General features: G+C 49.8%; 7 protein-coding genes across 7 annotated transcripts; 5 read left to right on the forward strand and 2 right to left on the reverse strand.

The window, feature by feature from the left end:
• The first annotated feature begins 6,348 nt into the window (after nucleotides 1–6,348).
• LOC130492739 (WW domain-binding protein 2-like) lies at nucleotides 6,349–11,174 on the forward strand. Its single transcript, XM_056866523.1, has 7 exons — nucleotides 6,349–6,419; nucleotides 7,096–7,204; nucleotides 7,998–8,118; nucleotides 8,718–8,807; nucleotides 9,529–9,615; nucleotides 9,858–9,968; nucleotides 11,107–11,174. The coding sequence occupies exons 1-7, from the start codon at nucleotides 6,367–6,369 to the stop codon at nucleotides 11,172–11,174; spliced, it is 639 nt and encodes a 212-aa protein (XP_056722501.1). The 5' UTR covers nucleotides 6,349–6,366.
• A 5,794-nt stretch (nucleotides 11,175–16,968) lies between these two features.
• Nucleotides 16,969–21,554, forward strand: IGFALS (insulin like growth factor binding protein acid labile subunit). The gene is made up of 2 exons (XM_056866405.1): nucleotides 16,969–16,978; nucleotides 19,753–21,554. Exons 1-2 carry the CDS (start codon nucleotides 16,969–16,971, stop codon nucleotides 21,552–21,554), a joined length of 1,812 nt encoding a protein of 603 aa, XP_056722383.1.
• Nucleotides 21,555–26,128: 4,574 nt separating this feature from the next.
• Nucleotides 26,129–31,467, reverse strand: NUBP2 (NUBP iron-sulfur cluster assembly factor 2, cytosolic). The gene is made up of 6 exons (XM_056866311.1): nucleotides 31,365–31,467; nucleotides 29,883–30,081; nucleotides 29,045–29,199; nucleotides 28,770–28,880; nucleotides 27,606–27,675; nucleotides 26,129–26,297 (listed from the first exon to the last, which is right to left on the reverse strand). The coding sequence occupies exons 2-6, from the start codon at nucleotides 30,034–30,036 to the stop codon at nucleotides 26,152–26,154; spliced, it is 636 nt and encodes a 211-aa protein (XP_056722289.1). The 5' UTR covers nucleotides 30,037–30,081; nucleotides 31,365–31,467; the 3' UTR covers nucleotides 26,129–26,151.
• An 8,686-nt stretch (nucleotides 31,468–40,153) lies between these two features.
• On the forward strand, nucleotides 40,154–45,758 carry SPSB3 (splA/ryanodine receptor domain and SOCS box containing 3). The gene is made up of 6 exons (XM_056866341.1): nucleotides 40,154–40,298; nucleotides 41,614–41,791; nucleotides 43,009–43,196; nucleotides 43,516–43,618; nucleotides 44,975–45,100; nucleotides 45,424–45,758. The coding sequence occupies exons 1-6, from the start codon at nucleotides 40,170–40,172 to the stop codon at nucleotides 45,756–45,758; spliced, it is 1,059 nt and encodes a 352-aa protein (XP_056722319.1). The 5' UTR covers nucleotides 40,154–40,169.
• A 9,215-nt stretch (nucleotides 45,759–54,973) lies between these two features.
• MRPS34 (mitochondrial ribosomal protein S34) lies at nucleotides 54,974–57,028 on the forward strand. Its single transcript, XM_056866394.1, has 3 exons — nucleotides 54,974–55,300; nucleotides 55,898–55,940; nucleotides 56,739–57,028. The coding sequence occupies exons 1-3, from the start codon at nucleotides 54,983–54,985 to the stop codon at nucleotides 57,026–57,028; spliced, it is 651 nt and encodes a 216-aa protein (XP_056722372.1). The 5' UTR covers nucleotides 54,974–54,982.
• A 2,989-nt stretch (nucleotides 57,029–60,017) lies between these two features.
• NME3 (NME/NM23 nucleoside diphosphate kinase 3) lies at nucleotides 60,018–64,383 on the forward strand. The gene is made up of 5 exons (XM_056866568.1): nucleotides 60,018–60,060; nucleotides 60,842–60,972; nucleotides 62,591–62,692; nucleotides 63,237–63,349; nucleotides 64,266–64,383. Exons 1-5 carry the CDS (start codon nucleotides 60,018–60,020, stop codon nucleotides 64,381–64,383), a joined length of 507 nt encoding a protein of 168 aa, XP_056722546.1.
• A 5,830-nt stretch (nucleotides 64,384–70,213) lies between these two features.
• Nucleotides 70,214–117,613, reverse strand: MAPK8IP3 (mitogen-activated protein kinase 8 interacting protein 3). Its single transcript, XM_056866391.1, has 33 exons — nucleotides 117,290–117,613; nucleotides 111,730–111,850; nucleotides 110,994–111,064; nucleotides 109,747–109,838; nucleotides 107,423–107,446; nucleotides 105,201–105,336; nucleotides 102,146–102,392; nucleotides 101,685–101,784; nucleotides 100,623–100,741; nucleotides 98,420–98,431; nucleotides 95,798–95,815; nucleotides 91,442–91,499; nucleotides 90,256–90,408; nucleotides 89,546–89,627; nucleotides 86,978–87,108; nucleotides 85,918–85,974; nucleotides 85,226–85,396; nucleotides 83,914–84,040; nucleotides 83,129–83,224; nucleotides 81,667–81,828; nucleotides 80,481–80,646; nucleotides 78,932–79,117; nucleotides 78,592–78,769; nucleotides 77,484–77,606; nucleotides 76,259–76,339; nucleotides 75,445–75,512; nucleotides 74,113–74,261; nucleotides 73,599–73,770; nucleotides 73,367–73,480; nucleotides 72,368–72,406; nucleotides 71,449–71,631; nucleotides 70,939–71,082; nucleotides 70,214–70,447 (listed from the first exon to the last, which is right to left on the reverse strand). Exons 1-33 carry the CDS (start codon nucleotides 117,605–117,607, stop codon nucleotides 70,326–70,328), a joined length of 4,020 nt encoding a protein of 1,339 aa, XP_056722369.1. The 5' UTR covers nucleotides 117,608–117,613; the 3' UTR covers nucleotides 70,214–70,325.
• Nucleotides 117,614–118,047: the final 434 nt, after the last annotated feature.

Consider the following 118,047-nt stretch of genomic DNA (forward strand, 5'->3'; position numbering starts at 1 on the left):
GGGAGAAGCTGCATTTTCCCTGCACTGGTAGTATTTTTTCCCCAGAACCATGTTCTCTTCTCAGTCTGGAGGCAACAAAATCACTTGACGCTCTAAATCATAGGAAATGAAAGGGATTTAGACGCTAATGACCAACAATCTTTGTGCGTTTGTGACCTTGTTTAAAAAGTCATATCTATGGATCCCCTTGAATTGGCATAGGAATATGAATCAGCAGTGACAAAATCTAAATCAATCCAATTCATATCTGCATAGCATGGCATTTATTCAATTGGTGTGCAGCACCTATGCACAAATATGGAGTCAAAGCAGAGACAGTGGTGCAGTGGGGAAAGGGTTTCTCTTAAAAGCCGCTACGGAGAAACTGCCAAATCAGACAGCATGGTTTCCTTTTAGAGTTGACACATTGAAACATAGAGCTGGAAGGGACTTCAGGGATCATCTAGTCCAATCCCCTGCACAACACAGGAAATTCACAGCTACCTTCTTCCCCAGTGACCCCAGAGGAAGGCAAAGAAAAAAACCCTCCAGGATCCCTGGCCAAACTGGCCTGGAGGAAAATTCCTTCCTGACCCCAAAGTGGCGATCAGCATTACCCTGGGCATGTAAGAAAGGGCCACGAGAGCTGAGCCCTGGCTCATCCCTTCCTGCCCTCCCTCTCACGATCTGCCCAATTTCACAGAATCAGACTTGCTGTCAGATGGCCGTCAGGCCTCTGCTTAAAATCCTCCAAAGAAGGAGAGCCCGCCACATCCCGATGTCAAAACCAAAGACAAAGGAAAAAGGTTCATGCGAGGGCCGTGTGGTAATGCCCCCACTGGTGGAAAAGGTAGTTCCACCTCAAGGAAAGCTGCGCAGGTGGAAGTCCTTGAGCGCACAGAACAGCCGGTCTGGATGTAAGCTATGATTTGCCCTTTCCCCCTCTTTTCTTTGGATCCCGTCCTACGCCAAGTTGGCAGGCTGGAAAAGGGCTGTGGGACAGGGGAGGGGCAGCTGGCCTCCTTGGGGCCGTGAGCTTTTGTAGGCAACCCCGCACTTCCACAGGGCGATCCTCTGCCTTCCTGGATTTACAACACGCCCAGTTCAGCCAGAGAGTCTCTAAGGTGCCTGCAGAGCTCTTGGTCCCCTTGAGTGCTACAACCCAACCTGAGGCTGCTCTTGGCCAGTAGGCAGAAGCGGCATGTAAATATAGCTTAGGACCAGTGACGTCGTGTGGATGCTGCGCCACGCAAAATAATCTTCACGCTTAGTGTGTACGAGCCAAGCCGCAGGAGCATGTGCAACTGGAAAAAAAGTCCTCCTCCAAGTAAAATCCCATAAGGTGTTTGATAACCAGCGCAGAACTGCTTTCTTCTGTAAGAGCCTAAAGGGATCATGAAATGTTTGTATTGACAGTATTTATTTTCTAGAGTTAAGACTGTGTGATATTCCTGTGCGTTTCAGAAAAGAGCTTTATGGTGGAACGGGCTCTGTAAAGGTTGGCTTTGGATCCCCACGCTCTGACACGTCTGCTACCTGTTGTACATTATTTACCACTCATACATGTGAAACCTGTACTTGTGAGAAGGTTGTTTTTGTGGGGTTTTTAAAAATTGCTTGGGTCAATTTTGTGCACAGCGACTATTTTTGTAATATGAGACTTTTTAAACCTTCCTCTTTGCAATCAGCTGGCTCCGTAGCTTTCACTGCTAGCCTTTCTTTCAGCCCGAGAGCCATAGTGTCGTTTGCAGCAGTATCGAGCACGCCCTCCTTGCTATAGTAGGCTCCCCCTGCCGAGCTGCGCATTTCCTTCTTACCTTGGATGTTTGTTGTAATTCACGGGAGTCGCTGACCTGTAGGAATGTAAGGGTCTCCAGCGCAGCCATTCTGGAAGGTGTATTTTGAAACTCCTGTGCTCCTGGAAGCACGGGTTCTAGATTCCCTCACTGCGCTGCTCTTGGATCAGTCGATTCCGTGAGCGAGGAAGGCAGCATCCTGTGAACGAAGCCCCGTTTTCACTGACATCGTTTTTTTTTCTGGACGAATTGTGTGTAAGCTTGCAGTGTGGTTGCAGTCCCAAAAATGCTTACTAAGATGTTAGGAACGGATGGAATAGTGCAATTTTCTTTCAAGTAGACATGTTTTGAATCATGCTGCATATGTTGGCATAGTCTGTATCACTCTGCCTACGTCAGAGAACCAGTCGCTGACTGTCACACCGATGTCTTACCCACACATGACATAGCTTTGTCTGTGAAGCAGCACCCAAAGATTTCCACATCTAACCTGTTTTCTCAAGCCATTAAGAACATAAGAAAGCCCACGCTGGATCAGACCAAGGGCCATCAAGCCCAGCAGTCTGTTCACACAGTGGCCAAACCATTTAAAAGCCATTTTTCAGATCTGTTCCTGGAAGATTGAAGGGATATATTTTACTGGACCAGGTCTCGGTGTAAAAAACGTCTGTGCTTTTAAGCTGCGTGGAACTCGTTTAATGGTGAGAGCTGGAAGACTTGAAGCTTCTACCTTCGTACCCTTCCAGCCGGTCCAATAAAACATCCTCTATCTGTCACTTGTTGGACGTGGCTCAGAAGCAGTTGTTTCTCGCCCACTTTTGAAAACCAGGAAGAGTACGGGTCTGGATCCCTTTGTGGGCTGCTTTGCCGCGGAGTCCGTGAACAGTCAGTTCCTCCTTGTGAGTTTGACTGGTGAAGATCGATGCAGGCAGGTGATTGGTTCATGATGCCAGAGCCCAGCGGGGCCGTCCTCATCAGAGCTGGGCCCTTCTCTGCCCAGTGAAGTTGGGCTTGATGAGGTGTGATGCTCCTGAGAACGGCCCCGGAAATCTACAGCGTGGGCTTGTGTTTCAGGGCATTGTGAAACTGAGTCGGGTATAGCATAGGAATCACTATTATTACCAATCTCCTTTTTTAAAAAAATCTATCCAACGTACTTAGCTCAGCAGCAGAAGTCCCAAAGCGCAAGGTGCATATTCCGACCATGGAATGCGTTCAGTGGGACTTGCTTCTGAGTGAATGCCTTAGGGCTTGGCCTTGCATATTTGCACAGAAGTTCAGTTGATAAGCATTTATCGATGGGATTTGCAGGTTTGCCAACGTCCATTGGTGCTCAGAGCTGCACTGTGTGAACCACTTGTTCTGAAAAGTGTCCCCAGCTAGTCCCATGACATTCGGGGAGAGTGCTCCAGAGCGTGTAGCTTGCCTCTAGTATGACTAGCTTTGTTAATAATAAATTCTAGAGGAGGAGATCTAGTGCATGTTTCTTAGCTCTGGAGCTCCCAAAAGCAGAGGACCACAGAAGGCTTTAACTAGGAAAGCGCTGTTCTTCTGGAAAAGCACATTAATGGGCTAACTGATGCTCGTTGAATGGACACGTAGCAGGTATGATCCAGGCAAAGTTCAGCAGAAGACTTAAAGGGGCTGAACTTAGCCCTGGATCATTCGCTAATTATTGAGCAGGTTGAAAAACGCCAGCCGTTGGCATTAAATAGTAGCCGCCGTTTTGTTTTGAAGTTCTTTTAGAACTGGAAAACGGAATTAGTTCCACATATTTCTTGAGAAAGAACACCTTTGAATGTGGGGGATGCTCATATCTGGCAACGTGACATTTTGACGCTTCGGGAAACCAAACCAGGCAGCAGTTTTGTCTCCAAAACAGGTTGTTGCAAACATTTTCGGTGTTTCGTTTCAAACTGCGGGTGTGGAATGACAAGGGTGTGAAAAGGGAGGGTGGGGAAACTGACATTTTTTATCGGAAATCGATCCAACCCATTCGATTGAATTGTGAGTTTTTAAGCTGAAGCACATTTGACAGTATAATCCGAGTTGTGACAAACTCGAACAATTGTTTGATTATTATTATTTTTTGCTTGACTGCAATTTGACCGTTGAAAGAAGAGGAAGCTGCCGTTCCGTTCTGTGCTGCCTGCAGCCGAGCACATTATATCTGTTCACCAGGATAGTGGCCTGGCTTTAAAATCTGGTAGATGGCACAATAGTTATAAAGAAGGGTTTGCCACCAGCAAAACGCAGAGACTGGAAATTGTGACTTGTCAGGCTTCCTAATACAAAACCACACAACCAGCGTTTTAAATCACTGTTGCATGTGACACTTTTTTTAAAAAACCAGAGCCTTAAAACGAGCAGCAAAACTCCATGATAGAAACCAAAGCATTGCCACTCCCCTCCCGCCCTGCACCCGGTTTTAACCCATTCAAAAATAATAGAAGGCCCTTCGGGAAATCTCAGTTGAAAGTCCTTTTTTAAAAGCTAAAGTTGTCGAATCTCCCTTTGTTTCGGTGTCTTAGCGACACCGATTCTCTCTTTTTTTTGTCGTTCATGAAACCGCACTAAGAAAGTGGCACAGATCTCTTTGTCAGCAAGACCTCATTCCTTCCTTGTATGGCTCGCAGTAGAAATAGCCCCGGCTGTGACTTGGAGATTCCTCTTCTCCTTTTCATAGCCCCAATTACGTCTTAGCATCTCACGTTATGAAAAGGAGAAGACGGATGCTGGTCTGTACAGGCCTCTTCGTTTTACGCTGTAGGTGAAAGAGAAATATTCAGGCAGCCAAAGCATCTCCGCTCCCTCACCCCCGGTGCATTGCCTTTGTATAAGAAACCACGATGCCTTTGTATTTGCTGTTTGCACCCCCCGGAATCAATTCCATACATTGATTTGCCATGTTTTGCACATTGTACTGTATATATGTAATGCATACTGTATTTTTATATGTGTCGTACATTGATGATCTCTTTTGTACATAGTGGCAATGTTGTAGCTAATGAGGAATTGTTTGATATCTGAGCAATTTTGCAATTTGTGTGTCAAATAAACCAAGTTAATACATGCAGCGGTCATTTGTGTATTTGCTTTAAACCCAGCAGTATGCTCAGAGCAAGCCTTGCTGGGGATGAGGGAACTTATTCTACAGGGAAATGATAAATAAAGAGGTTATAGCTGCACAAAATTTGTGTTTTTAAGCATTTATATTATTATTTCAATCTTTATACCCTGCTTTTCTATCGCTGGGCACTCAATGAAACTTTGTGATCCTACCTTTCTGTCAAAGTAGCCTCCAAGGAAGCTTACAAATCCAACGAAAAAAGGCAAACAGCAGTAAATCATCCAGAACAGACTCCTGACCAAGAGCTAAGAGCCAAGCATCTGTACTTATTCTAAGTAAAATAACATTAAACTAGAAGTAGGTTAAATCTTATATTTATATTGTAATACATTGTAGATATTATTGTTGGAAGCTGCCCTGAGCCCTGCCTGGCCGATAAAGGGCAGGGTATAAATCAAATCAAATAAATAAATCAGTAAAACCAATTGGAGCTCAGCATGATTCAAAGCACCAGTAAGCAGGGTGGCATCTAAACGGCAGAGAAAACTGCATTGAGCGAACGAGAATTCCACAACAGGGCACCACCGCAGGTAAGACCGTCTCCGGGAGCGACCCAGCTAACCTCTGAGCATGTTAAGCAGGCTCCCTAATTCCTTGCCTGCTCACGTTCCAGGAACCCAAGTGGGCATGCTTCTCCAGACTGGCACCTATCGCCAACAGTGATTTCAGTAGGTGCTTATTTCATCCGGCTCCATTGTTGCCTTTGTGTCTGTTTTCAAGTTATCACCCCGGCTTAAATGTTGGTTGGGTGGGTTGGGGGCGAGAAAGGGGGGACACCAGAAATGTGGACTATCTGACGAGGTACAGAGGTTCCATCAGGCAACCGCTTTGGCCAGGGATGAAAAAAGTCCCCCCTAAGGAAGAGCTGGGGGGGGCGGGCTGATGAGAATTGCCGTTGGTCGGAGACGCTAGGAGCAAGTGACACCCCGTCGGACTTGGCTGGCAGCTGCATGTGTCCGGGAGGAGGTGACTAACAGAAAACACAGCACCTTCTCCCACACCACAGGCCCCAGCTGCACTGCCAGCCCCTCGGGGGCTCTCCTTCCTTGCTCACACGGAGACCCGGCCCTGTGTGCCTGAGCAAAATGGCTCTCGGCCTGCTGCTACTACCTCCCGGCCTGGAGCTGCCCTCTCTTCTGCATCGTAACGCCACGGTCGCTGACAGGTTTATTCGTTGGATCGCATTTCAGAAATATGACCTGTTCAGCACTAAAGCCAGGCCACAAAACCAAAGCAGGCCTCCCTGCCTCGGAACAAGGCCGGGCAGGCTGGTGAGAAAGGTGAGTGCCGCCCTCTGAAAACGAGGGGCTTCCAGGAAACCCAATTTCAGGTCAGAGCCGGTGCTGTTACCTCATCTGTTGACATCACAGAGATACTTACCTAGCTCATCCCCAGGCCCTGGAGCCTTCAGTGCTCCTCAGCTGAAGAGGACTTCAGGTGCTTAGAGGAGCGCCTCTCGCCATGGAGGTGATGAGGTATCAGTTCTCCAGGTCAGCCAGCAGTTCTGAAGAAAGGTAAGCGGGGACATCTTTGTGTGAGAGCGGCGCCTGAAAGAGCGACAAGATTTCCAGGGTTATAAGCCTTAGAATCAAAGCTCAGATACCGAGGAAGAGAGCTTTGACTCTCCAAAGCTTACTCACTGGAAATCTTGTTGGCCTTTAAGGTGCTATCGGACACCAGTCTAACCCTTCTGTTGCAGACCGGCATGGCTACCTGCCTGAAACTATGTGAGTATGTTGTGTTTCCTGAGCCTGAAAGGCTAAGCTGTTGAAACAGAAGATGAGAAGCTTTAAAAAGGATTAACGGACACCCAGTTATCAAGGGTCTTTTCATAATCAGCGATTCAGGTTGTGAATTATGGGGCTGTGGGGAGGGGCCGTGGCTCCCTGGAAGAGCCTCTGCTTCGCATGCAGGAGGTCCCAGGTTCAACCCCCCGGCATCACCAGTTGAAAGGATCAGAGGCAGTAGGTGACGTGAAGGACCTCAGAGCTGCTGCCAGTCTGAGTCAACAGCCCTGACCTTGATGGCTGAAAAGTCTGATAAATGTGTGGCTGTTTTTCAGCTCTAGCCAAGCTGTGGGACTCAAGACTCCCCTGCGCACCCCCTTTTTCTGTCGTCCTTCTGTGCCTTTCTTGTTGTCTTGCGGTGCATTTCTTTGGGTCGTGACCTCGCCAACTATTCTGTTTCCAGGGTTGTCACTCACTATAGCGAGGTCTCGCTACTGTTGGAAGATAGGCCAGATTTTCCGGAAGAGCTCCGGGGTGCCAAGAAAGGGATACTGTACCTCACCCAATACAAAGTAAGCGTGCAAAGGCAAAGGGGGAAGGACGGTCAGTTTATAAAAGATCATGGCGCATCTCCTGACTCCAGGGCAAGCCAAGATGCACAACATACATAGCAAGCTCCCATCCTACCAGTCAAGGCTGAGGAGTCCCTGACCCTCCATGCTTCAGGCACCTTTTAAAACATTGTGTGCATGAATTTTACATGGTGCAAGATCGGGGAATGAGGAGGGAAGGAGCTTTTCGGCTAAAGATTAGGAAGAATTTCCTGACAGAGTGGTTCCTCAGTGGAACGGCCGCCTTTGGGAGGGCTCTCGTTTGGGGGGTTTTAAGCAGAGGTTAGATGGCCATCTGACAGCAATGCTGATTCTGTGAACTCGGGAAGATCATGAGAGGGAGGGTAGGAAGGGATGAGCCAGTGCTTGGCTCTTGTGGCCCTTTCTTACATGCCCAGGGTAATGCCAATCACCAATTTGGTGTCAGGAAGGAATTTTCCCCTAGGCCAGGGATCCTGGAGGTTTTTGTGCCTTCCTCTGGGCATAGATCTGGGGGAGTGGGCGAGATAGTTGTGAATCTCCTGCGTTGTGCAGGGGGTTTGACTAGATCACCTTTGAGGTCCCTTCCAGCTTTATGTCTCTGTGTTTAGCTGTTCCTGCTTTGGGGTGAAAGGTAGAGGGGTAGAGTGGCCATGACGATAGACAACAGGGACGAGGAAGTAGTGGGGGGTGGGAGGATCCTTTCCTAAAGAAGAATTTACCAAATGGCTATACTTTCACCTTTTGGTGAATGCCTTCTCGATGTTTTCCCTAGATGATATTCCAGCACAAAGATAAGGGATCGACCATCATTCGTTTCCCGCTTCAGCTTATAGAAGGTTGTTTGCTGGAGGATGAGCCTGGCTCCGAACCCCAGTGCATCAAAGGAACCCTGAGTATTTGTTTGTTTGTTTACTTATTTATGTGTGTTATTTATCATCTACCTTTCTCGCTGAGTCTCAAGGCGGACTACCCAGGTGCACTGTGCATGCAGAGACCCACATACGTGCAAAAGGCACCCCCATCTTGGCGAGAATTCCTGCCCCTTTTCGCCGATGGATAGAAATCCAAATATAACACTGGCCGTGGCCAAATATCTCCCCATCATATTTTCCTCTATGAAATAACTGCTCAGGACCTATGGGTCATAGGAGCAAAGAAGGAAAGGAATGCTGGCAACTCACGGCAACATTTTAACTGTGAGTTAAAGAGCAAGGCATGGAAACAAAATCGTTCATCCGAGACAGGGACCCGAAAACGGGGATTGCCCTTAGTGTATAGGCACAGTTGGAGCCGATGCAATCATATGGAAAAGTTACCATATTCCAGCTTGTCTCATGGGGTGTGAAGACGGCAGGTGCCGTCAAATGCCCTGTAGAAAAAAGCAACAAGACGCAGCAGGTGCTAAGAACGTACCCATTTGGGGAGGGGGAGTGCGGCATCAGTGATGTCTCCTCGCCCTGGATTAAGTCCTCCTGTCGTGTCTTCTGTCTAGCCTCCAGCCGGGGGGTGGTGTCCTTCAAGCTGATCTTCCGGCACGGGGCTGCGGAATGCCTAAACACGATTAAAGATCTGTCCGAAGCAGGTGAGTTGGCTAGCTGGTTGGATCTCTTCGTTTCTGAGATCCTCTCTGTCCCATTTCAAAGTCGGGCTCGGTTCAACGGCCACAGAGGAAGATGTGAACCTGGTTGCCCGAGCATCTTCGGACCACGGCAGTCCTGGGGAATAACCATGGTTCACAAATGCGTGTGCATCCCCTTGATTCCACCTCAGTGCTTGATGACTTGTAGCGGGACCTGTGGAGTGACAATTTCTGAGCCGCCCTTTAACAGCAACAGTTACTGTCAGAGGCCCGAACATCGTACGGATGAAAATGGGCGCATCTGTGTATCCGTCAGGCCGGTCTACACATTACAAAGTCATTGCGTTCCTGGAGCTGCCGTGGGCTCCTTTGCAAAACTTATGCGCCGGCACCTAAGTGATGTGCTTTTGCTTGTGCACAGAGCACAAGGTTCTACTCTGTACCCTGGAACCAGTTTTTGTTTTCATGTCTTCCTGCAAGAGCCTATACTGCCCTGTTTTAAACAAGGGTGATTGTTTTTAAAGATGTGTTAGAGAAATGTATTGACCCGATATTCTATGACCTTTTATACCTCTCTCCTGCTTACTGGCCCATGACGTCGTTCTGTAGCTAAGCATTGCCACAGCGTATGATCTGTACTGCTATGGTTACAAAATTTAACTAAAAAAACCAAAAAACCTTTTGACACGCAAGATGTTCTTTCCCCCTTTGTGCCTCTTAACAGACATGCTGAGAGAGGGCAGCAACCTCCAGGAATACCCCACTGCCTCGATCTACACCTATGCCCACCCCGCGGCACCTCGGTCAGCACGTAAGTATGCACAAAGATGGCGTCCTCTAGGTTACCAAATGCCGGCTGGCCTCTCTTCGCACCAGGGAACGCTGTAAGACAGGGTTTCCCCAACCTTTTTGAGCCTGCGGGCACATTTGGAATTCTGACAAGACACGGTGGGCGCAGCAACAAAATGGCCGGCACAAAAGGGTTGCCGCAAGAGGTGGAGCCAGCCACAAAACGATTGCTCTTCTGAGACGTGTCCTCTCTTCCGGTCACAGGTTCTGTCAACGTGTTCCCACTGTGGCCACCCCCGTACCCTGGCCCTCCGGACCTCCCCCCTCCTTATTCCGAAGTGGAAGTGACATCCCTGCGAGGAAACCAAGGTCCAGGTAAGTGGCCAGTGCGTCTTGTTAGGCTTTCCCTTTCCTGCCTTTCGGCATTGACAGTGGCGCGGAAATCAGAATGAAGAGCACCCAGAGAGGGCAGGGCGAAGGGAGACCAAGGCGAAGGCTGATCCCCACCAACAGCGAAGGCTTGCACGCAGGCAAGTCAGGCCCCTCCTGGCACGAGGGAGTCTGATTGTGCCGGTAAGCCCGACCCAGGAAAGGGGGACCTGGTGCAGAAAGCCTCTCCTGCACTAATGAATGAACCTCCCTATATAGACCCAGCTGGGGATTCTGCTCCTCTGGGGACCGGGAAATTAGAGGTGGGGAAACCGTCAGATATGACTCTGCCATAGGGACACCAGCCTCCAGATGGGACCTGGGGATCCCCTGGAATGACAGCTCATCTCCAGACTACAGAGACCAGTTCCCCTGGATAACATAGACACTTTGGAGGGTGGACTGTATGGCCCTGTACCCCACTGTGGTACCTGACCTCCCCAGGCTCCATCCCCGAATCTCTAGGAGTTTCCCAACCTGAATCTGGCAACCCTTACCCCCCTATCCCCCGTCCTTGGTCAGGGGGGACCCTATTCCACCAATGCAACCCTATTCCACCAACCCCCTTGGGGGAATAAGGAACGGGGGAGAGTCAAAGACAGAAGGGAAGCCACTGAAGGAGATCTGCAGATGACACACATCCTACAGTGCGTTGCTGGTCTCTATTTCTTCTCATGGTGTTTTACTGCTGTGTCTCATGGGGTTTGGTGCATTCTCTTGTTCCTAGCACAGATCGATGTTGAGCCTGATCCGTTTTCAAGTTGTAAATTAGTGGCCGTGAAATGGGGACTGGTGCAAATCTGTGGAGTAAAACTGACTGCACAAAATTCTTGCATGAGATCAGAAATTAGTAACAGTGGTGAGAAATAAGCCGAGGAGAGAGGATGAGAAAAGGAGTGCGTTAATTAAAATATGCATATCTCACCTTTCCCTTTGCAGCAGCTCATAGTTCATATTGAGGATGGCTAGACAACTCATTGAAATAATACCCCAGAAAAAGGCCCGCAGCTCACACCCCGTTAAATAAAACTTGCTTTACATGGTCCGGTGTTCATCCAGAGTCTGCTTTTCTTCCACTTGCCAGAAATCCAAGAGGGCTGCTGCCGCTGCAGAAGGCAGCAAATCCAGAACCAAACGAACAGGCAGGACTAAGGACAGACAAGTGCAGAAAAGGTACCTTTCCTGAAACTATATGAGGTTTCCTCTTTCTCCCTTCTTGGTAGGGCTACGAACACACCCCTCGTGCTAACCTCACAGAGTGGCCCTGAGCCGTCCTTTGCCATCTGCGGCTCAGCGGTAGAGCATCTGCTTGGCATGCAGAAGGTCCCAGGTTCAATCCCCGGCATCTTCAGTTAACTAGGCAAGTAGGTGATGTGAAAGACCTCTGCCTGAGACCCTGGAGAGCCGCTGCTGGTCTGAGTAGACAGTACCGGCTTTGATGGACCAAGGGTCTGATTCAGTAGAAGGCAGCTTCATGTGTTCATCTGCATTTGCACACGGAGATAGACGCCAAATCAGACGGTTGGGCCATCGAGCTTAGCTGGCAGCTGCTGCCCAGAATCCCCGGCTGGGAAAGGTGGAATTCCCTGCCACAAGATGCAGTAATGGCCACGAGCTTAGATTGGAAAGAGGAGGCTCACCCTCAGGTGCGGGGTTGGAGTCAGTAGGTGAGGGCCGTGACCTGCAGCCCTCGCTTTTGGGATTCCTTGTGGCATCTTGTCTGGCCGCTGCTGGAAATGGGAGGCTTGACTGGAGGGATCGCTGGCGTTTGGCCCCTGAGAATCTTCCATTGAGATATCGGGGACAGAAACTGGGACGTTGCCTTGCAGAGTATGTGCCCTTTCACTGAGCCACATTCCCTCCCCCCCCCCCCCCCCGCTGACACTGAGCTTGCTGGCTTGGCTCCTAGAGCTCCACCTTTGCCCTGCAGCTGGGAACACGGTGGCCACTCTTCCCTGTGTCATGAGAAAGTGTAATTTTTCTGGGTTTCAGAAGAGACGTACACAAGGTAAAGCACGCCTGATAAGAATTTCCAGTGACAGAAATCGTGGGGGTGTTTTTCCACGCTTCTATTAAGAACAGGCCTCTAGCTGGTTCCTGATTCATCCTGTGGCAAAGGTGGCTTCTTGTCTTGCGTCACTTAAAGCGTGCCATACCACCTCCCTCCATCTGCACGCATGTTTCGCTGGGGTTTGGCCTTTTCTTGTCCCAAAGCCATCCTTACCCCTGGACGTGTAGGCAGACACCAGGACGCCTGATGTCGCTGGGGGGAACAAAAATTGACCTTCTCCCGCCAATGTAAATTTTATATTGGACCACAGTTATCTAATCTGACTGGAAAACACACCCTGTTCCTAGAACCAAATCTCTGGATGAAAAAATGTAACTGCGGGCTGCTTTGGGAGTAATGACAGAGCTTAGACGTCATCAGAGGAAGTATTTGTTAAAATCTTGCTGAAAATGATAGACTCACAGAATATTGTGGTATAGGCTTGCGTGGCCCTCGACCCATTACATTAAATCAGAAGAGTTTCCATCTAGACATTAGGAAGAATTTTCTAACAGAGCGGTTCCTCAGTGGGAACAGGCTTCCTCGGGAGGTGGTGAGCTCTCCTTCCCTGGAGGTTTTTCAGCAGAGGCTAGATGGCCACCTGCCAGCAATGCTGGTTCTATGACCTTAGGCAGTTCATGAGAGGGGAGGGCATCTTGGCCATCTTCTGGGCACTAAGGGTGTGTGGGGGAGGTAGTTGTGAATTTCCTGCATTGGTCAGGGGGTTGGACTAGATGACTCTGGTGGTCCCTTCCAACTCTATGATTCTATGAGTGTTAACTCCGCTTAGGAGTGCACTGCTAAAAATTCAGTTGAGTAGCCATGTTGGTTTGCAGTCGAAGAACGAGGTGCAAGTCCGGTAACACCTTAGAGAGCCTTGAGCAGGTTTGTGGGTCCTTATTACAATGCCATTTGAGCTTTTGTATTCAAGCATCGCTGGATTGTCCCAGAAGTGGCTACAGAAGGTTCTATAAACTCCCTTAAAACTGGATTGGAAGGATAGACTGTTTCCCATACCTTCATACCTGCCTTGTGTTCATCTACCTGAGACTGGCTTCCTGCCCACTTGTCCTTGATTGGCCTTCCAGAATAAACTGAGTTGAAGAACCAGTAGGTGGTTTTGATGTTTTTGCTGGGTAAAACAGTTTTTAAGAAGAAAAAAAAGAAGAAAAACCTGGCTGCTGATCACAAGAACTCCTATCACCACCCCCATCAAGTAGCTAAGATGTCAGTATTACTTTAGCTTGGTTCCGAAACTGCTGCTGCTGTATGTTGATCATGTCTTTCCCCCCTTAATCTCCAGGTGCTGAGCAAATGAGGATCTCGTTAAAAGTGTGTGAGTTCGTAACAATTAAAATTCATTATTGGCTTATCAAAAAATTTTAGTCTGCTTTTCGGTGGCTTCCCTTTTCTTTATAGGGTCACAGTTGTTTGGGGGGGACTGGGGGGAAGGGAAGGGAATCGGCCGTGACCATCAATGCTGTCTGTCTTCTCTGAAGTTTGCAGTTGAATGAGCACTGGTTACGGTGTTGCACGTCCGGCATTTTGACGACTGAAAATGGAGGATCACAGCAGGGTTTTTTTCAAAAAAATATTTTTATTAAAGGTAAATAAAACATACATACAACACATACATTCCCAAAATTACATCTTCTCAAGGAAGCCGATATTCAAAGCACTTTATCATTATTTAACAAGATTTCATTAGATATCCTAGTTGCTATCAGTATTCTATATTATATTTATCTTGAATTTACAGTTCTAAATAGTAAGACAGCTGTTATATAACCGGTTTTTGTTTAATCTGTATGCTAATTGATACTGTTTTATGGAATTCATTTTTGTATCAACCTTACACAATGCTATTGCTTCTCCTGCATTTCTCTTCTTTTTTTTGTTCCTACTTAGCTTAACTACTTACAATTGCTTAACTTTCTAACCAAAACTATTGTGGTCTGTAATCTATGATCTGCTTACAGCCGTTCTTGTTCTTCAGTGTCACTTGATGGCGATCAGGGATTTAACCAAAAAATGTTGGTTGCTAGCCCTGGGAGGTAGATTGAGCTGAGGGGAAATGACTTGCCTTCGGTCATCTAGCAGGCTTTGTGACGGAAGAGGTAGGGTTTAAACCCAGGTCTAGATCTTACTCTGATTCTCTAACTACTACCAGGATGTTGCTAACTTCCTTTTTACAAAGAGGGTCAACCTCTACACCATTATTCCCTCCACAGTATGGCTATCATCCCCAAGTGCGGATGAGGTATCGCATGACAAGGTTATCGAATAGCGGCTAAAAGTGCAGGCGGGAGGGACCAAAATGTCATGGGCCAATATCCGCCTCCCCCCTGCATAAAAAAGTCTTTTAACAACACGATTGTATTTTTAAGAACGCACAGGCATTTCTTTTTCACTTTGTAATGAAATCACAAGGATTTGGGGGTGGCGGCTTGAAGGTCCCTGCTGAATCAGGTGTTTTTCTTTCGCTCCCAAATTGATAACGACTTGTGTCAATATGTGCTTAGCGCCTGCCTGATTGTTTGCCTTTCTCATTTCTCCCTATCAATCTATAATTTCCAAGAACAGAACACTAAAATAGAGGGTGTGGGGGGGGAATCTAAATTAAATAGAAGGAAAATTGGGGGAGAGGGTGAAAGCGGCGAGGGGTAAAAAAAAAAAAAACTCAGTAAAGGGGACCAAATGTAAAGCAGAGTCCTTTTGTCTGTGTGTCTTTCTCTGGGACTCCCTTCTCGTAATGTGCCTTTTTCTCCAGTCGGGCCAATGTTTGGAGAAGCTCTGTCAAAGCAAATAGCGAACGCCGCCGTCGTCAATTACCAGAGCGACTGCTTCTTGCCCTCTTTTGACAAGGCAGCATTCCTTTGTCAGGCAGCGCAGGCAATCGACAAATAGCTTCGCCTCGGCCCTGCAAACACTGGGATCTTTTGTAGCGCAAAATGAACACAAGGCGGGGACGCCTTTCAAGGCTTTTTGGAGTGAAGCGTCTGCGAGCGACAGCCGACTGACAGTCGAGTGTGGTCACGAGGTCTCCAGCTTTGGCCCCCAGAACGCAGTTTCAGGCTGCCTTCTCACTGCGGCACGTTGGAATCCCGAGACGGTCAGGATTTTCACCGGGTGCCTGAAGCCAGGAAAATCGCTATTGCCCACTGCAGCTTGACCCTGGCTGGGGTCAGTGCAAAGCCCCACCTCTTCCTAGTGCTGCCCTTTGGACCTCCCTCTCCCACGTATGCCTGCATTCACTCTCAGATCACTGGAGAAGGACCATCTGTTTAGAGTGCAAGAGAGGACGGCAGCCGGGCCTTTTTGGTGGCTGCCCCTGTGCTATGGCTTGCTCTTCAGTGAACTTTGTAGGACATTGAAGTCATGACACTTTGGTCAGACTTTCTAGATGTCTTTCTAGATTCCATTAAAAAAAATTACAGATGACGTCTTTATTGGCTGCATTAAAGTTTAGATTGAAAGGCAACTTTATTGGGATTATTCTTTTGTCTGGTGCTTTGATGGCTTATTGTTACCGTAAAGAAAACTGACAAGAACATTCTCATGGCCCACGCCTCCTTTTCAGCGGCCTGCATTCTGTACATGTCATGGTGGAAGGGAATAGATTCCTCAACGCTTCCTCAATCGTTCCCCTATACACTTGGGCCTACTATTAGTATTTCCTGCTGCTGAACCTAAAGATAGCGCCTGGTGATTTAAAAGCATTGCCTGTTCTCCTACCCTCGTTGAACAATCAACCATGTATCCCACTCTGTGCTGATTATATCCAGCAGCAATGGTTGATTCTGGTCAGATATTGTCTCCGAGACCCCTTGTGTGTGCATTCATGGAGAACAGCTCTGTCCATGGCTATTTGCCATAGTGCCTGAATGGAACTTCCAGGTTCGGAGACAGTGTATCTCTGAATGGACAGCAGCAGACAGGGGAGGTTTGGGGCTCTTGTACCCCCCTCTTGTGTGTCTTTGGGGGGATCTTATTAGACTAGATTGCCCCGTGGCGCAGAGCGGTAAGATGCAGTACTGCAGTCCAAGCTCTGCTCACGACCTGAGTTCGATCCTGACAGAAGTTGGTTTCAGGTAGCTGGCTCAAGGTTGACTCTGCCTTCCATCCTTCCGAGGTCAGTAAAATGAGGACCCAGCTTGCTGGGGGTAAAGGGAAGACGACTGGGGAAGGCACTGGCAAACCACACTGTAAACATAGTCTGCCTGGTGAACGTCGTGATATAACGTCACCCCATGGGTCAGGAATGACCCAGTGCTTGCACATGGGGGACTACCTTGACCTTTTACATTGGACTAGATGTTAAATTAAAGGGTCTCATCCGGCATTGCTCTTCTTCTGTCGTTCTTTTCATACCTCGCGTCTGAATCCTTTCTGGCTTGTCAGCACTCTATGGAATTCCTTGACGGGGCTACGTCTTATGCTTTGTTTGCAGAATCTCTCAGGTTCAATCCATTGCTGCTCCAGTTAAATGCCGGAGCAGACAGCAGACCTGGGTAGCAGATCTGGGCGCGACCTCTGCTGGAGACCTTGGAGAGCTACGGCCAGCCAGGTTAGATATAGGACCCGGGCTAGATACACCCGAGAGCCTGAGTTAGGAGGCAGCTCTTCAGATCCTGGCACGATCCTTGTGCTTGGAGCGGCCCTTTCTTGTCCAAGCCTCTCTCGCTCCGTTATAACGCTGCTGGTGTTGGTAACTCGACTCTGTTGGGCGTTCCTAGCCAGTACCAGAAGGGTTAAGGAAAACAGCCCCGGCTGGGACAAGTGTCAAAGCAACTGCTGTAACGCGACGTTATCAGCAGGGGGGAAATGCAGACGGCAGAAGCTGCCGCCCCGTGATTGCCGCGCAGAACTTTGGCTGCCCAACGTTGGCTGGCAAGCATGAGAAAAGGTAAGGGGAGCAGACTTTCTAGCCCCTGCTTCTTTCATGTCTCTTTGTGGCTGTGCACGTTTGCACCTGGGCTAGTTGCTGGGAGCTGCGCAAATGGACAGCAATTCCAGAGGGGTTACTAGCTTACAGCGCCGTCCTGAGTGGAGTGATGCCTTTCTAAACAGGTTGGCTGCGATGGCCTTTGAAAAGTGCGACTGCTTGGGATTGCATGGCTAAGTCTTGTTGCAGAAAACAAAACAAATGGCTTTCTGGCACCTTCAAGATGAACTCAGTTTCATTCCAGTTTGAACTTCCAAGGGCTAGAGCCCACATTGTGAAGTTTCATGAGGCCTTACCAGGCAGATCTTTCTTGAAAGGGGGGAGGAGAACAGCAGGGTCAAGGGACCATGAAACGCAGAAAATACAAGCTGAAAAATAACTATGTAAAATTCAAACATAACAAAGAAAAGTTCAGAGACTCACGGAAACCATGACTATAAAAATTCTCTGCAAATCAAATGTAGCTCTTCAGGAAGAGAGAGAGAAGTTCTAGCCTTGATCTTTATATGTTTCCCATTTAAGTGGAACTATTCATGATACCATCCGTTGTACCTCCTCATTTGGTTGCATCCATAGATCCTAGGACTGCCTTGTCTCCTATTTAGGAATAAAACACATTTTATAGTTTGGGGGTGGGGGAAAGATTTCTACACGCACACCGCAATATTTATAGTGGTGTCCGCGTATGTAGAAATTGTGTGCGATCTTCTCAAAGTGGACCTGTTAGTTTGGGATGGCAGCCATCCCCATAAAAGTGCTGCCTTTAAAGACCAAGCTGCTGGTGAGCCATTGAGGGGAAATCTCTCGTGCCCCGTTGACAAGGAGACTCCCAAGTCAGCCAGGATGCATTCTGTAATCTGCTATGCAAAACCCAGATGTGGACAGAAAAAAAGGAGACATAGCGACTCCTGGCCCCTACCAAAGAGCGTTGGATGTTGCTAATGGACAAATTGTGGTTCAAGCCATGAGTTTCAAGCCATTTCTTAAACCATTAATGGATTTGTTTGCATGATGTCATCGAATTAAAAGAAATGCCCAGTAATTTCCAGCCACACTGCGGTGGTCAGCATCGCTTCTCCCCTAGAAAATCTCCTTCCAGTCTTGTTGTCACTAAATCCTCAATTTGGGAGGACGGTGAAGTGTGAGGGACGCTAGCTTTTAGGCTGTTTCTTTGTCTGTGTGGACACTGGACAAATTCATGAAAAGTCACCCATCCCCAGGAGCACCGTGTCTTTCTCTTCTGTTCTCTGGGGAATTAGTGGAGGACCGTGTCATGCCCACGTAGGTGTCAGCAAACAGTCTGGAAGAGAGAGGTTTCAAGAGCAATTTGAAGGAGGTCTGTTCAGATCTGACGGAAGTCTGTTCAGTGGGGCTTACTTGCAGGAAAGCATTCTTGGCATGGTATGGTTAGAGGTTCAGCAAAGCTTCGCATGGCTGACTTGGTCACAGGCACCGTGTTCGAATCCTCTAACCCAGCAGCTCCCAAACTTTTCGGGCCACTGCCCCCTTGGTTCCACAGACTCAACCCCAGCGCCCCCCTACCCTATCCTAAAAAAACCTTATTCAAAAATAGGGGTTTGCATGATGCACTAAAGAAGAGAATAACAATAAAATTTCAAAACAGTAACAATTAATTGCAAATCTATTCAAAATCAATACTGTGTCCAGTTTTGGGCTCCACAGTTTAAGAAGGATGTTGACAAGCTGGAGCGTGTCCAGAGGAGGGCGACCAGAATGGTCAGAGGTCTGCAATCCATGCCCTATGAGGAGAGACTTAGGGAGTTGGGCTTTTTTAGTTTGGAGAAGAGAAGGTTGAGGGGAGACATGATAGCCATGTTTAAATATTTGAAGGGATGTCATGTTGAGGGAACTAGCTTGTTCTCTGTTGCTCCAGAGACTAGGACACGGAGTAATGGATTTAAACTAATAGAAAAGCTATTCCACCTAAACATTAGGAAGAACTTTCTGACGGTGAGGGCTGTTCAATGGTGAAATGCGCTGCCTCGGAGGGTGGTGGAGTCCCCATCTTTGGAGGTCTTTAAGCAGAGGCTGGATGGCCATCTGTCGGGAGTGCTTTGATTGTGGGATCCTGCATTGCGGGGTGAGGGTTGGGGTCACTGGCTGTGTGTGTGTGGGGGGGGAGGTAGTTGTTAATTTCCTGCATTGTGCAGGGGGTTGGACTAGATGACCCTGATGGTCCCTTCCAACTCTGTGATTCTATGATTCTATGAAAACTGATGAACTTGATCCATCGGTACCAGCTCTTCAAAGTCTGGAAAAGAATTCGGATAGTTTCCACCAAATTTGCCAGCATGGTGCCATAGCTTGATCTATTGTAAATTAGTGAACCATAGAGTTGAAGGGGCTCACCTCTAGTGCCACCCCTGCTGCCCCCTTGCCTCTTGGTGCCCCCCTAAGTAATCCCACCGCCCCGCCCCCCAGGGGGCAGTGCTGCCCACTTTGGAACCTCTGCTCTAACCGGATCTAAAACATCACCTGTAACGCCATTTGGAGTACCCGTATTAATAAAAATTCTGACTTATGACCGATTTCTTTTGCAGTCTTGAGGGCTAGAAATTTTTTTTTTTTAAGCAAAAAATGAAATCAGGTGAGGTCCATGTGGCCACGCATCACCATCGTGCAGATGTCTGCACTTCGTACACCTTTGCCCTCTGACGTACCCGCCGTTCCTCTACGAGTTCATCACCTTCTCTCTTTATTTCTTTGCCCAACAGAAGCAGCCCTGACGTTAACTCTCTTCTGGGCCTTGGCATCAGGGTCCCAGCCCCTCGAAGCGGGAGCCGCTAAACAGCATGCCGCGGCTGAAAGCCAGAAATGCCCCACACCGTGCTTTTGCAGCTACGATGACTGCAACGACGAGCTGAGCATCTACTGCAGTTCTCGGAACCTCACAAGCCTCCCCGAAGACATGCCCCGGGCCGCGCGGCTGTTCTGGCTGGACGGCAACAATTTCACCTCCTTGCCGGCTCTGGCCTTCCGCAACCTCTCCAACCTGGAGTTCCTCAACCTTCAGGGGAGCCAGCTGGCCCTCATCGAACAGCACGCCTTCCACGGCTTGGAAGGGCTGTACTCCTTATTTCTGGAACGCAACCGCTTGAAATCTCTGGCGCCCAACATCTTCCTCCACTTGCAGAACCTGGCCTCCTTGAATCTCAACAACAACCAGTTCGGCAAGATGGAAGAAGGCGTGTTCGCCGGGCTGTCCAACCTCTGGTACCTGAACCTCGGCTGGAACTCCTTGGTGGTCCTGCCAGACAGGGTCTTCCATGACCTGCCCAACCTGAGAGAGCTCGTCCTAGCCGGCAACAAGCTGCACTACCTGCAGCACCAGCTGTTCTACAGCCTCACCGAGCTGAGGGAGCTGGACTTGAGTGGGAACACCCTCAAGGGCATCAAGGGCAACATCTTCACCAAGCTGCAGAAGCTGCAGAAGCTCTACCTGCATCACAATCACATCAACGCCGTCGCCCCCCGGGCCTTCTTGGGCATGAAGTCCCTGCGGTGGCTGGACCTGTCCCACAACCGCCTGACCACGCTGTTCGAAGACACGTTCTTCAGCCTCTCGACCCTGCACGTCTTGCGCCTGTCTAGCAATTCAATCGCCGGATTGAGGCCGAGGACCTTCAGAGACCTCCAGTTCTTGGAAGAGCTGCAGCTGGGAAACAACAGGATCCGGAGCCTGGCGGAAAGGGGTTTCGAGAAGCTCGGTCAACTCGAGGTGCTTGCTCTCAACGATAACCAAATTCAAGAGATCAGGGCCGGGGCGTTCCTGGGCCTGGCCAACGTGGCCGTGATGAACCTGTCCGGCAACTGTCTGAAGAACCTCCCAGATTTTGCTTTCAGGGGTCTCAGCCAGTTACACAGCCTTCACTTGGAGAACAGCTGCCTAAGCAGGATCAGACCGCAAATGTTCTCTGATCTCTCCAGCCTCCGGAGACTTTTCTTGCGGCACAACGCGATCGCTGTGATTGAGGATCGTGGCCTCAACGATTTGCATGATCTCCTCGATCTGGACCTGAAGGACAATAGGCTGACCAGGCTCCTCCCCAACCAGTTGGCGGGCCTCGCGAACCTGGAGTATCTTCTCCTGTCCTCCAACCAACTGTTGGAAATCTCTCCCGAAGCCTTTGCCCCGCTTCAACGCCTCTCCTGGCTCGACCTCTCCAACAATTACTTGGAGACACTGGATGGGGATGTCTTCACGCCCTTGTCGAAACTGGAGTATCTGAATGTCAAGAACAATTCGCTCAGAACCTTCTCCATGGGTTGGCTGGGCCCTTCCCCCAAACTGGCTCAGCTGTGGCTAGAGAGGAACAAGTGGGACTGCAATTGCTCACTGAAAGGATTACGAGACTTTGCTTTGCAAACACCCAGCGTGGTCCTGCGGTACACACAGTCCATCACAGAAGGGGACACTCCGGTGTACTCGTACAACAACATCACCTGCCTTAGCCCGGCGGATGTGATGGGGCTGGACTTGCGGGACATCCCCGACGCCCATTTTGTCAATTGCTAATTACTCGTCTCTCCTTCCAAAACGCGTTCCCTTGTTTTCCGTTTAGCTGGGGTAAGCGTCGTATCCCAGGTCCTCTGGGTTGCCCACTGATCCTTAAAGTGAGGTGGTCATGACTGCGCGGTACTGAGGCTCTTCCCGCGCATTCCCTCAACTTCATCACGTGTAGGGGAAGAACAAAACTTACCATTCTGTTTTGATTTGGTGTCTTTTAGGCAGGTGTACCCCCAAGTGTTCTATGCCAGCTTTCCTTGGCTATCCAACCTCCCATAGCCTCTCCTAAGTCCCTTTCCTCGCTGTCCCCAAGGACGGGCTACCCACCGCTAGTCAGCCCATTATACCCTGCTCCCCATTCTTGGCTATTCCAAATGGCAATATAGACCAGTGATGATTTTTGGGGGAAAGAACACCAGAAAGCTCCCCACCCCCAAAACAAGAGCACAGTAGGGAATGAATTTGGGGAGGGGCTGTGGCTCAGTGGTAGAGCTTCTATTTGGCAAGCAGAAGGTCCCAGGTTCAATCCCCAGTGGCATCTCCAGCTAAAGGGACTTTGATGGACCGAGGGTCTGATTCAGTATAAGGCAGCTTCATGTGTTCATTTAGCTATCACTAATAAATACTGAAAATCGTGTGTATCAACACAATGTAATAGGAGGAAAAGACTTTTGTGATAATACAAAAAGAAAGATATCAAATATACGTGTAGCACAGTACTGGAAATATCAGTCAGATACTACCAGAAATATCAGTCAGGGCAGAGAGCTCTCTTCATATTCATATTCCTAATCATTCCCAATGGGAGGCCGGCCCATTAATCTGCGTAGAATGATCCTTATTTGTGGACCGCTTTTGCAGAGCTACAGTGTGAGGGTTGGACCAGGACTGCAAAAGCCCTCCGTTTAAATCCGCACCCTGCCACAGACTTTGTAAATCGGGGTCCCAGTGTAGCTGCATGATCTCAGGCCAGGCGTCAGCTCTCGGCCCGGCCTACTTCACAGGGTTCTTGTGAGGATGAAAGGGGGCAAGGAGTGATGTATGCTATCTTGGGCTTCTCAGAAGAAGGGTGGTGTGAAGAAACCGGGAAGATGTCAGCAAGGGAAAGAAATTACCCTTGTCTGCATGTGGTCGGCCATACACAGGGTCTTTTGAAGAAATGGTTACATTGCTTGTCATTGGAACCGGTTGCTTTCCATGTTTTCCCGCCAATCTTTGCACTCACTAAATTGTATTACAGATGGTCATCGTTGTCTATGCCAGTTATTGCCTCACTACACAATGTTTGTTGCTAATATCTCCGTTCCTGAGTACATGTTTATTGTGGGTGTCTCGTCCCGTCATGATATACCTGAGAAGCAGCTGGCCGCACCGTTCCAATGAGGTTGGTCACACCAGTGTGCCCCTGTCTCTTTTATCTTTGTTGCACTGCGAAAGCCAAAACAGAACTGCCAGGTCAGCTCCTTCTCACGTACCTCTTGCCATCATCAGTTATTGTAACATCGCTTCCAGGGGTGACTCGGAACGAGGCTATTCCGCCTCTGCCTTTGTTCTCCCGGTTCCCACCGTAGACTTTCAACCAAGAGCGCAATCTGGGAAGAAGGGTGGGCCCTTTTGCCTTCTCCGGGTGTCCGCTTTAGGAAGAAGCGACTGAAGAGGGGGGGAACGGCTCTTCCGTGAAAGCTCAGCATGGTTGCCGGCTCAGACGGCTCGGTCGATGCAGCCCATTTCTGGGCACATAACCCACAGTAAGCGTCTAAACCAGTGGTTCTCACACTTTTTCGGGCCACCACCCCCTTGGTTCCACAAACCCAACCCCAGTGCGCCCTACCCTATCCTATAAAAAGCATTATTCAAAATAGGGGTTTGCGTGAACAACACAGTTGAAGGGGACAACCTCTAGGGTCCCCCTGCTGCCCCCTTGCCTCTTAGTGTCCCCCTAGGTAAACCCACCGCCCCCCAAGGGGTGGTACTCCCCACTTTGGGAACCACTGGTCTAAACCTATTTTGAGCTATGGCAAATGTCAGCAATTGTTTTCATTTTGCTAGGATGTTTTGCCGAGTCGCAGAATTAAGCTTGCATATGTTTTAACGTTCTAAAAACACAGAGAGCCTCACACCCCTCGGCTTTCGCTGTGACAGAATCTACAAACGGAAGCAAAACTAAAGGCTTTCCGTGGGGAAGAGCCCAGGTTCGGTCCCAGGACTCTCCTTAAAAAGGATCCTTTTGTTCCATTTAATCCTGAAAAACCTGCAGTGAGTTAAGAGTCCACCATACTGGGCTAGAATACTGGGCCGGAGCGGGGATTCCAGTGCAGGGCTCCCTAGTCCTCGCTCAATGCTGTAATTGCGGCCCTGAGCCGACCCCGCAGGGAGATCCCACGTGCAGGCCCCCGCAGAAGCTCTACGGTGCTCTTGCACAGACCTCTTCCGTCCCGTGTGGCATGTGCAGGATCGGCCCCTCAGGCCCCCTGCACCCTCTGGTACTGCTGCCGTTTGGCCCCACGGAGCAAGCAGAGGGGACAGGCTTCCCTCCAGCTTCCCCCCCCCAGGGAGGCAGCCCCTCCCTGGGCACAGCCGGAATTTTGCAACCGCCTGCCATAACGAAAGCCGTGACCTGAAGCAGACGTTGACTTTGGGATCCGAATCTCCAGGCAGACAAGCTATCACCTAAATTGCACTGGGCAGGTGCCATAAAAAGACGGGTTTCATAACGCAGGAGGGCCTGTCGGCCGGTCGGAACGCAGCCCTGCCTTTTGTTAAATAATTCTTTGACCTTGCAGTCCTGGTTCTCTAAATAGGACCGCTCCAGCTATTGGCCTTGCCTGCGAAACGGCACTTTAAAAGAATCCCCAGTTGTGCTGTCGACAATTATGTCTTTGGCCCAGCCCTGCCGAGGCAGACAGGGGAACCCTGCGTTCTAGTAGCTGGGGCACTGGTGGGCCAGAGATGATCGGACACTGGGGCTGGAGGTCTGGGACGACAGAGAGCGAAAAGGAGCTCTGTCGATTCTGCTAGGACTGCTTGGCACAAGTATCAACTCGGTACTTTGCCGCCTTTGCTCCCTTCTCTCACACCTTTTGTAGCTTGTTGCATGCTGCTCCTTCAGGGCTGGAGTCCCCTGCTCTTGGTAAACAACCACTCAGCTGGCGACAATCTTCAAGGATCACTTCCCAGTGATCGTGCCAGGACTTGGAAGTGACTGGATCTTTCCGCTTTCTGGCCATCAGCATCCCCCCAAGTGTCTAATATAGTTTGGATCTGTTTTGCTAACAGCAATGCTCTCTGCACTTGGGCAGAAGGCGTGCCAGTTATCATTACAGAACCACAAGTTACGAACCAAAATAAATCTCTTGTGGAAGCTGCCAGTTAAATTTCCTGGTGTTCTCATGGCTTCCTAGATCATAGAGTTGGAAGGGACCACCAGGGTCATCTAGTCCAACCCCCTGCACAATGCAGGAAATTCACAACTACCTCCCCCACACACACACCCTTAGTGACCAGAAGATGGCCAAGATGCCCTCTCATCATCTGCCTAAGGTCACAGAATCAGCATTGCTGACAGATGGCCATCTAGCCTCTTCTTAAAAACCTCCAGGGAAGGAGAGCTTAACACCTCCCGAGGAAGCCTGTTCCACTGAGGAACCGCTCTGACTGTAAGAAAGTTCTTCCTAATGTCTAGATGGAAACTCTTCTGATTTAATTTTAACCCGTTGGTTCTGGTCCGACCTTCTGGGGCAACAGAAAACAACTTGGCACCATCCTCTATATGACAGCCCTTCAAGTACTTGAAGATGGTTATCATATCCCCTCTCAGTCTTCTCTTCAGGCTAAACATACCCAGCTCCTTCACCTAGATACTTCCACCCAATGGGTCTCTGGGCAATGCTTTGTAGTCAAGCGAGAGCCTTGGCAGTCTGATGGAAGCTACCAGCCGGGACCACAGACGGTGCTAAAATTTGGGGGAAAGGCATATTCAGATACGAAAGTTTGACTAGGTAAGATAAAACACATATGCACACAAGTCTGCTTGCCAACTGAAACGATTTAATGCACTTTTGACCTGCTCCAAAATTCCTGAGTTGTGATTAAATCCGCAGAGCAGTAAGGAAAGATATTCAAGTGACGCCGACTGATTGAGGCTCTCACAGGGATGCATCCATCCCAAGGTGCGCGTGCCCAGCTTGGGTACACGTCGTACCGACTTAAGAAGGCTTTTGTGCAAGATGGTGCAGGGAGAGGAAATGAACGTACCGAATACCCCAGTTCTGCTCCCACAATTCTGTTTTATTAAAGTGTGTGGGGGGAGATCCCTGGTGTGGAAATGTGCAGAAGCGCCACTGCGGAGAGTTCCTGGTGGCTGAAATGCGGGGCCAAATGGACAGCGGCGCAATTTGCGCCAAGGTGGGCTGCTCCGAGGGCCGCTCTGCAGTCCCCTGTCAAGGAAGCAGACAGCCCGTAGACGTGCTCGGAGGACTAGGCTTTGCCCAGATGCGTGTGTATCTTTGCAGTCGCTGCTTTCCGAAGATGCTCCCCCCCTTGCCGAGCACTCTGAAAAGCTGCCGTGTGGCGTCTCGCCAGGAGACCGGTGACATCGGCGCCCGTCTCAGGAGCTGCCAGGGGAGGCCACGCTCAAGACATGCTGGGCGATGCTGGTGAGAGCAGGGAAGGCCGAACTCTTGGGGAATTCCTGGATGAAGTCTCGGCCTTCTTCCAGGCTTCGGCTGAGCTGGGGGTCCAGGGGCACGCACCCTGGGGCAAGAAAGCAGAATCACAATGGATGAGAGAGGCGCATAAAGAAAAGGAGCCGAAACAAGGCCTCGCCCGACTGATGCTCGACCACCCACCCATCCCTGAAGCCTCAGCGGTAAGTCCTGTCCTCTCAGTATCAGTTATGTAAAAATGGTCCTTCCTTATAGCCAGCGTGGTGTAGTGGTTAAGAGCGGTGGGACTCTAAATCTGGAGAATCGGGTTTGGTTCCCCACTCCTACACATGAGAGGCGGAGGCTAATTTGGTGAACCAGGTTGGCTTCCCCATTCCTACACTTGAAGCCAGCTGGGTGACCTTGGGCTAGTCACAGCTCTCTTAGATCTCTCTAGGCCCCACCTACCTCACAGGGTGTCTGTTGTGGGGAGGGGAAGGGAAGGAGATTGTAAGCCGGTTTGATTCTTTTTTAAGCGGTAAAGAAAGTCGGCATATAGAAAACCAACTCTTCTTCTAAATGGACAAATCTTTCCCCTGGGCAGCCTATGGTGCCACAGTGGTGGGGGACAAAAGATAAATTTAGAAGTTGGTCTTGCTTCCCAAAATGTGTGAAGTGCTGCTGTCAGCAACACAGATTGATTCCAAGTCAGGTCATCTTCTAGTCTGGTGTTGTCTGAATAGCGTTGGTTCTGCAAATTGTTCTCAGGCAGGGGCTCTTCCTGGCCCCCCTACCAGAGACCTTTTTGATGGGAGATGACAGGGAGTGAGTCAGGGACCCGCCCCATGCAAAGCGGATGCTCTGCAACCGGGCCGAAAACCATGTGGACTAGTAACACCCGAGCGCTGAGGCAAAACCGTCTTCAGCTCCCGCCCTGCTCAGCTCTCCCAGAGCTCCCCTCCCTCTTCTTCTGCAGAAACATCAGGAGCCTCATCTGCCTCTGATCTTGTCCCCCTGCCACTTGTTGACCCGTCTGTCAGTTGCCATCTCCTTGGGGCAGGGACTTTTTTTCTGGTTTTTTGGGGAGGGGCTGTGGCTCAGTGGTAGAACATCTGCCTGGCATGCAGAAGGTCCTAGGTTCAATCCCCGGTATCTGCAGTTAAAGGGAGTGGGCAAGTAGGTGATGTGAAAGACCTCTGCCTGAGACCCTGGAGAGCTGCTGCCGGTCTGAGTAGACAATACTGACTTGGATGGACCAAGGGTCTGATTCAGTAGAAGGCAGCTTCATGTGTTCATGTATCTGTCAAGCACCCTATGCTGTGTGAGTGGCAGTAATACACGGTAATGGTGAACAGCTGCGACCACCCACCGGCGCTCTGACCGAACCCTCTCCCAGAGAGCCCTCTGAAGCACTCACCTAGGAACGGGACCCCGGCATGCTGGGCCAGCTCTTCGCCGCCTCCTTTAGAGAAGACGTTTGTGCATTCCTGAAATGAGAGATGGAGTTATTGGCAGACTCTCGTAGCAGTCCATGAACTGCCTCGCTGTTTAAAAAACCAACAAGCAGGGGAGGGGCTGTGGCTAAGTGGTAGAGCATCTGCTTGGCACGCAGAAGATCCCAGGTTCAATCCCCGTCATCTCCAGTTAAAGGACTGGGCAAGTAGGTGATGTGAAAAACCTCTCTGCCTGAGACCCTGGAGAGCTGCTGCCGGTCTGAGTAGATGATACTGACTTTGATGGACCAAGGGTCTGATTCAGTAGAAGGCAGCTTCATGTAGTCAGTGTCCTATTTCATACTAAGTGTGGAAAAGAAACCGAGAGACACGTATTCCTGGAGGAGAGGGGTATTCATGGCTATTAGTTAGAATGGATACTAGTCATGCTGCATACCTATTCTCTCTAGTATCAGAGGAGCATGCCTATTATTTTGGGTGTGGTGGAACACAGGCAGGATGGTGCTGCTGCAGTTGTCTTGTTTGGGGGCTTCCTAGAGGCACCTGGTTGGCCACTGTGTGAACAGACTGCTGGACTTGATGGGCCTTGTTCTGATCCAGCAGGGCCTTTCTTATGTTCTTATGAGAACAACCGACAATGAGAACTATTTCTTGCTTTTTGCTCACTGCCGTAGTCTCCACTTTGGGATACTGATACCGATGGCCTTGTGGCATGGGGGCGGGGGGGAGAGGACTGAAACCTTCTTGGGTTAAATATCACCCGTGATCTGACACCCTGACCCAAAAGGTGGATTTCCAAAGTGTGCCCCGCTCCCAGCGATTGGAAAAGCCCACTCTCTCGCCTCGTTCTCCTGTGTGTATGAGCCAGTGCTACAGAAAATAGAAACTGACTGTAGCAGAAGACCAGCAGTGAATCATAGAGTTGGAAGGGACCACCAGGGTCATCTAGTCCAACCCCCTGCACAGTGCAGGAAATTCACAACTACCTCCCCCCCCCCCCACACACACACACAGTGTGCTGGCATCCATCCTCTCTCTCTGCCAGATTTAAAAGTCATCTCAATGACCTCCCCACCATTCTGAGCCACGGCCCAATTTGCATGCCCAACCCAGATGGACGTTCTCACCGAACAGTGCGGGCAGACAAAGCCACTCATGTTTTCCACGATGCCGATGACCCTCAGCCCTGTCTTCTTGCAGAATGTCAGCTCTCGCCTCACGTCCCCCACGGACACAGCCTGCAGAAAGAGAGGTCAACAGGACGCTGAAGCAGCTGGAGGCACAGAGCACCCCCGGCTGAAACAGCATTCCCAAAGGAGCACATCTCACAGCGAAAGAAAGACAGGAAATGTTGAAGTGTATATGTCAGAAGCCACAGCCCAGAATCCAAAGGACACCATACCTGTGGCGTCGTGACAAGAACCGCCCCGAGAGGCCGATACGGGCGAAGGGATTCTACCGTCGCAATGTGCTCGTCGGAGGTCCCGGGAGGTGTATCCACAATCAGGAAGTCGAGGTCTCCCCAGGCCACGTCCAAGACGAACTGCTTGATCAAAGCTGCCCGAGAAACGAATGGAACAAAGGGACGGATGTGAGGGAAGGACATGGAACAGCCTAACAAACGTTGGCAAAGTGACTTTCTTGCAAGCAGAGCACCTGCTTTGTGTGCAGAAGGTCCGGGGTTTGGTCCCCAATATCTTCTGCGAAAGGCTGTTGCGCTGGAAAAGCCTTTCTCTGCCGAAGACCCTGGAGCTCAGCAGGTCAGCATAAGGCAGCAGCGTATGTAAGGACAGTAGCATATGTAACAAACCAAAAAGGACTCTCTGAGTCCTATTTCATACTAAGTGTGGAAAAGAAACGGAGACACACAGAGCTCGGGCCAGAACTACAGGAAAGGGAGATGTACCCGTCAGCTCTTCATTCGGATCAACCTAAATGTGGTGGGTGGGTGGGTAGCATCCTGTTGGCTTTGCTCTTTTTCTAGCATCCTGAAAATGTCAGCGTTGGCACTTGAACATTTCATGCCCTGATTGTTAACTGTACAAACGAAAGAGAGAAAGAACCTGGTGTGCGTGCGTAATGGACAGGGGTTCCATTAATCCTGACTTACAGAGATCTCCTTGTCTCTCAAACCCCCCTGCAAAAAAAAACATATTGTTCCCTATTGCTCCGGGCAAGCGAGTTTGTGATTTGATTGTGCCGAGAAGTCTGGGGGCAGTGAGGACTGAGGCGCTCCCTACCGTTCTTCTTGGGTCCCCTCCACACCACGGCGTCATCCGGCTTCTCCAGGAGGAACCCGATGGACATGAGGGAGATGCTTTTGTCTTGGTCAACGAAGACCGGCACCCAGCCGCTGTCGCACTGGTGGACGTCTCTGTCCTGCACGTTGAGCATGCGAGGGATGCTGGGGCCACAGAGGTCCACGTCCAGGATGCCCACCTACGTTTGGAGGGGAAGAGGCGCCCGTCTTCAGTTTAGCGCTGCGTAGGCTGGACAGAGAGTGCACTGATCCCGCATCTGCCCATCTCTGCTATACCCACTAACATCATAAGGAGTCAAGCCAGCCCTGAAGGTTGCTGGTTCACCTGGGACCGAGACCGCGATGAGCTAGTGCCAGGGGGCAGTGTGAAGAAGGTTTCATGAGGGTAACAAGAGCCAGATTATTAGTCCTCCCAACTAGGCTGACTCCCAGCGGGGATGCCAGCCCTCTTCCACTCCCTGGGCTCTGCTGATCGACCAGTCTCATCGCAGACCACTGCCGAGGCCGGACTCGACAACCCTTTTGCCAGCGGGTGGAGCAGGAAGAAGCGCAAGGGGATCAATGCACTCAGGACCGAGAGTGCCTGAGCCTGGTCAGAGGCGGGTCGAGCGCATGCCTCTCTTGGCCACGTTGCATGCCTCTCTTGGCCCAAGACTTGACAAGAAGGGGTGGACCCAGCCAGCTATCCACTCAGTCTCAGCTAATTCCCCCTCTTGACTACAAGCCGCAACCTCCTTGTCTTCTGTCCATGCAGACGCCACGATCCCCAGAGCAGCCTTTGTGGTGCTCCGTAGGGGTTCCCTGCAGCCTTTTCAGATTTATTAATATGGCAAAGCCATTAAAATATAACAATTACAAAATAGAATTAAAAGACACAGTATCTAAAACTATGGGATATATAATTCTTAAATAAAATTGAACAAATTACTATTAGCTAAAAACCTCAAATTAATGTAACATTTTCCATTTTAGGCTAGATTGCCAAGTTTTACCGATGAACTGTGTATTTATTCTTTTTTAGATCCATATCTAGCTGCTTTACATGTTTGTTTTGTTACTGTTAATGCCAATAAAGGTTCTGTTTTCTGTTTTCTGATTGCCAAGCCCCCTGCTTTGTCTGGCGGATCTCGTATACTCCAGCACAGAATTTAGCTGCTTGTTTCATCGTCTGGGCTGACCCCTCCCATAGGAGATGCCTCAGCCTCCCTTCCTCAGAGCTGTCCTTTGTTAGATTAAGGAGAGGGGAAATTAGCTCAAATCTTGCTTCCTCATAGAAAGAGCAGCTGAAGAAAACGTGTGCAATAGACTCGACTTCACCCGACTTTTTTTGCCAGCAGGGAAGCCGGTCAAACCAGACCCTGTTTCCAAATTAAGGTGTTAGGCGCATGGAACAAAGGCTAAAAGGGCCGAACGTGGGGTGGAAACCTCTGGAAAACAACCGCAGCACCCCAGGGGGGCGTACCTTTTTCCCAGCGTGCCGCAAAGCCAGCGCAAGCTCCGTGGATATGGTGCTCTTCCCCACTCCGCCTTTCCCCGAGAGTACCAGAATCACGTGCTGGACTCCCGCCAGGTTGCCTCTGTCTGGAAGGGAGAAGAAGGGGAGCGTGAGCTTTGCCTGAGCCTCACACCACAATGGGAATCGGCTTGAGGTGAGCCAGACGGGAAGAGAACCTGGGATTCATTTCTCACAGTACAAGGGGGACTGGAGCTCGATTTGACCAGGAAATGGCATTCTGCACATGCTCCATGGTGCTCCCTTCTGGCCCTTTCACATTTCCCAAGACATATGGCCTGTGCCAGGACTCCCCTTGGGGGAGGGGCTGTGGCTCAGTGGTAGAGCATCTGCTTGGCATGCAGAAGGTCCCAGGTTCAGTCCCCGGTGTCTCCAATTAAAGGGACTAGGCAAGTAGGTGATGTGAAAGACCTCTGCCTGAGACCCTGGAGAGCTGCTGCCAGTCTTAGACAATACTGACTTTGATGGACCAAGGATTCAGTAGAGCTTCATGTGTTCATGTGACTATATAAGTAGGCCTTTCTGGGGACAGCGAGTCCCATTTCAGATGGTCTGCTCCCTCTCCCCAGGCAGCGTAGGAAGCTGGCAGACAGTAAATCCAGGACACACAAAAGGAAGTATTTCTTCACCCAAAGAGCAATTAACCTGTGGAATTTGGTTACACAGGATATAATGACACTGCTCCTTTAATTGGCTGTAATGAGACAAATTGGGAGAGAGGTAGATCCATCTGTGGTCATTAGCCGTGATCACTAAATGGAGCCTCCATGGTCAGAGGCGGTAGCCTTCCAAATGCCAGTGCTGAGGGGAAGTCTGTGGTTTCCCAGCCCTGCTCACAGGCCTTCCAGGGTCATCTGGGCAGGCGGCCCCCCCATCCTTTGGTCATGCACAATCCATTGTTGTGTCCGAATGACCCAATGAATTGTAGATCACTTAGCGTGAGCATCTTGTCTGCTTAACGTGACCCCCTGGGGCAAAATGTCGAGCCGGATTTATAGTGTCGGGTTACACAGTTTCCTCCTCTGAGGCAGAGAGCTCGGCAAGCAGACTGCGAGGGCCCACCCCGCCTTCCCAAGCGCTCCACCAATGCAAGCTTTATAGGCCGTGGCAGCCATAATCCTCCACCTCGTAAACTCACTGGTGGGTGGCTCTGGCAGCCCCTTCCGGGCTTGCCAGGATGAAATGGGGCCTGCTCCCACATAGATCCGCTAGGCTTGAGCGAAAGGTCATCCAGGGCCTTCTCCAATGTGGCAACAGCACCATGGCTCCCACTGGCACCGCAGGGGTTTTCAAGGCAAGAGACAAACAGAAGTGGTTTGCCATTGCTTGCCTTTGCATTGCAGAGGACTTCCTTGGTGGTCCCATGCAGGAACTAACCAGGGCAGACCCTGCTTAGCTTCTGAAGTCTGACAGGATCGGGCTAGCCTGGAGCCATCCAGGTCCAGAGCTCTTGCTTCCACGCAAGAAGAAATCTGTTACTTGGCCTGGTTTCTGCCGCTTAGAAGAACCAGTTACAGATTGATTTTTCAAGCCTAGGCAGGCTAGAATTCCTGAAATACTATCCTAATTCTGGGAGCGTCCAAAAAAAAGAAGAAAAAAGATTAACACCAAAAGATTTGTCCAATCCCCAGTAGGTTTGCTTGGAATAAATCCCGCCGGGTTGCCAAGGAACTTACTTCCAAGCGAGTGCGCTTTGACATCCAGGGTGAAAGTTTATCTGTAATTGTGCAAGAGTTGCCTTTGGTTAAATGTTTAATATCTAAGTTCCCACAATATTTGGAGGCACTGTGGGTTTTCAATTGCAAGTGGACTCCAATTTCCCACATCTTTGGAAATGCTTGCAATTAACATCTGGGCTTGCCCCACCATCCGTGGCATTCCAGCTACATCTGGAGGCCGCCAGCGGCTGAGGCAATGGGGTAATTAGGATTCCACAGCACCTCACTCACTGGCACGTGGAGCCGAGCAACTTCCAGGATGTCTCAGGCTGCTTGGTTGGGGGAAAGAAAAAAAAGTAAACATGACTATTAGACGCTCATAAGGTGAGGAAGAAAGCTGAATGAGGACGAACGTCCTGAGTCACGAAGGAATTTCCTGTAACTTCACGAGGCTGGGATGAGGCGAGATCCCGACCAGAAGAGCCACCTTGGTGCTGGGATGAGAGGATCCCGTCTCAAGGAGACCAAAAGATGAATGTTGAGGCAGAGAAGCGTTGGGATCCTGAATGGGAACAGAATGAAACGAGCCAACAACCGCTGGGGGAAAGTGAGCCTCCCATGACCCTGGCAGAACTCATTAGGCGGTCCACAGAAGGTAAGAGCTCTTCTCTTGTCTATGGGGAAAAACAGCATCCAAACCAAAGTCCGCTGGAGAGCCCCCAGGATATGGTGTGTTGAGCCCCATGATGTGATGTAATCGTTGGTTCTTAATTATTTGTGGGCGGAAAATGTTAGTTGGGAGCTAGTGTCACATAGCTGTGTTGGAGTATGGTTGGAGAGACCTGGGTGCAAATCCCCACTTGGCTGTGAATCTTATTGGGTTCATGAACGCACATGAAGCTGCCTTATACTGAATCAGACCACTGGTCCATGAAGGTCTACTCTGATTGGCAGCAGCTGTCCCGGGGCTCAGGCAGGGAAAGGTCTTTCAGATCACCTACTGCCTGGTCCTTTTCGAAGTGGAGATGCCAAGGTGTGAACCTGGGACCTTCTGTGTGCGAAGCAGAGGCGCTTCCGCTGAGCTAGTCCAGAGTGTAGTTTGACAAAGGCTGCATAGAGGATTGGTAGCTGAGGAAATATCTGAATGACGTTCTTGTTCACACCTCCCTCCCTCTCTCTGTTAACCATTGTGTTCCTGTAGAACAGTAGTTGAAGACTGTGACTTCTACCCTGCATGTTAAGATTATCCCAATGTAAAGGATTGGCTTCTTGTCTAGCGAGGATCAGACCTAGACCAACTAAGGGCCTGTTCAGACAATACCTTGTCTCTTGTTTGTACACACAGGAGGTGGCAGAATCCCAGTAAGATGGACTATGCCACTTCACTGTGTATGAGGGGTTCCAGCTTTCAGCGCTCTTTGTTTTGTAAATGCACACAAAGGGAAAACTAGCTCAGCAGGGCGAAAGCGTCCACCCTTTTCTGTGTCTTGCGCTGCTGGTTTTCTAACTGCGGGGAGTTTTGAAGGCTGCCTTTCAAGACGAGCTTTTCCACCTGCAGTTGGAAGGGATGCAGGCCTAGCCTCCTCACCATCCGACAAAGCGGTTTGGACACCCCGCTAGCCAAAATCTGTTGGCCGTATCGGCCAGTGGGGGCCACCATTGGCGAGAAAGACGTTGACAAGCCCCCCTTCGTCACACAGAACGAGCTGTTGACCTGAGCCGGAGTTCATGGGGGACGTAAAGAAAATGCATCAAAGCCCGCAGGAATAGATGATGAGTAAACAGGAGGCTTGGTGTCACAGGCAAATGCACTTCTGGGCTCGAGTCGGAAGATATGAGATACCCATCAGACTCTGACAATCGAGTGCCGAACCGCAGGCTGCATCCACATTCTTTCAGGGTGGTAATGATAGTGTTGGATAAATGGGACGTGAGGTAACGTACTTATTTAAAACCCATTGTTACTTGTCACCCCCAGGCGGTTATGAGTGGAGAATTTATGAGTGGAGAATGAAGCCACTTAATAGCTTGATGGATGGTGATGTATTTATTTATGTCGTTCGATTTAGATGCCGCTCTCTGTTGCAGCCTAGGCCTCTGTCTCGTCATGTTGTCTATACAAGGCAGTTCCACATATATGTTCATGAGTATCCTTGCCAACCTCCAGGTGGTACTAACACAAACAATCACCTATGCTGAAATAGTAAATGCTAAGAATAAATAGCACAAAACTCCTGAATTTATGTGCCTCCATCTGCAAGGAACAGCCCTTGTGCATGTATTGGGGGGTGGGGTGGAATGAAACCGGCAATGGGTATCTAGGGAACAGTGGGTTTAAAATGACATGTCCCGCCCTTATGTGCGTTGAATCTAATGAGAACCACTCCGCACATGGCTACAAAGAAGACTCAGAAGCCTTTGTAGTCACACAAGGAATTTGGCGGTCTCCCTCACCCTTGAAGAATGCATTACACGTGATCCTGTCCATATACACGTTTGCTGTAGAGTGTGAATAGGGCCGGAGGTGTCTTTCTGAGCTCTGGAGCACACAACCAGAAGCCCAGATGAGTGAGGAAATGTGTTTTTCCACTGCTCGTTCCAAACAGCAATCGTGTGAACAGAAAGACTTGATCATGCACAGTGCTGGTAAGGGAGTTGGAGGGTTGCCAGCTCTGGGCTGGGAAATACCCGGAGGTGTTGGGGGGATGGAGTCTGAGCAGGGTGGGATTTGGGGAGGGGCTTGAATGGGGGTATAACGCCATAGAGTCCACCTTCCAAAAGGGGCCATTGCCTGCAGGTGAATTGACCCGTTGGCCCCAGCCAACAGTTGTAATAGCTGATCTCCAGCTACCGCCTGGAGGTTGGCACCCCATACGGGAGGCAGGCATGCCCAAATTACAACAGGCTTATATGCGGGTTGTGCGTGGATTACACGTGCATTCCCAGTAACTGCCAGGTGTGCACGTCCTTTTATTTTTGCCCCCGCATCGGGCACCTCCCGTGCCTTGCTCGACTGTAACGGGCAGAAATTGAACTGCACGGGGTGAGGCTGCACCTGTTGAATTTCCGCCTGCCGCCCAGCCCTTAAAGGCAGAGGAGCCTGAACGCCCCCGAGCATGCTCGTGTCACTCACCCGCCGCCGCCGCTTCCTCTACCTCCACCTCCATGCTGCTTCAGTCGCTTCCGCCTTGGTCTTCGCGCCGCTGACTGACAGCAGCCTCGGCCAACGGAGGAGGCCTGTCAGGTGGGCGGGACCGTAGTTCCTTTCCTCCAACCGTCTCTCGGGCTTCGACCCGGTTCGGTTGAATGGGAGAGAGAGAGAGGGCAGGCACGTGATTGCGCGGCCTCCTCCGTTCCACCCCCCGCCCTTTTCCTTTGTCAGCCAATGAGGCGCCTCGAGCAGGAGCCCGTCGACGGGCGTGGGGAGCGCCCAATCGGAGGCGGCGAAAGCCCCGCAACGGTTTTCCTTGTTGAGGGGCTGGAATCCCGCCCCTGCGTCCCTTTCCGCCAACCGTCTCCGACCCGCGCGTGACCGCACGGCCTCCTCCGTTCCCCCGCCCTTTTCCTTTGTCAGCCAATGAGGCGCCTCGAGTAGGAGGAGCCCGCTGACGGGCGTGGGAGGCGCCCAATCGGAGGCGGCGGAAGCCCGGCGACGGTCCTCCGTGAGGGGCTGTGGCGCAGACGGGAGGAAGGCCGCGGGAGGCGAGCGGAGCGGCCGAGGTGGGCGAGGGGCTCCCCCGAGGAAGCCGGAGGGGAGGGGGGAAAGGGGTCTTCGGGCAGCCCTTTCGGGGGTGGGGGAGCGCCCTGTCCGCGGCTGGGCCTGGGAGGAGGGGCTGGCGGCCGAAGCCAATCCGCGGCCTAAAACTAGGCCGAAGGGACGGTGGCCGCGGTGGTCCACTTCGATTCCCCCCTCCCTCCCTCCCTCCCTCCCTCCTGCGAAAGCCCTGCTTGGACGTAGGGTTTTTTTTGGGGGGGGGGGTCTTTGCATCTTGCGAGGAGAAGTGTCGGGGCGTTGCGGTTTTTGCGTTGGTCCAGCCTTCCTCTGTGCCACAAGACCCTGAAGGAGCAGACGCCGGTCTCAGTGGACTTTGATGGACCTTAATGGTCTGGTTCAGTATGAGGCAGCTTCATGCGTCATGACTAGGATTGCCAGCCTCCCAACATTTTTACAGCATTTGCAGCATTTCCCTCCTTCTCCAGTCCATCCTATCAGCAACCCTAAGAGGTAGGATAAGCTGAGGAAGAATCTGGGTACCTCTGTGCTGCTTCTGTCAGACAGTGTGAGCTGTGGCTGAGTGGCAGAGCCTCTCCTCGGCATGCAGAAGGGTCCCAGGTTCAATCCCCGGCATCTCCAGTTAAAGGGACCAGGCAAGGAGGTGGTGTGAAAGACCCCTGCCTGAGACCCTGGAGAGCCATGGAGAGGGGCCGTGGCTCAGTGGTAGAGCCTCTGCTTGGCATGCAGAAGGTCCCAGGTTCAATCCCCGGCATCTCCAGTTAAAGGGGCTAGGCAAGGAGGTGATGTGAAAGACCTCCGCCTGAGAGCCTGGAGAGCCGCTGCCAGTCTGAGTAGACAATACTGACTTGGATGGACCAAGGGTCTGGTTCAGTATAAGACAGCTTCATGTGTTCATAAGGCAGAGGGACAGGCGGACTCCGGAAGAGGCGTCCAGGTGGGTGCCGTGTGTTCATCTGTCAATAGAAGGGGGGGGGGTCTGATTTCTGTGTGGTTTATTGGCAGCTGGGGGTGAGGGTTGCCAGATCCAGATTGGGAAAGTCTTGGGAGATCTGGGAGTGGGACCCTGGGGGGGATAAGGATCTCGTACAATGCCATAGAGTCCACCCTTCAAAGCATCCACTTCCTCCAGGGGAAACCGATCTCTGTAGTCCGGAGATGAGTAGTCATTCTTGGGATCCCCAGGTCCCACCTGGAGGCTGGCATCCCCAGATCATAGAGCTGGACCACCAGGGTCATGTAGTCCAACCCCCTGTGCAATGCAGGAAACTCACAACTACCTCCCCCAACACGCCCCCAGTGACCCCTACTCCATGCCCAGAAGATGGCCAAGATGCCCTCCCTCTCGTGAACAGCCTAAGGTCATAGAATCAGCCTTGCTGACAGATGGCCATCTAGCCTCTGCTTCAAAACCTCCAGGGAAGGAGAGCTCACCACCTCCCGAGGAAGTCCGTTCCACTAGGAACCACTCTGTTAGAAAAGCTTGTGTGGGCAAAGGTTGGCATGAAGGTAGATCTTTTGCCTCGCTGGTTCTCAGCCTTTTGTCTCTTAGTGTCATTCAGTCTAAGAACCTGGGTCCAACCATGATAGAAACCCATAATGTCAGTGTTTTGTTGTTCTGAGGAGGATGCATGTGTGTCCATGCATTCTGTAACTAGCTGTATGCCAGGAGATGACAGATTAATAATCCAGGGGTTGGCAGGAGACAGCATGTCATACTTGTGGGTGGACATGGGAATTGTTGGAGAGTGAATTCTGAGTGTTGGAACAATTCTGTGTGTGCCTAACCTGTTTCCGCAGCCCAGTTGCATACCACATGTAGAGAACCGCCATTCTTATTCGAACACTGTTTATTGTACCAAACAGCTGGGTGATAAGTGTTGTCAAAATGGCCCTGGGAAGGCAGGGTGGATGTGCTAGCTGCCACTGAAGAAGCAAACTCCTGGGTAGAAGATCAGCCATTGTGGGAAGGTTGTAGTCCCGGGCTGGCTGGCGTCCTTTCAGTTCTGACCCTCGGTTCTGAAACAAATGACGTGGCAACACTTTTGAACGAGACACCGCCAGTGGCTCTGAGAGCTGTGGTTTGAGTTCTCTGGAGGCCAGGGATTGTAGAGCAGAAAGAAGTCTGTCTTGTGACAAGACAACAGCCTTGAAGATTAGTGGTTGTCGTCCCTCTGGAACCCAGGCATATTGTGACATGTCAGAATTGTCTGTGACATTGGCACCCGATCCCGTCTCAGGTGGCGAAGCGGCAGTGGGCTTTCCTGGGCAGCATCGATGGACCTGCCCTCTTTTGCTCGTGGTGGCAAATGATGTGAATTGGCACTCAGTTGGTGCGTCGTGAGTGTGGGGTCAGGAGCCCAGTGATGCCAAGCCGCGATTGCAGGAAGGGAACCGGGAGTCCCGTGCCACTCTTGTGCTGTTTTCTCTGGCGTGGGCAGGGCCGGTGCTACCATTAGGCGAACCAGGCGGTTGCCTAGGGTGCAGACCTCAGAGGGGCGCAGAACTGGCCCGAGGGGCACGGTTTTTAAACAAATCAGTTTCTTGAAAAAAATGCAACTGACAATTTATATATTTTTTTATTTTAAGACAAGTACCACAACAGTACTGTGAAACACCTTACAAAACATTTTGTGCTTCTATTTTTTCTACGTGACATCTGTTTTTCAAAATTGGTTAGCAATGGGGGGGGGGCACAAGTAGTTGGCCTTGCCTAGGGCGCAAAAATGAGTGGCACCTGCCCTGGGTGTGGGCCATCCTGACACATGCAACGTCCCCCGTCTCCCCAAGGAATGACTCTGAGAACTTTCTGTGGTGGGCTGGCGGCATGTGAATCCACAAGGATAGGATGCCCTGTGTGGGGGGCATCCATGCTTGTCTAGTCGTGACTGCTGCTGGCCGTAGATTTACTGTCATGTCAATCCTGATTTGCCTACCCCCTGGCAATTCGGGAGCAATCCTCATCCACCGAGTGGATCGGCCAGTCTTCTGACTGTATCTGGCCTTAAACCGGTCTGTCTTTGAAACTCCTCCATTCCCCACCTGTTGTTCTGTAGTGTGCAGTTGTGAGTATCACTGTCTACCAAATGGATTATGCACCAAGCTCATAGAATCCTCAGTCTCAGTCTCTACGACTCTTATGCCAGACTACATTGTGTGAGTTTAGAAGGTGTGAGTGGCAGGTTGGTTCTTTGTTAAACCTCCTCGTTGGGTGGTCGTCGCATCACGAGACCAACCTTTTTCTGCTTTGTTGAAGACCTTGCCTGGGGAGAGCTGTAGCCATGGCTTACGAAGCCATAATTGGTGTCCGGTTACCACAGTGTGTGTTATCTTCCTTTTGCAGATTATCTCTCCAAAGACGCCATGGCAAGACGCATGCGGAATAGCAGAGCCTGGCACTATGTCTTGAGCGGGGTGCGTCAAGATGCGGACTCGCGGGTGGTGGCGTTAGCGTCCGGAGCACGCGGCTGGGCGTACGATTCCGATGGGCAGGTAAGAACAACGTCGTGTGCAGTGAAAGCTGCCCCATGACTCTGGTTATCATGTTTTAGATGCATAAATGTTTGCAAGGAGATGTGACTTGTAAAACTGTGAATTAATATGGCATCTTGATATATGACAACGTATTACAGATGTCATTGTTTTCAGTGTTGAAATTAAACATGATGTTCCGAAAAGGTGGTAATCCTACAGATTGTGGCAGTATTTCTATCCTAATAATACTCTCCTGACTGGAGAATTAGTAGAGAGCCCTGTGGCGCAGAGTGGCAAGCTGCAGTCCAAGCTCTGCTCATGACCTGAGTTCGATCCCATCAGAAGTTGGTTTCAGGTAGCCGGCTCAAGGTCGACTCAGCCTTCCATCCTTCCAAGGTCAGTAAAATGAGTACCCAGCTTGCTGGGGGTAGATGACTGGGGAAGGCACTGGCAAACCACCCCGTAAACAAAATCTGCCTAGTAAACGTCAAGATGTGACGTCACCCCATGGGTCAGGAGTGACCTGGTGCTTGCACAGGGGGATCTTTACCTTTAATACTCTCCTGTCTTCATGACAAAAGCTGTAGCTTTTATGTTGTCTTACCTCTTAGATAGCAGAGACTCAGAGCAGGGGTCACCGTAGTTGCAGTGATCCCATTGCGCCTCAGGTATAGGGGACGGTTGCCATGTTGGTTTGTAGAAAGGCAGGCATTTATTGAGGTTAATATCCTAAAGATGGTCAGTAGTAGAAGAGTAGATGCAAAGTTAGGAGTGCAACATTGATGTTAAAGCAGGCGAGGGATGATAGGAGAAAAAATTGCTGGAGATATTTTCATCCTGTGCCCCCAAAGTGTAGTGTTGATGCGAAAGAGTTGGGTCAACCAGTCCCCCTCCCTGGCTTGAAATATTCTGGGTTTGCCAGTCTCTCTATTTCTTCCACCGTTGACCTGCTGCTACTGCAGAAACATTTCTCCTAATGTTCAGCCGAATTCCACCCTCGTGGAACCTAAGAGTCTCAGATGTAGCCTTGGCCTCTGAAACATGAGACCCTCTTAGGTGGTGGAACGTGATCAGGTCTCCCCACGGCCATCTTTTCTGTACGAGGATGGAAAGATTATTCTCCCTCTCATGACCCAGATCCAAACCAGATCCCTGTGCTGCTGCTCTGAAAACGCCAGGGCAGAGATCTCCTTCGGGGTCTTCGGTTGTTGGGCGAGAGATCACGTCTTGAGTAGTGAAGCTTCTAAGTGTGATGAAGTTGAACCCTTGCCCGCTGAGCACAGTTTGGGATGAGAACATGTTAGTCACGTTGTTCTGATTTCTTCCATGGCAGCACAGTGACTCTGATTCGGAGCCGGAGTTCCCTTCTCTGTCGCCGTCCATCCCCACCGCCATCCCTGTGACCGGAGAGTCCTACTGCAATTGCGAGAACCAGAACGAAGCTCCGTACTTCTCAAACCTCCACGCTGTCCACCGGATAAAAGACTGTCGGTGCGGCGAAGAAGATGAATGTGAGGAGGCTTCTGAACTTCTCGACTGGTTTTGGGTTTCTCGAGATGAGCTGCCCCAATCTGTGTGTAGCGGGAGAATGTGTGTGCGTGCGAGGGGTCTGCTTGATGCTGATCAGGCTAGATTCAGATAGAGATGCGCTGGAAACAAGTTTTTAGAGTCTGGTTGGTTTTTCTCTATCCAGTCAGTAATCTCCCAGCAAGAGGTGGACCTCGTGGTTTGTGGTGGGTATTGCAGAGAGCAGTCTTAGCCTCCATGATGCCTTGGTCTAGAAACGGAAATGTTCACATCCACATCTTGAAGGTGAACAAACTTTAAAGGATAGGATTGTACCATCAATGGATTAGATGTAGGGAACTGTAGGAGAGCGGGTCTGGAGTCAAGGAGCCCCTCTCAAAGAGGAAGAATTAGAAATCCCTCTAAATATGGACGTCTGAAGAGACTGACATGTACCCTCAGTCCCACCTCAGATGGCTCTTTAGCATGGCTGACGAGAGAGGTATTTTTTTATAGTTGGAAAGACCTTACAGAGTTGTCTGTGCTCATGTATCTTTTAAAAACATAACATGTGTAATGCAGGATTCCTGTTCACGGCAACAAAAAATATCAAACATGGCACAGGGGAGTTTCTCATACATTTGATTGTTAGTCAGCTCCCCTGTGGCACCCGTCTTTGGCCTGTATCTGAACTTCTGTCCGTAAGTGGACATTTGTACCCTGAGTTCCCAAGACATGTTATACCAATTGATAACAGACTAGAGGACACAGTGTTCTGTAGGTGCTTTGTCTGGACCTTCTGCAAGGCTGAGATATCCATGCCTTCTGGATGTCTGGGTATCTTGCCTTTGTGACCTAGCATGGCACAAGTTGTATGCCATTGCTGGTTTGGTGGAATAAAATGTGCTGTGGTTGGGGGTGGCCGTAAGATAATTGAGAAGTGTGTCTTGCTCTTCCCAGGAGCTAAGAGTAGCTTACACGAGGTTATTCAGTTTACCCTGGTACGATTGAGTGTGTCTTCGAACAGGAATAGCTCCCTGCATGTAGAAAAGCAGCATGTATGGGAGAGAGGTTAGTGAGATGCCACATTTCTGCTTGCAGGGGGGTGCTGATGTGTATGTAGTCACTGCATCTTGAACAGAGGTTTGGCATATTTTGGAGAGGGGATGACGGTAAGGACTCCCGTTCGTTGCCGTGTTGACGATGTGTCTTTTCCCTCCAGATTTTGACTGGGTGTGGGATGACATGAACAAATCGACGGCCACGCTGTTGTCCTGCGACAACCGCAAGGTGAACTTCCACATTGACTACAGCTGTGGCACCGCCGCCATCCGTGGGAACAAGGAGCTCGCCGAAGGGCAACATTTCTGGGAGATAAAGATGACGTCGCCGGTCTATGGCACGGACATGGTAAGTTGGAGCGGTCAGAAAGCTGCTTGTTATTCCCGGCCAGGGTTGTGAGTGAAGCATCGGCGCTTGCAAGTATCCGAACTGTCACGGAGGGGGGGGCTCTGTGGTGGGGCAGCCGTTGGCCAGAGAGGTGGTCTGTGAGAACCATCCTTGCACAGGATGAGAGCCACAGTCTGTCACACTGAAGCGTGGCTGCGTGCGTGATGGCCAGAGGCCAAAGTCATAAATTATAATAACTGTTTCAAGGTGGGGAGAGATGTCGGAGAGTTCGTTGAGTGTGCAGGCTTGAAGCCTGACTGGCGGTTCTTGTCTTCTTCAGATGGTGGGAATCGGGACCTCAGATGTGAATCTGGACAAGTACCGGCACACGTTTTGTAGCTTGTTGGGTAAAGATGAAGACAGCTGGGGGCTCTCTTACACAGGTAAGTGACCGAGACAAATCCCCATGACGACCTGCAACTGATGAATTTATGTTGTTCCCTGCCTTTGGGGTTGTAGGGCAGCTGAGTCGAGGCAGCCGTCACAGATCCCAGACATGTCGAGGGCCTGGCTTGATGGTGAGAGATTGGAAATCTAACTAGGGGTCCTTTTTGAGTTATTAGGATGTAGATTTAAGAACTTGAACCGATAATATATTACTCCATCTCTTGAAGCAAACGGGCATCGCTTGCAATCTTTGGACACTGCCATTCTCACAGTCGAACCTGGGCGTGCCATCTGAGAAGTCAGAACAAGAGATGGGTCTGTTGTGGGAGAGAAGGCTAAACCGCAAGATCGGGCTTGTGCCAAACTGTGACTGAGACAGATGTATCACAATGCAATTATTGGGACATGTGCAAATGTGAAATGGATACATCAATCATTCAGTCTGCATGGCCATGGGAAAGGAACCTGGATAAGGGACACTGAAAGGGTGACCCCTGGCAAAAAGATAATGATAAGAGAATGTGTCATGTACAAAGGGGAGGGGAGTGTTAGAAAAAGATGCTGAGGGAGAGAAAGAGGTCGTCAGAGTCTGGGCATCAGCACTGTTCTCAGGAAGGTATAGTGATACATCAGCTCAAAGATGGGAGGCGAGACGACCCCAGGAGGACAAGAGCCCCCCAACTGCCCCATAGAGCGGCGATGAAACTGCCAGACCCAGGGAGAAGGGGTGTAAAGACTGGGGCTGTGAAGAACAGGGGAGAAACTTTTGTGGCTAGACTTCTCCTGACTGGTCAGCTTCATTTCCAGACTGAGAAAGCCCCAGGGCATATTGTAGGGAATTGATTTGCTACAGGCTTCTTCAATAGAAGTGGCAACTTTGCTTGTTGAACACTGAGTCCCTGGCTTATGTCTCTCTTGGTGAACCGGAAGCTCAAGAAGAAGGGCTCTGTGGTAAATTGTTGGGATTTCAGAAAGAAAGACATCCCTTTGTATCTCCAGAACCCTGAGGTCTCCGTTCTAACTGTGGTTGTGCACCCTCTCCTTTGGAGAGAAAGTGTGAAACATTTATGAGTGGGCTGGTGAGGGAAAGGTGGGGAAGATCAGAGACCTGTATGAACATGTCAAAGTGAAGGTACCTGCTTTCTGGACAAGGAAGGTTTGTGCAGGCATCTCGGAGATGCAACTCCCAGTGTTGCAGGGTGATTGTCTATTGTCTGTGTGATATTGGGGAGAGGTTCCCTCCCCTCCATATCTCAGCTGGTGGTGAGCGCAGTGACTGCGTCTTTATTGGAGTGATAGTGGGTGGTATGGGTGTGCCACGTGTTGATCCGTGAGTGATTGTTGTCCTGCAGGGCTCCTCCACCACAAGGGTGACAGAGTCAGCTTCTCCACACGGTTCGGACAAGGCTCCATCATCGGGGTGCACCTAGACACCTGGCATGGGACTCTGACGTTCTTTAAGAACCGGAAGTGCATCGGTAAGCAGTAGAGGCCGGGGCCAGCTCTGGGAGAGCGGGACACATGTGATTCCTTGGACCAGACCCAAGCTTGGTGATAGCTGGAGCAATGTCTGGCATGTGCAGTTTAGGGGGACTGTCTTATCGGTTAGAGTGTATGCCAGGGAAGAGTGTACTGCCAACTGGCCTTCTGAGGGAGACTTGTGAACACCCCAAATGCGAGCTTGTGGGTGCGAAGTGTGACTGGGCAGATAGCATAGGACCATATCGCACTCGCCTGTCTTTGAGTCACTGCAGTCTTTTTCTGGAGGCGCCTTAACCGTTCTCGTTGGCTTTTCACACAGGAGTCGCTGCCAGCAAGCTGCGGAACAAGCGGTTCTACCCCATGGTGTGTTCCACGGCGGCCAAGAGCAGCATGAAAGTGATCCGCTCCTGTGCCAGCCACACTTCCCTGCAGTACCTCTGCTGCTACCGCCTCCGCCAGTTGCTGCCTGACCACACGGACACGCTGGAGGCCTTGTCCCTCCCTCCGGGACTGAAGCAGGTCCTCCACAACAAACTGGGCTGGGTGCTGAGCATGAACTGCGGCCGGGCCTCCCCCTCTTCGGGCAGTGACTCAGAGAGCTTGTGCGGCTCGGAGGCCGAGGCGTGCCGGCGCAAAAGATGCCGGAGGACATAAGTGGGATTTTTTGTGAGAGGCGCGCCAGCCACAAGGCAGTGGAAGGATCTCCCTTTGGGGCGGTCCAAGGTGGCATCTCTGGGAAAGGACAGTCATTTCAGAGGGAACCGTGTCTGCACCCTCACGGAAGCCTGAGCCCAACACATCTGCTCGGGAAGGCAAAGCGACTCCCGCAATCCCCGGCTTGTCGGTTTGCCATCTGCAGTGGATGTTTATAGTTGGGGCTGGAGGACAGCTACGTTGAACGGTGTCTGGGAGAGAAAGAGGAAGGCCTCCCCTTTGTGGACTGTACCTCAAAAGTGATGTTCTGGAAAGGCTGCAGCTTTGTAAAATATGCTTTGCATGACTGTAACGCCTGTGTCTGTCCTGTTGATCTGTATGAAACAGAGCACTCCGAATGTGATTAAACCCACTGTCTGGGGGCCACGCATGGCGGTCTCATTGCGCTTGGCTTGTCCCCCCCGAGGCGCGCACCGGAAGGTCTCTGAGTGGTCCCGAGACCCCCGCTGAGGTCATGTATCAACCAGGAGCTGTTTGTGTAGTGAGGACATAGCAAACAGTAGGAAGGTGATGGCAGTGAACTGGGCTTGTGCCGGGCCTTCAACACAACCTGAGGTGGGGAAGTGACCCCTCCGGACATCTTCTGCACTCAGATGGTGTGTTGTGCTTCCCAGCTGTAACCTCCCTTGAGCAGCCAGATTCAGGAAAGCCCTGATGGGGGTGGGGGTTGTCTGACTGTGGAAGAGCAGAAGGTAGCATGGCTGGAAGCTCATGTCCAACCTAATAAGGGACCTGACAAAGGAGGCCTGGGATTGACGTGGCTGTCATTCATAGAATCATAGAGTTGGAAGGGTCCACCAGGGTCATCTAGTCCAACCGCCTGCACAATGCGGGAAATTCAGAACTACCTCCCTCCCACACCTCCACTGACCCCTACTCCACGGCCAGAAGATGGGAAAAAACAACAGAAACTGCAAGAACCCTGGCCAATAATTCTTTGGGAACTCAGGGGTAGTAATGTTTTCCAGATCAGCACACTTCTGCTGTTTCTGTTGTTTTCCACTTGCACAGTTCTCCTTTCTGCAGGTATGACAAGAAACAACATGTGCCTCAAACTGGATTAAATGGGGGCTGGGAGAAGTGCATCAGATGTCACGAAGGACTCTGCAGCAACAGATATGCACCTAAGGAAAGAGTGTCCATACTCATGTGTTTGATTTGCATGCTGTGGTATACAAGTTGATTGGCGAAGCAAACTCTTCTAACAAAAAGAGTGCCTTCCCCTGCTGAATATGGGCTGCGGCACTGCTCCCTCAGCAATAGGGGGAAACTAAATGACTGTTCTGAGGGCAGGCAGAGCAGATTCCACCAGAATATCATTTCCACCCAGATGCCATCGAAGTGCAAACTCAATTGTACAAGCTGTATGGAGCCGCGTGGCTGTTATGGAGAGGAGTCGATACTGTGATGTGGAACATCTGATCATGTTAAAGGTGCAGTGGTGGCCATTCTCAGAATGGCAAGAGGAAGCAGCAGCAGCAGTCTACCTTTCCCTTGTATTGGGCTGTGCTCTGATCTCTCGCTGGTTGAGAAGCCAAGTGCTTTTTCTGCTTTGAGAAAAACTTGGTTTTCTGGAGGCATTCTGTGCAGGAAATGTGGAGCAAGTAGGGTTGCCACCGGTTGGGAAATACCAGGAGATTCTTTTGGGCGGAGCCTGAGAAGGGGGGTTGGGCAAGGGAGGGACTTCAATGACATAGGGTGCAGTTGGCAAAGTGGCCATTTTCTCCAGGGGAACTGATTTCTGTATGCTGGTGATCAGTTGTAACCGCGGCAGATCTCCAGCTAGTACCTGGAGGTTGGCAAGCGTAGGAGCAAGGGAAGGAGACTCTGCAGGGCCAAAGAGGCCTGAAACCTGACTCCCAAGTCAGTGAATATAGTTAAATTTTGGAGCTCCCTGCCCCAGGAGGTGGTGATGGTTGCCAACTTGGAAGGCTTTGAGAGGGGAGTGGGCATGTTCATGGAGGAGAGGGCTATCCAGGCTACTAGTAAAAACGGATACTAGTCAAGATGCATACCTGTTCTCTCCAGGATTGGAGGAGCGTGCCCATTATATGAGGTGCCGTGGAACACAGACAGGATAATGCTGCGGCAATCATCTTGTTTGTGGGCTTCCTAGAGGCCGCTGTGTGAACAGACTGCTGGACTTGATGGGCCTGGGTCTGACCCAGCAGGGCTATTCTTCCTTCCTCCTTCCCTCCTGCCTTCCTTCTCTCCAGTATCGGAGGAGCATGCCTGTTATCTTAGGTGCTGTGGAATGCAGGCAGGATGATGCTGCTGCAGTCGTCTTGCTTGTGGGCTTCCTCAAGGCACCCGGTTGGCCACTGTGTGAACGGACAGCTGGACTGGGCCCAGGTCTCATCCAGCAGGGCTTTTCTGATGTTTTTATGAATATGAGTCTCAATCATCTCTCACACCTGTCAAGGACAGGCACACTTGTCTGAGAACAAGACTGTTAATAGACCTCACCTCGAGTACTGTGTTCAATTTTGGGCACCGCAGTTTAAGAAGGATGGAGACAAGCTGGACCGTGTCCAGAGGAGGGCAACAAAGATGGTGAGGGGTCCGGAGACCAAGTCCTATGAGGAAAGGTTGAAGGAGCTGGGTATGTTTAGCCTGGAGAGGAGAAAACCGAGAGGGGGCATGATAACCATCTTCAAGTCCTTGAAGGGCTGTCATATGGAGGAGGGTGCCAAGTTGTTTTCTGTTGCCCCAGAAGGTGGGACCAGAACCGACGGGTTGAAATTAAAAGTTTCCTTCTAGACATTAGGAAGAATTTCCTAACAGAGCGGTTCCTTGGTGGAACAGGCTTCCTCGGGAGGTGGTGAGCTCTCCTTTCCTGCAGGTTTTGAAGCAGAGGCTAGGTGGCCATCTGTCAGCCATGCTGATTCTATAACCTTAAGCAGATGATGAGCGGGAGGGCACCTTGGCCATCTTCTGGGCACGAAGTAGGGGGTCTCTGGGGTGTGTTGGGGGGGGAGGTAGTTGTGAATTTCCTGCATTGTGCAGGGGGTTGGGCTAGATGACCCTGGGGGTGCCCCTTCCATCTCTATGATTCCATGATTCTAATAGAGCGTCCTTTTTCAGAAGCCGCGTTAAGCGAGCGGCCCCTTTGCCACCAAGCCCCCCCCCCCCAGCCTCGTCCAGCCGCCCGTTGCTCCAGCCAACCGCCTCTTCCCGCGCCGGACGTTCCTTCCCCATTGGCCGGCTTCCCCCGTCCCCCCTCCCTGCTCTTTGCCTGTGATTGGCCGGCGGCCGAGGGGCGGCTTCCCGGGTGGCCGCGAGGGGGGAAGGGGCGGGCGCTTCCTGCCGGCGAGGGCCAATCCCCAGGCAGCGGAAGTGGGGGCGGGAGAGGCGCCGTTTTTGCAGGCCGAGGAGGGCGGCAGGCCGGGCTCGTGTGAAGGAGACGCGTGTTCAGGCGGAGGAGAGGTGCGGGGAGGCCGGGCGAGGTCAGGGGGGAGCGTGTGGGCTGGGGGGGGCGTGGGGGGCGTCCTCCCGCCGCCTCCTTCCTGGCAACGGCCCTGCAAGTCGGGTTGCCAACCTCCAGGCCCCTGGCGGAAAAGGGCCGCCTCGGCCATCGGGCTCTGTGGCGCTGAAGCCCCTCCCCCAAGCCCCGCCCTCCTCAGGCCCCGCCCCCCAAAACCCCCCGCCGGTGGGGAAGAGGGGACTGGCAACGCCGCTCCTGCAAGGAAGGCCGCTGTTCCCCTGGTTTTGCCCGAGGAGGAGTCTGCCGTGTCGTAAAGAAACTGACAGTGAGATGCAGCTCAGGTGAAGGCTGCACTCTGGACTGTGGACCACCCCCCCCCCCCAGTTTGTAGCGTTTGTACCTCTCCAAGTAGGGGACAGAATCATCAGTCGCTGGGCTTCCCAGGGAGTCGGGCTGGAGCCCAAAGTCGGCAAGGAACTCCAGGCCAGAGCCCACCGCCAGGGGGTTGGAGGTGCTGCAGTAGTAATTATGTCATCCCCTTTTTCTTGCTGGGTTTGCAAGTTGAACGAGAGATCACACACCCACCGCTCAGATGTCCCATGGTAATGTGTTCTTAAGATGTAAGGTGTTAGAGATGGTCTTGTTGGTGACAGGTTTTTGCTTTGTGCCTCCTTTTTAGTGAACACCCACGACGGAGTTCAGCGATGTCTGAAATCTTTGTTCCAGGCAACTAGACTTGACAAATGAATCTCCTTATCAGCCATTTTCCTCTTTAAAGTCTACTGCTCCTACCACTCAAAGCAGCCAAGTCTTCTCAAAACATCAAGGGTTTCTTTTTCTGAAGAGCTGAAGGCTTCCCAGAAAGAAAAGCTGTATTGACAAATATGCCATGTATTTTTAAAAAAAATATTGTATTGAAAGGTGTTTAATAGAGGAAAACATTTGAATGAATAGCAGTTAGATAGATGACAACTATATTTGGATTTATTTTCCAATATCTGAAAATTATTATTAGAAAGGAATGCTTAGATTTATTATTGTGGTTATCTCCATTCAATGTTTATTATTATATCACCATTCACTGTTGATTAGTATTGTTATTACAATTTATTGTTTATTATATTTTTCTTTTGATGAAACTGTATTATGGTGTTTTTCTTTTCTGTCTTTTTTCTCTTTTAATAAAGATTTTAAGTACAATCTTTTAATAAGAAATGTTGTTAATAAGCTATTTTGTTCCTTTTTTTAACAAAAAAGATCCTTAGTAAAATTTAAAGACCACCTGAGAAGAGTTATAGCCTGGAATGCAAATGAATGTCCATCTTGGATTTATGACGTGTCACAGGCAATATGCCACCAAATCAGGCAAAACACCTGGTAATATACTACCCTATAATAGCAATGTATCCAGCATAATCATCCGTTCTCTTCACTCAAAATCCCATGCCACTACATATGCCCCAGTACAAATATGTTTGAAGATTATTTTACACTCACGATTCTATAGATCACCATAGATCACCTTTCAAAATTTCTCATTAGTGGGGGGTCAACCAGAGGTCACTGGGGTTACTATAGGTCAACTTTCAAAATTTCTCATTAGTGGGGGTCAACCAGAGGTCACTGGGGTTACTATAGGTCAACTTTCAGAATTTCTCGTTAGTGGGGGGTCAACCAGAGGTCACTGGGGTTACTATAGGTCAACTTTCAGAATTTCTCGTTAGTGGGGGGTCAACCAGAGGTCACTGGGGTTACTATAGGTCAACTTTCAGAATTTCTCGTTAGTGGGGGGTCAACCAGAGGTCACTGGGGTTACTATAGGTCAACTTTCAAAATTTCTCGTTAGTGGGGGGTCAACCAGAGGTCACTGGGGTTACTATAGGTCAACTTTCAGAATTTCTCGTTAGTGGGGGGTCAACCAGAGGTCACTGGGGTTACTATAGGTCAACTTTCAGAATTTCTCGTTAGTGGGGGGTCAACCAGAGGTCACTGGGGTTACTATAGGTCAACTTTCAGAATTTCTCGTTAGTGGGGGGTCAACCAGAGGTCACTGGGGTTACTATAGGTCAACTTTCAGAATTTCTCGTTAGTGGGGGGTCAACCAGAGGTCACTGGGGTTACTATAGGTCAACTTTCAAAATTTCTCATTAGTGGGGGGTCAACCAGAGGTCACTGGGGTTACTATAGGTCAACTTTCAGAATTTCTCGTTAGTGGGGGGTCAACCAGAGGTCACTGGGGTTACTATAGGTCAACTTTCAGAATTTCTCGTTAGTGGGGGGTCAACCAGAGGTCACTGGGGTTACTATAGGTCAACTTTCAGAATTTCTCGTTAGTGGGGGGTCAACCAGAGGTCACTGGGGTTACTATAGGTCAACTTTCAAAATTTCTCGTTAGTGGGGGGTCAACCAGAGGTCACTGGGGTTACTATAGGTCACCATTTCACTGATATCGTGCTCAGTCCAGCTCCAAGTCCTCCCTCTCCCTCCATGTTCTCAACAGGCACTCTTGCATCCGTCACAACATTGAGCATTCTGCACCCATCCATAGCTCCTGTGTTCCTTGCCAGACATCCCCCACTGCCACCACTTACCCTTTTCATTCACGCCCTCCTCTCCCAAAATCCCCCCTCATCTTGCCCCACATTTCATCTTGCCCCAGGATGACAGACCTTGAAGGAGAAGACTATCTGGGGACAGACGCACTTCATTCTCCCAAGTCTAAGGAGCAGCTAGTTGTGGACAGAAAATCTCCCCCCCCCCCTTGTAGTTCGTTGTGCATGGTTTTCTGCCTGCTTCAGTTACCTAAAAGCAACCCAGAGTGATCTGGATAGGACCTTGCATACCTTGCATACAGAGAAGCACTCTTACAGTCACTCTTAAGCAGCATTCAAACCATATGAAAGGTAAATAAAACATTTTTATTGAACTTACAAAGGTTGTAAGGCATAGAGAAGAATAATACTTAGACAGATTTAACAACACCCCACATAGAGACTGCTTGGTGTAGTGGTGAAGAGCAGTGGTTTGGAGCGGTGGAGTCTGATCTGGAGACCCAGGGTTTGATTCCCCCACTCCTCCACACGAAGCCAGCTGGGCAACCTCGGGCAAGTCACACTCTCCCAGTCCCACCTACCTCAAGAGGGGAAGGAAGGGAAGGCGACTGTCAGCAGGTTTGAGCCCCCCTTAAAGTGGCAGAGAAAGTCGGCAGATAAAAAACCAACTCTTCTTCTTCTTCTGGCCATAGGCCATTGCGGGGACAAAAAGAGACCCCGCAGGAGAGACCCCCCACCAAACCCCCCCACACATACACACACCAGCCTTCCCTTCCCTGCCACGCCGGCGGGCCCTTTGCAAAGACGTCGGCCGCCCCTCCTTGGGGACTGTGGGCACCTGCAAAGAGAAAAAACAAGGGGGGGTGAGGCAAAGACCCCCCCCCTCCTTCCCCACTCGGCCCCTCCACGTGCGGTGCAACCTGGGCGGCCGCCCCGCTTCCGCACCCCCTCCAGGCCCCGCCCCTCCACCGCCCCCACCAATCCCAGGGGAGGGGCGTGGCTGAGGCGCGTCACGCCGCTGCAGGCGTGGGAGCCAGGCGCGGCCGCGGCGCTTTCCGCGCATGCGCAATAGGGCGCTTTCAACCCACCGGAAGGGCTGTTTGCAAAGGGATTTCGTCGATCCGGCTGCAAAGTGCATCGGGCGGTCGGGTTGCCAACCTCCGGGCCACCAGCACGGGAGCGAACGGCCTTGCCGAAGTGCAAAAGCGACCGGAAGTTAAGGTCGCACGCCGCGCCACTCCTCCGCCCTACCTCTTTGGGTTCTGTGCGCCTCCCTAAGCGGCCCGTGCGGAAACCTCTGCTGCCGCCGCGAAGGTTCCGCCCCCGGGCTTCGCTCCGGCCGGAAACCCAGCGGACAACACCGGGCGAGACAAACGCAGCCCGTTTTGCACGGAATCCTCGGACCTCTTGCGAGCCTGTTGTTCCGTTTCCGCTTTTGACAGGGGCGGAAGTGTTGCCGGCCCCCCCTCCCCCCGGACAACACAGCCCTTGCACAAGCTGCACGAATAAGCCAGGGGCAAAGAGTCGTTGCTTGGTCTAATCCCCGGGAATCTTTTGCAAAAAGGGGACTCTTTGGTTTGGTATGTATGGCTAACTCCTGGGACCATGCTCCCCGGGATCACAAAAGCTGCTTCCGCCAAAACTGCTTCTGGTGGTTACCGCAATTGTATTCCCAGCGATATATTAAGAGTTGGAAAATGTTATAAAAAAATACTGTTCGCGTTTTACTGGCCTATGTTTTTATATTAATGCCTGCATATTTTATGTACCTTCTGTAACAATTGTAATATTACTTATGCCATTAAAGGTTTCATTCATTCATTCAAATACTGTTCGCACTCTGTTTGGCCCCTTTAGCTGTGAAGACGTCTTCCAACCATTTATAAGCCGTGGTATCCAAAAACCCTTTTAAAGCGATGTTTTTTATAACGTTTTCAAACTCTTAATACATCGCTGGGAATACAAAGTGCAGTAACCCCCTCTATTAAAAGTATAGGAGTGCTAAACGACTGGGGAAGGCAATGGCAAACCACCCCGTAAACAATAGTCTGCTGGTAAACGTTGTGACGTGCTGTCACCTTTACCTATAAACTGATTCAGCCCTGACCTGGATGGCCCAGGCTAGCCCAGATCTCAGGCTAGGCCAGATGGCCTGGGCTAGTCAGATCTCCGAAGCTAAACAGGGCCATAGAATCATAGAGTTGGAAGGGACCACCAGGGTCATCTAGTCCAACCCCCTGCACAATGCAGGAAATTCACAACTACCTTCCCCCCCCCCCACACACTCACACCCCTAGTGACCAGAAGATGCCCAAGATGCCCCAGGGTCAGCCCTGGTTAGTATTTGAATGGGAGACCGCCAAGGGATACCGGGGTTAGTACGCAGAGGAAGGCACTGGCAAACCACCTCCGTTAGTCTCTTGCCTTGAGAACCGCAAAAGGAGTCACCGTAACTCGGCTGTGACTCAACAGTGCTTTACATTCATACACGCGCAAACTGATTTTAAGCCCTTCTGTGCCCAGTGAAATCAATGGACTTTAAAAGGTATAATTCTGTTTAGAAGCCATCACTCTTGCTGCTTGGGCAGCAAGAGGGAAACAGATTAATAGAATCATAGAGTTGGAAGGGACCACCAGGGTCATCTAGTCCAACCCCCTGCACAATGCAGGAAATTCACAACACACCCCCAGTGACCCCCACTACATGCCCAGAAGATGGCCAAGATGCCCTCCCTTTCATCATCTGCTTAAGGTTATAGAATCAGCATTGCTGACAGGTGGCCATCTAGCCTCTTCTTTAAAAAAATGAAGAATTAACATATATGGAAGCTTGCTGGGGGAATCTTGAGACCGTCACACTCACTTAGCTTAACCTACTTCATAAGGCTGTTTGCAGTGCCGTTCTCTTTTGTATTCTTAGTCCCTTTTGCTCATTGTTCATTGGATGTCCTGTACTGTGTACATGTTCCCCTTTAGTTTGTAATCTGCCTTGAGTCTCAATGAGAAATGTGGGCTATGAATAAATAAAATGGAGGAGAGGAGACTCCTGTAAGCTGCTCTGGGCCTCTACTGGGGAGAAAGAAAGGCTGTATAAACAAAGCTAAATAAGAGGGCCACAGAAACAGAGAAGGCAGCTGTATTTTCCCAGCGCCAGTCTTACTTTTCCTGTTGTCGTTCCACAGGCAGCCATGGTCCGCAAGAAAGTTTACCGCCCCATCGCAGCCATGGCCAAGAAGATCCGGGAGTACCGGGCTTTGAAAAACCGCCCCCGAGACTCCCAGCGCTTTGCCCTGGACTACGAGACCATGATCCGTCCCTTCACAGGCAAGCGCCTGCCCATCCTGGCTTGGGAGGACGTGAGGAACGAGAACCGGCTCTTCACCCTGCTGTGCCGGCTGCATCATTTTGGCATCGGGCGGATGGTGACGCGCAAGTCCTGGTTGTGGGAACACGAAGAGCCGTGTTACTGGGTCATCACCAAAGTGAAAGTGGATTATACAGCTGAGGTGGGTGCTGTTTGCGGGTGGGCAATGGAGAAAGGAAGGGCCGTAGCTCAGTGGTAGAGCATCTGCTTGGCATGCAGGTTCAATCCCTGGCATCTCCAGTTAAAGGGACTAGGCAAGTAGGAGGTGATGTGAAAGACCTCTTCCTGAGACCCTAGAGAGCCGCTGCCAGTCTGAGTAGACAGTACTGACTTTGATGGACCAAGGGTCTGAATCAGTATATGGCAGCTTTGTGTGTTCATGGCTTTACTTATGTTCTGGGGAGGGGCCGTGGCTCAATGGTAGAGCATCTGCTTGGCATGCAGAAGGTCCCAGGTTCAATCCTCAGCATCTCCAGTTAAAGGGACTAGGCAAGTAGGAGGTGATGAGAAAGACCTCTGCCTGAGACCCTGGAGAGCCCCTGCCAGTCTGAGTAGACAATACTGACTTTGATGGACAAAGGGTCTGATTCAGTAGAAGGCAGCTTCATGTGTTCAAAGATGGGATAGGGCCTCAGAGCCAGCATGGCGTAGTGGTTAAGAGCAGTGGTTTGGAGCAGTGGACTTTAATCTGGAGAACCGGGTTTGATTCCTAACCAGCATTACTTATGTTCTGTTACAGAATATGGATCATGGGAAAGCATGGGGATATCTGACATTCAGAGGTAAGCAAAACACAAACCCTGCTATGCCACATGTCCGTTCGTGGAGAAAGTTTGACCAAACTTGAGCTAGGAGACCATTTTTCAGCCCGCAGGGCTTGCCTCGATCTTAAAAAGTGGAGAATTTTGAATTTTCAAAGATTGGCCACACACTTTTAAGGTAAAAAAGGTAAAGGTCCCCTGTGCAAGCACCGGGTCATTTCTGACCCATGGGGTGACGTCACATCCCGACATTTTCTAGGCAGAGTATGTTTACGGGGTGGTTTGCCAGTGCCTTCCCCAGTCAACTTCCCTTTACCCCCAGCAAGCTGGGTCCTCATTTTACCGACCTCGGAAGGATGGAAGGCTGAGTCGACCTTGAGCCGGCTACCTGAAACCAACTTCCGTTGGGATAGAACTCAGGTCGTGAGCAGAGCTTTTGACTGCAGTACTGCAGCTTAACACTCTGCGCCACGGGGCTCCTACACACTTTTAAGCATGTTATAAAGGTTACAAATGTTTCTTTTAAAAATACCAAATTGCGTTTTGTGCCAAGTACCAAACTCTCCATGTGTGGTATGTGCATCCCTTGGCTTCTTCACTCTGGTGGAATTAAAGTATCTCTCAGCCAGTACAGGAATGCACAAAGTATTTAGTAGTAAGTAGCTCAGTTCTATCATCTCTCAGCCAGGTTTGTTGTGGAAAGCGGATGCAGCTCACATCTCTGCCAGATTTTTAAATGGCAGGAAGGTGAAACATCCTGCCATACTTCACAGTGCATCATTTGTTTGTGGCGTTCTTATTTTGTCTAATTGTTTTTAGGCAGGACAAACGACACAGTGGAAGAAATCCCCAAGGCTATGTATCATGACTGGCGCATGGTTCCTAAGCATGAGGAGGAGGCCTTTAAGAAATGCACGCCAGTGGAAGAAGAAAGTATACAGTATGTCCCTTACCCTCCTTTGCTGCGGGCCATGATCCTCGCTCAGAGACGGAAGGAAGGGAATCTGGACACGGAAGAGCCAATGCTCGACTTGCAAAGGTTTGACGCCTTACGGGAAGAGCGCTTGGCGCTTTTCAAAAAGAAGAGAAAGGAAGGGACGCCCGTCTGAAGATCTCAGGATGTTTTCTGCATCCTTTCTTTTCATGTTCATTTTCTAGAGAATTACACCGAGAAGAATATCTGTAATGGAAAGAACATCATGCCAAATCTCAGTTTTGCTCAATGTATTCAATGCTGTCTTGAAGCAGTGTGAATCCATCTGGATATGCTGGTTTGCCTGTACAGCCCCAATGCTTTTGACACCCAAGACTTAAATGTGTTTATTGTTTGAAATAAAACCCACTGATTCTAGGGAAACTGTCTGTGTTCAACATTGCACTGATAATAACTTAAATCTCCCAACGGCTAGAGTAAATCAGTTGTGGTAGCTGCTAAGAAATTCAAGATTAATTCTGTCTGTTTTGAATTGGTTAAGGAGGGTCAATTATAACTTTCAAATATAATAAAAATACTTCCATACCCTGTAGCTACATGTGTGTGTGTTGTGTTAAGTGTCGTCAAGTCGCTTCCGACGCATGGCGACCCTATGAATGAAAGTCCTCCAAAATGTCCTATCTTTGACAGCCTTGCTCAGATCTTCTTCACTGTGTTCAAATAAGATCCAAGCAAAAAGCTTTTGCTTGGATCTTAGTTGAACACATGAAGCTGCCTTATACGGAAGCAGACCATCAAAGTCAATATTGTCTACTCAGACCGGCAGCAGCCATCCAGGGTCTCAGGCAGAGGTCTTTCACATCACCTACCTGCCTAGTCCCTTTAACTGGAGATGCCGGGGATTGAACCTGGGACCTTCTGCTTGCTAAGCAGAGGCTCTACCACTGAGCCACGGCCCCTCCCCTCATACTACATAACCTTAGAGGTGTTGCCCTCTGTTAGCACAGACTCAACGCTTTTCTTAATGTGTAACTGTATAGAGAGCCAACATGGTGTAGTTGTTAAGAGCAGCGGACTCTCATCTGGAGAACCACGTTCGATTCCCCACTCCTCCACATGAAGCCTGCTGGGCGACCTAAGGCCAATCCCAGTTCTCCAAACTCTCTCAGTCCACTTGGAGGCAGGCAATGGCAAACCACCTCTGAATGTCTCTTGCCTCGAAAAACCTACGGGGTCACCATAAGTCGGCTGTGACTTGACGGCAAAATCACACACACGCACAACTGCACAGTGGGCTAGTTCGCAAAAATGTCTTAAGAAAAAATCGGGAGAAGGGTGGGATTTATTTATTGAAGACATTTTTAATGCTGACTTTCCACCCAATCAGAATCTCCAAGGCAGCGCATGTTAAAACATAACTCTCAATCTTTTTCCTAATAATACCCAGCAGAGTTTGCCTTTTCCACCGCTGCCAAGTCGGCATTTTCATCCCGCTACCCTCTTTCACCAGCTGACTGGTTGCCAGTTCCGGCCCCTTCAACATACGTGGCAGTTGGGCTTTTGGGCTCCCCGTGGACGTCACCTTGCCCTTACTTGCTCAGTTTGGAGAGATCTTTTTCTTGGGGTTCTTCACGATCCACTTTGCTCCATGTCATGGAAGCCTTCACTGGCTCCTGATGGTCAGGGAAAGGCACCTGGTGCGTGGACACAGAGACATTAAACATGGTCATTAATCTGTTTAGCGCACTTTTATCTCACCTTTCCTTCAAGAAGCTGAGGGTGGCGCCCACGGTTTTCTCTTCCCTCTTATCCTCGGAGTTAGCTCAGGCTGAGAGAGAACGAGACAGGAACATCCAGAGAACTCTTTGGACAGGATTATCTGTCGTGCACTCCTGACCAAAGAAAAGTCATTCTCATTTGTATCCGACCAAGAGAGCTTTGACTCACGGAAGCTGCTTAATACCTTGGAAATTTGTGTTGGTCTTTTAAGCTGCTGCCGGATCCCAATTTTGTTCTACTACCACATGCTAGCGTGGCTTACCCACATGAAACTAGAGCTCACCAACAGTACGGCACGGGAACCCCATGCCAGGAAATGTTTCTTATTTATTCAACTGCATTATCTACAGTGGGCAGCCGTGTTAGTCAGTTTGCAGTAGTCAAAAAGGGCAAGAGTCCAGTAGCACCTTAAAGACTACCAGAAAATATTTTTGTTAGTCTTTAAGGTGCTACTGGACTCTTGCCCTTTTTGACTACTGCATTATCTACAGTCTGCTTTTCTCAACCCTTCTCTGGGCAGGAAACAAAACTGGAAATAAGTAAGTGGTAGTCGAATTTATTTGTATGTGGCCATAGGCCTTCACAAAACATCATCCACAATTAAAACTGGAAATAAGGACGCCATAAATTAAAAAGCATACCACCAAACAGTGCAACAACTGGATCCCCGAAATTAGACAAACAAGTGCTGCAAACAAGATAATTCGTGCAAATGAAGAGAGCCATAAACCACGCAGCAAACTCTTATACGATAGTCAAAAAGGGCCAGAGTCCAGTAGCACCTTAAAGACTAACAAAAATATTTTCTGGTAGGGTAGGAGCAGGTAGGGCAGGTATCTGAAGAAGTGAGCTGTGGCTCACGAAAGCTCACACCCTACCAGAAAATATTTTTGTTAGTCTTTAAGGTGCAACTGGACTTTTGCCCTTGTTGACTGCTGCAAACAGACTAACACGGCTACCCACTGGGAATTATCTTATACGATACAACAAGATACCAGTTCTGCGGCTCTTTATTTCTATATATAAGCACGCACCTAAGTTTTTAAAGTCCTTTTAAAGTCCCACTTTAAAAGTCCCACCTTTAAAAGCCAGCCTGCGTCTCCTAGGACGCCAGGCGCTCTGTGCACGCTCAGGAGCTCTTGCTTCTCAGGCTGCAAAGCACTCAAGGCTAATTGCTGGCGGGGCGGGGCGACGCCCAAAGGACCGAGGGTGCAAAGCTTTGCATGTTGCTCGGGGCCAGAAAAGGGGCGTGGGGAGAGGAGAGATTCCCATTAGAGAAGCGGCGCCCCTTTGCTCCCGCCCCCTCGCTCCCCCCCTCCCCCCGGCGTGCGCGCTCCCGACCGGCCGCCTTGCCCGGCGCGCCCCTTCTCCCTCCCAGCATCGCCATGATCTTCCTGCTCGCCCTCTTCGCCAGCATCTTCCAAGCAGGTAGATGCAAACGTGCACAAATGCAAACCAAACACGTGCAAGCCAAGGTCTCGGGGTTGCACCATGCCAGACTTAGGGCTGCACCATGCCAGACCCTTCCCTGGAGATTGGAGGGTTGGAGCTTGGGGCAGTGGGGTTTGGGGAGGGCAGGGGACCTTGCTAGGCTTACGGTCACGCAGCCCACCTTGCAAAGCAGCCATCGCTTGCAGGAGAGGTGGGGTAAACGTTTTAAATAAATACACCGTGCAGCAATTTATGTCGTCCGGAGATCAGTTGTCGTTCTGGGGGATCTCCGGCCGCCCCCTGGAGGTTGGCACCCTATTGGCAGCGCTGCCGCAGGGGAAACTGAGACCTGAGCGCTAGGGGTCTTTACTTTCCCTCCCACCACCAAGGCTGGTTTTAAGACTCCGCTGGTTTGAATGCTGAGAGGTGATCAGAAACGGACTGAAAAATAGCTCCCATTTTTCCCTTAATGGGGCTCTTTCTAGCCCTAGATCGTCTTGTGTTTGCTGTCACCTGTATAAAAAAAAGGGGGTGGGGGATTTCAGACCCCGGCTTTCTTTAATAGTGCAGCGCCTGACCTGGAGTCTCTTCTCCTTCCATGCACTCTGCACCTGCTTAGAGGCACGTCCTGTGTTTACAACTGGAATTCACAGCACTGGAAAACAGGCCTTCCAAGTTTTGGTTGGGGGGTTCTGAAGACCCGGCCCTGGCTCCAGCTTAGGCCTGGAGGCATTCCCAAACCGGGTTGCATTTCATAAGGTTGTCTCTCCTTTTCCAGCTTACACCGGCGTCAACGAACGCACCTTCCTCGCCATCAAACCCGACGGGGTGCAGCGGCATCTGGTGGGCGAGATCGTCAGGCGCTTTGAGAGGAAGGGCTTCAAACTGGTGGCCATGAAGCTCATGCAGGTAAAAACGAACACGGCCTTCCCTCCCTCTGCCGATGCCTCACAGGAGGTGCGGCGTCATAGGGTTGAGGGCTAGGCAGGCCTGTGCTCAAACCCCTGCTTTAGCCTGAAGAGGAGAAGACTGAGAGGGGATGTGAGAACCATCTTCAAGTACGTGAAGGGCTGCCATATGGAGGAGGGTGCCGAGTTGTTTTCTGTTGCCCCAAAAGGTCAGACCAGAACCAACGGATTGAAATTAAATCCAAAGAGTTTCCGTCTAGACATTAGAAAGAACTTTCTAACAGTTAAGAGCGGTTCTTCGGTGGAATAGGCTTCCTCGGGAGGTGGTGAGCTCTCCTTCCCTGGAAGTTTTGAAGCAGAGGCTAGATGGCCATCTGTCAGCAGTGCTAATTCTATGACCTTGGGCAGTTCATGGGAGGGAGGGCATCTTGGGCATGGAGTGGGGGTTTGGGGGGGAGAAATGTATTCATGTATTGTGCAGGGGGTTGGACTAGATGACCATGGTAGTCCCTTCCAACTCTTCTATGATTCTATGAAATTCACTCATTGGCCTGGGGCCGGTCTCTCCCCTTGCCCATGAGGGCAAACTGAATGAGAGTGTAGCGCTCTCATTGGCACGGGTAGGTGCCTTGGGCTGCCTCAGAGGGCACAGCTTACCTAGCTCCTGATCTCTTGGGTGCTGACCTCTTGGGTGCCCTTTTTGCTCTGCCCCTTAAAGGGAGGACTCGGAAGACTGCCGCTGTTGCATCGCAACTGTGTGTGTCCTCGAAGGGCCGCCTCTTGTCCTCTTTGGGCAGTCCTTTGGGAACTGGGGATCACAACTCGCTGGCCATTTCCTAAGAGCAAAGACCTCCTGACCAACACCAGGATCCACTGGTTCCTCCTTTATACAGGTCCCCTGATAAGTACTGGTGCGTTGCACAATTGAGTCCCTTCCTGTGCAGGCCGGTTGACTTCTGGTTGGTCTGGGAGCTGCCGTGGTGGTTTCTCGGGAGCTCCAGAACTGCCGTATGAAAACCTGAACCCCTGTCTGTTTGTGGAAGGACCTGAATAGTTTTGATAACCTGTGAACAAATGTCTAATGAGGGACAGACCAATAGAGTTGCCAACCTCCTGGTCGGACTTCTAGAGCTGATCTCCACGCTTCGGAGACCGGTTTCCCCGAATGAAGCTTCAGCTTTGCTGGGCAGACTCCAGACTGGGTTGTTACGTCCCCCACAGAGGACCCTCCCATTCCCAGGATCGTTCCCCCAAAACCTCCAGAAATTTACAAGCCAGAGTGGGCGACTCTCTAAATCACTGGTTCCCAACCGGGGGTCCGCGAGAACTAAATTAAGGTCCATGAAACAAAGTTATAAACCCATAATAAATTAATATTTTCAATTAAAAGTTTTATATTATAAAAATATATATTCAAATATTATTCTAAGTTTAATGTTTAACTAACAGTTATGATTAAAGTTTATTTTCAAATTCTCGGAATTTTTATTTTGAACCTTGGGGTCCCTGCACCGAACAAAAAAGTCCTAGTGGTCCCTGGTCAAAAAAAGGTTGGGAACCACTGCTCTAGTTGAAGAATGACATCTGACTGAACGGTGGTTTGTGGTCTTTCTTGCCAGGCCTCGGAAGACTTGTTGAAAGAGCATTACGCGGAGCATCGGGAACGCCCGTTCTACATCCGCCTGGTGAAGTACATGAGCTCCGGCCCCGTCGTGGCAATGGTGAGTCTCAGCCCAAATTAAGGGCACGCCCGGCCCCCTGCGCAGGCCCCAGCCCTTCCCGCTCACCTTACAGGAGCTGGTGTGTTTTGTTCTTATTGTGTGGTGACATATTTAATTACTAGCTTCTTGGGGGTCAGACTGTTTTAAAGTTATTTCAGTGTTATTTTAATGTTAAAGGAAACTGGGAGGCTTGGTGGGAACATTGGGGGTAGGGGTCAGAGTACCAGGCCCAAGACTTCTGGATTTCACAGGGAATCAGGCTGTGGTGGTAGAGCCTCTGCTTGGCATGCAGAAGGTCCCAGGTTCAATCCCTGGCATCTCCAGTTAAAGGGAATAGGCAAGTAGGTGACATGAAAGACCCCTGCCTGAGATTCTGGAGAGCCGCTGCCTGTCAGAGTAGACAATACTGACTTTGATGGACCAAGGGTCTGATTCAGTATAAAGCAGCTTCATGTGTGTTCAAGTTCATGTGTGTCCACACAAAGGGACCCAGGGCAAAACTTTTCCCGTCAAGCGAATTGCCTTTCCTGTCGTCTCGCCGCAGGTCTGGCAAGGACTGGACGTGGTGAAAATGGCTCGCACCATGATCGGAGAAACCAACCCTGCGGACTCCAAGCCCGGGACCATCCGAGGAGATTTCTGCCTCGACGTCGGCAAGTGAGTGAAGGCCTTTCCATCCTGAAGGCGAGAGGTTCCCTTGCTTATCCACCCTACAGCTGCGAGTCTAAAAACAATGGTCAAGTGAAATCTCTGTGCTAGACTGCGCAGCCGTGGTTGTCATAAGAAACAGGGAAAGGAGGAATGTTGTTGGCAGAGAAGGCAGGCAGTTCCTCACCAGGCCCGAGATTTCTAGACACGTTGCCACTGGAAAGTGACTGTGGCAATTCAGGAATGGTCCACGGAGTGATGAGAGGCTGGTCCTAACTGGAGAAAACCTTATGTAGAATCTGTATGCATTCAGTATTTAATTGCCCCTTTTCAATGGTTTTGCTGGGCCGTATGCGAAAGATCCCTTTTTCAGACCGGCTGTGTCCCTGCCCTCTTCAGTCAGTGGACTCCTTGGTACATATCCTTTTGCACTGTCCTTACGTATTCCAACTTAGGCTAAAATGGATTATACCGTGTTTTAACAAATGGTCTGCATCTTCTCGAGCAACTTTGGAGCAAACGGTTCAGTTCCTCTTAGAGGATTCTGGCCCCCAGCATACTTATTTTGTTGCTCGTTTTCTGGAGGCTGCAGAGAAGAGACGAAGAGAGGTGTTTTTAGAGATGGGTCTTATTTAAGTTGTTTGGTTTTATTGTTCAAGACCTCGGTCTAAGAACAGAGGGAAAGGGAGGGAGGGAGGGAGGGAGGGAAGGAAGGAAGGAAGGAAGGAAGGAAGGAAGGAGAAAACCTTCCGGGGTGCCTAGCAAGGGACAAGCAGCAGATCTGGGAGAGTGAGCCCCTGGAAGCTGCTTCGTGAGGGCAAAGCAACTGTTTGGATGTACACAGGCCCAGATTCGACAGTGTGCCATTTTGAGGGGAAAGGATGTTCCACTTGCACAACCTGAAACCTTTCTCCCTTCCATACAGGAACGTGGTTCACGGCAGCGATTCAGTAGAGAGTGCCCGGCGCGAGATCGCCCTCTGGTTCCGCAAAGATGAAACGCTCTGCTGGGAGGACAGCACGGAACGCTGGATCTACGAGTAGGAAGGAGGATCCAGAGTGCCGCCTTTTCCGTCATTTGCTTGAAGTCACTCCTCCATTGCCTTTCCATGAACTCCTTTTTTTTTTCCTGGAGTGGGCGAGGGAGAGGAAAAGGGGAGAGGGGTTCTAGATCCGAAAGAGTACATCTCAGCCCTCTGCAACAAACATTTGAAACACTCCCCACCCTGGCCCAATCATAGCTTTGGTGCAACACTTAAGAGGGACCCTGCTGCTACCAAAAAAAAGGGGGTCCTGTCTTCTAACATATCCTTCAGAGTGCTCCTTTAAAGGCGTCTCCCCTTTAAAAATCTGAAGACCGCTCTTCTTGGCTGTTGGAATGGCTTCGACTGGTTTGAAACGCCACCTTAAAAATGAGCCAGGAGCTCCTCAGGGCTGCTGCACAGAAAATGCAAATGAAACATTGCTTTAGAGAGGCAGAGTGGTGTAGTGGTTAAGAGCGGCAGACTCTAATCTGGAGAACTGGGTTCGAGTCCCCGCTCCTCCACATGAAGCCTGCTGGGTGACCTTGGGCCAGTCACAGTTCTCCGAACTCTCTCAGTCCAACCTACCTTACAAGGTGCCTGTTGCGGGGGTGGGGGGTGGTAAGTGATTGTAAGCCCCTTTGAGACTCCTTACGGTATAAAATCCCCCCCTTTTTTTCACAAAACCATTGCTGTTTTCTTTGACTACCTTGACAAACACGCCCGTGATCTGATTCCTACTGACCTACCAAAATGGGACAAAGTAGGGAGGGGGAGTTTTCCTCTGTGCATGTCTTCCTTACTCTTAGAGGGAAACTGTCTAGCTGAAACAGTACAAGTGGGACTGGTTTTTATCAGGTGAGAGAAGGGTGGTCCTAGCTATCACAGCTAAGATGGTACAGTCAAACCTCATCAGGTTTTATTATGGCTATTGGGGGGGAGGGTCCATCCCCCTCCATCCTCCCAACGGCAGTCCGCACACATCTTCCCAGGAAGGTCTATATATATGTACATGATTTACTTTGAAATAAGTGGCTGTGAAATGTGCTTTTGTAAAATAAATTTTTTTGAAACTCACCCTTTTGTTGGTCTGGCTGAGGATTGAGCCGGCGTTAGCATTGAATAGGCACACGTTGTCTTAACTGAAGGATTCGATCCAGTCCAAGGGACTGAAAGAATGCAGTGAACACATGAAGCTGCCTTACACTGAATCAGACCTTTGGTCCATCAAAGTCAGTATTGTCTACTCAGATCGTCAGCGGCTCTCCAGGGTCTCAGGCAGAGGTCTTTCACATCACCTACCTGCCTGGTCCCTTTAACTGGAGATGCCGGGGATTGAAGCTGGGACCTTCTGCACGCCGAGCAGATGCTCTACCACTGAGCCACGGCCCCTCCCAGGGTCTATCCCGTAGGCCAGCATCAGCTCAAATGGTGTTGCCTAATCCAGTTAGACCACCGGCCCATTATCTGTGTACAGTCTACTCTTAACAGCTTTCTGTGATCCTGGCCACAAAAAGTCCTAACATCTGAAACCTGACTTACTACGAGCAAAGCGTGTATTCCCTCCTTTCTTTTATTCCTGCCCAAAATCGCGGATCTTTCCCACCACCTGTCAAATGCCAGGGACTGCTCCCAGGCTCTGCAGCGAGCAAAAGAGGCGCTCTACAACTGTGCAAAATTTGTTGGGGACACAGTGTGGTGCAGTGGTTAAGAGCGGTGGACGCTAATCCGGAGAACCGGGCTCGAATCCCCACTCCTGAGCGGCAGATTCTAATCTGGTGAACCAGGTTGGTTTCCCCACTCCTCCACATGAAGTCACCTGGGTGACCTTGGGCTAGTCGCAGCTCTCTTTAAACTCTCTCAGCCCCACCTACCTCACAAGGTGGTTGTTGTGGGGAGAGGAAGGGAAGGAGATTGTAAACCGGTTTCATTCTCCTCAAAAGGTAGAGAAAGTTGGCATATAAAAACCAACTCTTCTTTATGAAGCTGCTTTTCTACGCTACCCATACCAATTGGTCCACCGAGCCCAGTAAGGTAACCTCTGCCTGACAGATTTCCTCTGGTCCCCTTCTTTATCTGAAGATGTCCGAGAGCGAACCTCAGACATTAACGCACACAGAATATGTCCCCTGCAAAACAGCCCGCTCTTAGAAAACTCGACGTCGCCGCATCCACCAAATGCTCTCGGACATCTGATGTTAACACATTTTTATTACATACAGAACAGATATGATTCCTTTTGTTTGATAGCATATATGGGGGGGACGCAGCACAGGAGACTTAATTTTTTGTTGTTGTTCCAAAACATCTCTTTACATCTTTAAACCAAAATGGCAAAGTTTACACGCCCTTAAGACACGTTTTCTCTCTTTCTCTCTTTTTTTTTTAAAAAGTCTTTTTTATAACATACAAGTTAACTTTACATACATCACAGTGGTGGGGAGGTTATGCGTGTGTGGTCAAGCCAATAAGCTTTCACCTTGCTGCCAGGAAGCTGCGGCCCAAGCTGGAGGCACGCAGCTATTTGTCCTTCTCCTCCACCCACCCCCTTTTGAATGTGTGCTTCTTTTCAAGGGAAACGTAACTCAAGACTGCAAAAAGAAAAAAATCAGAATAAAGTTCTTCCGGCCCATACATGGGAAAGGGAAGCAAACAAGCACAGGTTTGACAAGCCCGAAGCTACAGATAACCCGGGACTGCAGGAGGATGAGTCGGTTTCACAGTTCTACCCCTTTACCGTGGCTCGATGCTACAGGAGAGCCAACCTGTCTCTCGAATTGTTTTGGCAACTGGTAGATCGGTTCTTACGACTGTGGCACATGTTATCACTCTGAACTCGCCTGCTCTACTTACAGAATAACGAATTGTTGGGCTACTCACCTTCCTGGTCTGGTACACACAAAGTTGTGTGCTACTGATTCATACCACTGGTCTATCGCGGTCAGTCTTGTCTGCTCTGACTGGCAGGGGCTTGGTAAGGTCTCAGGTCGAGGTCTTTCGCATCCCTTACTGCCTGATCCGTTTTTGGGTTTTTTGCTGGAGATGCCAGGGATTGACCCAGGGAATGGAAACAGAGGCTCTGACATTAAGCCACAGCCCTGCCCCTGCCCGCCTGCATGCCGTGTGGTCTTCCCTATCTGCAAGCGCCACTCCACTCCCACAGCAAAGCGAGATGACATTTTGCCGCTCTGAATGCTCTTCCATGTCTGGGGTGCCAATAAGCTAAACGAGGTCCTGAATTAGTCTAGTCCAGCTGTTCCTAGTTTGGTCTGAAAGTGAGAAAAAGCCAAAAATGTCACTGGGAAACAAACGCCTCATTGCCGCACAAGCCCGAACAGCTCAGTTCTGACATCACACAAGGCCGTTTTATTTAAACCAAGATGCAGATCATGGACGATCACCTGAATCCTACGCTCCCTGTACCCTGGGAGGGTGTCACCGGACAACTATCCCCAGGATTTCTGCATTCAGACATCACACGAAACCCTAGCTAAGATCAACTGCAGTAAAAAAAATAACTCCAGACGTTGGTTCAACAGACCTTCAATATCTGGACTGAGGCAGACGTCCCATATTCAGACCATCACCCAAACCAGTTTAATCAAACCAGTTTCCCATGATGTCTGAAAAGAGGCACATCTTTTTTGATCCCCCCACTCCGCCATATGAGCGGCGGAGGCTAATCTGGTGAACTGGATGTGTTTCCCCACTCCTACACACGAAGCCAGCTGGGTGACCTTGGGCAAGTCACAGCTCTCTCAGCCTCACCAACCTCACAGGACGTCTGTTGTAGGAAGGGGAAGGGAAGGCGATTGTAAGCCGGTTTGATTCTCCCTTAAGTGGTAGAGAAAGCCGGCATGTAAAAACCAACTCTTCTTCTTCTTTACTCTCATCTCGACAAAGATTAGCCCATGTTTAGCCTCAAACATCTCTTCTGATACCAGGTGAAGCCTGGTAGATGTGGTCTCATCTGGGGGCCAAAACGTAGCTATCTCACAACCCATTCCCCCGTGGCTGTTCAATCTTGCTTAGGTGACCAGCTCCCTATGTTTGTGCTGGTTCAGAGACTGTCCTGGAGAGCTGTGATTCCCATATAAGGCTGTGGTTTTAAAGGGAGTGAATATCCCTGAACCACAAACATATTGCTTGGGCCTCTTGTCTTTCCAAGGACCCCCCACCCCCCAAAAGAGATCCTTCTGCTTGAAGCCCTCAGCTCTGGAAACGGGGACAAGCCCATTGCAGGAAGCAAACCAATAGGCAAAGGGGACCAGATCAGGGATGCAAAGAAGGGATGCAAAAAAAGGGGGGGAAAGCCTGCCACGATCTCCCTGTCGTCTTCTCCAGCAATTTCCATCACTGACAATCAACACAAGGAAAGGGTCAGATGCTCTTCCTGGCCCACCATGTGCTCACAGACCACCACTCCCTTGGGAACGAGACGCACTTCATTCTTTGGGGAAACGCCTCTGCAACAGCAACTTCAGGAACCTTAAGAGTTAGTTGGGTAGAAGTCAACAAAACTCAAGTAGTACTTCATTTCTACAGATTTTTAAGGGGACATTAAGCACACTTCTGTGTGGTCTGGGCTGTTCCTACGGTTTCTTCAGCAATCATTTAGAGGTGGGACGTGACCAAGTCAAATCAGCTTCTTGACTGTAAAACTAAACCTCCTACATCCTAGGGGTCCGGCTGATGCGGTTCCCTCTCGAAGAGTGGCCCACCCCCCCTGTCAGTTCTGCTGTTCTCCAGCTTTTTGTGAAGACACCTCCCCTCTTGGCCTCCTTTTCATTTGTTCCTTCTCCCCCTCAGAACTCCCACCTCCAACCCCACAGGTGACGTTGCTCCACCTTCTACGTCCTAGCTATTCTCTTCCAAAGCACCCTCAGAGTCTCCCGCTTGAACCGTCTCCTAAACTGGCTGCGAGATTCAGAGCTCTACGTGGCGACCCTAAGCCCAAGTTTGTCCTGACGGAATGCCAAAGTTCAAATGCAGGCTCTCTCTTACGTGCATACCCCTTAGTAGTCATTCAGTGCTGTGTGTGTGTGTTGGGGGGGAGAAGGATACCCCAAACTTTTCCTGGCCACCCACTATCAATTGGTTAGCCATATGGCTTCTCCAACCACAAACTACCCCAACAGCCCCAGCAACAAGAAATATCGCATCTCCTGGGGGGCCCTCCCAACCTTGACTTATTTTTTGCTTGTTATAGCCTATCCTTCCTCCAAAGAGAGAAACGTTCCATGAAAGGCCTCCAAAAAGACTCCCATCCAGACCCTGATCTAAACAGCTTCAGTGATGGAACCCCATGGAACGGTATCAAATCGTTCTCCTGGTTATCAAGGGCACGCCGTCGATCCCTTTGCCATAGAAAAACCCTTCCGAACTCAGCCATGCGGCATGTTTTGGAGCCTCGAATCCGGTCCGGACTGCTCCTGAGTCACTGAGGATAATACCCGGTGAATGGGGAGATGGCAGAGCAAGCGGTCCTGCTTCGGAAATCATCTCTTTTCATAATGTTGCATGGTTGGAGAGATACAAGCTACCTGCATCACTTCAGTGCCAGGGGGGAAGCAGCCAAGAAGCAGCTCTCTTTTACCATGCAGGTGGGCAGGTGAGGGAGAGGAAGGGATCTGTTGCGAAAACTTCAGCCAGCCCCCTCCCCCCCGAACCAACTTCGTCCCTCTGGTTTCCTTGATGCCCAGCAGCAGCAGGCTCCACTCTCGAGCTTCTCCACCTCCAGCGACCCAGCCGATTCAGAAAGCGCACGGGCCCGAGATGAAAGCTGCAAGTTTAGAGGTTATAAGAGGAGGGAGGCCTCGCGACGGAGCAAGGAGGCTTAGTGGTCATCCGGGGTTTGGTTTCCAACGGGAGGTACAATGCAGGAGTTCCGTATGTACATACTGGCATTTGGAGGAGTCAGGGCGGGGAGAGAAAAATACAGTCGGCAGGAAAAGGCGGCAGAGCTCATTCGGGGATGTAGGAGACCTGCCACACAATGATGTGGCTCCTTTCGGCCTTGGAGAGGATGGGCTTGACCTGGGTGGCGTCTCCCGCGTTCTCCTCCGTCTCGTCGTCCTCTCCGTCCCCTGCCGAGAGAACGGGCACAGCGGATGAAGAGAGATGGACACGGCAGCATCGCTGCGCACACGAAACAGCTTTACTACTAACAGAACATAAGAAAGGCCATGCTGGGTCAGACCCAGGCCCATCTAGTCCAGCGGTCTGTTCACACAGCGGCTAACCAGGTGCCTCTAGGATGCCCCCAAGCAAGACGACTGCAGCAGCACCATCCTGCCTGTGTCCCCCGGCACCTCATATAATAGGCATGCTCCTGTGATCCTGGAGAGAATAGGTATGCATCATGACTAGTATCCATTCTGACTAGTAGCCATGGATAGCCCCATCCTCCATAAGAACATAAGAAAGGCCCTGCTGGATCAGACCGAGGCCCAACAATTCCAGCAGTGTGTTCACACAGTGGTCAACCAGGTGCCTCTAGAAAGCCCACAAACAAGATGACTGCAGCAGCACCATCCTGCCTGTGTTCCACAGCACCTAATATAACAGGGTAACTCACCAATCCGGAAGTCGATATAGCCTTCTCCTCCGCTTAGCACCAGGACATTTTTCAGCTTCTGCCCTTCTGTCTCAACGGTGGCCGTGCCGGGGTTCTCAGAAGGGCTGTCCAACACGCTCCCGTTCAGCGTCGCGAGGACATTACCTGAAAGAGTTGAACGTGCAAAGCCGCCTTATGCTCTGGTGACCGTCTAAGAATATCGGAAGACCACAACTGGATCACAGTGACCTCCGGATGCCTTCAAAGACGTGAAGAGCCAGCTCCTATTTGCGCCCCCCTTCCCCACACCCATAACTGGTCTTCATTGGGATAATGCTTCTTTAATCATCATGGCTAGCAGCTAGCAACGTTTCTCTAACACCGTTTTTACGCCATGGCTTTTTTAAAAAAAATGGCTGCTATTTTTCTTAACGAGTTTCCTGTTTTATGATTTTGTCATGTCTGTCTGAAGAAGGTCCTTGGCAGAGGCAGCCTAGAAATTTCCCAAACAAATAAAAAACAGCTGCTTACCAGGCACGGAAACGAAGAACTTGACCGCATCGCGATGGCCGTGGAAGCACAGCTGGGCCTGAGCCATGGAGCAGTAGGGGATGAAGCTGCTCGCCGATTTGTCAGTCCCTTCGTCGCTGCCGTACACATGGATGATGCCCCCTGGGCGGCTCCCTTCGCCAGATGTGGGGGAGGTCTTATTGGCTGAGGCCAGAAAGAAACAAAAGTGAACACATCTGGAAGGGGAAGAGCACCGAAATGCACCCCGCCGACCCTGCAGCCAATCAGAGCAGCACTCATGAACACATGAAGCTGCCTTATACTGAAAGTGTATTGTGACAGGAAAAACAGAGTTGCACTTACCTGTAACTGTTGTTCATCCAGTGGCCTTCTGTGCAGGCACGCATGGGGACTGCGCTTGTGCAGGCCAGCCGCGGAGAACTGACTAGAAAGCTTTTAGGAGCTTCAGAACGCCAGCTTCCCGCCCAACGGTCATGTGAAGGAGGGAGGAGGGGCGCTCCCCCATCAGTTCTCCCTTCACCACCGTGGAAGACCACCATAGCCACTAAGCAGTAGCCCACAGCGGGGAAAGGAGGGAGGGATGCGTGCCTGCACAGAAGACCACTCGATGAACAACAGTTACAGGTAAGTGCAACTCTGTTTTTCATCTTCGTGGCTTCGTGATCTCCATCATAACCAACAAGATGGAGGTGGGAGAAAAAAAGAGAGAGCACATCTACAGCATGGATTTTCCCAACGCAGATCAACGGAAATCTTTCTTCCGTTACGTTCCTCAGTGGTATTTTCAATGAAAATGAGAATGAATGAACCAACAGGCTGAGGGAGCCAGCAAGTGGGACAGAGAAGTTGACAGGAAGGTGCAACGGATCAAATCAAGGCTGGCTTCTGGAATCTAGAAGGAAGGCGATCTAGGACTTACCCCTGAGCCCGAGAAGCTGACCCCTGTGGAGCACTACGGCTGGGAAGAGGAGAAAGGGAGGGATACAGAGAGGAAAAACGGGAATTCAGCAGAGGTTGGGGAAGAGAAGAAAACAGCAATTACTGGGAGTAACAGGGAAAGACTGTCTTAAAACTTAACATGTTTGCACACGTCACAGATCACTGCAATACACTGTTTTTAGCAAGCGGCATAGCGGACCTATGGTAAAGTAACAGGCAGGTAATGGGTGGGTGGGGAGCTGGGGGTCGCCAAATACTACTGGACACACTACCTGGGACTATGGCTCTCCATCTCTCATTTCTGCTGTTCCATTCAATGTCTAAAGGTAAAGGTCCCCTGTGCAAGAACCGGGTCATTCCTTATACTGAACCAGACCCTCGGTCCATCCAAGTCAGTATTGTCTACTCAGACCAGCAGCGGCTCTCCAGGGTCTCAGGCAGAAAAGGGTCTTTCACATCACCTACTCTGCCTAGTCCCTTTAACTGGAGATGCTGGGGATTGAACCTGGGACCTTCTGCATGGCCAAGCAGAGGCTCTACCACTGTTGACCTAAAGGCTGATGTGGAAGTTTTGGATAATAACTGTCCCAGCAACTTTTAGATTCTTTTAATTAAAGGCTTTCATTCTGGAAGTCTTATATGTATTAATGTGTACCTCCCATCCAAGAGCTCTGTGTTACAGGGAACCTTTGGAATCTCTTAGCAGCTACAAAAGAGTCTCTATCCTCTTAATACCCTAATTCCCATTTTTTAATTAGGTGGAGATTTTAACGCCAGGATAGGGCTGGGTCTAAGAGCGGGCAAGAATGCCCGTGCTTCTCCCCTAGAATGATCATAAAAAAATGTCATTATTAACAATTTTGGTCTTAAATTTCTGGAACTACTCTCAGCAGTGAACCTATAACTATAAGTTATCTCACTATGGGCAAAGAGACTTGCAGAGGGGATGGAAGAGGGTGCCCCACCAGGGGCTACTTACTCTCTGTCAAAGGGATGGAGATTACGACTCCGTTGCCCGTCCCGACCCACAGACGATTGCCGGCGATGAGCAAGGCCGTGATCCTCACAAACGAGAAACCCAGCTTCCCGGTCCCTGGAGGAGAGGCGCAAAGAAAGGCGACCGGGGCGGCGTGACTCATTACGAAAGGCCAAGGAAAAGCCAAGCCCCAACCTCCAAAAGTCCCCTCGTTTGGCTCCCGGGGGTGGCCTACCTAACATTTTACTGACGTAGGGCTCAATGTCTACATCTTGGAGGTGCTGGTGAGTGTGAGCGTGGTACAGCCTCAGCGTCGAGTCCAGCCGGATGGAAACCCAAACGCCGTCTCCGATCCAAGCCAGCTGCCGGACCTGGCTCTCCCGGCGAGGATGAGCATCAAAGGACTTCTGAAAAGTAAGATCAAGAGATGTGACAAATTCATTCTAAGCCCTGGGTTGTGGACAACTTTTTCGATTTCCTGGACATGCTCTCGGTTTCCTGAATCACAAGCATGGACTTGAATGGCATTATTAGCCTAGTTTTTTTTCTCCTAGTGCACAGCTGGATGCATTTTATGCAGCGGGGGGAGAAGAATGGGAAGCGGGATAAGCGTTTGTTCCATTTCGGTACACGGGGTATAATAATGAGCATAACAGGCAACAAAACCAGGAAGGGGAAAGTCAACAAAATAGAAATAGAAGCCATCTTTCTTTCTGGGCTCCCACATTCAGACATGTCCCCCGCTGTACCTCGATTTGCATCGTCTTGGGCTGGATGACGTGGATTTTGTTCTTGTACCCGCACCACACCCTGTCGTACACCACAGCCATGCAGCGTATGGAGTGGTGCGTGTGGCCCAAGTCCATGAGGTGATAGTTGCTGAGATCCCACTGACCGTCTGCGGATAAAGAAAGAGGAAAGGGTCTGGGAAATGCATGAATTCTGACGGATTTGTCTTGTGCGCAGGAAGGAGAGTTCACAGAACGGGGCTATGGCCACCCTTGTGTTCCCAAAGACCCTGCTGAAAATCAGCAACGGCTCGGGATGCAGCGGGAACTGGAATAAACCACTCTCTGTGTGCGCGGAAGCCCCCTTCTGCTCAGGCGACAGAAGTCTGGATCCAACCTGCTGCCAATTATTATGATAGAGTAATCTCTTAAACACTGGAAACTTCCTTACCTGGTCTGATTCTTTGCTTTGGGAAGGGGAGGGATCTAAATTTGTTTGTTCCATTTCGGTACACGGGGTATAATAATGAGCATAACAGGCAACAAAACCAGGAAGGGGAAAGTCAACAAAATAGAAATAGAAGCCATCTTTCTTTCTGGGCTCCCACATTCAGACATGTCCCCCGCTGTACCTCGAATTCACATGGCATCATATATAACCAGACAGCTCTTGCTTTCCCAAGCTCCCTAGATTAACGAATTAGGCCATTCAGCCTCTCAGACTTCTCTAGTTGTGATAGCGATAAAGTTTATTGTCTGCAGCCAAAGGCCATCACAATCCACCATACAAAACATTAAAATAACATTAAAATAACTAGTTTCTGACCTCCAAGAAACTAGTATTTAAATATGTTAAATTCCCTGATTAAAAACAGCTTTAGCTCGGATTTTCTTAGCTGCTAAAGCAAAGAGCGACACTTTGTAGGAAACATCAGGATTGGCGTCTGATAGGAGAAAGAGCAGCTTCTCTGGATCTGGAGAAAGATTTAGGCCCTTTAGAAACGCTCCGAGAAATTTAAGTCTGGGCTCTGCATAAAGAGGACAGAATAAGGTGTAATGAATTAGGTGCTCTGGAGCGGCTCCACAAATACACAGGCGAGAGGCCCACGGTGTTCGGGAGTAACATCCAGCTATTCAAGCCGTTGGCATGGTTTCAAACCGGAGGGAGGTAAAAGCAACTTCTCTAGTTACAAGATAAGTGAACTATTTCATAACTACACCCCAAAAATGGGAATATCCCAGGATTTAATGCGAGCTTTCATCAACTGCCTGGTTTTGATCTCCCCAAATGGTTGTTTTTTTTTAAGGACTCCTTTCGGCTTTGCTAGCTAACAGCCTCAGGGCTGTCCTTACCCTCTCCCCGGTGGAATATAGCGAGCGTTCCATCAGCCAGGGCTACGAGCACCCGTCCTTTTACGTGCCTGCACGGACAAGAGAGAAGGACCCGTTTCAGATCAAGGGAGAGATGCGGACCGTGAAACGAAACACAGTCAGGGGAGATGCATATTCTGTGGAAGCACTGGAAAACATTGCTTGGCGGTAAAATTCGGTACTCAGAATCTACGCTTCCGTTTGAAGGCAAACAAAGCGTGTCTCTAGTCCTCAGAGCTACGCTGAGTTTGAAAGCGTGCGAGCAAGGTCTTTTGAAACCCAGAGGGTGGGGCGGAGGGAGGATTTGCAGTCTGGCTCTTCGACACTCCCTGCGATCTATGGAAGGTCATTACGCAGGACTAAAGTACCCGGGTGTGAGATCTTCCTCCTTTCACAGCTGATCACATTCAGAGCTAAAAGTGTTGTGCACTAAACCAGGACTCTATGGTCATGTAATTCATTGCCAAAAAAGAGATCTCTCCGTTATGCAAAACAGCAAATCTGCATTTGTAGACAGTGCATTTGTTTTGTTCTTCCTGTCTCGTTTGGACGGACACAGAGGGGACAGAAATGAAGCTGCGTCATCACAAATCGAACCGTCAGTCCATCTAGGTCATGCCTGTCTATTCCGACTGACGGCAGCTCTCCAGGGTCTCAGGCGGCAGAGAAGTCTTCCCTAACACCTGCTACCTATACTTAAGAATGCCAGGGATTGAACCTGGGACTTTCTCCATGCAAAAGGCATATTCTACCACGGAGCAATGGCCTCACCCCACCCCACATTCCCCATACTTACACCAGGCTCAGCACCGAGTCCTTCAACTTTATTGAGTGTAAACACTTCTTCCAATTAGAGACCGCTGAGTGGACATACAACCTGGGGAAGGGAAGAAGGCAGTTGGGCGGATGCCAGCAAGGCCCCCGAATTTGACACCATAAGGCAGGGTTTACACATTTATTGCCATTTAAAGACACTTCTGAAGTATGTGTGTGTCGTGGAGGAAGAAGCAGCAGCAGCAGCAGCAGGAGGAGAAGTAGAAGAGTTGGTTTTTATATGCCGACTTTCTCTACCACTTAAGGGAGACTCAAACCAGCTTACAATTGCCTTCCCTTCCCCTCCCCACAACAGACACCCTGTGAGGTAGGTGGGGCTGAGAGAGCTGTGACTAGCCCAAGGTCACCCAGCTGGCTTCATGTAGAGGAGTGGGGAAACAAATCCAGTTCACCAGATTAGCCTCTGCCGCTCATGTGGAGGGGTGGGGAATCAAACTCGGCTCTCCAGATCAGATTCCACCGCTTAACCACTACACCACGCTGGCTCTCCAGCAGGAATAACACTTGGCATTCACCTTTTCAGTATTCAAAACACTTCACTGACATTATCTCAATCATCCCAACACCCAGCCCTGCAAATCAGGATAGAATTATGCCCGTAATGGAGAAGAGAAGGAAAGTTGAGACAGTGAGCCTTTGCTTGAGGTCACCGAGGGATTTTGTGGCAGAGTCAAGATTTGAACCAGGGATCTCCTGTCTCCGTTGTGGGTTCTTTACCACTGGCACCACCAGGGCTGCGTTTCTGCCTTAAGCCTCACAGACTGGACTTCACGGGCATGACAGTGCTTGTCCCACCACATGGCCCACACACTTAGTCAGCTGATTCCAAAGGGCCAATCACTGCCCACAAGGCCCCACAAAGACCTTTGGTCTGATGAGAAGACACGGCCAGCCCCCTACCCCCAATTATAGATCCTCACCCTTCTACTTGAGGCCCCACAGCCTCCGACAATAAGACACATTTACAGGCAGGCCCTTCCTAGTTCTGGGAAACAATGCAACTTTTCTCTAACTCAGAAATGCAGGTCGCCAACTTAAACCTCTCCTCTAGAACGAAAGATTGCTTCCATGTTCCCGTCCAGTACGGTCTGCTGTGCTGTTCTCAAACACTGCTCAGCTAGAGCTCCAAGACCCGCATGCCGAAGGATCTTCCCAAGGCACCCCATCACGGGCCAGTAGGATCATACCAGCCATTCTGGGCTCCGAGCCACATGGTGGGAGCAGAGCTTGTGGTTGTGCCAGCCGTGTTGACGTTCGCCTCTTGGTCCTGCACCATTGTGATCGACTCTGTCTTCAGCTGCCCGTTCTCACTGTGGAAGCAAGAAAGCACAACGCCATTTGAAGAAGGAGGAGAAGAGTTGGTTTTTATATGCCGACTTTCTCTACCACTTAAGGGAGAATCAAACTAGCTTACAATCACCTTCCCTTCCCCTCCCCACAACAGACACCCTGTGAGATAGGTGGGGCTGAGAGAGCTGTGACTGGCCCAAGGTCACCCAGCCGGCTTCGTGTGTAGGAATGGGGAAACAAATCCAGTTCACCAGATTAGCCTCCGCTGCTCATGTGGAGGGGTGGGGAATCAAACCCGGTTCTCCAGATCAGAGTCCACCGCTCCAAACCACAGCTCTTAACCACTACACCACACTGGCAAACCACCGCTCTTAACCACTACACCATGCTGGTCTGAAGAAGCTCATGGTGAACTCCGACAACCTCCTCTCAAAGCCGGCGTACCTATAAAGCGGTCTGAGAACCGGTTCATCTACCAAACTCGGCACCATCTGCTTGAGTGGTTTTCAAGCCAGTGGTCGGGACTCGGGACCCTCAGATGGGTCATGGACCCCCGCCACAGGTTGGGTCGCAAGCCCGTTTTTGAAAGGAAGGACCTTTCCCTAGTGTGTTGACCCAGAGGGCAGGGAGCCCATGTCTCTTTGCCCATACGTTGAGAGGAGAAGACGGCAGCCAAAGTTGATGAGGACAAGTCCACTATCAAGTTTCAAATGGAAAAGGTGCTCCGCCTGGCTGTAGCTGTTGGTCATGTGAAAATGGCAGAAGAAGAATTAGGATCAGAGGAGTAGGCCTATAATATTAGGCACTGTAGAACACAGGCAGGACCATGCTGCTGCAGTCGTCTTGCTTGTGGGCTTCCTAGAGGTACCTGGTTGGCCGCTGGGTGAACAGACTGCTGGACTTGGTGGGCCTGGGTCTCCAAAACGCTCTACAGAACTCATGGCTTTTTCAGAAGAGGTGCTCTGGGGGATCTTTAAAAAGCATGCATTTCCTCACCCATTCTGCCTTGCAGGTGCAGGAGCTGGGGTTGGATCCGTAAAGACATGCTCCGTCAGCGGACCAGGCCGCACTTGGGCTGGCTCCATTTCGCTCGTGCCGTTCTCGGGCACCTCCGTGGCCTCTGTGGCCTCCTCCGTGGACTGAGACTGGTTGATCTTCCCATTGCTCACTGCGGGCACGTCACCTGTGGCAGAAACCAGAAGCAAAACAGAAGACATCTTCCATAGTGCATTGATCTAGATTTCTCTCATATTACCAGCCAACAAAGCAAACCCTAATAAAACAAAAAAACAAACAAAAAAAACACACCCATTTGCAAAAGTGTTTGTGGCCATCTGAGACTTACTTTGTCCCTTATCCAGCACAGGGGTGTCTCCACGAGACGAGCAATTGCTACTGGGGACGTTGCACCTGGTCGCGCAGCCGACCAGAGTAATGCCGGCCAAAACACTGTCCGCCCCCGAGGACTCTTCAGGATTCAAATCTCCTTCCAGAAAGATTTCTCCAGGAGGATAGTCGCTGTCACAAGCCGCTGCAAGAGAAGGACATACTCCTGGGTCTTGTGTGCAACGTCTTTGCGCAATAGTCTCTCACTGGCATGACAAAATGCCCCATGCAGTACAATATAGAAGTAAGAACGCAGGATAAGGCCCAGGGAGAAACCAGTTCAAAAAGCTATGCTCACCGTTTTTGATCTTGGGCCAGTCATCCTTTTTCAGCATAGCCTAGTTTACATGGCCGTCGTGAGGATGCACGTCTACTATCCCAAGATCCTCAGAGATAAGCCATGATACAAAGGGAGGGGCTGTGGCTCAGTGGTAGAGCATCTGCTTGGCATGCAGAAGGGTCTCAGGTTCAATCCCCAGCACCTCCAGTTAAAGGGACTAGGCAAGTAGGTGATGAGAAAGACCTCTGCCTGAGACCCTGGAGAGCCGCTGCCAGTCTGAGTAGACAATACTGACTTTGATGGACCGAGGGTCTGATTCAGTATAAGGCAGCTTCATGTGTTCATGTGTTTATGGAACACCCTTGCTGTGCCCTACCTGCTTCCCCACTGAGGGCAAAGGAATCCTTTCTGGCCATCAAAAAGGTTACACTGGGCATTGCGTGAGCCATGCAAAGAAAGCCGCATGGAAAAGGGAGTAGGTAGAACTGGGGAAGGGTAGAACCAAAGAGAAAAGCCAGAGGGAGCCACCCCAGAAAGAAAGATACATATTTAATGAACCTGCTTTTTGGCCAACCATTCCTTCAGCAGCAACCACATCAACACAATCCAGGGACAAATAATTAAAAGTCAGGAAAGACCAAGGCCAAAAAATAATAATAATCGCACACACTCCCAGATATAGTCACAGGGAATAAATTAAACACTGACAAAGGACTACAAGCATACCTCGGAGATATTGTGGGTTCGGTACCAGACCACCGCAAAAAAGTCAATTTTTTGGTTTCCCAGTGCTTATAAAAGTTATGTTGACACTATACTGTAGTCTATTATGTGTGCACTAGCATTACGTCTTAAAAATGTACTGTAATAACAATGAAAAGTTTGAACTGTTGCGAGAATTGCCAAAAGGTGACAGAGACATGAAGTGAGCACATGCCGCTGGGAAAATGGCGCCAACAGATTTGCTCGAGAACGCAAAATCTGCAAAGCGCAATAAAGCATTGCGCAATAAAATGAGATGTGCCTGTACTGAAATACAATAAATGAAACTCAGTTGACCTCAAATCCTGACTGGAGCCAGTGTGCTGTCCATGGTCCTGAGACCATACTTCACCATTCCTCTTCTTTTCTCTGTTCCTCTCGTGTTCCACCTCCAACAGCTACAGAGTAACCATGTATTGGTAAAGAACAACCTGTCACAGGTATGCCAAGCTCCATCTCTGCTTACCTGGTATGCTGGAGATGCAGAGGACGTGAGCGTTGCACACAGTGAAATGATCCACGACAGTGCCGGGTTGGTTGGCGTCGACGATCACAATTTTGCTTGTGGATAAGGTGCTCGTGACGATCCACACTCGGCTGGATGTGGCATCCATCTCGTGCAGCTCTTTGGCCTGCACGGGGGGGGGGGGGCAAATCGCAGAGTAAAGAGACAGAGTTTGTCAGGGGCCCCAGGAAAGCAAATTCAAAACAAAAGGCAAAGGTTCCCATTTGTGCAGCTTAGCCCTGAGCAAAAGAATTTGACGTTTACAAAAAGACTACGAGGTGAGGGGTGGGAATGAATGTAATTCTTCATAATCTTATAGCATTTTGATCTCATTCAGTGAGAGAACTTTGCATGCTGAGCTGAAGTTGCTCATAGCGATGCTCCAGGCCCTGCCGGAAAAAACCCAGAGGGAGCAGAGGGATGGATGTATACCCGGGGAACTTCTCCTGAACTACCCATCACATTTTTATTCCACCCCCTCATCCAAGAAGCTCCGGTCAACATACGTGGCTCTCTGCGTCATGAGGAGGAGTAGGAGTAGGTTTTTATATGCCGACTTAAGCAAGAACCAAACCAGCTTACAATCACCTTCCCTTCCCCTCCCCACAACAGATACCCTGTGAGGTAGGTGGGGCTGAGAGAGCTGTGACTAGCCCAAGATCACCCAGCTGGCTTCATGTGGAGGAGTGGGGAAACAAATCCAGTTCACCAGATTAGCCTCTGCCGCTCAGGTGGAGGGGTGGGGAATCAAACCCGGTTCTCCAGATCAGAGTCCACCGCTCCATACTACCGCTCTTAACCACTACACCATGCTCGCTCTCTATGCCATGCAACGAAGGCTCATCTGAGGAAGGAACAACAGCCAATTCTAGCTTGGGACAGTCACCACAGCCCATAATTCCTTAGCCCAGGAAGTGAGGTCGCACTAGAGGACCAGTCCACTCTCAGCTTTGCTCCTCCCCTTCAGTCTACACGGTGTTGCTGAGCAAGGTCATGAGAATATTCCCCCTCCAGGCTGCTAACCTTCAGTCAATCCTGCCTGCCTGCCTCCAGGCTCTCTCGTCTCTTTGCTTTACCAGGTATCCAAAAGCCCACTCTTATATCCTTTACATTTGTAAGCAGAACTTCAGCCCATCTTCTTCCTGACCTTTTTCTTTTCCGGAGATGTGTGGTTGCTCTTGCCGTTCTCTCCTTCCGCTTCTCGGTCACAGGTTAGAGGGTCGCATCCTGGATCGGGCTTCTGTCCATTTCCAGTGTCTTGTTCCACCGGCTTCCAGCCTGTTAGGTTGACTCCTGCTGCGCACCACAACTGAAAATGAAATCAAGGGAGTATAAGAAAGGGAGAGCACTTGACGGGTTCGTGTATTGCATGTCCCTGATGTGTATGCCGTGTTCTAGCTTTCAGAAATCCATGCTAAGAAGAAGGGTGCACAAACCAGTAATGTGTTCCAGAAGAGAGTATACCTCTCTCAGGTATGTGCAAGGTGGCACAGAAAAAATGGAGGGTGGCAGAAAGTCCACACAAATTTCATAAGAGGCTTTCATTATTTATAGAGGTGTCTTAAAAAACTAAGAGCCCCGTGGCGCAGAGTGGTAAGCTGCAGTACTGCAGTCCAAGCTCTGCTCACGACCTGAGTTTGATCCCGACGGAAGTTGGTTTCAGGTAGCCATCCTTCCGAGGTCGGTAAAATGAGTACCCAGCTTGCTGGGGGTAAAGGGAAGATGACTGGGGAAGGCACTGGCAAACCACCCCGTAAACAAAGTCTGCCTAGCAAACGTCGGGATGTGACGTCACCCCATGGGTCAGGAATGACCTGGTGCTTGAACAGGGGACCTTTATCTTAAAAATACTAGACACTGTTCAGAAATAAAACAAGCAGGTCTCTGTCTGCAGGTGCAAACTAAACAAACACAGGATGAAACCAGACGAGAGATGGAAGGAAAAGAAGATGATACTTATGCAAATTTTTTACTTTCAAGGAACAAAAGGGAAAAAAATATTTGAAAAGAACACCAAGGAAATAATGTGAAAGAAAAAGGGTTTGCTTTTTTTTAAGAAGACATTTTTTAAAAAACAGGACAAAGAGGAAGCCAGCCAAGAATCTAACAGGAGAGAGCTCTATGCATAAACTGAGAGAGCTCATATGCCCGGAGCTCCATCCCCTTAAAGGCTTGCGAGAAAACACAGAGCTAAGAAATGGTATGAAGGAGTAGAGGTGTTGCAACATCTTCGACAAATGGAGGGACTGCGGACAAGATAGACAGAAGAAGACAGAAGAAGAAGAAGAGTTGGTTTTTATATGCCGACTTTCTCCATCACTTAAGGAAGAATCAACCCAGCTTACAATCACCCTCCCCTTCCCACAACAGTCATCCTCTGAGGTAGGTGAGGCTGAGAGAGCTCTAAGAGAGCCGCAACTAGCCCGTCACCCAAATGGCTTCGTGTGGAGGAGAGGGGAAACGAATCCAGTTCACCAGGATGCCAGACACCTGCCAGACTGCTGACCATCAGGAGCAACCCGAGTCCCCACCGTGCATCAACACCTTCCTCAATGCAGTGCCTCAAACAGTCACTTAAGGTTCGGCTGGACAACCAGCCCTGCGTTTACCTTCATGGTCGGGTCCTTCTCCACCAGAGGTCGGCAGTAGACAGGCACTGGGACGTTCTTCATACGGTTATCTTCCTGACCACCATTGGGACTCAGCTATCAGGGACACCAAAAAACAGTCAAAGAAGTGTCAGTTGTTCAGTGAAAACAAGCCAGTGGAGCAATTAATTCGAACCCGTTCTTCTAAACGTTGCAGTACTAGCTTCGTAGACGTTTCTGACCCCCTCTAACCAAGCTGGACAAAAATGTCACTGGCTTTTACAGCCAAGGGCAATGTTGGATAAGTAGTACTGCTGCCATGGCATATTTAGGACAGGCAAAAGGAAGTACTTCTCCCAAAGACACATAATTAACTTGTGGAAGTAGCAAGCGCCACTAATAGCACCATTCTAAGCACAGAATTAAAAAAAAGAAAAAAAGACAGTCATGCTAGGAAAAGTTGAGGGCAGCAGGAAAAGAGGAAGACCCAACAAGAGATGGATTGACTCAATAAAGGAAGCCATAGCCTTCAGTTTGCAAGATCTGAGCAAGGCTGTCAAAGATAGGACATTTTGGAGGACTTTCATTCATAGGGTCGCCATGAGTCAGAAGCGACTTGACGGCACTTAACACACACACAAGCAGAGCTACACTCTTCTGTGCTCAATAATTTCATTGGCCTCAGAAGGGTATAACCAGGTTTCGGATTATAAGATTAGTTTAGGAAGACTGGTAGGTTCCTCGCACTGGACCGTCTCCCCAACCCCAGCCTTCCCGCTCCCGCCCCTCGATCTGCCGGACCCTACCTGCTTGTACTTGGCAGGCAGACTCCACCCGCAAGCCTGCAAGCGACCGTCATCATTCCGCACGTGCTCCCGGACCTGGCGGTACTGCTCGCGCTTCTGCTCGCGGCGTGCGGATGACGTACAGTCACTGAGGAGAGACGCAACAGTGTTACTTCTCAATCTACGGTTAAGAGACGAGAGGCAGAGGGTCAGGGAAGCAGCCGCCGTGCCAGCAGAAAGCCAAGAGAGACGACGACCAAGCTGAGGAGGAAAGCGTCATCGAGGGCATACACAAAAGCAAAAAAAACAAAAGATGCAATGAACTAAGGGAGGTAAAAGCAACCCGGACATGAGCGTCTGTCCAGATTCCAGGCCAAAATCTGGATGTTATGCCTGGCTAAGCAGAGGTAGGCAATGGCAAACCACCTCTCAATGTCTCTTGCCTTGAAGGCCCTCATTTCCAGCTCTTCTCTTTAGCCACCACTTACAAACCTTGACCCCCATTTAACCTGAACCCTGCAACCCTGTCAGGTTCGTGCTGCCTACTGGAATACGGGCTTAGGACATATGCAGGCCAGGGGCTGGCTTTCGTTCAAGGCCAGAGCCTGGCTGCTTCTCAAGGTCTGATTCTCATGCTCATTATTCCTGTGTACAGTTTCGGTTCCTCTAATTATCTCAGATGTATGATATTATGGCTTCCCTCCCTGGGAATCACTATCTCAAAGTAACCACTGTTTTGCTTTCCCTGCCTAGAATGCTTTTAACCTGTACCTCACATACCGAAAGTCATTAGCAGCCTCACCTGCGTGTGAGGCAGTCAGCTTCTTTTAATCTGTCTTTTTGCTCCTAATAAAGTAGCATTGCTTAGGATCACCTGCCTGGGCGTGTGTGCTTTTTGGGGATGCTAGGGATAGACGCCTGAGCCTGACAACTTTGGCTCCATTGCACTGATTTTAGACTCGGTCCCAAACCTGTGAGCTTGGGGACCCAACCCTTCCCATTAACCACGACAGCTATGCATGAGAACGGGGTGACGGCAAGACTCAAGAAAGGCATTCCAGTCCCAGACCTTGACCACTACAAGCATTCCTCAGATGCATCTTCTGCCAACGCGCACAGACCTTCAAGCACATCTCCAGGCCTAGAAAACAGAAATTCCCAAGATCCCGAGCTCCACGCCTGCCGCCAGCCCACAGAGGAGTATCCGCAGCCCTGCCTTAAACGCAGCGACGTCACACAAGGAAGCCGTACTTTTTTTTGTTTTTGTTTCTGCCAAGCAACTAAACAGAGCCGCAGCAGGACCGGCCATGAGCCGAACCAGACGGCAACTCACTCTTCTGGGAAGAACTCGAGGGTGCGGTTCCCGGCGGAGATCTGGCACATGGTGTGGCTGCGGCGCTGGCTGAACCCAGCGGTGGTGGGAGATTTGTAATGGATGTTCACCGACGGGTAGCTCCTCTTCGCAGGCGGGGGGCTGGAGGAGGAGCTGAACAGGCGGCTGAAGCTGGGGAGAAAAGGGGGAAGCGGAAAGATGTTTGAGTCCTGAATTGGTGATTACCCCCTGAGGAAGAGGTAGGCGAGTGGTTTTTGTTTTTTGTTTTTTTGCAGCTGCTAAATCATAAGAACATAAGAAAAGCCCTGCTGGATCAGACTCAGGCCCATGAAGTCCAGCAGTCTGTTCACACAGCGGCCCCAAACAAGATGACTGCCACAGCACCTAATACCATAGGCATGCTCCTCTGATCCTGGAGATAATAGGTATGCATCATGACTAGTATCCATTTTGACTAGCAGCCATAGACAGACCTCTCCTCCATGAACATGTCCATTCTCCATACTAGGGCAAATCGTAACTCAAGAGATGGGGAGGGGTGTGTGATTTACATTTGGAAAACAGCTGCTGTTTATAGATGTGGTCCTGGTTCTCCGACGTCTCATCATACACAGCCAGAAAGGTGGCTTTGTGTAAAGCAGTCACACCACGCCATCTGTTTCTGAATCTTAGCAAACAAACCCATTACTTACAATTGCCAAATGGTAGATTTCTTCTTTTCCTGGACTGACGGATGTTCCCGGGAGGCTCTGTGCAAAAGATTTAAAAAAGGAGCTAAGAAATAGCCATGAGTTGACTCTTTTTCCCAGCATCACCCCAATACTAGCCTCTTCCTTGCCTTCTTACGCAACCCCTCCATCATTAAGAGCCAGCGTGGAGTAGTGGTTAAGAGCAGTGGTTTGGAGTGGTGGATTCTAATCTGGAGGACCGGGTTTGATTCCCCACTCCTCCACATGAGAGGCGGAGGCTAATCTGGTAAACCGGGTTGGTTTCCCCACTCTTCCACATGAAGCCAGCTGGGTGACCTTGGGCTAGTCACAGCTCTCTCAGCCCCACCTACCTCACAGGGTGTCTGCTGTGGGGAGGGGAAGGAAAGGTGATTGTAAGCCGGTTTGATTCTTACTTAAGTGGTAGAGAATGTCAGCAGATAAAAACCAACTCTTTTTCTAATGCCCAGCCCCAGATTCCCCAGCCCGCCTTTGCAAACCTAGGGGCTAGAAACTTGCTTTTTTATTATTATTATTCATAGAATCATAGAGTTGGAAGGGACCACCAGGGTCATCTAGTCCAACCCCTGCAGAAGGCAGGAAATTCACAACTACCTCCCCCTCACACCCCCAGTGACCATGCCCAGAAGATGGCCAAGGTGCCCTCCCTCTCATTATCTGCCTAAGGTCATAGAATCAGCATTGCTGACAGATGGCCATCTCACCTCTTCTTAAAAACCTCCAGGGAAGGAGAGCTCACCACCACCCGAGGAAGCCTGTTCCACTGAGGAACCGATCTCACTGTCAGAAAGCCCTTCCTAAATGTTTAGCTGGAAACCCTTCTGATTTAATTTCAACCCGTTGGTTCTGGTCCGACCTTCTGGGGCAACAGAAAACAACTTGGCACCCTCCTCTATATGACATCTCATCTCTCAAGGGATGCTGAATTCTATTTCCCCTGCCCAGTGATTGGTCCAGTCGCAGAACTGTAGAAGACCCTCGCCTTCCGCCCCTCGTCAAGATGTCAGCGAAGCCCCGCCCTCACCTGATCATCTCTGTCCACCTGACGGCTTCTTGAAGCTCCATCAACCGTTCCTTGTACTGATTGCGCTCCATCAAGACCCGGGCCATCTCCACGCGGGTGAAGCGGCGGCGCTGGGCGATCGGGATGTTGTCCTGCAGGGGGGAGGACGACTGCTTCAACCAATGGGAAACGGAAGGGGACCCAGGTTAGTAAAGCACGAACCAGGCAGCTAAAGTCACAAAGCCTCTTCCCTGCCTTCTTTAACTCCACCCCCCCCTCCCACCACTAATGCCCGGCATGCGTCTTAACATTAGCGGAGACAATCCAGCAAGGAAAGCAGCGCTTCTGGAGCAGAAATCGTTAACAAAAAGCTAAATTAATTCTACAGGCCTCTGAGACCACTCTAGCTAACGTGCCTCTAAAAGCGAGACGTTAATACAAGTTAGTCGACTCATATTAAAGGCATGCAAAGATTTATCCTGATACAAGAAAGGAGATGAATTTCAAAACTGTGCTACAAGCAGCAAAGGAGGAAGACTATTTAGCGGCAAGGACAGAAGTCAGATCTTTAAGAGTGGCGGCAGAGTTTTCTTTGCCTGAAGGATAAACCCAGCTTTGCAACCTCCTTTACGGGCATTTGGAAGTCAACCACGGGACAGGCTCATCTCCACCCACCCCTAAAGCTTTGGTCCTGGAGTGAGCTCTGGAACAAGAAGCTCTGCATGTTTCTGGAGTGCTGGGAGAGAAAGGCCACCAGTTGATATTTGCCTCACCACTACCCATGCTTCAAATAGTCTGCCAATCTTTTATTATTGAAGAGGAATTTTCTGCGTTTCAGGTAAATATGGGTGTGTGTTTCACTTCCGAAAATATTTTTTTTTTAAATTTAGCAAATAGCGTCAAAATAACTTGAAGAAGAAGAGGAAGAGTTGGTTTTTATATGCCGACTTTCTCTACCACTTAAGGAAGAATCAAACCGGTTTACAATCACCTTCCCTTCTCCTCCCCACAACAAACACCCTGTGAGGTAGGTGGGGCTGAGAGAGCGCTAAAAGAGCTGTGACTAGCCCAGCTGGCTTCATGTGTGGGAGTAGGGAAACCAACCTTGTTCACCAGATTAGGGTCCACTGCTCATGTGGAGGAGTGGGGAATCTAACCTGGTTCTCCAGATTAGAGTCCACTGCTCCAAGCCAACACTCTTAACCACTACACCACGCTGGCTCTCTATCCCCTGCCCACCGGGTCTGGGGAGGGATATGGGTGATTTCATAGGCACTAGCCAATAGGTACATCCCAAACCTGGCTTCCTCCCAACGTGCTAGAAGTCTGCAGAACTTTTTTTCCACCAAAGCTTGCGCCAGGGATGTAGAATGGATGCGCTTTACCAGGAAAGCAAAAAACACGTTCAGCTCCACCACGCTTAAACAGTTACATCTGCTCAGAAAATAAAGGTAATTCTGGCTACGAACTAACATTGCATGTGTTAGAGAGTCAGTATTGACAGGTATATCACTAGCTCACAGGGATTGAAACCAGTTTGCTTTTTGTGTACCAAAAAAGCTCCCAAACACTACTGGAGAACGACGGAGGAAACAGCTGCAGCTCAGCACTGAAGGAAGGCCTTGGGCCCCTCTTCGCTAGCTTGGCCAAGCTCACCTGCTCAATCTCATCCTCTGGATGATGCTCTGGGGAAGATCCTGCCGACCACTGGGCAGCAATGGAGAGAAGGGACAGATTCGAAACACAGCCTTTCCCCTCCCTTCCCCTTAGGGGAAGGGGCCATGGCTCAATGGTAGAGCATCTGCTTGGCGTGCAGAAGGCCCCAGGTTCAAGCCCCGGCATCTCCGGTTAAAGGGACTAGGCAAGTAGCTGATGGGAAAGACCTCTGCCTGAGACCCTGGAGAGCCGCTGCCGGTCTGAGCAGACAATACTGACTTTGATGGACCAAGGGTCTGATTCAGTCAAGGCAGCTTCATATGTTCATGGCTTTACTTATGTTCTGGGGAGGGGCCATGGCTCAGTGGTAGAGCCTCTGCTTGGCATGCAGAAGAGTCCCAGGTTCAATCCCCGGCATCTCCAGTTAAAGGATCTGGCAGTAGGTGATGGGAAAGACCCCTGCCTGAGACCCTGGAGAGCCGCTGCTGGTCTGAGTAGACAATACTGACTTTGACGGACCGAGGGTCTGATTCAGTATAAGGCAGCTTCATGTGTTCATGAGTTCCAAACAGCTACCACTAAAGATAAACAGGCTTGCAGCCCAAATGGCTACAGGAAAAATCTCAGAGTCCATGTGGGAGAGCGAGCTGCCAGACTGCACCTTCACAGCAAATGGGTAAACTATGTGTTCACGGTCAAGGAGCAGCAGCTTCTCTTGGGCAACTTCCATTTTGACATGATCGGGCCCACGAGGTGGGCGGGTCATGGACCAGGATCTGGTGATATCCAACAGAACCACCTGCCACTGGTTACCCTGGACCCAGAAGGACAACAGGGTATGCATTTTGGCATTATTATTCAGGTAAATGAGGAACAAACACTCCGACACCACCCCCGCCCTCCCGTCCCCAGCATTTTAGTAATGTCATATACCAATTCTGTACAGAGATAGCTGCTTACATCCTCCACCTCTTCTTTGGGCTCACGTCGGGCAACGATCACTTCCGATTTCACTCTAGAAAAGAAGGAGAAAAAGATGGGAAGTGACAGCTCCTTTTCCAATGGAGCCATTCTGAGACAAGAGTGAGGGGGTGGCAGGCGAACACCTCAACGCTCATCCCCAAAAGCAGACCAGCACCGGGGCTGTTGCAACAAATGCTTCCCACATCATACCGAGGGTATGGTTGGAGGGTTCATCGGCATCATGCAGCAAGTTTGACAGCCTAAGGAGATCGGGGTCTGGTTGGTGCCTGTCCGGGAGAGCTCCCAGGAATCCTACATCAACCCCCCAAGCTCCATGATGGAAGAAATATAATTGATATCAATACACAAATAAATGAAAATTGAGTCTCTATTGACCACAGGAGGATTTGGCGCATGGGCCTCTAGTCACTGATACTTATGTTTGTGAGGGGCTGTGGCCAGAGGACTTTTGATTCTGGTTTGCCAACGGTGGCTCAGTTTAGACGTCATCTGAAGCCACAGGGAAGCTTCCTCAAACGTAATCCGGAGTGACATTTGAATTAAGTTTAAGGAGAAAAGGATGAAAGCTCACCATGATGTTGCGTCGGTCAGAGAAGTCTGTCTATGAACTTCCCACTAAAAAAAATCACGCTGGAGCGTGTGTGTGTGAGGTCACTCACCTTTTCAGCTCCTCTTCGAGTTCCTTGATCCTGGCTTCCATTTTGGCTTTTGCCTGCTTTGCCGCTTCCAGCTCTCCTTTCAGCACCTCCTGCTCCCCCGTGAGCTGATCGACTTTTGCAATTAAGTCATTCTTCACTATGTTCAAAGCATTTCTTTAAGGCAAAGAAAACAGAAGACAGGCAGCATTATGATGAACCTGGTATGCAGCAGCAATCGGAAAGAGCGGGGAGTTTGGATGTGGACGGGGAGTTTAAAAGACTCAAATAAGCCAAATCCTTACATTACATTATGGGAAGCCTCTTCTTATACTAGGTGTTGATGCAAGCCACTGATTAGAATATAGGCTAGAGACAGATGATGGCTTTTCTGAGTCAAAACTGGTTTGAAAGAGGGACAGAGCTCCGTGGCGTGTGCGCAGCCATCCCATTTTAACCTCTGCAAAACAAACTTTGCAGGTTTTTGTGTGGTTTCAAAAACCTGCAAAACCTACTTCGCCAGAGGCAACATTGTCACAAGAGATAGGCAAGCATGCTGCACAATGCTTCTTTTTCATCTCTGAGAAAAGAACATCTAGCACTCCTCCTATCAGACACAATAGCTAACTTGTCTGCTAGCGTGGCCAGATTTGCTTGGTTAGCAATGAAAATAAGGCAAAGATCGCTTAAGTCTATACAGTAGCCAAGGAAATTGAGAATGAGTAGACTTATTTCTGACAGACTTATTTTACCAAGCTTTTGCTATTATTAAGCATTCCAATTTTAATAATATACAGCTTTCGTTCTCTTTGATATTAGTTATGTACCTCTGCATTTTTTTTACATTTTAAGCATTTAAATTTTAATTGTATTTTGTACTTGCTTTATTCAGTAATTATTCAGTAATATTCAGTAATATTCAGTAATGTAAACTCAATTTCTTTCATGGTCTATGACCGCAAATAAAATGACTGACTGACAAAAATGACTGAATTGTTATGTTAAATATTCTCCTAAAAAAGTGACGAAAAAAATCTCATATGGCCATCTGAACATTACTTTATGCAATTCTTTGACACATTGGGATTCACTATGGCTCTCCTTTCCAGGAAGAATGCCCCCCCCCCCCAGGTTAGATTTTGGGCTCTCCAGGGGTTTGAGACATTCCGCACATCACAAGCAAGCCAACAAAATATTCCTCATTTCTTACTTTGTCTCCAGGAGCTGCGTATTCTCCAACAAGAGATTGCCCACTTCCTTGCCCATTCCTGGGGAGGAAACAGACAAATAATAAAAGTGGCCACGGAGATTTGACCTGTACCCTTTCGAAAGGCAGAACCTTATGGTTTTGCCGAAGGGGCAATTAGCCTTGTGAACAGGCAATGACGTTTTGCTGGGACTGTAGAGTCGCCCGTTCACCCAAGTGCAGAGACTGTCATTCGTGGGATGGGCAGAGTATCTGACCACACTAAAGGCAGCTCTCGGATCTGCAAACTGCAGCTTGGATTCTCTTTTGCACTGTCCCTTTGACAGCAACTCTAGCTGAGAGAAGAACTGCTCTGGCGTTCATTTGGGCACACGTGAATGTGTCAAGGAGTCGGCCTGGGGTCACACTTGCTGGCTCCGATGCCACATTCAAGCATACTTTTTTTACACAAAGGCCGCAGCTACCGCACAACTCTAGTACCAGTTATTTTTCTGGGGCTTGCATGCATTTGACCCCCCCCCCCGTTAGATTCCAGGCAAATGCTAAGCTTGGATGGCACGGAGGTCGGGGGTGAGTGAGCGTGACTCCACGCAGTCCCCTCCGCAACATTTATTCCTATCCAAACAAACCACCTGAACAAGACTCTCAGGATCATGGCTGCTTGTTTTCAACCCAGGCTCACGATGCGAGCCGAGAGAACCGCCTCGTCACCATTCTACACCTAGCGCCTTCTTAACATGCAAACGGCACTGCTGTTCCGGCTACTGCAAAGCCCATCTGGCCCTCTTTGCATGGCTATTCTGCGCCTGGATAAAATGCCTAATGATCATTGATGGACCTCCCTCCTCCATGCCATGAACATATAAAACGCTTTAAAAATAAGATAGTGGCGTTCACATATATGCCAATATGTCCCGCAAGAAGGAGCATCTTTCAGAAGGCCCCTTAGACACCTAACTTAGGTATCTGGATGGTCTAAATGATGTTCGTACCAACTGAAAATCAAGACATTGGTCCTGGCTCAAGCCACAATGCTGCCTTCTGCTGAGTCCATCTATCGGCCTGTCCAGGCCAGGCCTGTTTACTCTGACTGACCGCAGCTCTCCAGGGTCTCAGGCGCAGACATTTCACATCACCTTTTAATGAAACACCAGGGGATTTTAACCTGGACCTTCTGCACACAAAGATGCCCTCCCTCTCATCATCTGTCTAAGGTCACAGAATCAGCATTGCTGACAGATGGCCATCTAGCCTCTGCTTCGAAACCTTCAGGGAAGGAGAGCTTACCACCTCCCGAGGAAGCCTGTTCCACTGAGGAACTGCTCTGTTAGAAAATTCCTCCTAATGTCTAGACGGAAAATCTTTTGATTTAATTTCAACCCGAGTCAGATCAGCCCAGGTTTATCTGCAGCTTACCACTCTGCGCCAAGGGGCTCCTTAGTAGACTCAAAATCAGAGAAGGATTCTCACTACTGCCTTTCTGCCCATTATGAGATGGCTTTTGCAAACACCCTATGACTAATAACACTGAGAACTGGTAGTTTGCTGTGACTGCTAAGAACTGTCTCTGTGAGAGACCCTCCCCACCCTCATCTCACAATGCCAGCTCCTAATTCTGCTAGGAAAGATATGAGAAGTCCTCTTGCTCCCCATAAATCCTGCAGCAAGCCCCCTTCACAGGGCCAGACTGCGCCCCTAAGAAGAATGATCAGAAAGTGAAACAACAGAACTAAGGAGCTACTTCTTACAAGGCCTTACATCTTACATGCTGAGGACAGAATGCAACCACAGGGCTACCGCCAAACGGCAGCATCCCTGAACCACGTTCTCTCGTGTCATCTTGTAGCTTCATATATCCAGCTTTATGATAGCATCACAAGCTGTGTTGTCCCAACCCCTTTAAATCACCAATGGCTGTTTCTGGTCGAGGCCAGGAGACACATAGCACGATGATGCCAATAAATGTGGTGTGAGCTTAAAGTGGGGATGCCATTTTCAGCGGTATCCCCGTGTCACATGTCATGTCGAGCTCTGCCCTTAGCCTCGTGTATATAAATGCCCTTAAAGGGTAGAGAAACACCCCAACCTGCCATTTGAGGGGGCGCAGCCAAATTTAATTCAAACTGAATTCCAGGCTGAAAAGAAGCACAAGAGTGAAAAGATTTCTAATTTTTGCAAACGTAGGGGAGAACGTTTCTCCAAATCGATGAACACAGGGCCATTGAGCTCAGCGCTGTTTACTGATTGGCAACAATTCTCCAGAGTCTCAGGCAAAGAAGGATTCCAAACCCTGGCTACCTGATATGCCAGGCATTGAACCTGGGACCTTCTGTGTGCAAAACAGGTGGTCGGAAGCAGAGCCGCAGTCTCTACCAAAATTATGCAACAAGGAATTTTGAGATTTCAACACAGAGAATTTCCTCTTCTCTCTTGCTTGGGTTGTTCTCTCTCACTGCAGCTAAGAAAAACCCGCTTCCCGAGTCACCCTCAATGTTCTTCTAGATTCAAAGCTCTCTTCCCCCTTTACACGGGGGGAGTGGGGGACACACATTGATTTTGTTGTCATTGTTTTGTTTGCTTGCACAGTAAAACACCAAATACACATTCAAGACAAATGAAAAGTTCATGAGAGGCACAGCAGCATAGAAGAAATGTGAAAACACGTCACGACAAACGCCCAGGCTGTAGGCAACACCTCTTCCCACAATGACATGGGGTGCGGGGTGGATTTATGACGGCAGAGACAAGATCCCAACAGGAATGGAAAAGAAGCAGCAGTTGCATTTTTTTAAAGGAGGGGGGGGAACCACCACAACAACCAGTAAAAACAAAAAAGAGGTGAATCCCTTTGGATGTTTCAGACAGCACGTGAGCTGTATGCCGTGTTATGGATCGATCGGATTCATTCTGCGGTGGAGATGAACACTCCAGGGGGAACGGACAATTAAAAGGAGTCTCCACTCCTTATATGGTGGCAAAGCCTGGGTATGCAAACAAGTTTGCTTTTTAACGTTATCGGTTAAATATGATACCACCCTAGGAGGCAAAAGTGACCAGGGCAGACCTCTGCTTTCAGAAGAAGCATCAGAAGCACAGGCAACCCTGGTTCTGCTTTCAGGATGCAGGCGGCAGGCAGCACGACGGGAAGGCTCCCTGCCTGATAAAAGCTAGCATGTCCAAGACAAAATCCCAGGCTAGCTTTCTCCCTGAGATATAAAATAGCTTCCAAAAATAGATCAGGCTGACACCCAACTGAAGAAACCTTAGTTGATTCATCATATGAGCTTCCATCAAATCTGCATAAATTTGCATGAAAATCAGCAATTGTTCTCAAGGGGTGGAAGCATGTTTTCTTTAGTACATGGCACCAGACATTGCCTTAACAAGGGTAGTCTCTCAAACTGGAAAGAACACCTCTTCTAGGACAGTGTTTGTCACCTGCAATTTTTATACTTGCACTAAAGACTCTCTGCAAAAACAAATAAATAAATAAACATCTCTTACATCTCAGTAATCGGGGAGATATTTTTAATTGATCAAAATGGTTTATATTGATTAGACTAACTGGCTAAAAAAGGTAAAGGTAGTCCCCTGTGCAAGCACCGGGTCATTCCTGACCCATGGGGTGACGTCACATCCTGACGTTTGCTAGGCAGACTTTGTTTACGGGGTGGTTTGCCAGTGCCTTCCCCAGTCATCTTCCCTTTACCCCCAGCAAGCTGGGGACTCGTTTTACCGACCTCAGAAGGATGGAAGGCAGAGTCAACCTCGAGCCGGCTACCTGAAACCGACTCCCGTCGGGATTGAACTCAGGTTGTGAACAGAGCTTGGACTGCAGTACTGCAGCTTTCCACTCTACGCCACGGGGCTCTTGCAAAAAAAGATGACACCGGCTAATAAGGGTGTCCCTAAAAATAAAGGATGAAAACTTTAAGTTGTGTGCCCAGAAAGCACCAGCTCTGGTAGCAAACAGGCAGCTTGTGGAACGGGTTATGTAGATGCTCATGTCAAGGGTGTTTTTTTTCTTTTTAATGATTCCCAGAAGAAATCGACCAGGGAAAGAGACACACTTCTAGGCTACGCCTCTCGGCCTACCTCTTCTGAGCTGTTTGAAGCATCCGAATGGATCACGATGACATCCCCAAACAGAAGATAATCTCTCCCAAACCAGTGGAAGAACCACCTACTGCTTCTCAAGAAGGCAACGTCATCACCAGCACAGAAATGAGAAATGAAACAAACGAGAGAAAAAAAACAGGCCCAAGAAATCCTGGGGGGAAGCATGAAGAGATGTCAAGTGAACGGAAAAAAAGGGGGGAAAGAAAACACCCATAGGTTGAAAAACGGCCTTTGCCTTACCAAAGAAATCATCCCGTACTATGTAATCCATATGAGAAAAAGAGGAAAGGGGGGGGGGTTCAGAAAGAGAGAGGGACAAAGAAGAGAAAAAGAGGGAAGAAAGGAAGAGAGAAAAGCAGCCGTTAAATTTCAATCTGTAAACGGCAAAAAATGGCGATGCGCTGTCTGAGCACGTAATGAGCGTGGAAACCAGTTATGCTACAATCAGAACGGTTCTTTTGAACCTGGCTGAGAAAGGTTTTGAAATAAAGTGACCGGCTAGCACGTCCTGGTCCTGGCATTGTCCTCTACCCTGGAGAAACAACACAGCTTTCCATGTATTGCCCTTCTTGGGCTGAGTGAGCAAAAAGATGGCACGGGTGAGGTTTGATGGGGGAGGCGGGGCAACAGCCAAACAGGTTACATGGGGGCAGGGGGGCTACAGAGTTGGCGGAAGGCATTGATTCTAAAATTAAAAGTCCTCCCAAGTATTAAATCAGTGTGGCGTTATGTAATATGCGGCAATCAAGAAAAGAAAAGCTAGAGATGCTGCTTTGGCCGTTATTTACATCACAAGCAAACATCTGTTTGCAAGCTGCGGAAGTTCCACAATCGACGATCCTGCAACCTTGCTATAGGTAAGGCCTCCAGCGAACCCTACACAAAGCGCCTTGGATTCCAGAATACAGGATATAAATAGAGAAGGGTGAATCAGTCAACCAATTTTCTGAATGACTGTTGGCCTCATATGTTCCTTCCTCCACTCATACCCTGGGACAAAGAAAAATCATCTGGCCTGTATTGTGAGCGATGGTCCATTTCTTACTGCCACTTCAAAATTTCATTTATCCTCTAGCAGGAAGGCTACACCCCATCTCCTGAATGCAACATGGAAGAAAAGCCGGCCTGGATCATACTAGGGGCACCCTGTTCCCATCTGCAGCCAACCAGATGCCCTTAAGCAGGGCACAAAAGCAAGGCCAGCACCTGGCATTCAGAGGTACACTGATGTTTTGTCTTCTGTTCAAGTAGGGTTGCCAACCTCCAGGTAGTAGCTGGAGATCTCCTGCTATTATAACTGACCTCCAGCCAATAAATTTCAGTTCACCTGGAGAAAATGGCCGCTTTGGCAATTGGACTCTACGGCATTGCGGTCCTTCCCCTCCCCAAACCCTGTCCTCCTCAGGCTCTGACCTGGTTGGCTGCTGTGTGAACGGACTGCTGGACTTGATGGGCCTTGGTCTGATCCAGCAGGGCTTTTCTTATGTTCTTATGACCCAAAAACCTCCCGCGGGTGGCGAGGAGGGAGCTGGCCACCCTATGTTCAAGGCCCACAGCCATGATGAGGCCTTTCCTCCCCCAATTTCTCTTAACGCTTTGCAAAAGCATCTAAGCTAGGAAAAGCGAATTCCTATGCTAATTCTGGAAGAAGGGCTTTTCTTTCATCTGTCCTCCCATCGACTCTGGAACAAGCGCATTGAGCGGCCTCCACCTTCTAGCATGATCTGACAGTCAGAGAAAAACAATCTTCTCTCTCCGTGTCCTCCGCACCATTTGTGACCTGGTAAACATTTGTCATGTGTTTATCTGCCACTTAAACCTTTTCTCTAATCTAACACCCCCCCCAAATTCTTTACCTTAGAAAGAAGGTGCCCCACCTGTTTAGACATGTGATTCCTTCCTCTATGCCTGCTCTATGATATCCTTGAGGAAATCAGACCTACACTCAGTACCTTTAACTGTCTCCCAAAGGATACACATTGAATACTCATCTAGAAAAGATGCCCTTTGTTAGACTCCAGCTGCAGTCCCAATGGTTGACTCCATCCCTTGTTTGAGCACGGTATAGGGGTTAAGAGCAGAGAACCGGGTTTGATTCCTCACTCTTCCACATGAGCAGTGGACTCCAATCTGGTGGACTGGGTTGGTTTCCCCACTCCTACACATGCAGCTGCTGGATGACCTTGGGCTAGCCACAGTTCTCTTAGAACTCTGTTGGCCCCACTTACCTCACAAGGTGTCTTTTGTGGAGAGAGGAAGGGAAGGCGATTGTACGCCACTTTGAGACTCCTTAACGGTAAAGCGGGGTATAAATACCAACTCTTCTTCCTCTCTGCAAACTTTTCAGTGCCTCAGCTCCCATCCTGCAAGTCCTGGGCCCCTAACCCACCCACCTAAGCCATGACACCTACAAAATGAATTAACTCAGAATAAGGAACTTGATGGGTACATTGCCTGCCCTTGAAAACAAATTCCACTCCATGGGAGATGTCCTTTAACAGTCAGTCTGTCCTGCCACCCAGGTCCCAAAGAGGGAGGGGATCAAAGCAGTGGAGCAAGGCTGCAGAAAGCCACCCCAAAAAATTAAAAAGCTTACCAAGATGTAGTGGGCCAAGTGAGCAAAAAGCAGAGATGTTTTAACAGGGGTTTGGAACCTTAAATCGTGCAAGCCAATGGGATAAGGGAGAGGAGGGACAAAGGCTGCACAGCCAGCCGTGATTGGACGACAGCAGGGGAGTATCACATGTGTATACCCACGGTCATTCAATTTAAAAACTCGGGGAAAAAAGGGAAGGGGCAGAAAAGAAACCAAAGTGGGGGAAGGGGACAAACAAGGAATCTGAACAGAGGAGAGATACACACCTGAAAACTCCCCTATGGGCCATGTCCAGCGAAGCACAGAAAGACAAGAGGGGAGGAAAGGAAGTGGGGGGAAAAAAGAGTCAATCAGTGACCAAAACCAACAAAATAAAAAAAAAAGTCTGGATAAAGAAAATTAACAATGATTTTGCCATTTCAATGTCAAAAGGCATGAAATAGTAAGAGACAGGACCCGCCAGTGACTGCAAATGGCATGAATCTACATAAGGGGCATTTGGAGGAGTGGGGTGAGGTTGGGTTTTCTTCCCCCACAATGGAAACAGGGGTGAGGAGACTACACAAATTTTACAATTCTGAATAAAACCTCACACTCTCGCTAACGTTTCCTACAAGGCTTGCCATTTCAACTGCAGGACAAAAAAGGCAGTTTCTTGGCTTGGATCTCCTCCCAACCTTAACAAAGAGAATAATAATTTTTTAAAATCCCACCGACTTTTTTTTTGGCAAATGACTCTCACAATAATGCTCACTGTCTTCCAGAGGTACGGATTAAACATTTGCTAAAGCTGGCTGGCATAACTCGGCCCTGCTAGGTCCAAAGCACCAGGACTTGCAGCTCGTCAACTGGACATTTCTGCAACTCCAGGAAAATGAGCCCAAACCAAGAGAGTTGGGGGCCTGGTCTAGTTAAGCAAGAGAAACGAGGAGGTGGAAGCTTGAGGCAGCAGAATGGACAGCGCCTCTTCATACATCGGCTGTTCCTTCAGCATAAACAACTTCCTGCAAACGGAAAGCTAACCAAGGGAGAGCGGGGGGGGGGGGGGAGCCGCTCCCCTTTCTCTCTGATTTGCCTGCTGATCTACTAGTTGCAGAAAGTTTTCACCAGAGGGAACGTGCCAAAGGTGTCATCCTCCCTGCGGCCCACAGAGCTGCAACTGTTTTACCATTTCAGCAGCTTGAGACCTCATTCTGCCGTGTGTATACCAGACCTCTGAGGTTTTGGTGGGCTGCCATGCGGAGCTCAAGGTGAGCAGGCCAGCGTTCAAGCTACACATTTAAGACCTGGGCTTTGCCTCTCTGCTCCTGGATTTAAAGCCATCACGTCACTTACCGCGTCTGCGTCCTTTGGCTCCTCTCTCTTCATCAGACATTCCCTCTTAGTTGAGGGGACAAAAGCATTATGCCCCACCACACTCAAGCCACCTAGGAGAAAATGAAGTTGCACCCACCCGCCCCCTCCAACCCAACAGCCGCAGCTACGAATCAACGGCTGGTCACCCCTCCCTTCTAGATTCTGGGTCAGACAGTGAAGGAATACATTTGTCTACTCCCCCCGCCCCCCAAAAAAAGCATCCTGAACTGCAACGAAGGAGGGGAAGATGGAAACATGGATCCATGTCTAGGGTGGAAAAGGAGAGGAATTTGACTAAGCAGTTAACGATTCTGTGTTGATTTTTCCAGCAATGGGGGACGGACTCTGGCCAATGGTTTCTGAATCCAGATGGGTGTGCAAATATCTACCATGAGCTGGCAACCCCAGTTCGCGGGTCTTGTAGGAAGCCCTTTGTGCTTAAACGCAGAAAGATAAATCTTCCTATGTTGGGATGGGGGAGATGGAGAAATCTCAAGAGAACAGCCATGGCATTCTTGGCTCTATTATGACCTTTTTTTGTTTGATTGATTTTGTGCCGTCGCTTTACACAGCATCGATTTTGCCATTCCATTTGCAGCAAGTCAAATGGAAAAGCAGGCAACAAATTCAGTAAATTAAAACAAACTAAACAAAAGGGGTTACTGGGTGTGAATGCTGGGAGAAAGGGGAGCAAACCAGCAAGGTGTGAGTATGAGTTAGAGAATGTGAAAGAACGTGATCAACACGAAAGCAAGAAGAGGTCAAGGAAATAAAAAAATGCCAGGAGCAGAAGCTAATGAGCTTTGAGAAACTGTGCGTTGTGGTTCTTTGGTTATTAAATGATAAGTCTTTATCTGATCTGCTTCCTGCTTATTCACTTCCTTTCATAAATTGCTTAACAGAACTCCAGGAGCACTGATTTATTAACTGACTAAGATACCAGCCAGGACTTTGATTATGAAAAGCTGTGTGTAGGCTGGGGAAACTGTACAAGGACAGAAAAAGCCGGGCATCCTTCAGATCTTTACTCAGGTCCTTCTCTCTCCGCTTAGCTCACCTCAAAGGACCAGCGGCGAGGACAAAGAAAAGCAGAGCCCGGCAAGCACCCGTTACCTAACAGATCCGCTCCTTCGTCCACGTCTCCGATAGCTTCGGAGCCCACCTCCGTCAGCTCCGTATACAGGGAATCCGTGTTGATGCCAAAGGCCTTGTTGACAATACCTTGCGTTGGGCTGTTGTGCAAGGAGGGAACAAACACACAAGCTAAGAAATGCCGTGACTGGCTAGACTTCCCGTCTTCTCTGTTCATCATTACTGCACGCCGTTCATGGAAGACCCGGGGATTTGGGGAGGGTTTGGAGTCAAAAGGCAGAACACATGGAGCTGCTGGATGACCTTGGGCTAGTCACAATTCTCTTAGATCTCTCTCGGCCCCACCTACCTCACAAGGTGTCTATTGTGGAGAGAGGAAGGGAAGGCAATTGTAAGCCACTTTGAGACTCCTTAATGGTAGAGAAAAGCGGGGTATAAATACCAGCTCTTCTTCTTCCTCGGCAAACGGAAGAGCTCAAGATGTAGAAGACCACCTTTGGCCCAAGACTTCAGACAGCTGCAGCCAATCAGCGCAGACAATACTGGGCTAGGTGGACCAATGGTCTGTCTTGGTATAAGGTACCTTCATACACATACATACTTCCTTGGAAAATGGCAGATGAGAGGGGGAAGCATAGAAGAAGAAGAGCTGGTTTTTATACCCCGCTTTTCTCTACTGAAAGAAGTCTCAAAGCAGCTTACAATTACCTTACCTTCCCCCCTCACAACAGGCACCTTGTGAGGTAGGTGGGGCTGAGAGAGTTCAGAGAGAACTGTGACTGGCCCAAGGTCACCTATTAGGCTGCCTCTGGAGGAGTGGGGAATCAAACCCGGTTCTCCAGATTAGAGTCCCGCCGCTCTTAACCACTGCACCACGCTGGCTCTCATAGAGCAGAGAAGCATGAGATTGGGGAATAGCGAACCATTCCCATCCCAGTGCAGAAAAAGCAGCTGTTGGGAGGTCCGCTATGTACATTTGCTTGCTGTGCATAGTTAAATATTTAGCGCCCTAATCATTGCCAGGCCACTCTGGCTCCTAATAAGAGGCAAGGCACACATAACAACTTAAAACAGAGCAGGTACCTGTTTCCAGTGCGCTCCAACCTGGGATCCTGGCACATGTCCAACTCGGGAGTTGAGTCGATGTCTTGGAAATCTGACCCCTCGTCACTACTTCCCATTCCTATCAGATGAAGAAGAACAAGAAGAGTTGTTTTTTTCTATGCCGTCTTTCTCTACCACTTAAGGAAGACTCAAACTGGCTTATAATCACCTTCCCCTCCCCACAGCAGACACCCTGTGAGGCAGGTGAGGCTGAGGGAGCTCTAACAGAGCTGTGACTAGCCCAAGGTCACCCAGCTGGCTTCGTGAGGAGGAGTGGGGAAACAAATCCAGTTCACCAGATTAGCCTCCGCCGCTCATGTGGAGGAGTGGGGAATCGAACCCGGTTCTCCAGATTAGAGTCCACCACTCTTAACCACAACACCATGCTGGATCTCCTACAGCTGGACAGAAAGAAACCCAACGCCCACCGCTAGCCATACCTATGCACACATTCCTCATCTCCTGGGTGACCTGGACTTCCATATTTCGACTGTTCCGCTTCTCTCGAGACCGCTTATTGTTCTTGGCTGTGATGCCGTAATCGTTCATGGGCTGAAGGCTCTCGTTCAGGGGAGTGACGGCGGCAGAGGGCACCGACGAGGTGGGCGTGTTGGATTTCGTTCCGGTGGTGCTTGGTGTCGCAGCAGCAGAGGACTGCCCGGATTCAGACATCTGCTCCGTTGGGCACTGTCACCCAGCATTGTTTGGCAAACAGGGGAAGAAAAGGAGGAAAAGCCATCAATACATGTTAGTTGATTTCTCCACCGGCAGCTGCGTTGTAGCATTATGGGATGCGAGTGCGACTCACCAAAAAGCCCATCATAGCAACAACCAATGAACACCTGCGTGGCCAACGGTGATGCAATGTTTAGGATTGGTTCTTGTAGGTTATCCGGGCTGTGTAACCGTGGTCTTGGAATTTTCTTTCCTGACGTTTCGCCAGCAACTGTGGCAGGCATCTTCAGAGTAGTAACACTGAAGGACAGTGTCTCTGTCCTTCAGTGTTACTACTCTGAAGATGCCTGCCACAGTTGCTGGCGAAACGTCAGGAAAGAAAATTCCAAGACCACGGTTACACAGCCCGGATAACCTACAAGAACCAATGAACTCTGACCGTGAAAGCCTTCGACAATGTTTAGGATGTTCGCCTGAACTTAGAAGAGCCAGGCGCAAGTCCCACAAAGCAGGCTGGGTGTCCTACTAACATGTTAGCCTAACCACAGGGTTGTTGTAAAGGATAAACTATACCAGAACTCTAAAGCATTCCATTACACTGAAGCACGCACGTGTGCAATTCCCACATACATAAAATGTGCAACGTATAAAAGCATATTGCTTCGGACCTAACGGAATCCACATTCCTTCAAGCCCTCCTTCTTTTGAAAGAATAAGAGGTGGGATGAGCCAGACCACTAAAGCAGCTCAGGGAAAATCCACGCAGCAACAACTTGGCCAGTGACCATGACGGGCATGAGTTCACCCACAGTCTCCTTCCACACTGCCCAGTGCCATCCAGGTTAGGCTTGATCTTAGCTACCAGCCCAACAGGAACTTTCCTGTTAAGCTAAACTGGGTCCCAGTCACTTGGGAGAAAAGCAGGCTAATAAACGTTCCCTGAAATACACCTGAAGAAGAGGAGTTGGTTTTTATATGCCGACTTTCTCTACCACTTAAGGGAGACTCAAACCGGCTTACAATCACCTTCCCCTCCCCACAACAGAAACCCTGGGAGGTAGGTGGGGCTGAGAGAGCTGTGAGTAGCCCAAGGTCACTCAGCTGGCTTCGTGTGAAGGAGCGGGGAAACCAACCCAGTTCACCAGATTAGCCTCCGCCGCTCATGTGGAGGAGTGGGGAATCAAACCCTGTTCTTCAGATCAGAGTCCACGCTCCAAACCATCGCTCTTAACCACTACACCACACTGGCTCCCCAATAGGCCAAATACGCCCCGCCCCCCCAGGGAAGTGTTTCAGGTTGTGAAAATGGTCCGGTGTGAAGCCCTTTCTCCACATGACCTGAATCAGGCACTGCACACCCAGAAACTGGGGAGAATCCATAACTTATGGCTGTGTTATGTCTGTCATAGAGTGGGGACCACAGATCTGACCTGCCTACGCCATAATGTGCAAATCAACCCTAACTCTCAACTTCAGTTCAGACCGTTTAAGGAACAGCTGTTGTTACAATCCTGGCCATGATGCGGCTGATACCTGTCTAGGCTTTCGTCATTGTACAATCCTAAATACGATTTGACGGCTCTCAAGAAAAGCGCAGCAGAATGACAGACAAAGACTGTGAGAAGATGGCCGCTTAACCCTTTGCAACCATACCTTTTCTGAAAGGCAAGGGATGCCTTGGCAGAGTGGAGGTCTGAACCCAGGTCTCCAAGACTGTAGGCCTACGCTAACCACTACACCATATTAGCTTTCTGTAACTCTGTAAGCGTGTGAAGACTACTTTTTTGGTTTCGTTTAAAGGACACTCAGTGATCTTTCCTTTCTGCCCAATGTATTCATTGTTGGTTTCATATCTTTATAGGTCTTTTAGCTCTGGTTAGGAAGAATTTTCTAACAGTTAGATCAGTTCCTCAGTGGAACAGCCTTCCTCGGGAGGTGGTAAGTGCTCCTTCCCTGGAGGTTTTTAAGCAGAGGCTAGATGGCCATCTGTCAGCAATGCTGATTCCATGACCTTGGGCAGTTCATGAGAGGGAGGGCATCTTGGCTATCTTCTGGGCATGAAATAGGGATCACTGGGGAGTGTGTGGGGGAGGTAGTTGTGAAATTCCTGCATTGGGCAGGGGGTTGGACTAGATGACCCTGGTGGTCCCTTCCAACTCTATGATTCTCTGATTCTATGGTTTTAACTGCTTTACTGATGCTAATTTTTGATCGGACAAAGGGAGCTCTGACTATTGAAAGCTTATACTCTGGAAGCCGTGTCGGTCTTTAAGGAACTACTGGAACTTGAATCTCGCTCTGTTTGTGATGGTTTTTAAGACATGATCTTATGTTTTAATTTGCTAGCTGCCGCAGTGGCTCTCATGAAGGCAAAAAGGCAGGATATAAGTTCTGTAAAATAAATAAATAACCCAGACAGAACCCCAGGAATGTACTTGGGCCTGAGTGTATTGCGCTAATGAACCTCTGGCCCCTGTTCAAACATCGTGGCCACGTATGGATTCCCTGTGTTCTCAGAAGCAAGGCAACCTGGCTGGAGGTCCAGACAGGAAGGTTCGATTGCACTCTCCTACCGTGTGTAGGGGGGAAACCCCCCCCCCGAATAAAGTATCCTCCCTGCTGGACCACAGACACTTAATAGAAAAGAAGAGGAAAATAAATAAAGAGAAAGCCCTCAAAGACAGGAAGGGGCCCAGCAAAGCATCCGTGCGGAAATGGGTATAGAGCTGCAAAGGGTTACAGACACACAGAGCTCTCCGTATGATGACGCTATTAACACAGAGGCGGGAAGCCCCCCCTTGCAGGGACGGCACGTAAAACCTTGTAGCCGGAGTGGGACTGCAGCTGGCCGAGGTCAGTCAGGTGCCAGTGGTCTACTGCGGGGGCAATCTTGGCCCCCACCTGCCCACGTACCATGCCATCTGTCAGGGGGATGTTCAGAGAATTGGGACGGCTCCTATGAGAGACAGAGAGAGAAGAAGAGGAGGAGAGGAAAAGCGTCAGAGAAACCAGCAGAGGGTGGAAACATAGAAGCCAACAAAACAAACCTTTGCAGTCAGTACGGAAGCCGTTTCATTACTTTCCTGCTCAGAGAGGCTCCAAATGCCTCTTTGGCAGTCCTGGAGCAAATCTGGGGCAGAAATAATCCACATGAACACATGAAGCTGCCTTATACTGAACCAGACCCTCAAAGTCCATCAAAGTCAGTATTGTCTGCTCAGACCGGCAGTGGCTCTCCAGGGTCTCAGGCAGAGGTCTTTCACATCACCTACTTGCCTGGTTCCTTTAACTGGAGGTGCCGGGGATTGAACCTGGGACCTTCTGCAGGCCAAGCAGATGCTCTACCACTGAGCCACAGCCCCTCTCCAAGGCTCTCCATGGTCTCAGGCAGGGGTCTTTCACATCACCTACTTGCCTGGTTCCTTTAACTGGAGGTGCCGGGGATTGAACCTGGGACCTTCTGCAGGCCAAGCAGATGCTCTACCACTGAGCCACAGACCCGGGGGAAGGTGGCTGGTTGGGCTTGCGGGGCTGATTGTTTCAAGCTAGAATAGCATAGAGGGTCTCCCAAGGGACTGATTTTCAATGCTGCCACCTTATCATGAGATTTTTTTATGTACTTTGGGAGAACGCTGCAGGTCTAGGATGCCATTTTATGCGGATTACGCAGCTTGCTTTCTACAACTGTACTGATGTTATATATTGCCAGTTGATTCACAAGGACTGGTTGTTTTACTTATTACGGTTGTATGTATTTTTCCTAGAAACAACCTTGGATATATTTGGAAAGGTGGCATCCAAATACGTTCTGCAGCAGTGCCTGGAAGCCTTTTCCCAGCTGTTCCTCAGCCTGGCAGCCAAGCTCACGGCTTCTGCGCATTTCACGAGGGAGGTGGCTGAGAGACGGCGACAAGCGCTCGGGGGTGGCGACCTTGCATGAGATTCATGTTAGGGAACTCGAGCCCCCAGAGACCTGAACAAAAGCTGCAACGCAGGACCGCCCAGGTGGCTTTGAAGATGAAGGGCTGGAATGGGGGAGGGGAGCAGGAGCCTTGAAGAACAGATTTAATTTCCTTGTGGACGGGGCCCCCAACCAGCAAGCAGCTCTAGGTAACAGCTTTCCTCCCGTGAGAGTTAGAACAGCTGTGCTGGTGTGTCTAATGGAAGAGTTATTGTTTTAAAAATGATTACAGATCATCAGGGCGCCTGGCACCGATAGATGGCAATTGGACCCTGCCCCGAGCATGAGGTGGGAATGAGGATACGGCAACCTGGACAGAGGGTGTCGTTTCAAACTTCAAATTGGGTGGGGGGAGGGGGCGGAAGAGGAAGAGGAAGAAGCATTGGTTTTCATATGCTGACTTTCTCTACCACTTAAGGGAGACTCAAACCAGCTTACAATCACTTTCCCTTCCCCTCCTCACAACAGACACCCTGTGAGGTAGGTGGGGCTGAGAGAGCTCTAAGAGAGCTGTGACTAGCCCAATGTCACCCAGCTGGCTTTGTGTGGAGGAGTGGGGAAACCAACCTGGAGGAGGAGTTGGTTTTTATATGCTGACTTTCTCTACCACTTAAGAGAGACTCAAACCGGCTTACAATCACCTTCCCTTCCCCTCCTCACAGCAGACACCCTGTGAGGTAGATGAAGCTGAGAGAATGTGATTAGCCCAAGGTCACCCAGCTGGCTTCGTGTGTAGGAGCGGGGAAACAAATCCAGTTCACCAGATTAGCCTCCACCACTCATGTGGAGGAGTGGAAAACCGAACTCGGTTCTCCAGATCAGACTCCACCACTCCAAACCACTGCTCTTAACCACTACACCACGCTGGCTCCCAGAAAGCACTTTGTGGAGAAACATCCACATTTGGACTGACCACCACTTCCCACATCAGCTCGCACATTTCAGCTGACTCTCACTTTCCACATCTGGGCCAACCTTAATCAGTTTTGATATTTAGGTTCACCCTTGTTTTCTCTCACCCATACCCAATACACAAATGTAAAGTACGCATAAAGCCCAAAAGCCCGATAGTGGGAATTACCTTTTCCTCCATGACTGACGGTGACTGAAGTGACAAACAGAGAGCAGCCAACACAAGAGATGAACGGCACGAGAAGCAAGACAAGAGAACAACCATTAGAGTGCAAAGGTCATGCAAGCGCACAGACGCATGTTAATGTGCTCACACAAATGCTTGCTCAGACAGGGATGGAGACGTTTTCCACACCCAGCCTCACAAAACATGCAGCTGTCCAGAGAGCAAGGCTCACACACAATCACTCTACGATGGAAAATGGAAAGACAGAGGTAGACAGGTGCCCCATTTTCTATATGAGTCTATTGATGCAGGACATTCTCGAGGAGCTGAAGGTACTGGTTCAGCGCGTCCAACCCCAGGAAGAGGCAATCGGGGGTCCCCAGCCCATGTCAGTCGACAGCCGGTTCTCCTGCTCCATGTCGGACCTTCTGCTCCAGAGGTCTCTTACGGTTTAGCGCTAAAGTCAGTCTGAATGCATTCCAACACTGCATCATGATGCAATTGCATGGAGGTGCACACCTCTTCGGTTCACAAAGAGGTTCCCCTAGATGTTGGCCGGGTTGCCAAGTTGCGGACAACCCTTTGCAGCTGCCCCTTTATCCGCACTAGATCAGCAGTCATTAGCCGGTGGCCGTGTTTCATGGGAGGCTTCGCCTCCAGATCCCTGTATATCCAAAGGCACAAGAGAATGCCCAGCTGGTATTATTCTGGCTAGTTGGCAACCCGCCTTTGGTTGTGTCTCTAACCACATGCCAGACACGTTTCGGCCTATTTGGCCTTCATCAGTGGTCAATTAAAACCCATGTAACCCTGGATGGCCCAGGCTAGCCTGATCTCGTCAGATCAGAAGCTAAGTAGGGTCAGCCCTGGTTAGTATTTGGAGGGGAGACCACCAAGGAATACCAGGGTTGCTGTGCAGAGGAAGGCAATGGCAAACCACCTCTGTTAGTCTCTTGCCATGAAAACCCCCAAAAAGAGGGTTGCCATAAGTCGGCTATGACTTGACGGCACTTTATACACACACACACACACACACACACACACAACCCCGCACACATTTACGGAAATATATACATATACAAACAGTTTAAATCAAACCAGGCATGTATATAGGTTGTATACTATATTACCAATTATTCAAACATCTGGTAAGATTGACTCTAGTAGTAATACTGGTTTGCATATGTCTCCCTTATACGATGTGTGCAGTTATCTACCTAGTAAAGCAATGTTGCAGGATCAAACCACCAGCTCTTCCTACAGGACCCCCCACAGGGGGCACGTTGCCCACACCGGATGAGTCACTAACAGATTCAGATTTCAGTCTCCTTCCACCTCCGGCCCGTTGAAAAACCTGTTTGGGATGAAACCTGGCAGGCAGACCACGGGTGCGGTGCGAAGCTGATCGGATCCCCAAAAGAAGCACCATAAGGATGTTTCCATAAAACTTTCTAGGTGGATGCCTGCCCTTGCAGCACAAGAATGGATCGCTAAGCCAAAGCTGCAGACCTATCAAGAAATCCGGCTGTCTGAACCAGCCGCTCGCTCTCTTCATCAACGAACATCCACACGCCCATGAAGCAACCCAAGAACATCGGACATATAACATCCATGGGCCATGCGCTGACACAAACGGGCACGGATGGAAGCGAGAAATGCACACATCCTATCCGCCCCCACCAAGTAAAAAAAAACCATAACACACATTTTGAGAGCGGTATGTACGCAGCACTGCAGCTAAGAGCAAAGAAATGGACGCACCTCTCCACAAGACTGAGCAGAAAGTGATACACACAACAAGCCCAATGTGGAAGGGGGACGGCAGAGGAGAAACACACGCAGTGGGGCAAATGCGCAGCACTGGAGCCACACGCGCACAAGGCCTGGAACAATGGGGAAAGCCCCGGCGCCATGGAACACTCACAGAGGACACCCTGAACTTCGCCAAAGCCCTGTGCACAGTGGCGACTCTTCTCCATCCCAAGAGGAATGCAACCCACCAGCTCCCAGCGGGATGACAAGGAACTTGCCCGACGCAGAGCACAAAAACACCAAGTGTTGCCAAGTTCTCCTATATATCTCACCCATTGGTGGGCCCACCACTATTGGGGACATTTCCCTCCCTGTTGACCACCTTACACAATTGCCTAAAGATCACAGTTGTGTGAAAACAGGGGAAGGATGTTTTACTGGAAGACTGGTTGGGATTCCTTTCAGTCATTATTTTTTGAAAGCACTGGGAAGGGCCAATCAGAGACTGGATCAACACAGCGCACACACACAAAGTCCAAAATGCTTGCAAGCGCAGACCAAGGATGTACCCCTACCTCCTCCCGGGAAGACCGCCCTCGTTTTGACTATTTCCCGCCACCTGCTGCATCTTGGAACGCTCAATGTGTTCCACGTAGGTCTGGATCATCTGTGAAAACAAGAGTAAAAAAGGGAATTACTCCTCTGAGCTGTGTCATTGAGGTGCTTGACAAAGCACACTGAACAGGCCCTGGCCCCAAGGAGCTTACACTTGGAGACAAGGAAAGCAAGAAAGGCAAGAAAAGGAGAGAGAGAGAGATAACGGGGGTTAAGAACATAAGAAAAGCCATGCTGGATCAGACCAAGGGCCATCAGGTCCAGCAGTCTGTTCACTGGCTAACCGGGTGCCTCTAGGAAGCCCCACAAGCAAGACAACTGCAGCAGCATTCTCCTGACCGTGTTCCACAGCACCTCATATAACAGGCATGCTCCTCTGACCCTGGAGAGAATAGGTATGCATCATAACTAGAACATAAGAAAAGCCCTGCTGGATCAGACCAAGGCCCACCAAGTCCAGAAGTCTGTTCACACAGTGACCAACCAGGTGCCTCTAGGAAGCCCACAAACAAGACGACTGCAGCAGCACCGTCCTGCCTGTGCTCCACATCACCTAATATATTCGGCATGCTCCTCTGATCCTGGAGAGAATAGGTATGCACTGTGACTAGTATCCTTTTTTACTAGTAGCCATGAATACCCCTCTCCTCCATGAACATGTTCACTCCCCTCTCAAAGCCTTTCAAGTTGGCTGCCGTCACCACATCCTGGGACAGGGAGTTCCACAATTTAACTATGCGTTGTGTGAATAAATACTCCCTTTTATCAGTTTTGAATCTCTCACCCTCCAGGCTTCAGCAGTTGACCCTGCGTTCTAGTATTATGAGAGAGGGTGCGGGTGGGGAGTGCATTCTTTCCGGTTATACATAAACAAAGCACATAATTTTTAACCCGTATGCTTAGAGACCAGCTACGTGCTATTTTGATACATTTGTTTTTCCTGCGCTTTTTGCTTCATGCTTGGTACAACTGACTGCTCCAGGTATCCAAGAAAAGAGTTTCACGGTCTTCCCAATGGGTGTAACTGGCGTGACAGTTAACGTTCCTTGGCAATAGGGGTACACCTATTTGCATCCAAAAATTGAGCATGTAAAGAAATGCCTACAACTAACCATCTCTTCCTGTATGAAACCACCTATCTGGTGTCCAATAAGCCACATCTTAAGAACAACCCTCCATGCCTAGGACAGATGAAACAGTCATATACCTCCGTATGGCGCTGATGAAGGGCATTGTATTCTTTCTTCATTTCCGATTCACGCTCTTCCAACCGGGAAACTGTTCATTAGGGAGAGGGAGGGGGAAAGAATTGTAATTTGTTTATTTTTTACCCTAAGCAATCTTATCAGTTCAGTTACCCTTTTCCAGCACATCCCAGCCCTTGGATATTCTTTTTTAAGGTAGAAGCAACCAGAGCAGGACATAATATTTCAAAGACGGCTGCCCCATAGAAACATACAGTGGCATTTTCACTACTGGCCTCTTTGTTTTAAACCCTCGTTCTAACAATTCCTGGCTAACATTTTCATCCATCTGTCCGCGATCACCTCCAGATCTCTTTCACAGTCAACCATCGTCAATTCAGTCCCCATCAATGTACATGCGAAATTTGGATTTTTCTGTCCCCGTGTGCATCATTTTACACTGACGTTAATTGCCATTTTCAGATGAAAGTAGTACAGCAGCTATCCCTCCCATTCACCCCAGACACTGCATGTAGATTGGAATGTGTTGCTATTATCCTGGCTTCCACCACTGCCCCCAATGTTTTGTTGAGAACAAATGCACATTCACCGATTGCATGAATAAACCTTTTGGAAGTGCATATATGATCCACACTCTCCATCATCAGTCACAGTTGTAGCAAAGTCCCACTGAATTCAACAGAACTGCTGGGGAGGGCAACGGGGCCGCAGCCACACAACAGCATTGCTTCCACTTACTCTGGTCTGCGTAATTTTTGGCCTTCAGCTCCAGCTGCCGTGTTTGAAATTCAAGGTGCTCGACCTGTATCTGCAGCTCCTTCTTCTCCTGTTCCAGAGCATCTTCAAATTCAATGAATTTCTACACAGAGCAAGCAAGGAAACAGACATGGATGAGACAGAGAGAGAGAGAGAGACAGACAGACAGACAGAGACAGAGAGACTGACTTTATGGCAGAGTGGGGATTTAAACCCAGATCTCCCACTTCCTCGTCAGACAATGCAACCACTACAACTCACTGGATTTCATATGCTTTACACACTGTGACATTCTCATATTGTTGTTTAGCTAACACACAAAAAAAACAGGTTGTGTTTTGCATGCAATTTTTTGTTCTGCAGTGCCACCGGCACCAGAGGAACGGCATCAACGTTGTGGGCTTGGGGCTACTTAACTTTAAGAGCTGTAGACTTTCAGGATTCTGGAGTCGTTGTTTTCCCTGGCTAACTTGCCACAAAAAGCTTTTTTTTCCCCCTTTCCGAACAAATGTTGCAACAAAGCAAGAGCCAGGAAGTGAAACCACCCAATGACATCTAGCAGAACAGAGTGAAAGGAAAATAAATAATTGAATAGCAGACATTCCTATATTCCACCAAAGATATTTACCGTCAGCAGAGCGCAACCAATTGATAAGGGTTTCAGCGTGCCAGATGCAAGCAGCCGAGAATCGCAGAGAACCCATCTCCCTCACATCAAAAAAATCTCCCATACAGAAAACCTCATTATCAGGAAAAAGGCGAGGCTAGACTCCTTCTCCTGACATGCTAGATTTCCACAGCAGTGTGAGGAAATCATCCAATCGTGTGATTTCTCGCCTCCATTCTGAAGTGGTCAAACCCAAGAAGAATTGTGTTCATCAGCTGCTTATCCGCGTCACATTATATGTCAGAAGTTGAGCTACGAATGAGGAATCTTGTCTCTGCCACATACTTACAAAGTGGCCCCTGGTCATGACACTTTTCCTTCAGCCTCATCTGCAATATAGGAATACTGCACTGACCTACCTCACTGGCTCGTTGTAAGGATTAAAGTATGTGAAACATTCAATGCTGCATAAACCCCATTTATAAAACACACACATTTGTATTTTCCAAACAGGCCAACTCATAGGACTACCACGCGTGTAATGAACATGGATGGTGCCGAGTTGTTTTCTGTTGCCCCAGAAGGTCGGACCAGAACCAACGGGCTGAAATTAAATCAAAAGAGTTTCCGTCTAGACGTTAGGAAGAACTTTCTAACAGTTAGATCGGTTCCTCAGTGGAACAGGCTTCCTCGGGAGGTGGTGAGCTCTCCTTCCCTTGGAGGTTTTTAAGCAGAGGCTAGATGGCCATCTGTCAGCAATGCTGATTCTGTGACCTTAGGCAGTTCATGAGAAGGAGAGCATCTTGACCATCTTCTGGGCACGGAGTAGGGGTCACTGGGGGTGTGGGGGGGGAGGTATTTGTGAGTTTCCTGCATTGTGCAGGGGGCTGGACTAGATGGTCCTGGTGGTTCCTTCCAACTCTGTGATTCTATGAACAGGTCACCCGAGCCATCCATTTCCAGCATGAATTACCATTTTGCTCCCCTCCAATCAATCCTGGCTAGGAAACGTAAACAGGGGGAATAAACAACCTCTTGTTGAGTGCACTGTGGCTGTACGAATTTGGCCCAAAGTTATTTAGGCAGCAGTGGTTTATAAATGTTCAAATTATTTTTAAAAAATCTAAAAATCTAAAAATTCCAAAAAGCAAAACAAAACCTGTTGTGAAGAATAAAAACACAAGGCTGCACAAGAAAACATGTCCCTTGCAAACATAATTCTTTACTCAGAAATCAATCCTGCTATGTTCAGTGGAGATTACTCCTAAGAAAGTATGCATAGAAACACATCAAATTCACCAACTCCCTTCTAACACTCAATATAGACTTTTCTTTCTGCAGCCGGCATAAAATTCCACTCAAGAGTCATCCAGCGCCTGATCTCTAGGTTTGGTTAACACTCATATTGATTTCTTCATCTCCTGATGATACAGGCAGTAAAACCCTGGACTTTAAAGTCAAGGAGGGCTACTGTTTGACCTTTCTCGTCTCACTAACCATTTTGAAATAGGCAGCTACGCGACATACATTGTTTATTTTATATTGGCCATAAAAGCATACGGATATACTTTCTACGCTTTTTCCAAAAGCAGCAACCCGAACGGCTTCATCAGCATTGATAAAAAGGGTCAGCAGGAAATTTTAAAGATCCAAAGGTTTGGTTCGCAGCATCAACACCCAAAATTCTTTCACAGCTTTTCCCCGTGGCTCATGCAAAGCCAGCCACTATCTGATACGTTAACTTAAAACTGCCAATAAGGAGCGAGGTGTTTCAAAGCCAAAATGGTGAGGTAGTCCCACCAAAACTAATGGACAGCGGAAGAGCCCTGTTAGATCAAAGTTAGATCAATTGAGAGGCCTAACTAGTCCGGCATTCTCTCCCTCACAGCGGTCAACAATCATGCCACAGAAGCCGCAGACTTCCCTGTTTTTGCCTGCCAGCAACTAGTATTCAGCAGTATACTGCCCCTGAACAGGGAGGCTTCATCGAGTCACCAAGGCTAACAGACACTGATGGACCTATCACTCCTGAATTTATCTACCCCTTTAAAGCTACCCAAACTAGAGCAATCTGGTTAACTTCTAAGGAAATTAGGCATTTCAGTAAGCAATGGTGCATATCTCTAACAGCTTAAAAAGAAATCTTACCCACCGCCTCTCTCACTTCCTTTGTTTTAAGAAAACACAAAACGGACACAACGTCAAGCCAGTAATATACCTACCACAACACACATCTAAAGAATTAACATAGCTAACTCTGGATTTATTACATAAATTCAAATATTATTTTAACATTATCGCGTCTTCCTTATCCACATTGGGGTTTTAGAGTAGCCAAAAGCCAGGGCATAAAACCTTTCAAATAAATTAAACGAGAAATAAATCCAGCCACTGGAATCAACAGGGCTTTGAAGTGCTTATATTTTATTATGGATTATGGCCACGATATATATTGTAACCTCTCCTATTAAAGGAAAGGATCTCAAGGGTCGAGATTGTTAAAGGACACAACCACATTTTTTGGGAGGAGGGGAAAATATTAAGGATCGGATAAGATTTGTGTTCCAGTCCCAGTCAAATGAAGGGAATCGTATTCCTACACTTGGGATTAAGTGGATGGTAGGGAACATCAATTGCAAATGGGAATTTTGGGGTGGGGGACGACACACCCACTGAATTCTGGCCCTCATTCTGTTTTCATGCTTCTTTTTACATTAATTCAGAGCTGCCAATCTACACTGGTGACTGATTTCGAGGATTCAGGCATCCGTACCTGGCAACCCAAAGAAATGGCCTGCTTTTCCTGAACCAGAGAAAACATAACATCTAAAAAACAATAGGCAGAACCAAATTGCAAACCTGTATAACAGTTCTCCCCAAGCTCTAGGACTACACACACACACCCGTTAACAAACAGCTCCTCTTCCATTGTTTACAAACACCCTCTTCCATTGTTTACAAACACCCTTTCGCCCGCAAACAGGCTTCCAACCCCTGTCACTGCAGGATTCCCCCTTCCCTTTTCTCTTGTTTCACCCAGAAGACATGGCTGACCACAAGTGGTGGGTGGGTGGGATGAAGGAGAGTCTGGGGAGGGGGGGCGGGAATCGAGCCTCACCCCTGGAAATAAAAACCTGGACAAAAAAAGAGAAAAGTAAGAGGCGAGCCTCCTGACTGAGCAACCCTGCAGGAGAGGAAAATGTGGGAGAATGACTCTCTGAGGCCTGCCATAAAACACAGGTACCAAAGGCTGATGAGAATCGTGGGTTGGGGATCCCAAGTAGGGATGCCAACCTCCAGGTGGGACCTGGGGATCCCCCAGAATGACAACTCATCTCCAGATTACAGAGATCAGTTCCCCTGGAGAACATGGATGCTTGGGAGGGAGGACTCTATGGCACTGTACCCCACTGAGGTCCCGATCCTCCCAAATCTCCAGGAGTTTCCCAATCTGGATCTGGCAACCCTACCCCCCCACAATCCCCCAGCAGTGGCGGGGGACGGACCTGGCAACCCTTGTCCCAGGGGGACGCATTCCTAGCTGTAGTTACCCATGCAAAGGAACGATGCCTAGATAAATGCGGCCTAGACTAGTCCAAGGCCCCAATTCTCAGGAAGAAAGGCCGATCTAGGGGATGGGGAAGGAAAGAGATGCCTCCAAGCCAACCTGCCTGTGGGAATGTCGCAAGGGGAATAAGGTCAGAAGTAGCAAAGATATTCTCCAGGAGTTTGATCACCACATTGACATTTCAACTTATTCTGCCTTCAAAACACAGGATGGATCCCAATGTTTCAAACTGCCAAACGCCATACAGACCACAACGAAGCGGAGCGGGATCAAGTTGTGTCCCCCACCCCCACATTTCATGAAACTTGATAACTAACTGATGCAAACGGGGGGAGGGGGGAATCCACTCTGTATTTGATGGGAAGCCATTTTCACCGGCTTTCTCCACACCACACCAGAGATCGCTCACTCCGATCCGCAGCGCCATCCTCGGCACATTTACTCAGACGTAAATCCCACACGGTCGTGCGAAGCCTCGCAGCCTTCCATTATTATTATGAATCACTGCAGGGCTACAAACCACATCATGGGGCGGGGGGGGGGGGGGAGTGCCGAGCTCATGAAATCTCCACTCATGAAATCCCACCTACTCCGGAGCGACTCCAAATAAGCAGCCAACGAGGCGCGCTCCCAAGCGTGCATGAGATTTTGGATTTTTATTATTAACAATAATTTTACACCCCTTGCATCAGGAGCAGAGGCCTAGCTCCGGAAAGCCAATCCTATCCTTGCAGCGTAGGCCTACTCTGCAGTAAGTGGGCCGGAGTGAGCATCCTCGGTGCCAGTGGGGGGGGGGGGTTAACCCCGGCAAGCAACCATATCCTGGCGATTAGTAACCATAACACTGACAGGCTGCAAACCCCATCGGCAAGGGGGGGAGGGGGCTGCCCCCACGAGGCCAGGGAGATCTAATTTTTGCCCACTGCCAATCCTATTCTTGCAATGTAGGCCTACTCTGCAGTAAATGAGTCGGAGTGAGCATCCTTCGGTCCTGATGGGGGGGGGGAGTTTAACCCTAGCAAGCAACCATATCCTTGCGCTTAGTAATCATAATACTGACAGGCTGCAAACCCCATCGGCAAGGGAGGGGAGGGAGGGGGACGCCCCAATAGGACAGGGAGATCTAATTCTTGTCCATTGCAGCAAAGTGGAAGGAGCAACGTTATTTGCAAGCGAGATTGCTCCGTGCAACAATAATATGCGTCTGCTTAATGCACTGGCTGCAAAGGGCATCGGTCGAAGGGGCTGGCCGGTGGGAGTAGGCAGCCTCCCTGCCCCCTCCGCTTAGGCCTGCTGCTCGCCATCCCCGGGCGTTGGGGGGTGGGGGGGGCGTTGGGGGGTGGGGGGGCTCTCCGGCCCGGGCTCACCTCCTCGGCCTGCTTGCGCAGCGCCTTCTCCCGCTCGTACTGGGTCAGCAGCTGCTCGTTGTCCTCCCGCAGCAGCTCCAGCTCCACCTCGTGCTCCTGGTTGTCGGTCAGCACGGAGTCGAGGTTCTCCAGCACCGTCACCACCAGCGGCATCAGCTCCTTGACCACCTCCTCGTCGTAGCAGTGGATCAGGCGCTCGAACTCGCGGTAGATGCTGTTGGCCAGGCCCGAGACGCGCTCCGACATCACCGAGCCCGAGCAGTAGTCGTCGCCCGGGTAGCCCCCCACGCCGCCGTCGTCCAGCTGGATCTCCAGCATCTTGGCTGCCCCCCGCACCCGCCGCCGCGCGCGGGATGCACCTGCCGCGCAGACCGGAGGGATGCAGGGAGGGAGGGATGCAAGGATGGATGCAGGGATGGATGGGGAGGAGGAGGAGGAGGAGGAAGATGCCGCTCGGCTCTGCCCACCCTCGGCTCGCCCTGCGCCCCTGGCCACTCCCGGCGCGCGCTCTCGCCCTCCCTCCGCCCCGGCGCGCACAGGCGCACCAGCGCCACCGAAGGCTCTTTGCCCGGAGGGCTGCCAGGAGGGGAGGAGGGGGATCCCAGCAGGCGGGGTGGGAAGGGTCAAAACGGCCCTCTCCCTTGGGCAGGATGCTGTCAACCGGGGTGGGGTGGGGTACCTGCGTTAGAAAAACCCAGATCCCCAGCGGCGTCTCCCAGATTGGCAACGCTTATTGCAATACGAGCTGAATATGGATT

Source organism: Euleptes europaea, chromosome 21, assembly GCF_029931775.1.
Source record: "Euleptes europaea isolate rEulEur1 chromosome 21, rEulEur1.hap1, whole genome shotgun sequence".
Taxonomy (NCBI): domain Eukaryota; kingdom Metazoa; phylum Chordata; class Lepidosauria; order Squamata; family Sphaerodactylidae; genus Euleptes; species Euleptes europaea.

Coding starts and splice junctions, on each gene's coding strand:
- LOC130492739 (XM_056866523.1), top strand. CDS start 6,367: ATGGAGGTGATGAGGTATCAGTTCTCCAGGTCAGCCAGCAGTTCTGAA. Junction 6,420..7,095: donor GCCAGCAGTTCTGAAGAAAG/GTAAGCGGGGAC, acceptor TTCTGTTTCCAG/GGTTGTCACTCACTATAGCG. Junction 8,808..9,528: donor TAAAGATCTGTCCGAAGCAG/GTGAGTTGGCTA, acceptor GCCTCTTAACAG/ACATGCTGAGAGAGGGCAGC.
- NUBP2 (XM_056866311.1), bottom strand. CDS start 30,036: ATGCTCAACGTGCAGGACAGAGACGTCCACCAGTGCGACAGCGGCTGG. Junction 29,200..29,882: donor GAGGGGACCCAAGAAGAACG/GTAGGGAGCGCC, acceptor TTTCTCGGGCAG/CTTTGATCAAGCAGTTCGTC. Junction 27,676..28,769: donor TTGTCTGCCCGCACTGTTCG/GTGAGAACGTCC, acceptor CTCTCATTTCAG/GAATGCACAAACGTCTTCTC.
- SPSB3 (XM_056866341.1), top strand. CDS start 40,170: ATGGCAAGACGCATGCGGAATAGCAGAGCCTGGCACTATGTCTTGAGC. Junction 43,197..43,515: donor CGGTCTATGGCACGGACATG/GTAAGTTGGAGC, acceptor TGTCTTCTTCAG/ATGGTGGGAATCGGGACCTC. Junction 43,619..44,974: donor CTGGGGGCTCTCTTACACAG/GTAAGTGACCGA, acceptor GTTGTCCTGCAG/GGCTCCTCCACCACAAGGGT.
- MAPK8IP3 (XM_056866391.1), bottom strand. CDS start 117,607: ATGCTGGAGATCCAGCTGGACGACGGCGGCGTGGGGGGCTACCCGGGC. Junction 107,447..109,746: donor GGCGGTCTTCCCGGGAGGAG/GTAGGGGTACAT, acceptor TTGTCACTTCAG/TCACCGTCAGTCATGGAGGA. Junction 74,262..75,444: donor TATATTCCACCGGGGAGAGG/GTAAGGACAGCC, acceptor CTTTATCCGCAG/ACGGTCAGTGGGATCTCAGC.
- MRPS34 (XM_056866394.1), top strand. CDS start 54,983: ATGGTCCGCAAGAAAGTTTACCGCCCCATCGCAGCCATGGCCAAGAAG. Junction 55,301..55,897: donor AAGTGGATTATACAGCTGAG/GTGGGTGCTGTT, acceptor GTTCTGTTACAG/AATATGGATCATGGGAAAGC. Junction 55,941..56,738: donor GGGATATCTGACATTCAGAG/GTAAGCAAAACA, acceptor AATTGTTTTTAG/GCAGGACAAACGACACAGTG.
- NME3 (XM_056866568.1), top strand. CDS start 60,018: ATGATCTTCCTGCTCGCCCTCTTCGCCAGCATCTTCCAAGCAG. Junction 62,693..63,236: donor CCGGCCCCGTCGTGGCAATG/GTGAGTCTCAGC, acceptor GTCTCGCCGCAG/GTCTGGCAAGGACTGGACGT. Junction 63,350..64,265: donor TTCTGCCTCGACGTCGGCAA/GTGAGTGAAGGC, acceptor CCTTCCATACAG/GAACGTGGTTCACGGCAGCG.